The 120276-nt window shown below is 36.9% G+C and overlaps 1 protein-coding gene across 1 annotated transcript; it reads left to right on the top strand.

Moving 5' to 3' along the window:
- Positions 1 to 7065: 7065 nt before the first annotated feature.
- Positions 7066 to 119615, top strand: OTOG (otogelin; the record flags this gene model as incomplete). The annotated part of the gene is made up of 55 exons (XM_083349691.1): positions 7066 to 7076; positions 8311 to 8365; positions 11995 to 12085; positions 15257 to 15355; positions 15685 to 15839; positions 16469 to 16587; positions 17348 to 17553; positions 19000 to 19133; positions 21590 to 21696; positions 23039 to 23148; positions 25470 to 25595; positions 26231 to 26339; positions 28023 to 28069; positions 29238 to 29383; positions 33132 to 33264; positions 36286 to 36463; positions 39628 to 39752; positions 41138 to 41350; positions 42262 to 42427; positions 43248 to 43322; positions 52968 to 53008; positions 53340 to 53490; positions 59693 to 59800; positions 63286 to 63424; positions 64717 to 64851; positions 65600 to 65746; positions 67724 to 67843; positions 71291 to 71407; positions 73473 to 73629; positions 74563 to 74589; positions 76340 to 76507; positions 84453 to 84735; positions 90035 to 90148; positions 91754 to 91833; positions 92703 to 95785; positions 96379 to 96547; positions 97375 to 97520; positions 97853 to 97942; positions 99656 to 99839; positions 103379 to 103599; positions 103981 to 104119; positions 104588 to 104782; positions 105945 to 106157; positions 107086 to 107190; positions 109312 to 109422; positions 110173 to 110274; positions 110629 to 110727; positions 111943 to 111983; positions 112759 to 112834; positions 113251 to 113429; positions 113977 to 114081; positions 115570 to 115689; positions 115972 to 116017; positions 119018 to 119097; positions 119204 to 119615. 55 exons carry the CDS (start codon positions 7066 to 7068, stop codon positions 119402 to 119404), a joined length of 9897 nt encoding a protein of 3298 aa, XP_083205817.1. The 3' UTR covers positions 119405 to 119615.
- Positions 119616 to 120276: the final 661 nt, after the last annotated feature.

A 120276-nucleotide genomic window follows, 5' to 3' on the forward strand; every position in this document is an offset into this window, starting at 1 on the left:
GTGACGATTCTTTTTCGACGGGCTGAATTTCTGCTACACCTTGATGCCCATCAAGTCATCAGAATTGTGACTTGAGGGAAATTTTCCTTCTTAAGTTGAACAAAGAAACAAAAACAAAAAACAAACAAAGGCTAGGCAATAAAATTTCACTGAAACTTTTAAGATGCAGAGTGGAAGGAGGGTGACTCATATCTGACATTAATTTTATTTAGATGGTGAGAGTAGAACATGTGAAAGGTTAGTGCAGAGTTTCCCAAAACTTTTGCAGGGAGGTAGGGGTGGGGAAGAGACTCCTGCAAGTCCTCTGCTTCCTCAGCTCTTCCCACAAATACAACAATCTTCAGTGTATTGGATCTGTGGATTTTTTTTTACCTTACTGTCACATAAGTGTCTTGGGTCTTCAGGAGTTTTGAAACTCTTGTGTTATTCTTTGGGTCTGTAAAAATGTTTCAATTTAAAGTCTTTAAGTCGGTAAGATAGGTATCCCCAAATGTTTAAAATTTCTTGTCTATCCAGAAAGCTGAAAGAGATCAATGTGAGACCAGTTCAGTTATTAGATTAAATTAGATTAAATAAAATAAAGTGTTTGCTCTGTTTGTATGTTTTAAAATATTGTATTTCTGGCAATTTGTTCTTTTGTTAATATTTTTAGTGATATTCTGAGAGAGGCATGTGGAATCTCAGTATCTATAATTTGAGGTAATGTATTCTTATAGCAAATATATTTATCTGGATTCACACATAGTGGCAAACTACCCAAAATACTGGCTAGGGAATTCTGGGAGTTGAAGTCCACATATCTTAAAGTTACCAGGTTTGAAACATATTGCTTTAGCCCAGGGGTAGGCAACCTTGGCTCTTTTATGACTCGTGGACTTCAATTCCCAGAATTGGAGTTGAAGTCCACGAGTCATAAAAGAGCCAAGGTTGCCTACCCCTGCTTTAGCCTATTGGGTGAATCCATAATGTATAATCAGTTTATAGTTCAGTCTGTTCAATCCCCCTACCCCAATATAGTTAATCAAATAAACTATTGCTCAGTTACCCATCGGTAAGAATGTTGTTTCACCATAGGTATAATGATTAATTGGATAATGTTACATGAACCCAGCCAACTGAATAAACCACAGTCCAGCAAACTATAGCTTATCATCATATGTATAACTAATGTTTTTTTAAAAGATGTAGATGAGACTAAAAAGCCTAAGGAATCATCACTAATCCTGGCTGATGTTAAAAAGCATAAGAGAATATGGCCTGGTTAATGCTTAGCTGAGAGATGATCCAGGAAGTGCCAGTGCTATAGGTAAGACTGAAATTGGGAGACAAAAGAAGAAATCTCAAAAATGGCAAACTATTTCCCCATTTTGTCAAGAAAACTATAGGTGTGTGCCCATGATTACTAGAAATCTGACTTGAAGGAAGAGTTAGATTCTTATGAAAGAACATGGCACAGTGGTTAGAATGCAGTATTACAGGTTAATTCTGCTCACTGTCAGGAGTTCGATCCTAATTAGCTCGAGGTTGACTCAGCCTTCCATCCTTCTGAGGTTGGTAAAATGAGGACCCAGATTATTGGGGGCCATATGCTGACTTAGAGAGAGCTGTAAAGCACTGTAAAGCAGTATGTAAGTCTAAGCGCTATTGCTATTGCTTATGGAAATTCTTTTGAGATGCTAAACTGCCTTGTAGTTAGACTTGTAGTTAGATATACCACGATACCTCAATAATAGTTTATAGCTAGTTTACTCATCTATATCACAGCTCATTATGTCACCCAGACTCAGCTGTAGGATTATCATTAGCTTAGGCTTCTGAGTAAAAAAAAAGGTGAAATAGTGGCAATATTGGATCAATTTAGCCACACCAGACCCATTGGGCAAAAAAAAGGGCATCTGGAGTCTATGGAGAATTTTAATGAAACAATAAAACCCACACAGCAAATGGTATCAGCCAACCAAGCTTTCTCCAGGGACAGCTGGAAAAAAATGGCCAAAATGGAGAGAAATCAAAACTAGCCATAATCAGTAACTGGATTATGAAAACTGGCACCAGATTTAATTTAGAGCTTTTTGTGTGAATGTGCTCCATCACACTTGATGTCTCGGTCCCTGTCTCAGAGACGTTATGTATAAATTCAATATGAATTTTTTTACAACTAGCGGATCAACTGAGGAAATTAAAATTGTTTCTCTTTCAGGTAACACTTCTATTCCAGAAAACAAAACAAAGCAGTGCTTTCCTTATAGTCAGTCTGTGACTCTTTGCTCTCTGTTACCTTCTTGTTGGTGACCTTGTTGGTGACAGTACTTATGTAAATTAGCTGAAGAGTTTTGATTATTAAGAGATAATTAATCAGAGCTGGAAGGGACGTTGGAGCTCTTCTAGTCCAAACTCCTGCTCAAGCAGGAGACCCTATACCAGGGGTCTTCAAAGTTGGCCCTTTTATGACTTGTGGACTTCAGTGTGCCTGGCTGAGGAATTCTGGGCGTTGAAGTCCACAAATCATAAAAGGGCCAAGTTTGAAGACCCCTGCCCTATACCATTTCCGACAGGTGACTATCCAGTCTTTTCTTTAAAAACCCCAGTGATGAAGCACCTACAACTTCTGAAGGCAAGCTGTTCCACCAGTTAATTGTCCTGACTGTTAGGAAGTTTTTCATTAATTCCAGGTTGCTTCTCTCCTTGATTAGTTCCCATCCATTGTTTTTTGTCTTGCCTGCTGGTGCTTTGAAAATCTAAAACCTAATCAGATTAGATAATCTAAGGTCTGAAAGCAGGTTTTATCCTGAGTATCTTCCAAGGTTTGTTTACAGTGTGAACAGTCTACATGTCAAATTCGTGACATCACATGATGTCGCACAACATATCGGAGCTTTTTCGCCATTGCCAGCAATGGAGTAGGCGTGGTTTCCCGGTGACGTGTCCGGCCCAGCTAGAAAGTGGGAGAAAGTGAGTTCTAGTCCTGCCTTAATCATGAAAGCCAGTTGGGTGACTTTGGGCCAGTCACTCTTTCTCAGCCAATTCACCTCACAGGGTTGTTGTTGTGGGAAAAATAGAAGGAAGGTGTGTTGGATATGTTTGCCACCTTGCGTTATTCCTAAAAATAATAAAGGTGGGAAATAAATAATAAATAAATAAAATAATGAAAAGTGCAGTCTCCTCTAATTGTGATTTTCCCATTGGCATTTGCAATGGAACAAAAGTCTTTCTGAAGATGTGAGTACTGTTTCATCGTTTATAATGAAATGAACCATTTGTTACAGCTGGAAATATAATACACGGGGGACTAATTACAAAGAGGGAATGAGAGCTTTTTAATTTCTTACTGTTAACAGACTTCCTGGTAGCTTAAAAACAAACCCTTTTATCTGAGACAATTTCTCACCTGACATTGGCAGCTTTTAAAGCTTCTTTTATTTGAGAGTTGAAGGATGAAGTAAGAGAGATGAGGTGAGAGAAAGGATGGCAGATGGCAAAGGGAGGAGAGAGAGAAAAGAAAAAGTAGATAAAAGGGGCGAAGAATGAAAAAAGAAAAAGTGCACACAGAATGATAGCAAGAAATAAAAAAGTGATTCAAAGCATTTCTTTAAACAGGAGTAAGAGGGTCCTGAAATCTCTTTTTTTTTAAAAACAAAACAAAACAAAACCAAGCTATGTGTGAAAGCTAATACTGACATAGCTTTGAATATTTAGCACATTCAGAACTCTTTGACTAAAACCATTAACTTCTAAACCCATTTTAATGTATAATTAATAGTTGCAGCTTCCTTGAAGGATATGTTTTGAATGTGACTGAAAAATTAGGATCACAAAGGGAAACTAAATGTATTTTCTCAGAATAAATAGAATAGATAATAAATGACAACATTCAGAGCAGGTGCATAGTATGAAAATTCTTAGAAATATTTGCAGTCGAGGTTTTCCATTACTGACATGGGAAACATATTGATTTCCAACCTTTATTGTTTTTATGAATAACTCAAGGTAGGAACATACCTAATATCCCTTCCTCCTCCTCCTCCTCTTTTCCCCACAACGTTAACTCGGTGACAAGATTTGGGCTGAGTGAAGAGTGATTGGCCCAAGGTCACCCAGCTGGCTTTCAACCCTAAGGTGGGACTAGAACTCACAGTCTCCTGGTTTCTAGCCTGGTGCCAAGGCATCCAGTAAACTTTCTTTTAATCTGTGGGCCTAAGTAAAGAGGTATGCATGATAAGTATTAACCTCTATTTTCCCTATTTGCCTATTTAGTTTTTGCCTGTTATGAATGAGAGCTAGAAAATTGGACACGCGGAGAGAGGATGAATGAGAGATTAGTTCTTTCATTAGATTTTACAGGAACCATTGCTCAGCAGATGACATGACATCTAATTAGGTCCTTTATATAGTTTGGCCTACTATTTTTGTATCACAAAAGTAGAAAAAGCATTTTGGCATGAAGACTTCAGCCTGGCATTGCTACCGTGTTTCCATAGTGTCAGGGTCTGGTGAAGTTGAGCTAATTAATTTTAATTAAGCGAATGAATGATTAATGGTTGGCTGAACTGGCTGAACTGTTGCAGAGGGAATGCAAACAGGACTTCGTGATATTTTTTGTGGAGCTGAAGATTTTCCCATTCATAAGACCTTCCAATTTGTCCTGCATCTTGGGATTTTCCTCTCTCTCCTTCCAGCCAGGTTCTGGGTTGCCTTGCTATCATCCCCACAATTATTACTGTTCCTGTTGCTTCAAGGGGTAGCTTTCCTTCATTGTAAAAACAAGTATGGATGTCAGAAGAGATTCCCCCCCCGGGACGTACGTGCTAGTCCGCTCCCCCTTTGAACAACTGGATGAAGCACTGGAAGTGACGATCCCTGAGCAGGTTTATGGCCAGGTCAGGGGTAGGCAACCTCGGCTCTTTTATGACTCATGGACTTCAGCTCCCAGAATCCTTGACCCAGCTCAGGAATTCTGGGAGCTGAAGTCCATGAGTCATAAAAGAGCGAGGTTACCTACCCCTGGGCTAGGTAACCTTTGGACTGTGCCTTTGGACTGACTCAAAACATAAAAAAAGAGAGGTCCTGGCTGTGTTGATCAAATTAATCTGATCAGCAAGTTAATCATAATGTTATTATTATGATCAAAGACACTTGCAGGCTATTTTCTCAACAGGCTTACCTTCAAATGTTCCCAGTGAAAGGAAGCGGAAGCCACCAAATGATTGCTCTTGTGGGAGGAAAAAAAAATGCAATAAATTTAGTGGGATTTTGTTAAGTCACAAAATCCTAAATCACAGGTGGGTGACTTTGGGCTAGTCCACAGGTCTGCAACCCGCGGCTCCGGAGCCGCATGCGGCTCTTTCACCCATCTCCTGCGGCTCCCAGTCCTCTGCCATGTGCAGTCCAAAAAAAAAAAGTGGGACTAAAAAACTTCAACCAATCAATTCAAATATGCAGGGTAGGTGCATATCTCACCTTGGCTCCACTCTTCAGTCAAACCCTGTTCTGCACATGCGTGCATGTATGCACATGCGCACACATTTTTTGCGGCTCCCAGTTTTTCCTTTTGTGAGGGAACCGGTTCCGAGTGGCTCTTTCACTGTTTCAGGTTGCTGACCCCTGGGCTAGTCGCTCTCCCTCAGCTCTAGGAAAGAGGCAATGGCAAACCGCTTCCAGAGAGGAACGAAAAACCAAGCTTCTACTCAACCCAGTTACTGTACTTAATTAGGAAAAGGTTATTGTTTCGTTCTGTTTCCTTCTTCTAAAGCAGGGGTAGGCAACCTCGGCTCTTTGATGACTCATGGACCTCAACTCCCAGAATTCCTGAGCCAGCTGGCTCAGGAATTCTGGGAGTTGAAGTCCATGAGTCATCAAAGAGCCGAGGTTGCCTACCCCTGTTCTAAAGTAAAAAAAAAAAAAGCTGCTCGAGCAGAAATCTCCTTAGCTGGCGAGTTCCCGTTTGAAGACCGAGCGTGCTGTTTGCAAATAGGACCGGGGCAGGGCGAAGGCCCTTCCCGAGCGGGCAAAATTATGCTAATCAGGGTGGCGTCCCCAAGCGCCCCTTCTGGCGGTTGCTGCCGCCCTCACCTTTACCCTCACGCGGAGAACAGAAGTTCTGGAAGAAGAAGAAGAAGGGAAAGCGAGGCAGGCAGCGGGTCCGCCCCTCGCCTTCCCCCGCCCAGCAGCCGGACCGGCTCCCCGGCGTGGAGACCTTCTCTAGCCGTGGGAAAGGGGAATCAAGCGCGCTCCTCCTCCTCCTCCTCCTCCTCCCAGGCTCGAGCAGCCGTTCCTGAAGCTTCCCGCCGTGACGCCCAGATGGAGCCGCGCTCCGGGCGTTTCAGGGCGCTTCTTTGCGCCTGGCTTCTTCACGGTGAGTTGCAGGGACCGTGGGCTTTCGGGCAGGCGGGATTCCTGCTCCGAGCGATCTGGGTGGGGCGTGGGGTGAGGAGCGCGAAGAGCCGGAGGGCCGATTCGCCGGGGAGCAGGGAAAGGCACCTTCCACTCGGTCCACGTCGATTCCATTCCTCTTTTGCAGGACTCTTCTGGCGCGGCGCGGCGGCGCAACTGTCCCCGGTTTCGGTTTATTGGCGGCCAAGGTAAGAAATGTGGGCCGTGCGTGTTGTGTGTGTGTGTGTGTGTGTGGAAAGTCTCGGCCGTTTCGCCGAAATTCTCCCGCCGTCTCTGGAGCGGAAGGCACCTTCCTTTGCTATTTTTGCAAGTTGCATTGCAAGAGGGCAGTTCCGTGTAGGGAAGATTGTCTGGCATCCTCGCATCCCTTGTGATGGGTAAAGTGATACCTGGTGAAATGCTGCTCCGGGGCTTTGATTCTTGAGTGCTTAGGACTGGCCTGGTCCCTCGTGTATAGGTGCTGTGGTTGTCCCAGGAATGTGGTCCTGATTTGGAAAGTGATGCTGAAAAGTTTATCAAGCTTTGCCACGACTCCCGTGAAGACTTTCTACAGGTGTTAGGCTATGACTCCAATAATTCTCTGCCTATGCTAGGGATCATGAAAGTTGAAACCCAAAACATCCTGAGAATACCAGTCAGGGAACAATATTCTGTGTTGTACTGAAATTTTTAGAGATGTGTTTAAGGTAAAAGAAGGGCAACAGTCAAAATCTATACAAAGGAAGCTATTACAGAAAATCAGTAAAACGTGTTCTGCAACCTTTGAAGTCCAACTGTGAATATGATTCAATGTGGACCACGGTGCACTTTTCCTGCAATTTGGGGGAAGAAAGTCCCATTGAATTCTTCATATCTAAGATGCAAAGATGTAGTCTGATTCATGTTGGGTGAATCAATTAGTTTGCTTATGTAGCAAGCTAATTACATAACTAATGACTTAGCATTGCATAAACCTAGTCACAGTTTGTCCATTTCTAAAGAAATGTGCTCTGATCTATGAAATAAAAAATAGTCTTAAGTTTCACAAGGTTTTAGACAGTGCTTTTTTTGTAAAAGAAAAAGGTGCCGGAACTCACACATGTCATACAAACCACCTTGCCTACCCTACAAGGTACCATCCAAAAAAGTTGCCGGAACTCCGTTCTGGGTGTTCTATGAGAAAAAAAGCCCTGGTTTTAGATATCTAGTAATCGTAGTCTAATAATATATGATAATTATATGTATATGTATTTTGCAGGCAAAGAAAGAAATTTTAAATCATTATTTCATATTTTAGCATCCTGTAGAATTTTATAGATGAGCCATCGAGCTTGAATTTTTTTTTGGTGTGCTAAGTATTGAAAAGTATGGAATACTTTGAAAAATATATGAAAATGTAAGAAAATTGATATAAATATAGTAAAATGAAAGGATTTTTCTGCACAAGTAATTTGGGTAGAAGGATTTTTTTCCCAAAGAAATGATTTGGTGGTTGGAATATGTGGTACTCAATCTGCTGGGAACGTTTTGACATAAACACAGCATTTCTACCAATAAAATTTAAACTGTATTAAAATATTCAACATCAGTGAATGCCTCCCAATTTCAGAAGTGAATAATGTTCTTACTTCCTTTAAAAGTAAGTTAAAGTTTCTTATAAAGGAAAAATAGAATTACTAAAAGGACACTGAAAAAAAATAAAGAAAGGAATTTGTTATTGCTGACTGAGCAGTAGCAATCAAAGCTCTCAAAGACAAGGCTTTATTTTCTGCAGCATCAAAAATTAAGGGGCACCCCTTAAATTCCATTTTTTTTTGTCTACTGATTCAGTCAGGAGGCCTCAAATTGAGTGGAGGTGCAGTTTTCCTAAGTTCTGCATGAGTAAGAAAGGTGCAGATTACCTCAGCTCAACAAATCCAGCCTTGTTCTTTTCTTCCTTAGGAATGACAGCAGTGCGGTTCCTCAGAAACGAGATCCTAGTGTCCTTAGCAATCAGGTAAGGCACCAACTCTGCAGCTGTTTTTAGAGTTTTAAAAGTTGGAGTGATAGAATGAACAATTCCCAGACTAGCATATCCTGTATGTAAGTTTATAATCCTATGATTATTTTCCTTCCGTCTTTTGACACCGAGTTTTTAAACTCCTGATCTGAATACCTTTACTATTTTCTTTTTTGGCAGGATTGAGGAAAAAACTTGAGTTATAGATAGCTTTGCAATTCAAAAAGAGTTTACTTTCATCAACAGACATATTTGCTAGCAAATGCCTTGACCTCTCTTCTTTTATTGGAATGGTACGATGAACAGTCGGATCATTTATGTACTTAGCATTAAGCAAAATGCTTCCCCTTTATATTTTGAATAGAAGAAATGTATTAAAATGTATAAATGTGTCATACAACTGGTTTAACAGATTCAAGAAAAAACAACTATGTCACTTTAGAAGCAATTATCACTACATATATTTAATAATACATCATATTTAAAATGTATTTTTTCCCCAAAAATAAATAATAAAAAATTAATAAAAAGATTACACAGCACAAGGAGATATGAATTTTGGGTCCATTTTATAAATTTACAATTATAAAAATGAATTAGATTCTATAAATTTTATTTTATAAGATTTATAACAAAATGTATAATGTGAATGACATGATAATCATTCTTTCAATCAAATTCACAATAATTCAAAGCATATGGCCTTAGGTGCTTTTCTTCCTCCGCCAGATTTTGATTATTACATTTTAAAGGAGTAAAATGTCATCAATTTTATTAAAAGCAAGCAAGAATAAGAAAATAAACATCAGGATGAGTTATTGGAAATGATTACTGTATTATCATTTAACGGTTTGTCTAAAAATAATCACTAAAATATATTTCCTGTTTTTAATTGAGAGAAGTCTTGTTTAACATTTAGGCCTCATTCAGAAGTTTGGGAGTGGCATTTGAGAAAAGTCGATACGTATCTTGCTTTCTTTCCATTAATTCCCAAGTTAACAAATACTTGGGAATTAATAGTTTGAATACGTTTAATAAAAGTGCATTTATTATTTAACATACAGTATTTCTACATTGCTTCCCCTTCAATTGAATCTTGCAGCTATAATAAGGATTAAAGACAATTAAGATACATTGTTTTAATTTATTGTACTTTATCAGTGTAAATATGTTCATTGAAAGTGGGAAGAATAAAGAATACAAAACAAAACTTCATCCATGCTATTTGCACAAAAAACCCTATTCTTTTTATTTTGTACAGCCTATTTAACTCCTCTAAATTCAGATTCTGTCTTTTGTTTTTCTCCAATTTTTGTTACTGAAAACTTCAGTAGACAGAAAAAAAGTATACAAAATACACATAGGAAATTAAATCAACTGGCAGGAAAACTGTGTTTTTATTAAAAGAGTCCAAGAACTGGAAGCAGCCTCTTTTGTTGCCTTATCTTCAGGCCGTTGATCTTAATTAAGTTGCTCAGAGTACATGTAAAATATTTGGCAGGTATAAAAGAAAGGTACTGAATATTATTAAAGCCATGTTACTGGAAAAAGATGTTGCAATGAATATACAAATGAAATTTACTCATGTCTTAATAATTAAAAGGAATATAAAATAGAGTGACATGGATAATTTTGTGACTTTGGACTTACAAACGAGACTTGTTGAAGTTTCAGGAATTGTTCAGAAGAGACAGAGAGAAAAAGAAAATAAATTCTGGGACACCATTTAAAGGGATTAAAGATCAAGAAGGTTAAAATCTAAGGGAAAGAGTATAAAGCTATGTATTTGATCAAGATTAAAATACGTATAGTATGATGCTGTTTCTGGTAACCCTTAATGGAGTTTGCTGACCAGGACCAAATAATGAGGCTTTAAAGGTTTTGTTGTATTTTTAGAGAAAATTATAAGTTAGTGTGTTAAAGTAAAAGAAAGGAATATTTGTTTATTTAATTAAGGCTAAAATATATATTTTCTTTTCTGATGACTCTTAATGGATTTTTGTTGACTAGGATAGGTTGACAAGACTAAGAATTTGTTTATAGATAGAATATGACATATGAGAGGAAGAGATGTTTTATTGTATTCTTAGAGAAGGTGATATGTTGCTGAAATTGTATTTGGGATGAAGAGGGAAATCATCAGACTGGAACTTCTGTTGCTAAGCTGTGACTATTAAATGAGTTGTGTCCAATTTTGCAACTATTTTTGCCATAATTGTTAAGCAAATCACCATGGTTGTTAAGTGAATCACATAGTCATTAAGCAAATCCACTTTTCCCCAATGACTTTGCTTGTTGAAGCTCTCTAGGAAGGTCATAAATGGCAATTAAATGACCCTAGAATACTGCCACCATCATAAATAAATGCTGGTTGCCAAGTACCTGAATTTTGATCAACATGACCATAGGGATAAACACAACAGTCATAAGTGCAAGGACCAATCATCAGTCACTTTTTTCAGTGCTGCCCTAACTGCAAAAGGTCAATAAACACATGGCTATAAGTTGAGGACTACAGTGTACCTCAGTACTTGATTGCTTTGAAACGTCAAATTGCGTACTTGATGCATTTTTATGTGAAAATTTTGTCCTGCTATTTGCTGTTTGTTTGGTACTTGACATGCAAGCTAGAACTTGTCGATATTGTGAATAATATATTATTCCTTATGGGAAAAATTTGTTTGGAAGCAATTAACAACTGTACTTGTATTAGTCTTTTATCTTTATAACTGCAAACATTAATATATTATACATACGTGTGTGTGTGTTTGTGTGTGTGTGTGTGTGTGTGTGTGTGTGTATTCATTCCATCTTTCTTCCTTCAGAATATTTTTGTAAGGCCAAGTTAGACTAGGGCAACGGTCCACAACCTTTCTAGCTTGGCAGGGGTGAGTGTGAGTGGCAGGTGCACGCGCGCACGCACAGCTCCATTTGTGTGAATGGCGCATGTGCCCACCCTCCACTTGCCTGAATAGAGCTTCACGCAAGCGGAGGGTGCCTGCGCTCATGTGCGAAGTTCCACTCGCATGGGAGCAGGGCACTTGAGTAGAGGGCACTTATACTCATGCACAAAAGCTCCACTTGTGTGAACAGAGGGGGCTCGCACTTGAAGCTCCATTTGCATGACTGGAGCTTGCGCTAGTGGAGCTTCATGTGTGTCCTTGCCCACCACTAGAGCAAGTGGAGCTTCACATGCATGTGCTTGCCATTTCTCCCACAACCCTGTTTCGAACAGGTTGCGGCCCAGGGATTGGGGATCCCTGGACTAGGGGATGGAAGAAGGATTTCTATTACTAAAAAAAAAATAAACCCACAAAAACCCCACATTGAAGAAATAAATGCAGATAAATACAATTAGAAGGGGCAAGAGTTAAGAAATAACTCCAGTGACATAGATGGCACCATGATTGTGCAACTACAATAAATATATTTTGCAAAGGTTCAGTAAAGCATATTTTTGAGGACTTAAGCTTCTGCGCTGTACCGCACTGAAATATTTTAATTTGCAACAAAATAATGTGTCATAACTTTTTCAATCATTGGTACATTTTTCTAATCCATTTACACATATGAATAATCGACTATTATATGTTATTTCAAATTGATAGATATTTTTTTTAATGCAGGTATCTGGATTCTCATCTTATAATTCTTCCTCTACCACAGCATCTTCATACAGGGAAAGAAGATTCCGTAACATATTCTGTGATTCATCAAGTAAGCTCCCCAAATTATTTGTAAATTTTTAAAAATTACCTTATTTCATCATAGAAGTAAATTAAATCAAATTTTATTTGAGTATTTTCCAAAGTTGAACTTGCAAGGTACAACATTCAGCAGCAAAATGGCTGATGGAGTTCTGCTATCCTTGTAGAATAACACCAATTTTGAAGTTACCTTATTGTTTCCTGATAGGTTTCCTGGCTTAATTCACAAGTGCTGTTTATTACATACAGTATAAAGCAGGGGTAGGCAACCTTGGCTCTTTTATGACTCGTGGACTTCAATTCCCAGAATTCCTGAGCCAGCATGGCTCAGCTTGGAAATCTCTCCCTTTCCCCTCAGCGTGGCTGGCTGAGGAATTCTGGGAGTTGAAGTCCACGAGTCATAAAAGAGCCAAGGTTGCCTACCCCTGGATAAAGCATCAATTTGTGTGTGGGTGGCCAGTTAAGGATCTCCAACATTTTCTGAGGTTCGTAGAATATATACCACTCTTTTTCAGTGGTGGCCCTCAGCTTATGTGGACATTGTGGTCCTCATCTCTTCCTAAAGTTATTGGAGCATGTACCAAATGACAGTCCTTTCCAGTGATGGCTTCCTATTTATGAAGCAGTTTATTCTCAGAATTATAAAAACATTATTGCTCTGTGGAAGCATGTTAAACTGATATTATTACAGCAAGTTCTGACAGCTTTCTTAGATACTTGGTTTATTTTGACTGTATTTAGATAGTCTAAAATATTCATTGTTCTGAGTCTATGGGATTTGAGGAGGTTTATAAATTTTGTTAAATAAAGTGGATAAATAAAGAATTGCAGAACTAGCGTAATATTTCCAAATGATTCTCGTAATTAAGTCAGTAGAGTACCAGTTTACTTATGACTGAGGGGGAAAAATCCTGGATTTTAAATAGGATAGCCTATCAAGTTATTTAATTGGCCATATAATTTTCCTTATAATGTTGCATTTCCAATGATGAAATACTGGTAAATAATAGTATACAGGTAGTCCTTAACTTACAACAGTTTGCTTAGTGATTGTTCAAAGTTACAATGGCATTGAAAAAAGTGACCATTTTTCACACTAATGACTGTTGCAGCATCCCCAGGGTCATGGGATTTACATTGGGATGCTTGACAACTGACTCACGTTTATGACGATTGCAGTGTCTTGAGGTCATGTGAGCCCCTTTTATTTACCTTCTGATAAGCAAAGTCAACGGAGAAACCAGATTCACTTTACAACTGTGTTACTAATTTAACAACTGCAGTGATTCACTTAACAAATGTGGCAAGAAAAATTGTAAAATGGGGCAAAATTAACACCAGCTGCCTGCAATTAGTGCAGGTTCGCATCCCACCAGGCTCAAGGTTGACTCAGCCTTCCATCCTTCTGAGGTAGGTAAAATGAGGACTCAGATTGTTGGGGGCAATAAGCTGACTTTGTAATAATGCCGCTTGGGGTGGGTGTGAAAGCCCTAATAAGCAGGCATATACATAGAATGAAGGCTATTGCTAAGCACATTGATTTGTGCTTTAAATTGTAAGCCGCCCTGAGTCTTCGGAGAAGGGCGGGATATAAATGGGATTAAAAAAAATCACTTAACAAATTTCTCACTTAGCAAGATAAATTTTGAGCTCTATTGTGGTCGTAAGTTGGGGACTACCTGTATTTTAATTTATTTATTAGTCTTTAATCATGAGGATATAGTACTTTTTTTGCAAATTCTGTTTGTTTCTTTACACAAAGGGAGGTTCTCAGAAATTTCAGCTTGCAAGGAATAATACTCTGTAAGCTGATTCCTTTCATATTTCTTAATTAAAAGAATTTTCCCCATCAAATTTGGGAAGTGCAGGATTTTGGCTAGCACAAAGAATGGCTTGTATAAAGCTAAGTAAAGCTGCCTCAAATAGGAAAAAAGGATGAAAAAAGAGCTATTTTATTTCCCAGAGAAGCCTATACATTTTATTTTGCTTAGCGTTATTAAAAACTCAAGTGTTGGATGATGGTTATGCCCAGAATGGCAGAACCAGAGATTTTGCTCCTGTTGCTTTATAAAAATAATAATTCTAATCCAGAGGCAGGAAAAGAAAGGGAAGGAAAATTTCATAAAAGCCCAAAGATGAAAGGGAACAGAAAGAGTAGGGCAAATGGTATATAAAGACGGTCAAGGTAATGGAATGCATGGATAACCTTGCATCTTCCTTGGAGTTGCTGCCTAGGAAACCATCAGACAAAAAATGTGCCTGCAATTGGTTAATAGTCAAAGAACTTAGGAAGGATCTAATTGGTCTAGCAGTTCAGAGTGGTGAGTGGGAACTTTGTACTTTCAGAGTTGAAGGATTCTGTTCATGTAGCCTTGCAGTAAAGTAGACTTAGTTTATCTAGTCATGTTTCCTATCTGGTTTACCTGGAAAGACTGACATTCAGTCCAGCTCAAGAATTCTAGCTGGGTGAATTATTAAATCAAGAATACTATTTCTATTAAAATTCTGCAGAGCTGACATCATAAGCTGGGCACCTGTAGAAACAGGTGTTGAGTCAAAACAGGGAACAAAAACATTAATAAAACATTACAAGAAAATATCATATGGAAAATAGTCTGTAATTGGTTATTGAACTGCTGTCCTCAGAGTATAGTCAATACTCTGACAATTGCTGAACATTTACTTTTATTTGGTTATGGAATTTAGCAGGTGTTTTAATGAATGGGAGCTGCCCCTTCCTAAGAACACAGAATAGGAATCTCAGTTTTATTAAGTTTAATTTGATCACATCAAGTGCTCAAAGAACTGTGTCTCATTTAAATCAATGGTAGGTCAATAAAGTGATTTTTCTTTCACTTGAAAGAAAATCTGGGGAATGCCTTCATTGTAATTTGATCCAAGATAGTTTCTACTTTGATGGAATATTACTGCAATATCTAATGTTTATCCAAAGTACACTGACTTCTTTTTGTTGTATTTCAAATGATTAAGTCCTCTTAATATATATTCAGAAATCATTGTCATATAGCATAAAATACCATAAAGTATAATTATTTGCTGAGAAGATTTCTAACATTAGTTAGAAGGTATGGTACGTTCTAATGATCTATTTTCCTGTAGCCACCTAGTTAGAATATACGCAACTTGTAACAAAACATTGCATATTATTTTTTTAAAATAGATTTAGGTTCATTTGCATGCTTCAATGGAGGTGAATGTGTACACTGGAAAATGTGCAACTGTAGTCGATATAATGCAACTGGATCAAGATGTCAGATAGGTAAGGAGACGATACCATTTTAAGCCACCCATTGTACCTAGAATCTAAGATGCAGAAATAACCTTTAACATGGCTTATTGTCATAATCAACACAATTGCCCCAAAGGCACAAATCTATAGTTTGGAGTTTTCATGCCCTATTCTGAAGAAGAAAAGGATGAGGGCAGGAATCCCAACAACCATAAGTGTTATGTGTCACCATGCCTATTGTGAAAACAAATATTTTCCCTCTTCTGGCTAAATGTTAACAATCATCACTTTCTTGGATGCAAGTTAAGCCAAGAGTAGTATCGCTTCTGAATACATCTTTCCCTCTTCTTTTGCTATAGTACATAACATGGGAACAGAACGAGACAACATTTGCCGAACGTGGGGACAATATCATTATGAAACCTTTGATGGACTTTACTATTTTTTCTCTGGGAAATCTACATATGTTCTTGTCAGGCAGAATGAATTAGATGAACAGAGTTTTTCCATACAAGTAAGTGAAAATAAGAACGAAGGGGTATTGTGTAGTATAGTTGTTTTCCTCAGCTCTGGGGTTTATGAATTAACTAGTTAGTTTAGTAGATGGGCTATTTGTGTAATATGACACTTCCGACACTATCTGTTTCAGAGAATGTCAGAATAGGTGTGTATGATGGATGATTCTGTTTTTTTCTATTGTTGTTTGAGATTTCATGCACCCATACAAAGTGCTTTTCTGCGCATGATGGTTAAAAACATTGATACCTCTTACTTTTATAACCCCTTTTGCTTCATGATTTGTGATCATGAAAATCTTTCTAAGTTTGGCAAGGTTTTGGGAGGATGGGCAATTGGAAATTAATTAAACAATGTTTCATGCAAATGGTGAACACTGCAGAGATTCCAGCTTAGTAGTGTTCCGAAGAATGTGGATTTTGATTGAACCTAAATGTTCCAAGCTTCACTTATATGTACTGTTTTGTATTTTGGGGAATAGAGTTGTTACCAAATGTAGTGTCAATCTAATAATCAATTCAGTAATAGTTAAGATATAGGCATTGATCTAATGTTTATAATTTCAATGTTATTTAGGATCCTGTTTCTGAAGTTGTATGCAAATGGTTATCTCACTTTTTTTTGCAGATCCATAATGATCCAGAATGCAGTTATTTTCCATATTCCTGTAAACGATCTGTTAGCTTATATTTTTCTGGAGAAGAAGAAATCAGATTAAGTAATGAGGTTACTTACAGAGGCATTGGGTAAGTTAAACGTATATTCTCACCTTTCATGGTATTGTTTACCTGCGCTGTTATTTTAACATTGCAGATTTAAGTATTCTTTGTAGTTTCTAAATATAGACCAGTTTCATTCCTGTGGACAATATATAGTAAATACTTTGTAATGCATTGTGCAATTGAGATGAATAGTTATTTTTTAAAAATAAAAACTTCCTATAACTTTCTGCTGACTGACAGGTGTTTCTGGAATTACAGGGATACTTTCGCTGAATTTGTCAAAAGCTATATAGCTGACCAACATAAGAAGCAGGGTTACAGAAGGGCATCTTTAATGCCAATGGGGGACTAAAAACATATTGAAAAATGTAAATTTACATTTCCAGGCAGACTGTAGCAATTTGCAGCACAGTCTATTTGAAATATTTTTGTTTTATGGGCCGCAGCATATCTCTGGACCAACTGAATTCTTCCCTCTTCTTGCCTTTTTCTATACTTTTTCACAAAGCCCTAGTTCTCCACAAGAAACATAGCTATTCAAAACCAGGGAGTTAAGATTGTTCTCCAAGCCATATTAAGAACATTGTTACTAACAAGTTCATCAAAAAATGGTGCCTTTATTTTCCATTAATAGGAACATGACTCAATAATAAGATCTGTGCAGTTGAAGGCAGTAATTCTGCTTGACTTTCATTGGCAGTTATAGAATCACAAAGCTGAAAATGGGAATTTGAAAAGAAAACTATACTCCTTTCTTTATGGCGATGTTTGTTTTGTCTCCTAGAATACAATTACCGTATACCATAGGGAAATTACATATACAAAAAGTAGCTGGATATGTCATTGTTAGACATCAGTATGCATTCTCTTTAGCTTGGGATGGAATATCTGCTGTTTATATTAAGATGGCTCCTGATTACTTGGGTAAAACCCATGGACTGTGTGGTAATAACAATGCCATTCTGCAGGATGAGCTTTCCACAAGTTACGGTGAGTATTTGCTTGAATTCCAATGTTTGTTCAGTATAATATGTATGTCATGTGTAATCCTTTATAAAGATATCCAAGGAAATGAAATGTAAATAAAATACAGATTATAAGAAATGGTTTAAGTGAAATCCAACACTTGAGGATAAATTTACTTTGGGCAGCTCAGTATGAAATAACAACAACAACAACAACAATAATAATTTGGAAGGGACCTTGGAGGTCATCTAGTAGTCCAACCCCCTGCTCAGGCAGGAAACCCTATACCATTTCAGACAAATGGCTGTCCAGTCTCTTCTTAAAAACTTCCAGTGTTTGGAGCATTCACAGCTTCTGGAGGCAGGTTGTTCCCCTGGTTAATTGTTCTAACTGTCAAGAAGCTTCTCCTTAGTTCTAGGTTGCTTCTCTCTTTGTTTAGTTTCCATCCGTTGTTTCTTGTCTTACCTTCAGGAGCTTTGGAGCTTGATTCCCTCTTCTTTGTGGCAGCCCCTGAGATATTGGAACACTGCTATCATGTCACCCCTCGCCCTTCTCTTCATTAAACTAGACATACCCAATTCCAGCAACTGTTCCTTATGTGTTATGTTATGTAACATTATGTTACGTTATATTATATTATGAAACTGAACATAGAAAAAATACATACATATCAAATCGTTCTAGTTTTATCTGCATGGAATATTTAAGACGTAGGAACATTAGAACTAAACTAATGTAGTTTAGGAGTTAAGACAATATTGTGCAAAGCAAGGTATTTTTTAAATAGGCTGACCTTCTGTTTTGGGCCATAAGTACAGATTTCATTATATGGAAAAATGGATGGGAACTGGAAAGTCAGGGCTCTTGTAATCAGTCAAATAAGAGAGAAAAATCATGATCTCCTCTAATATACTCAAAAAAAAAGTCCTTCCAAGGTGTATGCAGAAAAGTTCTCACAATACTCTTCTCCACAGCTTATACAGACAGATTGCTTGTGTTACGGGATCGTAATCAGTAATGTATGTCCTATAGTATGCATTTTCTGTGTATTTGCATGTATATGCTTTATTGATTAGAGACTCATCCCATGATTGTTAGATGCCCACACAGTATGACAGAAAATCTCTAGAGAGGACTAATGCAAAAAGAATTTTTAAAATTCATAGAAAAAACATCATAAACTCCAACATTATTCTGAGTGAAGATTCCCAGTGTATGTTACAATACTATTCTATCAATAGCAATGAAAGCATTTGAATTGTCTTCACTGCACCTGATTAGCATATGTACAATGACTCCATTAGAAAGCATGGTGTTAATGGCTAGATGACTGAACACTGACTCCGTTTCAGAACTCATTAGAACTAACTTAACATTACTTAAGAGGTTAGATGGAAATTGTGAAAGAAACACAGTGAGGATAAAGTGAACTTCCTGCATTTATGCATCTGTGTATTTGCCCCCCCCCAGAAAAAATTACAGAAGATATTGAAGAATTTGTGGAAAGTTGGAGGGAAAATCCTCCCCAGGAGAACATCCGTTCTTGGGGCACCTCTTTTAGTTATGAACCACCCTGTTTGACTCGAACTAATGCATTTTTGCAGGTAAGTATGATTATTCAACACATCACACAAAATAAGATTTCGTTCTAAATATGAAGCTTTTTTGTCTATTCAGTCACAATCATTGCCCTTTTATTATGTAAGTCTGCCATACTGGCTTATATGTTTTTCTTAGCTGACATAGTGTTGAGAGACCCTGTGATCTAGAAGACTTTATAAATGCCAAAAGTGTCATAGGAGCAATCAGTGAAGTATAGTGACATGGTTATTGGATTGTGACAAGGAAGACCCAAGTTTTAGACCATGCTCTACCACTGAGGCTGACTAAGGCTATCTCTCAGCTTAATATGCCTCACAAGTTGGTGGTTGTGGGAATTGTACATGTTGTTTAGATTTCCTGGAAAAAAGACAACATAGCAATCAAGCAGTGAAACAGAAAACAAATCTGATTTGTCTAATTTCAACTAGTTTTTATATGCCGTAAGTTTTTACTTCAAAAGATATAATTCTTTCTGTTTGGAACAAAACAAGCTGAGGGGTTACATTAGCTGATGAATATGGTTAGCTGATGAATTATATTCTTATTACGTCTTGGTTGGTTTTCATATCTTATCCTTTATTATTTTTCAGAATTTAATATTTTATCATTTAAAGCTATAGTCTGTAGATACTTGGAAATGCCTGCTATAAGAATTTAATTAGATTTTAAGCATTTAGATGAGCACCTGTGAAACAACTTTTCTATTTATAGGCAATTGTCAGTAACAAACAAACAAAAAACCAGATACATTTATTATAATTTTGACTAATGTAGTTCAGTTTTCCATAAATTTCTAGAATTTTTTTCCTAATGTATATATTCAATAACATTCTTTATGTATTCTGTATGGGGTGAGTTTGCATAATTTATTTACCTATGTTTAAAATGTGCCTCAGTTAACAGAGCATAGTAAGAATGCGTTTTGCACCGGCAGTCCTCGACTTATGACCATAACTGAGCCCAAAATTTATGTTGCCAAGTGAGACATTTGTTAAGTGAGTTTTGCCCCATTTTACGACTTTCCTTTCCACCATTGTTAAGTGAATCATTGAAGTTGTTAAGTTCGTAACTCGGTTGTTAAGTAAATCTGGCTTCCCCATTGACTTTGCTTGTCAGGAGATCACAAAAGGTGGGTTCACATGATCTGCAGACACTGCCACTGTCATAAATATGAACCAGTTGCCAAGCATCCGAATGCTGGTCACATGACCATGAGGATGTTGCATTGGTCATAAGTGTGAAAAATGGTCATAAGTTACTTTTTTCAATGCTGTTGTAACTTTGAATGGTCACTAAATGAAATGTAAATTGAAGACTATTTGTAATTATAATAGGATATATATTTGATAAGCATGAACATTTATATTATAGTTTACCTATTTATTTCTAAATCTAAAATCCTCCCCAAAGAATCAGAAACTACATCAGATTGGTAGATGATAACATATTTCATCAGCAGATTACTGCTGATGAAATGACATTGGTTTATATTCTGATGTATGATGCATAAATGGAATGGCTTCATTCAGAGAAGAGAGGTGATCAGACACACAGTTTAAGGGAACAGCATCCACTATTGGGAATCGTTGCATATTATTATCTTCTCTGTCCATAACTCTAAATTGTTTGTGTCATGCAACAATACTTTGGGCCCAACATTATTCCCTGTACAATATTGATTTAAAGTAAAGTGACAACCTGCTTCTTTAATGCTAGGGTTTTTAATTATTCTAGATAGAATAGGGTAGGGTAGGGTAGGGTAGAATAGAATAGAATAGAATAGAATAGAATAGAATAGAATAGAATAGAATAGAATAGAATAGAATAGAATAGAATAGAATAGAATATTGACCAAGTGTGATTACACACAAGGAATTTTTCTTCAGTGCAGTAGCTTTCAGTGTATATGCAAAGCAACAGAATCATCATCATCATACCAATAAGATGGGGGAGTAAATAAGATAATAAGAAGAATGTGATAATACTACAGCCATACCACATGGGCAAATATATATAGATATTAGACAGCACTGTGAGAATTAGTTGTTCAGCAGATTGATGGAGCGAGGGAGAACACTGTCCCTGTGTCTAGTTGTTTTGGCTTGCAGATCCCTGTAGTGGTCTCCTGAGAGGAGGAGTTGAAACAGTTTATGTTCAGGATGTGAGGGGTCTTGTAGATATTTTTTCAGCTCTCCTTTTGACCTGTGCAATATACAGGTCTTCTATGGATGGCAGACTGTTGCAATTGTTCTTTCTGCAGTCTTAACTATCTGTTGGAGTCTGTACCTATGATGTTTGGTTGCTGTACCAAATCAGACAGTTATAGAAGTACAAATGACACTCAATAATTTCTTTGTAAAACCTGTATCAACAGCTCCTGTTGAACTTATTGAGTTGCTTTTCAGTTTTCTGTTTTGGTACTGTTAAAAAAAATTTCTCTACTTTTTTATGTTTTCAGAGGACATACACATTATGCAGCATATTGCTTTGGTCCCCCTTTAAAGAATGTCATGAATTTGTGAGCCCATTTCCTTTCATGGCCAGTTGCACAAATGATTTATGTATGTAAGTATCCTTTTTTTTAAAGTCCAGATTTAGAAGTGGATAGCTAGGATCCAAAAGAGCTCATGAATACACATGGGTCTATTTATTATATAATTATCTCCTCTTCTCATACTATTCATATCTCAGACAGCATCATGATGTCTAGGAGCAAGTTCTCAACATGTTCAAGATGACATAATATATATACACAGCAGGATTAATCTTGGCCAAGTATTTATTTCCCACCTGCTTATTTTTCAAGTGTTGTACAGTGATATTCATTTGTTCATTCCCATAGAATTGAGTGGTTTAAATTTATGTATTCTGAGTTCTCATTAGCTGATTATATTTTGATTTAATACTAAATCATGGTTCAGTTCAAGAATAATAAGCTTAAGATTCCAGAAGTAGATGTTACTCACACCTTTGTCTCTGAGATTTATTTATGAAGGCCAGATCTGAAATATCTGTTTTAAGTTACCTGCAGTTTAGTGTGCCATTTGAGCTGTGAAATTAGATTAATCTATTTTATTTTTATTTTTTTTAAAGTCACTTTGGAGGGAGGGGCAGGTGATGGCTCAGCAGTTAAATATGCTGAGCTTGTAAGCTGGAAAACTGACAGCTCAGATTTGAGACTTGAACTCCATGCATTAGGGTGAGCTCCTGTTACTCACTCCATCTCTCCACCTAGCAGTTCAAAAGCATGCAAACGCAAGTAGATAAACAGGTACACTTCAGTGGGAAGATAACAGTGTTCCATGCCCCTCAGAATATACTCATGCTGGCCAGATGACCTTGGAAAGGGTCTTTGGACCACGTTGGGTCCCTTGGCTAAGAAATGGAGATGAGCACTGCCCGCTAGAGTCGGACATGACTAGACAGGGGAAACGTTTGCCTTTACCTTCAAAGGCACTTTATCTAACTTATGTGTTGTGAATCATTCTGAAAACCTTTCACATAACAGTAAAACAAGATTTAGAGTTTAGCTGGAATTCATTGAAATAGGTATGTTTGAAAATACAATTAAGAGCTTATACAACTATAAATAAATACATGTTCTGATTGCACCTGGGCGATACTGATTTTCTATCAAAATAAAATACTAATAAGAATGATAATGAATAGATAGCTGTATGTATCCTTAGTACTGACAGCTGTTAACATTCAAATAAAATATAACTACTATTTGTATTGCTTTTATAAGACATTGTTTTCATTTTGTGCATTGCTCAAAATAATAATAAAATAATAAATACTATTATCAATAATATCTTTGGATTGCCAGTAACAATATTATTATTGCCATCCTGCTCTTGTATGGAAATAGAGATAATGATATTATGTTAATTTTAACGTTTTTAAGGTCAGGCATTGATAATACCACTTGGTGTCGTGCATTAACCGAATACGCAAGGACTTGTGCTCAAGCAGGAAGACCACTCCACGAATGGCGGGCTAATTTTGAGCAATGTGGTAGGCACTGAAGGGTTTCAGAATGTTTTCCAGTCTCTAGGTTCCTCATGTCTTTGTCTCTTCCCCACCCCCGCGTTTTGTTTTCACATTCTTAATCAGTTCAGCTTTGACTAAGTTTATAATGTTTAAACCCCGACTTTTAAATTGCTACATTTACTAACACAGAGTGGCAATGATGAAATAAATTGGTAGCAAAAAACACATTTCTACATCTATTGTTATAATAGATAAATAAAATTTGTATATCAGATCAAAAACTTAATACAATATTTCATAATATATAATATCAAGTTAGGAATAAGAACCTTTAACATTGATGCCGTATGATAATGATTTTCATTCCCCCCAAAAGTAGGAAATCAATGTTCTGTGGAAGTGTTCAGTGCTTATATATCATATAATAGTGTATATCTTATCTATTTACTCCCATCATCTCAGCTGCCCAGAAGCAGTGCACAAGGACATCTGGGGAAGTGAGCATCTTGTATCTATTATCTTTATCTCCATTCGACCATCCTTCTTCTTGAACATCCAGATTTTAAGATTACAAGTAATTTAAACTATGGGATTATAGGAGGCACACAGAAGGAAGATACAACTACTGTGTGTCGTGCACCAAAATGAGGGTAGTGAGGAAAAAAAAGTCTCATGAACTTATCTTTTCACAAGTCTGTAGTATCTTGCAGACATTGTTTCAAATGTTAGGCAAATGATTTTCTATTTGGTTCAGCTATAGTTTTGGTAAGCATTTTAGATATGAAATAAAATCTATGTCTAGGATTGGTTGCAAGGATGGAACCAATCCTTTTTAAAACTAGCTTTCAAATGCATTAAATATATATATGTATATATTTCATGTCATGCGTCCAAAGGATCTGCTCACGCATGACTTTGGTGCGTAGGGTTTGGTCAGGTTTATGGGTAATACTGACATTGTGGGGAGCCAATATCCACGCCATGGTTTCAGATACGCCATGGATATAATGTAGCATTATCCATACCATCGGCGTGCTTTCATGTTGGTCCTTAAAGGGCTCACGTGGTCTGCTGTATCGTCTGATGAAGTGTAACAGATATCCATTGCTCCTGCAGATACAGTAGAGGTGACACCTCTCCGCTTCCTTTGCCCTGTCCGTACTGCAGTGTGTATCCACCTGCTTAAACAGCGTCCTGATACAGCTGACCTTATGGGCTATAGGGTGATTGCTCCTATAATGAAGGATCCTGTCAGTATGTGTAGGTTTGTGGTAGATGGATGATTGGGAACCAGGATGCATGAGCATGAGCTTGTTGTTAGACGGCAAGAACAACATTCGCAGGTGTGGGCGCACATGGCTACTCACAATCACACCTTTGACTTGACGGGGGCTGAGGCCATTGCCCAGGACAACAGCAAGGGTGGCCGACTCCTTAAAGGAGCCTGGTTTTCGGACCAGTTTTCAATTAACCACCGTATAGATCTGCTCCCTGCCTACCAAGCTGTTAGGAGCTGGGAAGAAGAACAGCGTGGGCAACACAAGCACTCACGGAGTGTGCCTTCAAGTCAGGATGAGGACCTCATGGCATTGTATCGCAATATATATATATATTTAATATATATATATTAAATGCTTGTTAACTATTTAGATTACCTTGCTAGGCCCCAAACATGGGACAAATCTTTATTTCCTGTTTCGGTCTAACCGAAGGCCATCGACAGGCAGTAGTCACAACAGTGACAGCTCATATTTGTGTAAATTGTAGATTGCTAACAAAGAATTAAAGGGAGACTGATATGCATTTCAAACTTATTTGTTTTCATCAGTCAGCCATACCCTTCTGAGATTCGAACCTGGGCTGATTGCACATTAGGCAGTTGTTTTAACCTCTAGGCCACAAGCTCTATCTCACTTTGTTAGCTGAGAAGCAAGGGAGATATGTGTTAAATGCTTGTTAACTATTCAGCTAACAAAGTGAGATAGAGCTTGTGGCCTAGAGGTTAAAACAACTGCCTAATGTGCAATCAGCCCAGGTTCGAATCTCAGAAGGGTATGGCTGACTGATGAAAACAAATAAGTTTGAAATGCATATCAGTCTCCCTTTAATTCTTTGTTAGCAATCTAAAATTTACACACACACACACATACATACACATACACACACACACACACACACACACACACACACACACACACACACACATATATATATATATATATATATGTATTAAAGCCTTAATGGATTTATAGAGTCATGAACCTTTGAACAAAGCTGTTTTCTTAAATGAAATTGGAACAACAGCATAAATCACATAACATTCTCTCTGTCTTCTGTTTTTTCAGTTGTTAAATGTGAGGACCATCTTGTCTACAATGAATGCATTGATTGTTGCCCATTTTCCTGTCGCCAGAAAACTCACTGTGTTGATAGTGAACTTCCCTGTGTTGATGGATGCTATTGTCCAGATGGTAATATGGCTATTGTGTGGGTGGCGTTCTTGCAAATCTACAGCAGAACAGCTAAAAAGCTATATTTCAAGAGCTTGCCAATTTAATGTTGTTCGTGAAATTGTAAATTCTTATGGGGATAGATCAACCTAAGGGGATTCTAGGAATAATTTAATGCCCTTGTGTGTTTCAAATTGCATTTTTCCCTTTGAATCTGAATATTGTTACAATCCTATTTGTTGGTAACATATTTCTACACTTGTCCTTTATAATAAGAAATAAATAGAAACTTGCAGCATAAAACATTTCAGAGTTGACCTGTTTTAAATCTGAAATGTCATTTTCCAAGTGTGAATGAGGTTGTTTCAATCATTTTCAAAGTGCTTAAAACTTAAAACCAATGTTTTGCTTAAAAAAAAAGAATTTTTAAAACTGAAAACAAGCAAAAGAATTTTGCAGCCTAATTTTTTTTTGCATTTGAATCAGGGTATTTTACACTTAAATGAGGCCTTTCAAATTGGAAATTGTTCATATTTAGCACATTTTGCAGTGTTAAATAATATTGTGCATTGTGAAGGATTTTTAAAAAAATATTATGCACTCAAAAATATGTTACTGTTGTTACCAATCACATGGCTATTGAATATACATTCTAGGCCTTATTTATGAAGACAGATTATGTGTGAGGCCAACTGACTGTCCTTGTGATTACCATGGAACTATCCACAGAACTGGTACAGTTGTTCAAGAGGAATGCAATAACTGGTAAATAACTTCCTGAAAATTTTATGTATGTTTTGCTAACCTCATGCAACAACATGTATATTACTATTGGACAAAAAAATGTTAAAGTCATATGGGTTTGTAAATTACATTTCCAAGGTAAGGCAGTTTCTTCTCAAAAACATTTAGCAGAATTCCAGAGCTTTGGAAATTTTAGCTTACCCTGACTGTCAAAAAAATACTCTCTTTGGGAAAAGCTTGAAAGTAACATTTATAACCTGGTATATAACAAAACTAAGGATGCTTTTCACTATAGTATCTTAGGGTAATTTTCCGGTATTGTGCTTCCATTTCCTCAACTGTTTTCCTTACAAGAAAAAATATTTTAAGAATACTTATGAAATGGAATGCCTTCACTTTTGGAATGATAGCACTTTGAGTCCTCTGTATAAAATATATGAAGTTCACTAAGTGGTACATTCTCCTCTCAAGAATGTAGAAAGTTTTTGAATTTGATAGAAGTCAAGATCCTCATTACATTTATACAGATACATACTAATACATACTAAGCATGGGTCATTTGGATATTTTTCTTCATCCAAGAGAAAGTTGTTGAATTTATTATTATGAAGAAAAGAGAAACATCTTTGAGTATAAAAAAATGCAAGAGTGTTTTGTAACCAGAAACAAGATTGGTAATCCCACCAATTGTGGGGAGGGCGTTCTCTGTGGGTGCACCGGATCTTTGGAACCATTTTCCGGTCGAGCTCCGGATGGCGCCCGATCTCCGCTCCTTCTGGCGCGATCTTAAAACCCATCTCTTTGAACAAGCTGGCCTGGCCTGATGGGATGGGGTTGAATCTTATAAATGGATTTTAACTGTTAATCTGTATTAATTTATTATGGGCACTGTTTAATTACTTTTTAATAATTTTTAATTTTTGTATCTTGTTTTTATGTATTGCCCTGTTCACCGCCCTGAGTCCTTGGGGAGAAGGGCGGTATAGAAATTAAATTAATAAATAAAAAATAAAAAATAAATAAATAAATAAATAAATAAATAAATAAATAGTCTCAGCTAAAAATTGGGTAATTCTATGGGTTGTTTTTTATTTTTTTAATAATATACACTACAAAATCCACAGTGCTGTGGATATTTATGTTGCAACATACAAAGCAATTTTTTTTACAGACTATAGGGCATGCTGTGGTATTGTTCAAGATTGCTTGGCAGTTTATATAATAAATAATTGTATTCTATATGCATGAATTTAAAATTGTATTTTTCTTATAATGGCATCTGCATATTTATCTAAATATCATCATTTGTTTATATTGTTATTGAGTTTGTACTTGAAGAATAGTCTTTGAAAGAAACTGTATCTCTCATTTTTTTAAAACAACAACAACTTCGTGACAAAAGAAATTCATTCTTTTTCTTGTCCCAAGCATGCCTAACTCCCCCCTTTAATAGAATTGCAAACAAGGAACTCATAGATGCCACAGTACATTTGATGAATATGAAAAAAATCTCCTATTTATTTATATTAATGTTTCCCTAGTGTAAATTGTTTTCTGAGATTAATAGCAGAAACTCAACCAGAAATCCTGGTTCAGCTTTGATTTCTGACTTTTTATGGCTTAATTCATGCTGGGGTATTCAGTATACAGTTTAGTGTTATACAATGGCTACTTTTTCAAGTCTCAAGTCTTTTTCTCTTTCAGTACATGTTCTGGAGGAAAATGGATTTGCACTAATCTTACCTGTCCAGGTAAATCAGTTTTTTGATAATTCATTACTTTTTAGTTTGGTATATTAGTGGCAAGATTTTTGTAGGTTTTCTCAATTGTCACCCTATTATTGTAAATTAATATTTGTTTCTTGATTGCCTGTCTATTAATAAGCTATAGCTATCTACTTATGAACATCATGTCTAAGTTTGCAGCTTAGCTCCACTCAATTTTCATTCATTTCATGTACCTATTTCCTCAGTAAGAATATGCAGAGGCCAATTTTGTTTGATACAGAATACCCATGATCAGATCTTCCAACTTAAAAACAAACCAACCAAGCCTTTTTAAAAAGGTTTAATCCTTTCTTTGTGCCTTATTTCTTAATGCCTCTTTTCCCAAATATAAATCATATTCATCCTCTATGAGCTTTCACTTGGTGCCATAATTGTTTTGTGGATTTAAAAAAAATCCCTTCAAGTTACTGCTTTAATTTTGGAAAACTGCCAACGAATGGGCTCAGATCGTTCCTCCAAAAGAAGATCCAACACTTGATTAAAAATCTAGACATAGATATTTTTCACACAGACTAAATAGTGAACCATGAATTCTCCCATGCAGAAATTCAGCATAAAAATAATCTATACTGTACATGTATGTATTCTTTCATTCAATCATCTCAGATTGTGTGGACCAAGCCCCTGCAGTTTTCTTGGCAAAGTTTTTCAAAAGTGGTTTGCCATTGCCACCTTCCTAGGGCTGAGAGAGAGTGACTGACCTAAGGCCACCCAGTGGCCTCTGTGTCTAAGTACCAGAACTAGAACTCCTAGCCGCCTCTTCATTTCTAGCCTGGTGTGTTAATCACTACACCAAACTTGTTCCTTAAGATTTATTTTACCCCATTTATTTTAATGGGGATAGAATATTGCTTTTTTTTTGCATGTTTGTGTCTTGGGCCAGGTGGAGGAGGATGAGATCTGTTCACATTTACACTATGACACTGAAACAGGTTCTTAAAGAAAATAAATCATTTTCAAAAATAATGAAAGGGCTACAATATAAGGAAGAAAGTTGCTTTATTTATCTTTGTAATCCTTGTATGGTTTGTCTTAATATCATTCAGCATTTAATATCAAATACAACATCACAAATCATTCTTGTAGCATATTGGGGGAAAAAATCTTCTGTTTTTTTATTCTTTGTTGCCAGCTCAGTGCTCAGTTTCAGGAGATATTCACTTCATGACATTTGATGGGCGCAAGTTTACTTTTCAAGCACCCTGTCAGTATATCTTGGCAAAAAGTCGTGTCTCTGACAAATTTGCTGTGACTCTACAAAATGCTCCTTGTGGACAGGTGAGCTGATGAAAGCAAGCATGCTGATGGCTTAAAAAATAAAGTTACCTTTCTGAGAAATACATCTCTTGCTACTTTCTGATAAGTGAATCTCTGAATGTTGACAACTTTGGTTCCAATACAGAAGTTCCATTCTGAAGACACAGGCATGACGTGCCTTATGGATTTAATGCAGGACAAATTAAAGAACAAAGTGGTGGATTCTTCTGACTTCGATTCACCTTCTACCAAAGATCACTTGCTAGTGGGAAAAATAAACACTGTTTGCCCTGCTTAGTCTGGAAGGCAGGAGTGAGCAAGTGGAGGCAGGTATTTAAAACAGGTTTAGCTGCTGATTGTGTTGCCAGGTTGCAGATATGGAACCACAAAATGAGTGGCATATAAATTTGATAAATAACTAAAATAATAAAGGAGTGCGAAAGGCAAGTCTGAAACAAGCTCAGCTGACCATTCACCTGTGAAGAAAAACAATGCAGATTTAAATGTGGGGAAACAATAATGAGCTGTGCTGCAAGAGAATAACAATACTAGCAGCAGCTGCCATAGACCATAGTACCTAGAAGTGGACTACGAAGAAGCAAAATAGTCTAGAATAGGTAATATGGATCCCCCTCCCCAAGTAATAAAAATGCTTTAAAGTACGCTCCCAACCATTTGGGCACCAGGGACCGGATCCATGGAGAGATATTTTTCTGTGGACCGGAGGGGGCATGGTTTTGAATGCTGCCTGCATCCCACGATGGGGCTTCACTTGTTTGTGGGGCCTGGTTTCTGCCATGCCACGGCATGGTCCTGGTCCTGGTCCATGGACTGGGGATTGGGGACCCCTCCTTTAAAGTATAGCCTTGAGAAATTCTTTATTGTCAGAAGAACCCTAAAATATATACTGCATTTATTGGTAACAGTACCAGCAACACAATGGTGGTAGAATCCATTTCTTCTTCCCATTTTAAACACTTGAAATGTCAAGCCTGTTCCTCAGAATAAAACAGCAGAATTATCTTGACTTCAAGAAACAGAACAAAACACGGCTTTCTTCTAGTTAGGTTTTGATAGCATTGGTTTTCATTTAGCGTCTCTTATTTACTTGATGTGGATGGTTTAATCATATTGTGCTGCTCCTTTATGTTCATCTGGTTGCTTAGATTCCACCCTTTATTGAACAGTTTTAAAGTGTTTCATAGACTGTCATGTGATTTCCAGATAAAACTATTTGGGTCTACAGTGGTTTCCTTTCATCATTCGATTGTGCATTTCAGATTGAGAATATGTAATAAAGCAGATTGTCTTCCAGTGAAGCATGTCTATCACCACTTTCTAACTAGTTGACTAAAAAAGGTATAAAAACATGGAATGATAAGATCTAGAGGCAGTAATTACCTGAGGTTTTAAATTATTCTGGGAAAAAGGTATTTTTACAATAGAAACTCAAATGCTAAATTGTGAAAGCTAAAACAAGCTGTAATTTCAAATATTTGGCTTTGAGATTTACGAAAAGTGATACTTTAAAAAACTTAATAAGAGCGTAATTTCAACTTTAGATTGTTGTCTGAAAAAGCGGACTCAAAATTATTCCAATTCTTTCATAGAGGTTTCATAAGTTAAAATATTTTTTTACAATTAAATTAATTTGTAAAAGGACATTGCCAGGAAACTAGAAAGCAAGTTTGGATGTACACATTTCGTATATTTTCTACATCTGAGAAAAAAAGGAAGTGAAGCTTTTTATGGTATGTTGCTTAACATGGCTACAATTATTTTATATTTAAGGTATTTGCATCTAGTAAGTACTCCATAGTTCTTAGCAGTGCTACAGTATGTCCGTTATTACATTCATGGCTTGTTTTGAATTACTCAAGCACTCTTACTGTCACCCACAAATGCTTTGAGATGGCAGCAACCTTTATAACTAAGTATAATGCTGATATCAGATATCAGATTCCCATGTTTGTTAAGGAGAGAATTTGCTGGTGGCCTATGACTGTTCTGATTGGCCTTACTTACCCCAGGCATGCAAACCTTATTCTAGATTTGCACTTCCCCATTCAGGAGTAATGTGGAATCTAGGGGTCCTTATAGACTCATAGGTCCTGTTCAAGCAGGTCTTAGCACAATTCGATCTGATGTACTAATTGCACTTCTTCATGGTTCAGGCAGCCCTCTAAACAGTAACTCACGCTCTTGTCATCTCACGATTCAGCTATTGGAATGTGTTCTACATGGCAATGCCTTGAAGATTCCTCAGCAGCTTCAACTGCTGTAGAATGTAGCAGCACGAGCATACTTCATAAATGTATGGCACAACGTAGCAGAACAAACCCATCAGGACAAGATTCAGCAGTCCATCTGCATTTAAAAGACAAAGGCTACTCTTTCGAAGACAGCAAAATCCACATTTTGGACAGAGGATTGCTGGTTTGAAAGGGGTTAGAGAGGCCATCTATGTCAAAATTGAACAGTCTTCTCTCAACAGAGGGAGAGGAATACAACATCATCTATCTTCCGTCTACAACAGAGTCCTTTCAACAGTTTCAAGAAGACTCCACACCCATTTGCACTACTCAGGAGACCTGATGACACAGATAAGCCTCCAGCCGTCTGCAAGGAGTATAAATCCTTCCATTCCCCATCATCCAGTCATAGCTGAAGAAGTTTCTTGGATGAGAAGCAAAACGTCTTCAAAGAGAAAAAAGAAAGTTCAGTTGCTTCGTGAAAAAGCACCCTTGGGATACCTGTGTATTTGATTTTTCTTGTCTAAATGTAGAACCTTGCTTTTTTCACCATTGAATTTCATTTTGTTAGCGTCTGTTGTTCAAGTCTGTCAAGATCCTTCTGTATCTTAATCCTATCTTCTGGATTGTTGGCTATTCCTGGCACCTTAGTGTCATCTGCAAATTTGATGAGTTCCCTATCTATCTCTTATCATTGATGAAGATGTTGAAGAGTACTGGGCCTAAAACAGAGCCTTGGGGTACCCCGCTGCATATTTCCCTCCATGTAGATGCAGTTCCATTGAGGATTACACATTGAGTGGAGTTGGTCAGCCAGTTATGAATCCATCTGGTGGTGATGCTGTCTAACCCACATTTTTCTTTCTTATCAAGTAGTAGGTTGTGGTCTACTTTATCAAATGCCTTACTGAAGTCCAAGTAAATTATATCCACAGCATTCCTTTGGTCCACTGATTTTGTCACCTTGCCAAAGAATGCAATAAGATTTGTCTGGGATGTTGTTTTTGACAAACCCTTATTGGCTTTTGGTTATGACTTTGTTTGCCTGTAGATGTTCAATGATTCATTGCTCGATTATCTTCTCCAGAATCTTCCCAGGTATTGAGGTCAGGCTGATAGGTCTGTAGTTTCCTGGATCCATTTTTCCCCCTTTTTTGAAGGATAATACTTTGATTAGATGTGTTTGACAAATGCTTCATAGGTTTTGGTGCCAAATGTCTGGATTTTCTATCATGTATTTTTTTTACTGTACTTATATAACATATCGTAAATGCCACGTAGTATATTGTATTCTTATTTTGTTTTTTATATTGTGAGATGCTTGGAGTCAGTGTCAGGCAGCATCAAAATTGAATTAAATAAATAGAGTGAAGCTGCAACTATATGTGTCATCGTAGCTTATCTCATATTCATTTACAACTTTTTTCTTTTTCAATATAAATTATTACACTTTATCCTTGATCCATTATAAATTCCATTTTATTTTAAGGCATTGTTTGTTTTCATCATCTTTCTAGAATCATGATGGAACATGTATCCAATCAATCAGTCTTATTTTCAGTCAAGATTTTAGGAGGCAAGTAACTCTGACCCATTCAGGAGATGTTTTGGTACATGATCAGTATAAAGTTAATCTTCCATACATTGATGGTAAGTTAGAATAAATTGTAATGAAAATAATATTACAAATATGGAAAAGTAATGATTTTAGTTATATGTTGTTTGCTAGAGTTTCATGGTCCTCTGTGCAATTTAGATGGTTTCTTTCTATTTTTATGCTAAATTCTCTATTTGGTCAGAATTAGGGATGAGAAGTGAAAAGACACCAATACAGTATATTGCAGCAGAATAAGTTTATTTATTTAATTTATTTATTAATTAGATTTCTATACCGCCCTATTCCCGAAGGACTCAGGGCGGTTTACAGGGCAAAGTTAAAAACAGTTAAAACAGTACAAAAGTTAAAATACAGTTAAAATTAAAATAGAATTAAATAACGTTAGCCCAAATTTAAAATTTAATTTAAAATTTAAAAATTTAAAACCCCTCAGTCCAGGCCAGCTAAATCAAACAACCAGGTTTTTAGGTCCCGGCGAAACGAACGAAGGTCGGGGGCGGTCCGGAGTTCCACAGGCAGGTTGTTCCACAGGGCAGGTGCGCCCACAGAGAACGCCCTCCCCCTAGGGATAACCCGCCGGCACTCACTGACTGGTGGCACCCTAAGGAGGCCCTCCCTGTGGGAGCGCACAGGATGATGGGAGATTGATGCTGGCAGCAGGTGCTCCCTAAGATAACATGGACCCGTGCCATTTAGGGCTTTATAGGTCATCACCAGCACCTTGAATCTCTCCCAGAGGGCAACCAGAAGCCAATGCAGCTTGCGGAGAAGAGGTGTTACATGGGAGTGTCGGGAAACTCCCATCACAACTCGCGCGGCCGCATTCTGCACCAGCTGAAGCCTCCGAGTGGTCCTCAAGGGCAGCCCCATGTAGAGAGCATTGCAGTAGTCTAACCGGGAGGTCACGAGTGCATGAGTGACTGTGCGTAGGGCATCTCAGTCCAGATAGGGCCGCAACTGGCGCACCATGCGAACCTGGGCAAAAGCCCCCCTGGTCACGGCTCCTATATGATCTTCCAAAGTGAGCCGTGAATCCAGGAGGACGCCCAGGTTGCGAGCCCTATCAACGGGGGGGTAACACCTCATCCCCCATAATTAAAGATGGACAAAACTGGTTCATCCGAGATGCACAGCCACTCAATCTTGGCGGGATTGAGTTGAAGCCTGTTTCTCCCCATCCAAACCCGGACCGCCTCTAGGCAATGGGACATCACGTCGAGGGCATCGCTGGGTTGGTTCGGGGTGGAGAGAAAAAGTTGGGTATCATCAGCCTACTGATGATACTCCACCCCGAAACCACGAATGAGCTCACCCAGCGGCTTCATATAGATGTTGAACAGGAGGGGGGAGAGGACTGACCCCTGAGGAACTCCACAAACAAGAGACCTCGGAGCCAACCTCTGCCCTCCTGTCAACACCGACTGCGAGCGGCCCAGGAGGTAGGAGGAGAACCACTGTAAAACAGTGCCTCCCACTCCCAAGCCCCTGAGATGCTGCAGTAGGATACCATGGTCGATGGTATCAAAAGCCGCTGAGAGATCTAACAGGAATAGGACAGAGGAGCAACCCCTGTCCCGAGCCCGCCAGAGATCATTCACCAGCATGACCAATGCCGTCTCCGTGCTGTACCCGGGCCTAAAGCCCGATTGGTATGGGTCTAGATAATCAGTTTCCTCCAGGAACAAGGGAAGCTGATGCACCACCATGCTCTCAACAACCTTCGCTAAAAAGCGAAGGTTGGAGTCTGGACGATAGTTATTTAAAATAGCCGGGTCCAGGGCAGACTTCTTGAGGAGGGGCCTCACCACCGCCTCCTTCAAGGTGGCAGGGAAGATACCCTCCCTCAAAGAAGCAGTTATTACTGCCTGGAACCAGCCTCGTGTCCCCTCCCGAGCTGCATACACTAGCCAGGAGGGGCACGGGTCCAATAAACACGTGGTGGAGCTCAGTCTCCTCATGAACCTGTCCACTTCATCCGGGGTCACAAGATCGAATTCAGTCTAAATGGCATTCTCAAGACCACTTGATTCCTCCCCGTCAGTCTCTGCCCAGTGAGAGTCCAAACCGGCCCGAATCTGAGCGATCTTGTCTGCAAGATGAATTCTAAACTCCTCGGCCTGCCCCTGCAAGGGCTCCCCCCTCACCTCCTGATTAAGGAGGGAGTGGGTCACCCTAAACAGGGCGACCGGGCGATTATCTGCAGACGCAATGAGGGCAGCGAAGTAATTAGTCCTCGCTGTCCTCATCGCCGTGAGGTAAAGCCTCGTAGCGGTTCTCAACCGCAATCGGTCAGATTCAGACTGGCTCGATCTCCAACTGCTCTCCAGTTGTTAATAGACCATCATTCAGATAGAAAAAGAGATACTGTATATACTCACAAATAAGGTGAGAATTTTAGGTTCCAAAATTCATCACCCAAATTCGGTTCAGTTTTTCCATACATGGCCTTATTTGCAAGTGTTATGATAATTCACTCCATGTCAACTATCAACTATCAATATTCAATATTCTCAGCACTGTTTAGGTTAGCTGCTGCCTCTCTATTTTAAAGGATGGATTATATTTTTATGTGGTTTTAAATCCAAGGATTTAGTAGTCTATATTACATTTCCTTGTTTGTATCTCTGCTAGCAATCATAAATGGAGGATTTTATTTTTTACTGGTGGATGAAGTGGCTTCAGTTCAAAGCTGAAGGAGCTTGTGTAAAATGAATTATTTTTGAAAACATTATATATACCTTCAATATAAATACTGTAAAATCAGTCCTACTGTAAATGATCCCATCACTTCATCAGACAAAATGATGTAAAATATTTGACGAGGCATCCAAGGTTTAGGTTTAAGGCCATCATTACCATGAACTATCAGTGCCATCAACTTGGAAATGAACTTAGAGGCTGCTTAAGCTTGAACTGGGGTGAACTTTCTGAAATGTGGAGTCTATGGGGATCCATCTCCAACAAGGTTTAAGCAAAGGGTAAAATAAAATGAGCTTTTCAACCTGTATTTGAGGTTACTATTGATATATCTTCCTTCTATTTTTGTCTTTTAGATTCCTTTGAAATTAGGAAAATTTCCTCTGTATTTTTACAAATTAAATCATACATTGGATTACAAATACTTTATGACTGGAAAGGTTTAAGACTCTATCTTGAAGCTGATGCTCAATGGAAAGATGACACCATTGGCCTCTGTGGAACTTTCAATGGAAATACTCAGGATGATTTTTTGTATGTATAATTGTAACATTTTCATAAACTCTAAAATAAATTTTTACTCAGTGTAGTTTTTCAACAAGATAGAAAAAGGATAGAAAAAAACATTATTAGGAGAAAAGAAATAGTCACATTTGTAAGCCACTCATTTGAAGTGATTTTGGGGGGTGGTCTTGGGTAGCAAGGAAGTTAAAAAGCACTGGACATACAATCTGATAACCTATTGCAGATCCAAGCAGTGTAACCTTTTGTAATTAGTGGATGGAAATTTTGTAAGTGCACAGATTTTCTAAGTGCCATTCAAGATTTTTTGGCATGGCATCCAGAGTGCCAATAATCATTGTGGCCACCAAAGCTGGTTTATGGCATAATCTTTCAACTTCGATTTTCAGATCTTGATACTTTGTGATCTTCCCCAATTCTTTGTCTTTTACTCTACTACTCCCCCATGAGTTTTTTTCCAGCCACAGTTATATCTGGTGTGTCACGAGACAAGACTTTGCCAGTCTGCATTGGGAAATCCCACAATATTTTAAGCTGATCATTTTTTTTATTATTTTTCAACTATACTTTCAAATATTCACTTTAAGTAGTCCTTCCTTTTTGTTCCAATTTATACACAATGAAGTAATTTTCAGTACATTTACTATTAAGGTTCATTGCAGATATTTAAACTGGATTTGGCATTTTTACCCACCTATTGAATTCTTCCTACAGACCTGGGATAGGCAGATGTTGTTTGGTGCTATTAAAGGTATAGTCACAGGACATAAGCTTTTCCAAGTAAAGCTACCTTTTGCAATTGACTGATAGTGATTTTGTTGATGCCAATGGTGTTTGAGTACAGGTAGTCCCTGACTTAAAACACTTTGTTTTGTGACTGTTCAAAGTTGCAGTGCTACTGAAAAAAGTGACTTATGACCAGTTTTCACATGACTGTTGTAGCATCCCCATGGTCAGGGATGGGGAACCTTGGCTCTTTTATGACTTGTGGACTTCAACTCCTAGAATTCCTGAGCCATGGTCATGTGATCAACATTCAGATGCTTGGCAATCGACTCATTGATGATGGTTGCTGTGTCCCGGGGTCCCCAATGGGGAAGCCAGATTCCCTTAGCGATGGTTTGACTAATTTCACAACTGCAGTGATTCACCTAACAGCTGTGGCAAGAAAGATTGTAAAATGGGGAAACACTCACTTAGCAAATGTTTCAGTGAGCAATAGAAATGTTGGGCTCAATTGTGGTCATAAGCCGAGGACTGCCTGCAATGCACCCAAGACGCCTATTATTATCGATGCTATCTTCTTTTTCTTTTGCCAAGTCATTCTATTCCTGTTTGCAGGTCTTTGTAATTTTCTCCAGTTCTTTCTCTTCTCTTTTGCTGTCTCAAGGTTCTGCCACATCACTATCCAGACTTTTTTTTGTCTTATCCACAATTGATATTATGTGGCTGCTGCTGGTCTGTTTGAATTCTAAAGTCCCAGAGCATTTTAGCTTCTTCCTTTTTATTATGGTTCATTGAACATAACAAACATTGAACATTGGACTGGCTTTAACATTTTTATCCATCTATCATGTGCATTATTATTATTCATCTGGTGCCTCACAAAGCTCTGTTGCTTAGAAGAAGATGATTCCCTTACTTGTTTTCTCTAATACTCTAAATATTGTCCAGTTCTAGCGGTAATTCTTTTCAATCCCATTGTCATAATGCTATGGGCACTGACTAGGAGATATACTGCCAAAAGTATAGCAAAGTATAGAGCAGTGGTGGCGAACCTATGGCATGCGTGCCACAGGTGACACACAGAGCCCTCTCTGTGGGCACGCATGCCGTCGCCCCAGGCCTAGGCCTTCAGCTGTGCTTTATAAAACCTTTTCGCTTTAGGCCTCCGCCGCCATGTGCAAAAAAAAAAAAAGTTCAATCAATCAATCAATTTCAACTTCTCACAGGAAAAAAAAAAGATCTCGCAAAGTTGGAATTGATTGATTGAACTTTTTAGTCCCACCCACTCTGCTGTTACCACCGCAGTCACGCCCACCCAATTGCTCACACCCACACAATGGGCCATGCCCACCTGGCACCCAACGATTCATAAGCGGGTTTTTGGTTGCAGTTTGGGCCTTTGGTCTCTGAAAGGTTTGCCATCACTGGTATAGAGCATATTTTATATAAGCTTACTGTACCATAGTTAATAATTGTCTTGCAGGTAAAGCAAAACAGTTTCCCGGCCCACAGGTGGCAGGCATTATTTTGTCATTGTCAACAGTAGTTTGGCAAATCTGGGCTTTATCAGGCAGCCTGTTGTGATGAAGAAAGTCCTACATTTTTTTTCATAAACATTTGGGCCACTGTTCATACACAGAGTTCTGAACATTTCTAAATATTTGACTCACCTCTTCAAATACAGGGTTGCCTTTTTGTTTTGGTGACCTCCAGATCAAGAGTTTCAAATGTTCAAGTAACAAAACTTGTTAGTAAAAGCAAAAAAATAAAATAAAAAATCTCTCAACTCATGATCAAGAGACAAAATTCTGATGACAGCAAATTGGCTGTATTTTGAGTGAACCTCATCAAGTTTTCATAGTATACTAGAATGCTAGGATTGTTTGTGGAATATAGTTTGAAAAGCCTGTTATAAATAGTTTAAAGTGGTGTTTGTCAACCTTGTGAACTTTAAAATGCGTAGACTTCAACACCTAGTATTCCCTGTCTTGCACGGAGAAGTCCATGTATCTTAAAGTTGCCAAGGTTGAAAAACATTGCAGAGCAATGGCTACTTTAGAATTTTTCAATTCTTTCAAGTTAAATTTAGAAAGGTCATGTTTAGTTATATACTGTATAGAAATCAAATAATCGGATTGCCTAACATTTTATAAAATGAAATATTTCTGCACACAAACCCAGTGGAGAAGGATATATTGTTTAACTTGTCACACCGTCTTCTTTTTCTGCACAAAAGGTAATAAATTAAGTAGTGTTTTAGGGTAATACTTTTAAAATATAAACCAACTGAATAAGTTGATTTATAGAGTCCTGATATCAGGACCACATGACAACCAGTCAATTCTATTAATGTCACTGTATGCATCCAATAATTGAAGTATGTGTTTTTAATTGATGTTACTGCTTATTTTCAAAACCTCTTATTTGCTAAAATCAATCAATAAAAAAAGATCTCCAGTTGGAGTGCCAGAAACTACACCTCAGCTTTTTGGAAATTCCTGGAAAACATCATCATCCTGTAGTCCTGGGTATGACAGTTCCTCAATAGATCCATGTGATATTCATTTACAAGCAGGTGAGTATGACCATGGAGAGTAAGAGTGAGAAAATGTTTAAGGTTCATTTTGTGCTTCTGCAACTGTGATGTCTGTATTCATATATTTAAACCTCAAAATCAATTCCTTGCATTCCACAGATTAAGAAAATATCTAAGATGACCAGTCCCTATATATACAGGTAGCCCTCGACTTACAACAAGTTTCATTTAGTGACTGTTTGAAGTTGCAACAGCACTGAAAAAAGTGACTTATGACCAATGCAGTATCCCCATGGTCACATGATAAAAATTCAGCTGCTTGACAATTGGTATTTATGACATTTGCAGTGTTCATTTATGACATTTGCAGTGTGATCACCTTTTATGACCTTCTGACAAACAAAGTCAATGGGGAAACCATATTGACTTAACAAAGGTATTATTAATTTAACAACTGTAGTGTTTCACTCAACTGTGTCAAGAAAGGTCGTAAAATGGGTTAAAACTCACTCAACAAATGTTTCACTTAGCAACAGAAATTTTGGGCTCCATAGACACACACACACACACACACACACACACACACACACACATTCACACTATCCTTATACAAACAAGATAACTGTTTATAATGCCATCATCATGGCATTATGTAGCACTATGTAGCACTATGGATATTTCTTTAGAAGTTACAGCTACCATTTATCCTTATTTTTTTTCTTGCATTCAGTTTTGTTGTAATTCAGGCCTTGAATAGTTTACTCCCTTCTATGGCTAAGCTAAATAAATGCATTCTAAAATGCCTAAAATAATTAAAGTGTACAGCTCTTTAAAAATATAAATAATAATTGCAAAGCTCCTTGCACAGATTAGGTGCCTAAGTGAAATCTTTTCTTGTCGTAGCTTCCACAAAACAATAGATGTTTTAGAGGTTACATTTTTCTTTTGTCATATATAATTTGTAATTTGCATAGTGACGTTATTAGCATTTTTATGTGAAATGACAGAATTTAAGTTTAGCCAGGCAGTGATTAAATGTTCAAGCAGGTCATCCTAAGGAAGAGAAACTCAAGTAGGTGTTGCTTAAGTAGTAGTCTCAGCATTCCTCATAAATGATCATCTGGTGGAGCTACTGCAGCTTATGTCTACGCAATATGTCTATTGTTATATGATTCCGAAGCAGTCTAAATATGAATATAAGAATGAGTAGGAGGTGAAAATATTTATGGCGATTGCAATTCAAATTCTTGAAAAAATCCAACACAATTTACATCTACAGATACCATCAGGAACGGTGTTGTTTATCAGAGAAGCTGAAACAGACATTTTTGTTCCCCAGGATTAAAAAAAAAAGACTTTACAACGCTTTTAAATTAAAGGATCCCACACTAAAACTTGGTTATTTCTATTTATTACTTTGACAGCTGCTTATGCAACAGAAGCTTGCAGCATCATTACCAAAGAACTCTTTGCCCCATGCTATACCTATCTGAGTCCTCTTCCCTATTTTGAACAGTGTAGAAGAGACACCTGCAAATGTGGGCAGATCTGTATGTGTTCCGCTCTCTCCCATTATGCCCATCTGTGCCACAGATTTGGAGTGGAGATCAATTTCCGGAGTAGTGTCCCAGAATGTGGTAAGTTATTTTTCAACATCCAAATTTAACAACTGTCCTTGGCGCCGTGACTGAAGCTAAATCCTGTGAAGTGGTGAAATGTCTGAACTTAATTTCTTTGCTTGTTTCCATACAACTGTGGGCCTTAGTAGAAAATTATGCTAGAGCTCTTCCATGAATTCTTGCAGTTAAAGATTCATTTCCTCTGTCTTTCTTAAACTGGTTATATCACAGTACTGTAAGAGAAACATGGAGTGCAAGAAAGATGAAGGCTTCTTTCCTCTGTAAAGTAGTTGGAAGTCTTGTATAGGACTTGTATAAATGCAAGTTGTTTTATCATGTAGTGCTCCTCTCCTAAAATTGGAAAAATGCCTCTGTATTGGAGATGACTTTATATGATTTCCCAAGACTGGGAAAGCTTAATTCTCAAGGCCACAAGCTGCTATCAAACCCATTATTATATCTTCCGAATTAAGGTTAGGGCAAATGTTCCATCATGAAATATTCCTGAATCAGGCTGTTGTGAGATCTGAACCTGCCTTCTGTTGTCAAACAGCTATTGGAACATAATTGCTGAAAATGCATGATTTTGTGATATTTTGAGATGAGAGCTATGCAGAAATTACGTTGTAAATTCTAAACAAGTGTCAGTACTCATCCCCAAAACTAGAAGGCAAAAAAAATAAATAAGAAAAGGATTCAAATCTACACTGAATGTTGAATGTAATAAGCCATGAAGGTTTTAGTTCAGTAATATAATTTATTGTCAATGAAACAGTTTCTTATGGTAAAGTCCTGTGCTTTACCTAAATTTGCTGGATCTAACTTCTGAGTAAGCATACATAATGTTTGGTAACAGCATCTTATGTTCAGGTGAATGTGTGTGCATTTGGCCTGTAACATGAGAAGTTTTCTTCTTTTCATTTGAGCAGCTCTTTCATGTGAAGATACAAAGGAATACAGTACTTGTGTATCTACCTGTGGTAGGAGCTGCCGAGCATTCTCTGTGCCAGAGGCATGCGATGAAGATTGTGTTGAAGGCTGCACCTGCCCCTCTGGAATGTATCTGAACATCAAAACTGACAGATGTGTGCCACAGTATGTTTAATTATTATTTCTTTATAATTATATGTTTTCATATCTAAGTGATTAGTGGGGAAAAAAACTTCATGCTTTCACATAAACAGAGCTGAAAAACAAATTTCTAATGTATTGAGTAATTGAACAGAAAGCATTGGTGGGCACGAGAGACAGTAATGATTCCATACCCTGCACTGGGCCAAGTTGGAGATGTGGTCTCTCGCTCTTCTTGCTTTCCACTTCAAGCAGCATTCGTAGAGTTTGGCCATGAATGTTATAAATAGTTACATTTATCTCTTGAGTCAAATCTTTTCTAGTATTCTAATCAAATATTCCCCAAATATAATTTATTTTATGATGGCATAACATGGATTTTATTAGCTAGTAACTCTATTGCTTAAAAGTGAATACCAATTAAGTTATATCAAAAGATCGTTTCTGTAGATAGGAAAAATACCAAACACGTTTTACTGATTTTTTCCAAACAGGATGCCACAGTTAAGCTTTACTTGATTTGACTAAGTCTGTAGTCATTGTATCCTTTGTCTCTCAATTATGTGAAGACAAAAGCATATTTTATTATAATTTCTGATACGAAGAACAGTGTTAGCATTCTATCTTTTTTAAAAAAATAGCATTTTAAAAATAAAAATACATATGGTACCTATGTACTATTAATATATCTGTAACCCATCTTACTTGGCTGTATGCTGGATTTACTTGTTAGGAAAGCACATGATGCTTGATTGGAATGTTTTGTTTTCTTTACAACACTTAATATTTCCAGTCATATAAATTGTATACCAATACTCAGTACTTGTTTTCATTTTCACTATAGAAATGAATGCCCTTGCTATTTTCATGGTATTGACTATCCCCCTGGAGAAAATATAATCACATCTTTTGGAAAGTGGTAAGTTACTCTCATATTTCAGATAGTTTCCAATCAAAGTTTACAAATGTCTTAATTTTCCACTGAATAGAGTTTGTCTGTTTGTTTGTTTGTTTATTTATTTATATCTCATTTTTCTTAATTGCCATCTCCTTCCCTGAATTTTCTTCCAGAAATTTTTTGTTTTTGTTTTTCTTAAAGAAAGAAAGAAAGAAAGGCAGGATTTTCATGAGGCATCTTGTTGTCAAAGGCAAAGATTCTCTCCTCCATTTCTCCACATAAGGTGGATGGGATGACTGGTAGGAGGAGTCTGAGATAAGATGGTAGCTGGTTCAGTTATCTAATATCTTCCCAATCCAGCCACTTCATTTTTTTCCTCCTTAAATACTGTTTGTAACTTCCTTTTATTATTGACTGTGCTGTCATGATTCAAATATGCTAGATATTTTCAGAAATCTTTGTTATTAAGGATATCCACTTTCTATTTAAGGTATGGACCATATATTCTAACACATAACACTGGACAACAAATATTTTGTTTCCTGAACACTTTTGTATGTATCTTATAGATATTTGGCTGCTAATCCTGAAAATAACCAGTAATTTAACCTATTACATACGTTTATAGAAATCTGTTTTTACATGATGACACCAGGGCACCTTTCATTGGCTATGCTACACACATGAAAGAAACATACAATGTTGTTGAAGCACATTCAGTACACCAAGTACAACTGGGATATCTGTGGACCTCTAAAAGTAATGGCTTTGCAGGACTTCTGATTTGCCATTGCAATGTCTACAGATACATGGAGGCAAGCTCCGTCTTCATCGTCCGATTTCATCCCACTGGGGGACCCTGAAAAGGGTCGAAAGTCACCCTGTAGGGGTGACGAGCAAGGAGGGGACCTCCGCTTGATTGCGGGAGGGTGCAGCCCTTCCTCTTGATTTGGGGCAGCTCTCCAAACTGGCGAGGGAAAGACCGGCCATAGCAATATGGCTCGTCACTAAGCTACTAACAGCCAAAGTCAAAATTACTACCAAGCACCTTTAAAGCAATGCAGATGAAACTGGGTGAGATCTGACCTTCTCTTTAAGACTTTAAATATCTTTCCTGTAAAAGCTGCCCAAAGTGTTTTTCCCCCTGTGAGGAGAGAGGGAAAGAAATTCCTACCCCACCCTCTAAGAACAGCGGCAACTGACTAGCCAGGGGAAATAGAGCAATTATAAGAACAACTTTAGTCTAATTGCATGCATATACTATTGAAATTTGGGAAGTAAAAGTTTTCCTATTCTTATTGGAGACATTGGTTTTTATCTAAAAAGAAAAGAATTAAACCTTGCAAAACTATTATAAAAACTCAGGTCTTAAAAAGTTTTAAATGGCATCAGTGACATCTTGTGGTGAAGTATGATATTACAACTTGTTATTGACTAAAAGAGACTTGGCTTGAAGCCCAGAACCTAGAAAAAACTTTCCTGACCTTGACAGATACCAGCTGTGAAAAACTCAGCTGTAAAGAAGGAACTGCAGGGGGCATATCTGACCTGTTTGAACTATGAAGATAAACCTTTACTGACTTTCAGAGGTACATGTAGGAAATTGTTTTCCTATTTCTTTACATGAGAAGTATCTGTTATTACACGATGGAATATTTTGGGCTATAAATTCTTACTTGGCAAACAATTTCCACTATAAAGACTACAGCACATGAAATAGATGTCCCATACCTAGCGATAAAAAACAAAAAACTATTTTAAGGTTTGATTTTAAAATCTTCAACTTAATACATTATCAAGATAATATGGATGAAGATCAGGAAAAAATCCTTTTTATGTTGAAATCAATACACAAAACTATTCTTTCAGCGTGTAAGAGGCAACATAAAGGAAAAAGATGCCAACTTAGATATACAAACCCAGATCTTGACTACAACCATAGAACCAACAATGCAGAAAGTAACAGGAGAAGTGGAACAACTAAATGCTAAGATAGGACCCAACTGACCAACAGATCCATCCAATGGGAAAATTAGAAAAGAGGGTGACAACATTGAAAATGGAAAAGACTTTTTACATAAATCAGAAGAAATTTGAGGAAAAGGAAGAAGAACAGATTGAATGGAAGATAAACTTATCAGGACAATTATGGGAAATTGGAGTAATAGGGAGGTGATTAAATGAATACAATGGGGCTAGTTCTTCCAAAAAAACCCCTGTAATTAAATGGTCTTTCTTATTTCAAATAATACATATAACAATAGTATTATACTGTTTGAGGATTCAAACATACTGACATGGAAGGTTAGTTGGCAAAGGAAAAAAGCCAGAGTAAGGCTGAAAGAAACTAGGGTTTTGATTTATTAGAGGGGATTTTATATTACTGATTAGAGGGTTGAATATGGTGAAAAATAGATAATTTTTAGAAAATAAAGTAATATTATAATTGAATAGATAAGATGTGTAATAAGACTAATAGACTTTTGGTTTAATATGGTGAAAATAGATAACTTTTAGAAAATAGAATAAGATTATATGTAAATAGATAAGATATGTATTTATAATATTAGATTTTTTTATAAAAAGGGAAAAATGTAAAAGTTGAGATAGGGGAAACTGGTCACCTAAAGCTTGGAAATTATAACACCAAATGTTAAGTTGAATATTGAGGGAAAATTAAAGCCTGGGAAAAAAGCAATAACAGGACATTGATTGTTGATAAGGATTGAATGCAAACACAATTAAGATATGTATAAACTAAAAATTATTGAGAAATGTAACAAAGATGGTTTTACTTAGCTGATAACAATAAGAACTATATTAGCACAATTTGAGATAGTAGATATTAAGGGAAAAAGAGAGGAAATATCTGATGTTGTAACTTGAGATTTGTGCTAAAGATTTATGTATGTTATTGAATTATTGATTACCCAGTTACCATGTTGCTTTTGAAATGTTTAATTGTAAAATTAGAAAACTAATAAAATATTATTTTAAAAAAAGTAATGGCTGAAGACTTCCGGTGGCGGTGCGGCGCCGAAGACAGCCTTCCCGGGCTGCCCGCGGCTCAGCTGTTTGTTTTTTCGCCCGAAACAGCGCCGATCAGCTGTTCGGGCGAAATTGAAGCCCCCTCCTCGGGAGAAGAGGAGGGGGTGAGGCCCCAGGTAGGGGTAGAGTTCTCCGGGGCCGCCTGAGCTTGGTGCTTGGGCGGCTGAAGGATTGAACTCCCCCGAAGCCTGGGTTGCTCCCAGCTGGCCGGCGTCTCTGCTCAGAACTTCTTGGAACAGAGCCAGGCGTCTGCGAACCATCCCTGCCTGAAGAAAGGACAATGATTTAAAGGAGCAGGCAGAGCGGTACAAGAGGCAAAGGTGAAGAGGATTATTTTACTATACTCTCTAGCTTGTTGGACTTTTTAAACTTTAAGTGAAAGTGCGTCATAATTGAGGACTAAAAGATGGCGGCGAAACCTCCCCCTAAAACTCTTCGGAGCGGTGGATCCTCGCCGGTGCAACAATCATCACTACAGGCGTTGCACCCTCCTGAAGCGCTGACATCGAAGGACTTACGAGATGCTCTGGATAAACTTTTGGAATCAATCAATCAATCAATGGGTGATAAATTTGCACAGATGGAGGAGAAATTGGAGGAGAGAATGGAAGAGAGGATGGAACAGAAGTTCAGCGTGATGAAGGTAGACATTTTGTCTTCAGTGCATAAAGTGGCGGAATGTGTGGAAGAATTAGATGAAAAAATGGATGATCTGGCTCAAAGGAATGCTATATTAGAAGTAAAAGCACGGGAGAATGAAAATGCAAGAGACAAAGTGGAAAGGGAGTTAAGCCTAGCCCAATATTACCAGATGCAGTTTGCTGTCAGAATCAGAGGTTTAAAAGAGAATATTAAAGAAGATTTAAAGCAGCTGATCTCTGAGGCTCTCGAAGTGGTATTAAACCAGCCAGCATCTGAAATAAGAGCAGCTATGGATAAAGTGTTTCGGGTGAATTCATGGATTGCCAGACAGAGAAAGTTGCCTAGAGATGTGGTGGTTTATTTTGCAAAAAGAGAGATTAGAGATCAAGTTATACAAGCTGCCTATGATGCTAAAGTTGTGATTGCTGAACAAGAAGTCTTGGTTTTAAAAGAAATCCCTCCAAGGATTTTAAGGGGAAGGAAGGACTATACATTTCTCGTGCATGAGCTTAAGCAAAGAGATATAAGGTTCAGATGGGAGATTCCAGATGGGCTGATGGTGATGCATGAAGGTAAAAGGTATCGGCTGATTACTGTGAAGCAAGCGCGTGATTTCTACAATAATGTCTTAAAAGCAACCCCATTAACACTTCTGGAAGCTGGAAAGGGATCTGGAGAAGGAGAACATCAAGAGGATGAAACAGAGGAAAGTGGTGCTGGAGGAGATCAAGCTACAACTTCTTTGGATGATCCTAGAGAGCAAAGAGTAACGCGTGCTGCTTTAAAACGAGCAAAGAAAATAAAAGAACAAGATCAGCAAAAGTCTTCAGATTCTTCACAACGTACATATAGTCAAGCTGTGGGAGGAGCACGGCCTAAAGAAGTTAGTCCTATCAAAGCTGTGGTCCAAGAGCTTTTGGAGGATATGCATGGCAACTAAATTTCTAACCTGGAATGTTAATGGACTAAATTCACCGCAGAAGAGGAAGAAAGTTTTTCAATATTTAAAACAATTTAAGATAGATGTTATATGTTTGCAAGAAACGCATATTAGAGTTTTGGATCAAAAGCATTTATTGAACTCGAGACTGGGTACGCAATTTGTTGCCTCTGCAGAGAATAAGAAAAATGGAGTGGTTGTTTATGTTAAAAGTGCCTTAACAGCAGACTTAATTGAAGCAGATAAGCATGGAAGATATGTTATGATTGAGCTGTTGTTAGAAGGTAAAAAGACGCTTCTAGTTGGATTATATGCACCTAACCAACAACAAGCTGATTTTTTTAGCTTACTCCACACAAAGCTTACCCAGTTGGATTATAAATCTTTTATTTTTATGGGAGACTGGAATGGTGTTTTGGATGTACAGTTGGACAAGGCTGGAGCTTTTAAGCGCATTCCAAGTCATGCTAGATTGCCTAAATCTTTTTTTGAAATGAAGGATGACCTGGAATTGCGAGATATTTGGCGTGAGAGACACTTGCAGGAGAAGGATTATACTTTTTATTCTGACAGACACCAATCTTTTTCGAGGATTGATTTTATTTTGTTGACTAATGATTTTTTTTTTGAGAACTAAAAAGGTGAAGATTTGTGCAAGAACTATTTCTGACCACAGTCCAGTTTGGTTGGAGATTGATAAGGAGAAAAGAGACAGGCGCTCGTGGCGCGTAAATGAGAATTTGTTTAGAAATCAGAGAAATGTGGAAGAATGCAAACAGCGGATGAAGGATTTTTTTGAGATTAATATGAATAAGGGTACCTCTATGGACATGGTTTGGGATGCTAGCAAGGCCTATATGAGAGGGGTGTTGATATATATGAATAATAGACATAGACGTGCAGTGGAAACTAGAAGGAAAGAACTGGAGAATGAAATAAAGGAAAAAGAAAAGGCTTTGATTTTGAATCCAGAGGATGTGAAGATCAAGGAGGCTATTAGACTGCTAAGAGGACAATTTGATAAATTAATGGCAGATCAAGTGGCAACCAATCTGCGGTTTGCTAGGCACAATACTTTTTGCAACGCTAATAAACCAGGCAGATGGTTAGCTTATAGACTGAGGAAAAAACAAAGGGCCTCTAATATAGATAAGATTGAGTATAAAGGAAGGGTTGTGTTTCAACAGAATCTTATTAAGGATGCTTTTGTGGATTTTTATTTGAAATTATATACTAAAGAGGAAATTAATGTAAAAGATATTGATATATACTTGGAGAATGCTAGCATCCTGGTTCTTACGCAAGTACAAAAAGAGGGGATTAATCAACTGATTACAGAAGAAGAAATTCTTACAGCAATTAAGGAACTGAAGGTGGATAAAGCGCCAGGCACGGATGGCTTGACTGCGGCCTATTATAAAAATTTACAATTTGAGATGATAAAGCCGTTAAAGGAACTGTTTCAGACAATTCAGAGGGGGGGAAAGGTGCCACCGTCTTGGAGAACAGCTTTTATCTCTTTGATTCCGAAGGAAGACCAGGATGCTACTCAAGTTAAAAATTACAGACCGATATCGCTTTTAAATACAGATTATAAGATATTTGCTAAGGTTTTGGCTAATAGACTGATGAGGGTTCTGCAACAGGTGATTCATGGGGATCAAACGGGGTTTATTAGTGGTAGGCAAATGAAAAATAATGTGAGACATATAGTTGATGTGTTGGAGTTTTTGGAAAGGCACAACCAGATCTCTGCAGCGCTAATCTTTTTAGATGCTGAAAAGGCCTTTGATCAATTGAATTGGCAATTTTTGTTGAAAGTTTTAGATAAAATGGATTTTGGGGAAAAATTTTTACAGCCGATTAGGGCATTATATCAAAAACAAACTGCCCGAATCATAGTTAACAATAGCCTGACAGCAGCATGTAATATTGAGAAGGGCACAAGGCAAGGGTGTCCGTTATCGCCCTTGTTATTTGTGTTAACATTAGAGATACTATTGGTTAAGATTCGGAACTCGGAAAAAATTAAGGGGATACAAGTTGGAGATCAGGACTATAGATTGAGAGCATTTGCAGATGATCTGGTTGTTACAGTGACCCAGCCAGAGAACTCTGTTGTGGACCTGATGGAGATAATAACACAATATGGGAAGGTTTCTGGATTTAAAGTAAATACACAGAAAACTAAAATTTTGGCTAGAAATATGACAGTTTCACAGAAGGCTCTCTTAGAAGGATTAACTGGATTTGAGATTGTTAAAAGGGTTAAATATCTGGGGGTGATTTTGTCGCCCTCTAATACAAAGCTATATAAAAATAATTATGAAAAACTATGGGGGAAAATTCAAAAAGAATTGGAGAGTTGGCAAAAATTGCAATTGTCTTTGTTGGGACGGATTGCAGCAGTGAAAATGAATGTCCTGCCCAAATTTTTATTTTTGTTTCAAATGATACCGATTCTTAAGAAAGATTCTAACTTGGAGGAATGGCAGCGTGGTATCAATAAATTTGTGTGGGCAGGGAAAAAGCCACGAGTTAAACTTAAGATTATGCAGGATACTCGTGAGAGAGGTGGCCTTAAATTGCCTAATTTTAAATTATATTATGAAGCTGCTGCATTAGTAGGAATAAGCGATTGGATTAATTTGACGCAATTGAGGTTATTAAATCTTGAGGGCCATGATTTGTTGTTTGGCTGGCATGCATATTTGTTGTATGATAAGAAGGTAGATACTGTGTTTAGGATGCATATTTTAAGACAGGCATTGCTGAGAGTTTGGAAGAAGTATAGACATAAGCTAAGCAGCAAGATACCATTGTGGGCAATTCCAAAACACGCAATAGAAAATATACATGCTGGTTTCAAACATGATGTGACTACGTACAAGGAAATTTTAAGCCTGGAAAGGAATGTTTGGTGTTTGAAATCATATAGCCTCTTGCGAGAAGAGAAGGTTGTTCAAACTTGGTTTCAATATATTCAATTACAGGCCAGGTGGAAAGAAGACCAGAAAAATGGATTTACAATGACTGATGAAAATTTGATAAAGCAGATTAGAAATCAGGGACCAGCACATATTAAACGGATATATCTTGCATTGATAGAGATTGACTCGGAAACAGAGCTTGTTAAGGATTGTATGATAAAATGGGCCCAAAACATCCAGGAAGTTATTACAATGGACACGTGGGAAAAGATTTGGGTGAGGAACGTAAAATTTACTCAAGCTCAAAATCTAAGAGAGAACTTTTACAAAATGTTTTATAGATGGCATCTAGATCCTAAAAAGCTTGCAAGTATGTATCCGAATTATCAGCCTAAATGTTGGAGGTGTGGTGATGAAGATGCAACATATTTTCACATATGGTGGACATGTAAGAAGGTTAAGGCTTTTTGGATAAAAGTCTGGTGGAATATGCAGAAGATTTTTAAACAGAGGATAAAGTTTTGTCCGCAACTTTTTTTGTTGGGAATAATTGCAGACGCTACAGTTGTGGACACCAAGCTGATGTTGAACTTAATTACGGCGGCAAGACTTTTGATAGGCCAATATTGGAAGAAAGAGGAACTGCCGACCATAGAAGAGTGGACTTTAAAGGTTTCCGACCTGGCAGAGATGGCGAAGATTTCGGCCTATTTGAAAGATCATTCGCAAGAACGTTATATTATGGAATGGAGAAAATGGATTGAGTTTATCCAGAACAAGTATAGGGTTAAGAAGTTTTATGTAGCATTCGAATAAGTCTTCTTTCGTTTTTTTTTCCTTTTTTTATTCTAGTTTTTTATATATATTTAATATTGTTAAGGTGTGTCTTATCCTATATAAGCTAGAGAGTGATGGATTTTAGAATTTATAGTTGTTAGTATATGGTTGTTTATGATTGCCTTTTTATATATATATACCTTGTATTTAGCTCTGGGAAGTCGGGGGGGAGGGGGGGTGGAGGGAGGGGGGAGGGAGGTTGGGGGGAGGTAGGGGGGGAGCAGGGAGGGGGAAGGGGGGTTTTTTAAAGGAAAACTGTATTTTAAAACTTTTCAATAAAAAAAAGTAATGGCTCTGCTGCTTGGAATGCAGCTTGGATATACCAAGTACTCTTTGTTACATATGTGAATGGGACAATCATGCAAGAGGGTCACATTACATTAAAAAGAAGTGGCCAATCTAAAAGAATTTGGTTCCATGACAGCAAAACGTGGCACATGAACCACTTGTTGACTTGGCAAAACTATCTTTGCCTCAGCTTCACATAAAATTTGGACTGTTGACTTGGCAAAACTATCTTTGCCTCAGCTTCACATAAAATTTGGACTGTTGAAAAAAATTGTGAAAGTTAAGGAAAATGAAGATCTTTATTATTTTAGACAGAGGTTTCCAAAATAATTGATGCCGAGATTATGGAAGGGATTTTTGTTGGTCCCTGGATTGATATATCATCAATAACAAGCGATTCAAAGATTTGTTAGTGAGGCCAGACAAGTCACCTGGAAAGCATTCAAGGGTTTCATTGAGAATTGGTTTGGCAGTTGCTGAGTACCAAACTACATTTAGCTGATTGACAAGCTACTTACAGCATACAAGACTATAAAGTGCAACATGTCACTGAAGATTCATTATCTGCATTCACACTTGGACTTCTTCACCAAAAATCTAGATGCAGTCAGTGATGAATATGGTGAAAGTTGCTACTTTTGGTCCTGTTGAACTCAGTGTTTTGGAAACATTATGTGATTATAAGTACACCTCAGTCATTAAAAGTTAATTTCATATTTCTCAAGATTCCTACATGATACAGTCATCGTACAAATTATATTTGTCTTCAGTTTGAAGGGGTCTATCATAATCACCAACATTTTTTTTAAAAAAAGATTGTGGCCCAGTGTAATCTATAGTCTAGCACAGGAATTGTTTTAAAAATTATTTGTGAAAACAACTGATGATTTTTTGTTTGTTCCAAGAGATATAAGGTTATATTTCCAACTTTTTTTAAAAAAATGTTTTAATCTTTATTTATTTATTGCAATTTTTCAACAGCCACTGCAGAAATGGGATGATGAACTGTGAAGACAACACTGGTATGTAAAGTAAAACAAAAACAAATTTAACCCAGATCACTTTTCTCCAAACCCTAGTCTGTTGCATACTTGTGGGTTGTCTATATGGAAGAAGACTGGAACAGGAATCATTTAAGAAAGTACTATTGTGACTAAACAAATTTATGATTTTGATGAGAAATATTTAGTGATACAGGTAATAGCCATATACCCCATAGCCACGAAGTTGTGTGATGCTCTTAAAAATATATGACTGCTAGGCTAATGATAACAATAACAGTAACAGTTACTAACAATAACAATTAGAATATAGAAAATTGACTATGATGTTATCTATGTTCTATTTTTCTAGATCATGATTGCCCAGAAGACCAAATCTATGTTAACTGTAGCCATCCACCAACTATGGAACTTGGCAGGGAGAGAACATGTGAAAATCAACTGCTAAATATTTCTATGTCTACACAGCTTTCATGCTTTTCAGGATGCATGTGTCCCACTGGGTAGGTAAAAAAAACATGCTGATAATATTTAGTCTATTTTTATCATGCAATATAGCTTCTACTTTCATCAGCACTGAGTGCCTACAAATCCATGTATGATTTCTCATTCCCTTTTAAATAATTGAAAACCTTTAATGAGCATGTCTAGCTCCAGAACTAAGGGACAGTTTTGCTCTCTTGCTCACCTTTTTTACGTTGAGACAACACAGCACGCAGAATGGCACAACTCACTGCAGTCAGCTCGCCACGGCCAAGGAAGTCCTTGGTGGAGCAGTGAGCTAATGCCTCCTTAAGTAACACCAGCTGCCTGCAATTAGTACAGGTTCGCATCCCACCAGGCTCAAGGTTGACTCAGCCTTCCATCCTTCCGAGGTAGGTAAAATGAGGACCCAGATTGTTGGGGGCAATTAAGCTGACTTTGTAATAATGCCGCTTGGGGTGTGTGAAAGCCCTAATAAGCAGGCATATACCTAGAATGAAGGCTATTGCTAAGCACATTGATTTGTGCTTTAAATTGTAAGCCGCCCTGAGTCTTCGGAGAAGAGCGGGATATAAATGGGATTAAAATAAAAAAAATAAAAATAAACTCACTGCAGGACAACTCGCTATGCACAACTCGCTGCAAAGCAACTAGCAGCAGGACAATTTAACAATTCAATTTAATTATTTAAAATAATTTTTTTTTTAAATTTTTGTCATTCATATTTTGTCCTGTCCCTTCTTTTGCATCCTTTCTTTAATGTTTCTATTGCGCCATTTCTTTGATATTAGTGTAACTCTTGTCCTGCAGCAAATTTTCCCTCAATGAGTGACCGTGGCGAGTTGTCCCACAGTGAATTGGCCACGGCAAGTTGGCTGTGGCAAGTTGGCCATGGCAAATTGTCATAGACCCCACAGCACGAGGCAATACAAAGAAATCAATAGTTTAAGCAGCACAAATATCTATCTGCAATACTTATATTTATTCACATCTTTTGAGTTTCAATGTCTATCTCTTTAAAGCAGGATATTTCCTTCTCATTAATGTTAGGAGATGATTAAGTTGGTGAAGCTTTATGTTTTTGTACTTCATGCCCAGAGTACTATTTTCTTAAAAATTGTTAGCTGGAAAACTTTGATTTTAAGTCCTGAAATTTCAACCTTTATAGTAGTTTTAAGGAAGGGAAAAGAGAATATGTGTTTGTATCTACCAGCCCTGCACAGGCAGATTGGTTTTCACTCATTCACCAATTCAGTAAATATTCTTGATCTGGTGCTGCATCCTGTAAGGCTTCATAATTGTGAACTACTCCTTCAGTGGATTATACTTGTAGGCCTATCTCTCAGAAGGAAGTATATTCTTTGTATTTTGTATGACGCTTCCCATTAATCAGGGTTCTCCATGGATGTCAGTATCTACATTTAATGTTCAGTCTATGTGTAAAAAATAAAAACTCATTAAAATCATAGATAGCAAGATGCCAAACATGTTTCTCTCATTCTCTTGAGCTGCTATTTCTGACAATAATTAGCACTGAATTTTATGACAACATTAATGTTTGTTCATCGTTCATTTTTTTGATCTGTGGTAGCTTCCCAATGAAACCTGCTTCTTAGAAATCTATACTAGGCATATCTATATCATGGCTGGATAAAACAGAAAGATATCTGTTAATCTATGTTTTCAGGATTCCTGGTTCTTTAACTCCTGGGAGTTAAAGTCCACAAGTTTTAAGGTTGCCAAGTTTGGAGACCCCTTGCCTTAAAGGCCACAAGGGGTGGATAGGACAGCAGTCTCATCTGCTACGTAGTATTGTAATAAAGCATTGTGGTACATTTCAGCACAATCAAAGTTTAAAATAACTCTGAGAACAGAGGATATCTCAAGTTCCTCTCTCCACTCTAAATTCAGAATATTGCAATCATCACTAGTACTCATTTGAAAATGAAATATTGAAACCTCTGTGGCAGTCTGTATGTATGCCTGTTTTGCTCTAAATGTTTTTCTTGCCCTCAGTTTAAAATATCTTCCCGAACAGATGGCATAGCAGATCAAATAACTTGTAAGAAGCTTAAATAAATTCCTGGAACATTTGCTAAAAAAAGAAAAGACAAAAAATCATCACTCTCTAATTTACCCACAAACACACATACAAAAATAATTTTAATGGAATCCAAGAATGTCTCTTATCAATGGCCAGAGAGAATTAGGGGACTAATTGCATAGAAGGAATTTAATTTTGAAGCCATGTTTTTTGAGAGTCCCCTTAGGTTATTGTTGGAGTGAAATATTGAATAATTTTTGGTGTATTTTTATTTAAAAAGTAGCAGTTCCAAAATGATATAATTCAAAATCATGCTCATATATTAGAAATATAACATTAAAATAGCCTGGAGTATGTATCATAAAATGAAATGTCTTTTTAAAAAAATCCATATAGTATTTCAAGTAGAAAGCCTTAAACTTATAGATTGCATTCAATGTAATATTAGCAGAAAACGTACAAGAGACAACACTCCATGTTACATTTAGTGGTTGTGTCTTCGTATACAGAACTCAACAAATGTGAGATTTTTCTAAATAATTTGTAATGAAATCTTTACTCTTCATCTTAGAGACTGTACTTCTGAAACTCAAGAACCAAACGCATGAAGTAGTAATTCTGCTCGGTAAAAGCTTCTTTAGAACAGTGAAAATAGCCCTTAGTAAAAAATATAAGTGTGGGTTCTTAATTTTTTCCCCCTCTAGGATTTCATAACTCTTTAAAGTGAACAACAATTAAGTGCATTTATCATTGGGTGGAGGAATGGTGCCAGGCTATAACTATTGTTTAAATCTCCTGCAAAAGGCACCTGACTAAGGTGCCTATAAAATTAAATGGTTGTTGTTGTTGTTGTTGTTGTTAGCTGCGAAGTCGTGTCCGACCCATCGCGACCCTATGGACAATGTTCCTCCAGGCCTTCCTGTCCTCTACCATCTTCTGGAGTCCATTTAAGCTCACGCCTACTGCTTCAGTGACTCCATCCAGCCACCTCATTCTCTGTCGTCCCCTTCTTCTATTGCCCTCAATCTTTCCCAGCATTAGGCTCTTCTCCAGTGAGTCCTTCCGCCTCATTAGGTGGCCAAAGTATTTGAGTTTTAGCTTCAGGATCTGGCCTTCTAAAGAGCAGTCAGGGTTGATCTCCTCTAGGACTGACCGGTTTGATCGCCTTGCAGTCCAAGGGATGCAGTCCAATTAAATGGTATGTCAGTCAAATTATAGTATTTATAAGTGGGTGCCTTCATTTAATTTTATCTGTAAGTTGTACATCAAACCTTGACATTTGTGAATAATGGCCATTCATAGTAAAAAGAACTCATTTGTCATCTGAATGGCATCTTCTCTTTTTTTATGAATTCTTAGATCCTTGCAACCAATCTGTCTGCCTGGCTTTTCAAGAGAGAAAGCTGTTAGCACTTGTTTTATGTAGGATTATATTTCAGAGATAAAACTTGCACTTTTGTCTTGCCAGGCTAAAGTGATGCTTTTTGTTTCTGAATGCAACCTCTTTTGTTGGTAGTATAAATTAGTGGGAATTTTGTAATTCAGAAAAGGTGGGAGGGCTGTCTTAGCAAGTTTTAAATAAGACCCTAATGTTAAAAGGCAAGAGAAGCTATGATGTTGTTACTGATTTTCTTTTCTTTCAGAAAAATTGGAGAAACTAGAAAATTATTTTAATAAAATATGTTAAAGGCTTTGTTTTCTCATGCTAAGTTTATAAAAGGTAACTCCTATAAATAAAGCCAAAGAAATTCTATGTATTTATCTGAAAAGATTGATTGAAAAGAATAGTCATGCCAAAATATTGCATCCTTTCCCCCTTCCTCTTGGATTTGATATACTGAATTAAAATATATACTTATATCAATATATGCATATATATAAGTTTTTCTTCAGTTTTTTTTGTGGAGGAGGAATATAAATTAAAATTAAGAGAAAGACTCACTATGTCTTATTTTTTTCTTGAAAATGTTTTATTAAATACAAAGCAGTGCAAGATGTATTTACTGCTGGTCAAGTACCAGCTTCAAAAATACTCACTGAATATATTTTTGGGTTTCTTCCTCCAGAATTAAGAGGATATTTAAAAATTGCTCTCTAAGAAATATTAGAAGACAAAAAATCTTGTATCTGAAAACTTATTTTTTATTACTGAAAATCCTAGGTGACAGCTATTTTTCTGCTTTGTTGAAAACATTTTCTTCTTAATTGTTTTTGTTTAGTGATAGAACTGTTACATTAAGCCAGTGTTTCTCAACCTTGGCAGCTTTAAGATCTGTGGACTTCAGCTCCCAAAATTCCTCAACCAGCAATTGCTAAGGCTGAGGAAATACGGCATTAAGCACATTTGGAATCCAGGAACATTATAATTGGGAACATACCAATAGACAGCCCAGGACAACCCATTGCCAACAAACTGGAGATATAACGAGTGTTCATTTCTCCTACAGGGCCTAGTACTATGCTGCTTTTAAACACTAATAAGATCAGATCCTATTCCAAAATGACACAGCAAAATCCAATTGAATCTAATTCTTTTTGCTTTCACCTAATACAGGGATAGGCAACCTTGGCTCTTTTATGATTCGTGGACTTCAACTCCCAGAATTCCTGAGGCAGCCATGCTGAGGGGAAAGGGAGAGGTTTCCAAGCTGAGCCATGCTGGCTCAGGAATTCTGGGAGTTGAAGTCCACGAGTCATAAAAGAGCCAAGGTTGCCTACCCCTGACCTAATAGAATCTTGCCAAACTAAAACTACAATCTTCTAAACTATTAGATATGTCCTAAGAGATTCTAGGGTGTGGCTACCCTGAACCTCTTTCCCACACCTCCAGCTCAAGATTGTGCAGTGTCTTAATCTGGACCAGTCTATGGGAACCCTCTTTGTTGCCAAAACTCTAGCTTCCACTCCTCCAGGTGCCCCTTTCATCATAAATATACATAAGTTTGAAGTGGTAGGCACCAAATGAAGGTCCTCCTGACAAGTTCAATTTCTTTGTTGCTTTTGCTTTTGTGTGGGAGATTGGCACAAGCTATCTAAAGGTGAGGCCTTTAGCTGAGAGAGGGGCCCAGTCTTATATTAGCCAATCCTCTGAAGTCCTGAGAGTCCCATATACCTCCCTATTTACATAACTGCAGCTGCAAAAGAGATCGGGAACATGTCAGAAGAAGCCATTCTGAAGGGGGGAGAAAAACGTCTAGGGCGAAATTAGATAATGTAGATAGTGATTTTCATTATACTTGCAACAGAGTAATGTTTAGTCTACTCTTTACAGTGTGCATTTTTGATAATTGGTATAATACATTGGTATAATGGTGTAATACTTTTCATAATCCTCATTTGATTCAAATGTTTGATAGATCTCTTATGATAGTAATTTTGTAATTGGGTTACTTGATGCTGCCTGAGAAAGACAAAATTGTGCCTGGGCTTGAAAGCTAAGCAGCGTGTGGCTTAATATTCATTACTGGGATGGGAGATCACTATGGAAAATCAGTGATTTAGGTTAATTTGAAAGAGATAGAGGCAAATCCTTTCTGGATTGTTGCCAAGGGAAGTACATGGTTTTTCCATGAAGTCATAAGAAGTCAAGCTTAACTCAAAGGAAACTGTCCTAATGCTAGGAATATCAGCTGCCCTATTTTAGTTATAGTTCCTATTCCTGTAGAACATATTGGATTTTGTTCAGGATATTATATATCAGTAAAACAAAACATATTTCCTGGCAATTAATACTCGTATTTTGTTGTGTGGTTATCCAGATCTCCTTAGGAACCTTTGCCTAAAGTGCACAGAGATTTCTCTAGAGAAAAAAGTGGGGGAAATACATACTTTACCTGCAACTTTCTGATAATGCTATTAAATGTCACAGTTCACAATTCTTAGTTTGATGAAAGGTTCTTTAGCTGAAACTGACAGACATGATTTTGCTGCATTTGAGCACACATACTTTCATAAAAAAAGAAAAAGAATACTACAAGCCAAGTCTTATTATTTTTCTGCAGTAAGGTTTTTTCTTTCACTGAAGCTCTTTCTCTTCAGTGATATCGGGTGGAAGATCAGCAATGTATCCCAGTAGGATCTGTCTGTCTGTCTGTCTGCCTGTCTAGCTATCTATCTATCTATATCCAATAGTATTAAAAATATAACTGACAATGAATGCCTATCTGCTGTTTCAACAGCCTTTTTAAATACGGCGATATGTGCTTCAAGCCAAATGAATGCCCATGTACTTGGAAAGGCAAAGAATATTTTCCTGGGGACAAAGTAATTTCTTCTTGCCATACCTGGTCAGTAGAAATCATTTCCTTTATTCATTAATGTTCATTTTATGCATGCCTCACAGTATGATATTTTTGAATGTTGTTTTTTCTTCTTAATGGACTCGAATTCCATTTTGTACTAATAGTTAGTTAAACAAACTTTCAGTGGCTCCAAGATGGATTAGGAAAGAATGAACACAAAGGGGCTAGTATTAAATATTTTATTTGGGTTATGATTCAGAAGCAGACTCTTTCTCCTTTTTACAAATTTAACTTCAACTTTAAATCCTGTGTGTGTGTGTGGGGGGGGGAAAGCCATTAAAATTAATGGAAAAAAGAAAAGGTCAGAGACATGTTTCCTCACTAAGGCCTTCTTAAAGTCCTACCTGCCAAGGCTATTTTTTTAAATTTTTTCAATTGTACAATATTTTTTCATATCTTAATATGTAAACTATAGTTTATCTCCAAATCTCCACAAAATGTGAGGCTAATATTTTTTTTCCAGTTTAGTCCTCATTACCTTTTCATACTTGAATTCAAAAGAGGTGGGGGGTTTTTTGACTCAAGAGTGTAAGAACTTTCTGATTATTATAATTTCGCCCTTAATTTCATTGGCACTTTCACAGAGCTCTCGGGGGTTTTTAAAAGAACCTAGCTCTTTCACCATTTCCTTTCATAAACAGTTTCATCCAGGTTCATCAGCCAAGAGTTGAAAACTGCTTTTCCTATGAACCATGTGAACAAATTTATTAAAATATAAAGTAGCATCTCATCACCAGGACTGGCAGGAATGTATTATATAAGAAAGACAGACATGGCATTACTGAAACCCACAGTATGCATTAAGCGGAAACGTATTTCAATCCTTTGCTCCTTACTTTCCTATCAAACTTCTATTAATTGGACCTTTTGATTCTGCTGGGTAACCAGGTCCTGTTACAGCAGGACCAAAGGAAAAATAATCCAGGCTGTTCCAGTCAGCACTTGTCCAGGCCTTGTCTGGCTGTCTTTGCCCACTCCAGCCTTGTGCTGACTGACTGCATCTGCCTTTTGTCAGGTCCTCAATATCTGCTTAGAAGACATTTATAGCCTTTTGGCTGACTGGTGAAGCGACTTACAAGCCATCTCCACTTGGCAGGAAGGTAAATGATCCCCCAGATACCTCCCTTGTTCCCAAACCTCTGTATAGATATAGCTGTCATTGATGCTTGGCATACAAACACAAAGAAAAGCCTTTAAGAACCTTACTTCAGGGGGCTGGGGGCAGTTCTGAAAATACAGTAGTAGGCCACAGCCTCCAGCTTAAAGAATAAAATGTATTTGCTGAGAAACCTAAACATAATTCTTAACATGTAGTGCAAAAGAAAGAGTAAATTGTTAGTGTATCCTCTTATGTTCTTGTTAAGAAATGGATTCTTATCACAATATAAACTCCCTCCACGAATTTGTAGGAAATTAACTTCAGGTCTTCCATGTGAATTAGATCTCAGTCTGTTTTATGGAATTTTCAAAACGTTTGATAAAACGTTATCTTGAATGGTTATTATGGACTGTTCTTACATTCTAGAGTCACCTCTTGATGAGATGGGCAGCATATAAAACAAACAAACAAACAAACAACCTATTATTGAGGCCCAGGGCTGAATGGTCACTTGCAACACAGATTACATTGAGGATTACATGTGATGGTAGACCCATTTTTTTTCTTATATAAATAATATTGAGAACAGAAGGACCTGTATAGGAAGATGCTTTGTTGGCTGCTTTGACATAAGCCACATCTGCTTTTAAAATCATCCTGTTTTGTGGTTTTGTACACACTATACTGTATGACCATTAGAGACAGTGTATGGAATTCAGGGGCAGGTTTGTTGTCAGTGGGAGTGGCTTCCCTCATCCACTGAGGAGGGACAGCAATGCCACCTTTCCTACTGCCCTCTCTTCTATGGCAGAATCTACTCTGAAGAAACCCCCCCCCCTCCACACACACATACACACTGTTTTCAGGCAGAGCTTTGGGACACAATAGGGGCTTGCAGGGTTGAGAAGAAGGAATAGTCAGCTCACGGAGACTTCTGCTCATTTGCTTTAGGATTCAGCTCAGTGTTTGAACAATAAAAAAATGAAAGTAAATAACTAAAAAAACAAGACATGGGTTTTGTAGCATTCATACAATGCATGTTTTTTTCCTTCTCCTTTTGACAATTTGTTATTTTATGCTTTAATGCTTCTCCTTTCTTTATTTTTCTATATTTCTTTGGTTTATTGTTAAAATCAGTTCCTTTGAGACATGGAAGCAACAATAAGAATACATGAAAAAATCATGTTTCCCGATCTAATTATATCAAATGGGAAAAAGACAGGTCTCATAGCAAGTTGCATGTTCTGTACATTCAGTGGAAAAATGCATGCCACAAATCAACACACTGAAAATTCATTGAAGAAAAAGCTAAAATAAAAAAATGCTGATTTAACTATGTGAATTAATTAGTTTAGTCTTACTTGTTCTTAAACCTCTGCTTCCATTAAAATACCTTAAAATAAGAATCTGAATTAAAATTATTGTTGATAGCATATGCTACATAAAAGAAGTTGAGCTAGATTGGCAATTAGCAATTAATATGCTAATAGAAGGAAGAACTGCCGACTATAGAAGAGTGGACTTTGAAAGTTTCTAACTTGGCGGAAATGGCAAAGATTTCAGCATATTTGAAAGATCAATTGCAACAGAGATACATTGTGGAATGGAGAAGATGGATTGAATATATTCAGAATAAATATGGGACTAAAAAGTATCATTTAGCATTTGAATAAGTAGCGGATTTTTTATGACGTATAATTAGCTAATAGTTATTTTATTAATATTTTGATTATGGAGAGTTAAAGTGTGATAGAATTTAATGTTTTATTATTGTTGTTAGCATATTTTAGATTATGCTTGTTTGTATTATTATACCCTGTATTTAGCTCTGGGAAGTCGGGGAGGGGGGAGGGGAGGGGTGGTTGGGGAGGGGGGAGGGGAGGGGTGGTTGGGGAGGGGGGAGGCGGAGAAGGGTTTTTTTGTAGCAGTTAATATGCTAATTGCCTAATAAAGTCAGTCTGTACATTATAATATTTTTACTTAAAGGATTTAGTTTCTGAAATAGATGTTTAATCAAATTAATGAAATGTTTTATTCTTTTGAATGTGGGATGTCATGATATAACTGACTTCTTTCATGACAGCAGTATGTTAGAATGTGCAGTCTGTTATGGGGATAAGAATAATTATAATTTATATTTGCAAGGAATTCTGAAAATGAATTTCTTTACTTACATAGATCTTTTCTGTTCAAATAAATATTAGCTTTAGCTGCATGTACAACAATTTTGTACAAGTTCTGAATTAGTGGACTTGTGAGTAATTTGTAGGAACATACTTTTAACAGAGGCATGCTATTTGGTTACAGATTATATCTAGAAATTATAGTTTATATTTGATACTGTAACTGTTATAAATTTATCCTGTTGTAGCATCTGTAGTCATGGCTCATTTAAATGCAATTTCCATCCATGCCCATCAATGTGTACTGCGTATGGAGATCGCCATTATAGAACTTTCGATGGCCTGTCTTTTGATTATGTTGGAAATTGTAAGGTTTACCTGGTTAAGGTAAGACTTTATTTTAAAACATGTTCAGTTTTTAAATTAAGTATTGTGCTCTGCAATTAAAAAGAAACCTACACATTTGTAAACTGAACATGAAAAGTATTTAGTTTAATTACTCATAGTGAAAATAAGTTTGGTCTATTCCAAATTTTAATTATTATATTGGGAACTATTCATATATGGATGTATTGTATTGAATTCAGTTGAATTTGGTAATTATATGTATTAATAAATAAAAAAAGTAATTAATAAATCAAAATACAGATGAAATAAGTGATTCTGAGGCTAAACCAAACCATGATATAAAATACCAAGCAGAAGCTGTCCAATCTTCAGGAGGAAGAGAATAGCCAAATAGCAGGTGACTTGAATCAAATGGGAGGAAAAACATAGAGTGCAAACATTTGAGCAGACATAGATATATAGTCATTGATTCAGCAAAGGAGCATATCCTGGAACCAGTCTTTGGAAGTCCTGGTTGCTTCCCCAATAATTGCTGCTTTCCTTTTTCTCATTGACTTCCTCCATGTTTATGAATTATGGAGGAAGGAGTAGGCAAAGCATATATATGGCTGGAAAACACAGCAAAGACATACCCCTATTCCTGATTCATTGCTACCATCTAATGGTCTTCTTGAGTTTTATAGCTTAGATAAAATAAGCCTAAAAAGTATTATTTTCAAATGGCTGAGTCCCGAATATTTGGTGGGACTGGAAAGGTGAGTGGAGAGCCTTGCAGTGTTCGCATCCAGTGTGACTTTCATTGATAAGAACATTCTCAATTGTTGCAACTTTGGAAGGAACTCCTGGCACTCAAGCTCTTCTACTAATGTTGAGCTCCACCTGCAAGATTTTGCCTTGGGGGCCAGAAAGCTCTATGTCAGGGGTCCTCAAATTTGGCCACTTTAAGACTTGTGGACTTCACCTCCCAGAATTCCATGGCTGGCTGGGGAATTCTGGAGTTGAAGTCCAGAAATCTTAAGTGGCCAAGTTTGAGGACTCCTGCTCTATGTATATTGCCTTGCTGCTATCTTGTGAGATTTATCAATATGAGGTTGTTGAATTAAAAATCGTATCTGAATATAAGTCCTGAATTAACAATCTTATTAATGGTCGATCAGTGATGTGAGGACATCTTTTTCTTTGCTGCATCTTGTAAAGCAGCTGTTCGTGCATTTATGTCACAGATGGTGGAAAAAGAAGAGAAACGGTTAGGCTGAACAGTTGGGGAGGTCTAAGGTGCATTTCATGTTTGCAAATTGGAATCAGCTCCTTATTGTCTTTTTTTTCTGCAGAGTTCCTCAATTACTAGTTTCTCAGTCATCATAGAAAATGTTAACTGCTTTAACATTGGAATCATTTGCAGAAAGTATGTTTCGATTAACGTAGGAAAATCGTTCATAATATTTGATGATGAGACTGGAGATCCGGTAAGCTATAGCAGAACAGAAGTTAAGATATGTAAATAATGCATCAAACCCAAAACACTGTCATTCATTTTCATATTGCATGATAAATATTAGCAATCCTTGAACTTCCAGAAACTCTTAAAATTAATCATGCTTATTTATGTTTTAGTCTCCCTTTTCTAAGCATTATGGATATACATTTCTTCATGCACCATACTCATAGTCCATCACACAGTACATATTTGCTTCTTTTGTTTTCCATTACCATGTTATACCAGCATCTGGCATCATCTAGTACAGCGGTCTCCAACCTTTCTGGCTTGGTGGACTGGTGGAGGCGAGATGGGGGGAGAGAAGGATGGTTGTCTGTGTGTACCGCTTTCACAAATTCAGCTTTGCATGTGCTCACCCACCACTTCTGCGGCCCGGTTCCAAACAGGCTGTGGCCTGCCAGTGGGCCGCAGACCGGGCGTTGAGGACCCCTGATCTAGTGGATGAGTTCTGAAAGCAGCTAGAAAATAATAAATAGCTTACAGAGGAAGACAAAGTGTAATCCTCATTTTAAATGTACGTCCAAAAGCGTTTTTTAACAAACCCAGTGTCTCTTGGGTCACAGCAAATGTTTCTAAAAGTAGATCAAACATAAAAATAATATGACAAATCTAGACAGAACTAATATAGTGTTGTTTTCCTAAATGCATGTTTATAGGTCACTGTAAAGCTTTCATTAAATGCCTATAATTTATTATGCATGTCTGATATTTAATAGAGTCATCTGAGTTACATAGACAAACTGCAGCAAGTGTATATATGGAAGGCTGGGTTTTTCACCATTGTTCATTTTCCTCATGAACACATCACAGTAATGTGGGATCAAAGAACAACTGTTCATGTGGAGACAGGGCCTCAGTGGCAGGTAAGGCAAAACTTCTCTTACCCTTTTAATTCCTTATTGACTTTAAGTTTCCATTTATATCATCCACCGGAATAAATGGAATTTCAAAGAATGGGGACATAACCTCAACATTGGAAAGAGAGAAAAAAGGAGAGAAGGGGGGGACATTCTCTGCATGGCCTGCTTAGAGTGATTTGAGAGAAAGGTTGGAGAGTCAAGTTAAGTGTGTGGTTCCTGGTTGAGAATGGAAAATAAAGTTCTAGGGTGGCTTTCATGGAAGAAGGGAAGTGAAGACCCGGAGGGATAAGAGCACCACCCAAGGAGGAACTTGGGCAACTGTAGGTATCGGCTTCAGTTAAGACCTAAGAGGGAAAGGAAGGGAGCAGCTTTGCAGAAGTCCTGATTTCTGAGGAAGGACTGGGCAGAAGACCCTAGAGAAAGTTCTTCCTCCAACAGAGAAGCAACAGGTGTTTGCCTGAGCAGGAGAAGGTCATGCCATGCTGAGCACACTGCAGTAAATTCTGGCCCATTCTTTTCATTCTTTTTCTTCTCACACTCAGAAACGGGACGGAGCCAGAGAGCTAGAGGTTGGCTGGGAGAGGAACTTAGGAGGAAACTTGACACCATATTGTGTTGCATATAAATGTTGCAAATGTTTGCTGTAAATAATATCACTGTAAATAATAACAAGCATTAACGCTTCCACACTCTTGTTTTTATGTATCTATTGCCACCAATGGAAAACAAAGTGCCTCCAGTTCAAAAAAGAACCTGTTTCTCATGCTCTGACAGTCTTTCATTGGCTTAAACAACAGTAATAAGGGGGGTGGGGGAAGGCCCACAGGGCAGGGGGAGAAGCTTAGAGTTACACTAATAGCATTTTTTAGTGATCACCTTTGGCAATAAAAAATTAAGATTGAAGGTGGATGGTAATGTCACTGATGTCACTGGAAGAATGGGTCATACTTTTTCAGCACCTTTTTCAGGTTGAAGATCTAATTTATCTAAAGCGAATACATGTATTAAATCTATTGGAGAATTAACATATCTATTTTACTATTTGGGATTATTTTTAGCTGGCATTCAATTCAGTGATTTGCCATGAAATTTTGGTAGCATAAGCTTAGGGCGAAAAGGGGCTGACTGGGGAGGCTGCATGCAGATTGTGAGTCTATTGGTTGTGCAATAGAATTTGGGTTGTGTGCCAGTTGCACCGATTCTTCAACTGGGAAGCTCTACTTCCTGTCACTCATGTCCTTGTGACCTCCTATCTGGAATACTGGATCATGCTGTACATGGGGCTGCCCTTGAAGAGCATTCGGAAGCTTCAATTGGTGCAGAATGCAGTTGTATGGACAGTAACTGATGTTGGGTATTCAATACATGTAACACCACTGCTTTGTGAGTTGCATTGGTCTGTTTCAAAATACTGGCTGAACTTCATAGCTTGGGACCAGGTTACCCAGTTCAATAGGATGGTCAAACTCTGAGTCCTGTCAGCCAAGAAATATTGCCTAATAGGGACCAGGAGGCATGTCTTTTCTGCAGCAACATCCTCCCTCCAGAGGTTAGGATGGCCCTGATCCTGCTGGCCTTTCATAAGGCCTTGAAGACCTGGCTATGTGCCTGGCCTGGGGTCCCATTTGTGTTAAGGGTGCTGTTTCCTGCTTATGTTAAGATCTGTGGATAATATTTTCAGCTGCTGTATGTATTTATTTTCTATTATGTTTTAATTGATTTTATGATTGTTTGCCACCCAGAGTCATGTGTTTGACATGGATGGCCATATAAATTGAATAAATAAATAATACTCCTGCCTGTTTTCCCCACAACAACCATCCTTGAACTGAGAGAGACTTACTGGCCCAAAGCCTCCCAGCCAGCTGTTAAGCCAAACAGAAGGCTAGCTTGTATATTATTAGTGTGGAAAATAAATGTATCAGATTTAGGGTTATAAGTGTCTGTAATTAAGAGTTATTAATTTTATCTCATATCTAGGGTGAGCTGACCGGATTATGTGGAAATTTTGACTCCAAAACAATAAATGAAATGAGAACTCCAGAAAATTTTGAGTTAACAAATGCACAAGAATTTGGGAGCAGTTGGGCAGCTATTGAGGTAAAGTGTTGGAGGATGATATATTGTTCTTTATTGCCTAAAATTAAGCACCAACAATATTTATTGATTTTTAGTAGTGGATAGGAGGTGAATTTCTATCAGTACAAATACTTGGAGGGAATGCAAAGAGAAAGAAGATGAATGCTCTGATGTTGCTTAGGAACTTTTGAAGTAAGAAGTCATTACCTGTGAACCGTGTTTTCCATATGATATAACATCCTGATTTTTCAAAGATTCTGTACATTGCAGAGTCCTTGCAAACTACACAGACAGAGAAGTCACTTGGCAGCAGAAATTATTCTTCCATTGATGAGGAGGGTGAAAACAAGAGGCAGAGTGAACATTTGCACATTTATTCACAGATGTAGAAGGTTGGAATAGGCATGCAAATGTTGCTGGTGTAAACGTTGCTAAATTTGGGATTAATGACTATTCTTCTGAAAGTAAATTAGTGCTCTTTACACTGTTGCAGCTTTGTAATTTTTTTTCATTTAAATCTTAATATAATCATGGGATTTTGACTTCATGGGACATTTTCAGAAGGCCAGTCATGCTTAAGATATATTTTTAGCTAGGTTTCCTTTTCTCACATCATTCCTTTAATTTGTTTGGCATGCTATTTTTCCTCTGTTTCAGTGTTTTATATAATATGGCTTGCCCAGAAAGGGAATTACATGCTGGTTATGCATGTAAATTAGCTTTTCAAATTGCCAACATTCTTTTGCTAGTATGTATTATAGATTTTTGGCACTACCTGTAAAGGAATGTTTTTGTATGAGATCACACCACTTATTTTTTCATGCTTTTCATGATAATCTTAAGAAATAGAATTATACCAAAAAAAATCACATTTCCACAGAAAATTAAAATATGACACATTTTTCATGATCCCACATACCAACTTTTCCCCAACATGTTGCTTTAACAAAAACAAAAGGTATGGCAATATACCAATATACCGTATTTTCCAGCGTATAAGACGACTGGGCGAATAAGACGACTGGGCGTATAAGACGACCCCCTACATTTCCTGTTAAATTATAGGGTTTGGGCTATACTCGCCGTATAAGACTACCCCTCTTCCAACGCACACCAAATAAAAATTAAAAAACATCAGATTTGATTTTAATATGGTAATTTTAATTCAAATGCTTATGACATGCAGGTGCTTAGTAGGAAAACTCTCACTTATAAACATAAGGCTGTTTGTCATCAAACATGTAAACATAAAACAGTGCAAGTGGATTAAAATATAATAATAATAATAATAATAATAATAATAATAATAATAATAATAATAATAATAATAATAATAATAATAAGAATAAGAAGAAGAAGAAGAAGAAGAAGAAGAAGAAGAAGAAGAAGAAGAAGAAGAAGAAGAAGAAGAAGAAGAAGAAGTTGGAGGGGACCTTGGAGGTCATTTAGTCCAACCCCCTGCTAAGGCAGGAAACCCTATACCATTTCAGACAAATGGCTGTCCAGTCTTTTCTTAAAAACTTCCAGTGTTGGAGCATTCACAGCTTCTGGAGGCAGGTTGTTCCACTGGTTAATTGTTCTAACTGTCAGGAGGTTTCTCCTTAGTTCTAGGTTGCTTCTCTCCTTGACTAGTTTCCATCCATTACTTCTTGTCCTGCTTTCAGGTGCTTTGGAGAGCTTGGCTCCCTCTTCTTTGTGGCAGCCCCTGAGATATTGGATCCCTGCTATCATGTCACCCCTCACCCTTCTCTTCGTTAAACTACACATACCCAATTCCAGCAACCATTCCCTATTTTCCTAATTCACTTTTTCACTTTTCCTAATTCACTCTAAAGCTTTCCCTGCGCAGAGCCTTAAGTAAAACCAGCTGCCTGCAATTAGTACAGGTTCGCATCCCACCAGGCTCAAGGTTGACTCAGCTTTCCATCCTTCCAAGGTAGGTAAAATGAGGACCCAGATTGTTGGGGGCAATAAGCTGACTTTGTAATAATGCTGCTTGGGGTGTGTGTGTGTGAAAGCCCTAATAAACAGGCATATACACAGAATGAAGGCTATTGCTAAGCACATTGATTTGTGCTTTAAATTGTAAGCCACCCTGAGTCTTCGGAGAAGGGCAGGATATAAATGGGATTTTTTTAAAAAAAGACCAAATGGGAGATCCGCTCCAGGTTTTCCAGCCAGCCCGCCCAGTTCCTGAGTCAAATGTGTCCTTAGAGCTAAGCCGCTGCTCTGGCTGCTGCCTTCCCCACCTGCCTTTCAAGTTGGGATATACTACAGCTGCTCTTCAACTTTAGAAGGAAAGACGCCCAGACCCCAGCCTGTAAAAATCACAGACTGCAGCTTCTTCTCCAATTGGTCCCGCTTTCCCTGCGCAGACTAAATGGGAGATCCGCTCCAGGTTTTCCAGCCAGCCCTGTCCCTAAATTTTCAGCACCCGGCGTATAAGATGACCCCTGACTTTTGAGAAGATTTTCATGGGTTAAAAAGTAGTCTTATACGCCGGAAACTACGGTACATCATGTTTTGGTGGTTGTTAGGGATTTAATATTTCCATGCTGCAAGTAGTCAAAGTATCTGCTTTTACTCAGCTCAAACTGTTTTTCTGAGATTCAGTATCAGATTCAATATGCAGTTATGTAGGAGTCTGTGTCTTCCTCCTAAGAAGTGTGTTGTGATTCAGGGTTAGCCTGTGGGTTCGGCAGTTGGGTCGGACGACTCAGAGGAGGAGGGGGGTATTGAAGAGCTTGCTGAGGGGGTTGGAGAGCTTGCTGAGGGGGTTGGAGAGCTTGCTGATGAAAGCCCTCAGCCAGGCCCCTCCCACCTGGTCATGACGGAGACCCAGCTGTGTGAGCCTGACAGCGTGGATGAAGATGACCCACAGCTGGCCCTGTTCAAGGACGCCCGACGCAGGAGGCAGTCAATCAGGAGTAAACAGAGGAAGGCAATGGGGCACCTCGGAAGGAGGCAGAGAGAAGCCACGCCCTGAACTGTATAAAAGGGGAATGCGTGGGAGGGCTGGTTTGCTGAAGGCAACCGCTTGAATAGTTCCTGTTTCATAGCTTCTGTTTCATGGTTCGTGTCTTGTTTTGCTCTGTTTTATGTTAATAAATCTGGCAGGCTTAGTTCCAGCCTCTTGCCGTTTGTAAAGGGGTTGTCCCTGCCTTTTCTGCAGGGCCGGTAGCAGGCTGGTACAGAACAAAGTGTACCTTTGTTGTTGTTAGTTGCAAAGTCGTGTCCGACCCATTGCGACCCCATGGGCAACATTCCCCCAGGCCTTCCTGTCCTTTACCATCTTCTGGAGTCCATTTAAGCTCACGCCTACTGCTTCAGTGACTCCATCCAGCCACCTCATTCTCTGTCGTCCCCTTCTTCTATTGCCCTCAATCTTTCAAGTGTACCTTACATATAGTCTATCTCAGAGAATACCAGTTGATGGTCCTTCTTTTATTTTTTTGTTTTTGGATTCAGTGTGTTGACAGCTCCGATTTGCGGCATCCCTGCATTTTAAACCCACTCAGAGAAGCATTTGCAAAGAAAGAATGTGGAATACTATTAAGTGAAGTATTTGAGTCATGCCATCCAGTGGTGAGTAACAATACAGAAAAAAGTTAAGGGTGTAGCATTTAAAAGCAAGATGTATCCTGGTGGTCCAGAAGTTGGTCCTGGAACACTGCTGTTTGAAACCCAAAACATTAATAGTTGGTATCCCACAGGGTTACATCTTATTCATCATGCTGTTCAACCATATGAAATCACTGTGGGGAGGGCATCTGGAGATCATAAGGGGAACATGAGTTGGAGCTCTGTTTCTCCTAACCATCCAATTCCAAAAAAGCAAATTATGTAACTTCTTTCAATAATAGGCTGGAGGATGGAGATCAAGAGGAGATTAAATGCAGACAAGGTGGAGTTTCTGGTGATAATGAGAAACAGCACTTAATGATGAAAATTAACCCTATTTTTGTTGGGGTTGCACTCCCCGGGAAGCGGAAATGTCATTCTTGAAGTGAATGTTTCTTGATATTTCATTGTCCCTGGACTCACAAATAGCTGTGGTATGGTAGCTACATTATTGAGCAGGCTGGATTTGCTGCCTTGGCTGCATCCTGTTTTGATTAGTGCAATGTGCCTACCTTAGACAAATATGCAAGAATTACAAATATAAAATGTGTTAGTTAAGTTTCTAATTGATGTAATATACAAGGACCATGTTTGACCCCTAAACTGAAAGAAGTGCACAAGTTGCCAGTTTTACTGGATGACAGTTTAAGATGCTAGCATTAATCTTTAAAGAGAGCTAGTTTTGTATAGTAGTTAAAATATCAGACTAGAAACTGGGAGATTATGAGTTCTAGTCCTATCTTAGGAACAAAGCTAGTAGGGTGACCTTGGGTCTGTCATACCTTCTGGCTCTGGAAAACAGGCAAAGGCAAACTACTTCTGGAAAAACCTGCCAAGAAAACTGTAGGGACTTGTCCAGGCAGTCTCTGAGAATTGGACACAATTGAATGGAAGATAAAAAAAAGATATTTAAAGCCCTAAATGTCTTAGGACTTGATCTTCCAAGAGATTGCCTTTTCCCACGTCTGTCCAGCTGTTAATTCCTGAGTGACATGTCTTTTTTGAACTGTCAAAAACTTGCCTTTCTTGCATGCGGAAGTATAATGACATTATTCAAGTTTTATTCGTTTCATTTATTTAATGCATTTCTATCTCTCTTGCTTCCAGTCAAACCAGTCTATGAAAAGAAAAAAATGTGAATGACTGACCTACCAGTTTTAACCTCTAGCAAATGTAGTGTATCAATACAGGCCTGAGTAGAGTTCCAGATTTGAAAAGCAAATCTGATGCAAATGTGAGAAACACTTCAAACGAAGCACGTCTTTTCCCTTGGACTGCCATCAGCTGCAAAAGCAGCCATGCAAGCCTAGGAAAAGACACAATTATTTTAAAGTGTTCTGCCAAGATGCAGGAGCCTGCCCACAAATACAACATGTCACATTTTTCTTTTGAATCCAAGTTTTTGTATAATCGTCTGTAATAGGTCAGTTATCTTTATACGGGCATATGTTCTTGTCAATACAGAAGTTATTTTTTCTCAGTAATTTATCTCATTTCACTATTTAAATAATATAAATGTCAGAAAATTTATGTGTGCATAGGACATAAACTAGAAATTTAAATATTCATTTAAATTTCACAGAACAAATTTCACAAAAGAAAATCTACTTTTGGATACCAGGAAACTCTCAGAAAGGGGGAGAGGAGTAGATAAATGAGAAGTTTTTAGTAGTAAATGGTTATTACTAAACCTTCTCATTTATCTCCTCCTCTTCCCCTTTTTGAGAGTTTCCTGGTATCCAAAAGCAGATTTTCTTTGGTGAAAGTGGCTGCAAAGAGAAGGAGAAACTGGCTAAGGGCATCTTCTGCCCTTAGTTGGAGCATCTGTGGATTGGAATTCAGAGAATGTTCCCACCAGCAGGAGAAAATTTAGGATTGGACTGTAATGTCAAATACAGATAAGTAATAAATATTACTTGACATGTTTCATAGACATGTTCCTAAAATTTGCTTCAGATGCTTGTTCTTTATGTATAAGTCAGTATTTAAGTAGGGGATGATTTATTATAGTAATGTTTACATTTTTCAGGTTGATGTCACTTGGTTTTATTCAAACTGTTTGATTGACACATGTGGTTGTAACCAGGGAGGGGATTGTGAATGTTTCTGTACAAGTGTTTCAGCCTATGCTCATCAGTGTTGTCAACAAGGAGTTACAGTAGACTGGAGATCTCCTAGACTATGTCGTAAGTATGATAATCAATACATTTACAAACCTTGCAAAGCCATACTATCAGTTTGATTTTGCTTTTTCATCCATGCATATTCAGCTGGGTTTTAATTGCATAATTTCCCTTTCTTGCATTTAAGAATCAGCTAAAACTCCTGCAGTTTTATGAATCAGGCATATTAAATATAATACAAAAGGATCAGTCATTGTAGTTCATCCATCGCTACTGATAAGTGCTGTTCTATGTCTCAGTGACTTTTATCTTTCAGTTAATTACATTATCAGTGATATCCTATCCTATTATCAGAACTTTTAACGGGAGGCCAAGTTTCTTATATACTGTGGAAGCTTCATTATCACACCTGCTGTAGGCTTATTTATAAATACAAATTCAAAATTGCAACCACAGACTGCAGACAATTTGTCCATTTCTGATTTATACTGTAACTGGAATTCTGTTCTCAAATATATCAAATATAAGTGAGATGAGGAAAGTAAGGAAATATGTGTAAAGATTTTTTTATGTCGGTTAGGTTAAACTGTAGACTTAGCAATAACTTGAATAATATCTTGCAAGCAAACTTTAGTCTGAGAGCACAGCTCTTTTTTCTCATTCTGACAACTTGTACTTGATTGATGGGTTAAAATGATATCCTGCACTTACGTATTTGGAGAATGTCTGTGGTTGCTATTTTAAATTTGGATTATTCTGATACAAATGTGATTTGTGTTCATAGACAACTGTGATATTGTTTGTTATAGGAAGGACAACTAAACTTATTAATATACCACTAGAGGTCATAAAAGGATAAGTATTTTCCTATTACAGTCAGAGAAAAAAGTTTAATTCATTTCTGGCAGCTTTAATTTGTCTTCTCAATGGAGATGAAAGCAAAATGATTTGTGTATGCATACATATATTCTAATTGTTTGCTTTTGTTTTTTATAGCATATGATTGTGAATATATCAATAAAGGTAAGCAATAATGTGAGAACTAAGTATTTTTCCTTATGCCCCCTTCCATGTTACTAATACTTTGTGCAATGCATTGGAATATGTTATTATTTAGATATATGTGTGTAACTGTGTCGTTATAGTGTTGAAATACGGTAAATAATCTAACAATTTGTCAGGCAGGCTGATCCGCAGAATTAATCTTTGCATCTCAGTCCTAGTTACATTCCTAGGTCAGTTAGCTTTTATTTTGAGAAGTGTAGAAAATCAGGTAGAAAATCAAGGAGAATATGAAAAGAAAAAGTTGAAGACAGTAAGCATACTGTATCTCAGTAGAAATAATCTATAGCAGTTTTTCTTCTCCTTAGTAATTTTATGCTCTAAATATTTTATGTTTAGCTTAACTGTTCATGTTTAAAAGTCATTCTTTTGTTTTTCATTAGGAAAAAAAGATTTTTTTTGACTTAGCCCAATGCTTTATATTGCAACACTGTATATTGCAACTATTTAATTCATCATGGATCTTTGGTTTTGCCATGAAGATTTTTAATCTATTAATAGCATATAGTGCCTTGGAATCTATCAGTTTACTTCCTAAGCAGTTACAAACATTTCATTATATCACAGAAGCTCAGTCAATATTTAGAAGGTCCTAATTTCAAAAATATGAGTCCAGATATTTGTCAGATTGAACCCTCTGGGTTTTTGTGATAGTTGAGGGTGCCCCACATGTTTTTTAAATACTTTTTCCATATTGCTGTTACATTCTTAAAAATAATCTGCATGCCCAGCCTGTGTGCCATAAGATGTACAATGGGGAAGTATAAAAGTAGGGAAGCAATTAGTGTCATAGCATTTTCATAATTAGAACCAAATAATCTCTTTACCACATCCTAATTAACGATAGCTCTCACAAAATGCTGCTTGGAGTATATGTCCTCTCAGACCATTCCTTTGGGGTCTTGATATGAGGAAACAAGTAAATCCAGCAGGTGAGGAACATAGACAGATAGTCCTTGACTTATGACAAGAATTGAACCTCAAATTTATGTTTGTTAAGTGAGTTTTACCCCATTTTATTACTTTTCCTGCCACAGTTGCCAAGTGAATCACTGCAATTATTAAGTTAGTAACAATCTGGCTTCCCCATTGACTTTGCTTGTCAGAAGGTCACAAAAGATGATCACATGACCCTGGAATACTGCAACCTTCATAAATATGAATCAATTGCCAAGCAACTGAATTTTGATCGTGTGATCATGGGGCTGCTGCAATGGCTGTAAATCAAAAACGGTCATAAGTCACTTTTTTCAGCGCCATTGTAACTTTGAATGGTCACTAACAAACTGTTGTAAGTCAAGAATATCTGTACAGATTTACTCCTTACTACTCCCAATATTTGGAAGATGTCTTTAGTGTAGATAGATAGTTCTTTTTTGGCTGATTTTGGTTAAGTAGGCTGACTTTCTCTTTCTTCATTCCTTCTTTACTGAATTTTACCCTTTTCAGCCACTTTAATAAATGTGTAATATAATTATCTTTCAATTTGACAGATGAAAATAAGGTTCAGGCAGGTCATTTATGAAATCAGGTTTGCAAGAGTTCTGTAGTTTTAAATCAGTGTTTCTCTAAGAACCATAATGCTTATTAATGGGAATGTTTGCTAATGATGGTGTTTTCTTTTTGCTGCTGTAGAACTGACTAGTAAATTCATGATAAATTCATTGGGACAGACTCATCAGGAAATGTATTTTTTTTTCTTTCCTGACAGTTCTGGGAAAAGGTCCCTACAAATTGGTTAGCTACTTGGATGGAAAAACTATAATTGCAGGAAAACTGCAGGATGGTTCTGTTTTCCCAGCAAGAGAAGATGACTTAGCTTCGGGGGATGCTTTAACCTTCATGCTAACATCACCACTGTATAAGCCCAAAGCACATGGTAAATCTAGTAATTGCTTTAGATCTATGGTGCTCAGCCTCAGCAACTTTTAAGATCCATGGATTTTAATTCCCCAAATTTTCCAACTAGCATGCTGGTTGGGGAATTCTGGGAATTTAAGTCCATACTGTACATCTTAAAGCTGTGGTGGTTGAAAAACACCACCAATACCTATATCAGAAGCAGTTTTTTTAAAAAAAATATTCAAGATGCTGGTTCACAAATAAGAGGAGCATAATATAATGGTCATATTGTATTAATAAACACTCAGAGACGCCTGACTGGTTAATATTGCTGGTAGAAATCATGTAGATTGATTTTGTTCAGAGCCAGCAAAATAATTTTTATATTCTCAGAGCCAAATTAACAAAAGTGATTGCCCCACTTCAGAAGTTAAGAAAGTTTTATAGCTGAAGCACTAAATTTTCCTAATCAGCTTCAGTGGTTTTTTTTTTTATATGATCATCTGCCAAGGTCTCCATTTAGACAGCAGATTTTTACAAGGCAATTGCTGATTTATAAATAACATGACACTTAGTTTTCAGATTGACAACATTGTAAACACAGTAGGCTTAATATTCCTAATACAGGACAGAGGAAATCTGGAAATTAACAGCAGATTGCTAGCTATGAAACTAATGAGATACAGGTCGGCTGAAGATATATTATAATGGTTGGCAGCAAATTGAGATAATGGTTAAGTAAGAAGCTATAACTGTACAAAAATACCTTTTAAAAGGTAATTGCCATTAATTGTGTTCTTCATTAAAATATGGATTTTGCCAGCTCCTTGGGATTACTCAGTTGGATGGATGTCTTGGCTGTGTACATTTATTTTCACATTTCTAAAATGTACATTTTATCCATTTTTGCCTCTCTGCCTTTTGAAATGAAAATAAATGCAAGCATTACAATCAGTGATACTTACATTCTAAAGTTTAACATGATTCTTGTCATAGAAGAAATGCCCATTTATCTATAAAGCGGCTGGTTAGCTGCAAAACTAATGAAATCCAAACAGGTCAACTGAGGATATAATATAGTGAATTGGCAGCAAATTGAGTTTATGGTTAGTTGAGAAGGAAATAGAAAGGAAGCATATTGCTGAAAAATATCTGGGAAAAAAGGATATTACTATAGAATAATGATAAAAGGTAGTCTATTTCTCATCACCAGTTAAAATGAACATTAAATGAATATTTTTATGAGTAATATTTATTTCTAGATATGCTTTCCTATGCAATTTCTGGAAAATGTTTTGATTTTTGATAGAAAATCAGGAAAAAGGAATATCTCTCCCTGATATAACACATGTCAGGACCCACCTCAATCCACATCTTAGGAAATAAGAACTCTTGGATGCAAGTTTAGTCCAAAAGGAAAATGTTTACTAGGATGGAATCGATTGTGGCAATACAAGACGGAATCTAACAAAGTTACATTTCAATCCTATATAAAGCATTCCCATTTCAGCCCCTCCCCTCATCCATTTGGTCAGGCTCTCATCATTTGCTTAGGTGTCAGGTCCTTCCATGGGAAAGGGAACTCTCCTTGGTTTTATGGTTATTGCTTTTCTTTTTAGTTGTAAATGAAGATGCAATCCAGATTTGTCTCTCCCCCTCCCTCCCCCAGTTCAAATGTTCCCTGTTGTTTGAAGATCGCCTAAAGTCTATCCTCTCCCCCCCCCACTTCGGAGAGATGGCAGAATCCCCAGAATAAGCACATTGTTCTACCTATACATTTATGAAATGTGATATAAATGGATTCTGACAGCACACATATATGGAAAGACTAGAGTGTTGCTCTCAGCATGGCCTAGTGACAATGAAAGAGTTTAAGGCAGGGGTCTTCAAACTTGGCCCTTTTATGACTTGTAGACTTCAACTCCCAGAATTCCTTAGTCAGCATGCCTGGCTGAGGAATTCTGAGAGTTGAAGTCCAGACGTAAGTCATAAAAAGGCCACGTTTGAAGACCCCTGGTTTAAGGTCTTCACATAAACCTTTTCAACTACATTGTTTGAATTCAGTGTTTGTGAAGTTAATAATAGTTCCAAGATTTAGTTGTCAGTTATTGAATTTTTTTTCTTGAAAATCCACTTTTGGAAAGTAATCTGTTCCTTTTCAAGTTTAACATTCTATCTCAACATTCACTTCATAATTTTGATTTGGAAAATACAAAGCCCTTACATTCACCAATCTTTCTTATGATTCAGCAAGCAGTGGTTGCCTATGCTACAATAAGCAAATTTTCATTTTCAGTAGTTAAAGAAAGTATTAGCTGCTTCTCTCTTTCTTCATACACTAAATACATTTTATGTTGGAAAATTAAATACTATTCTAGGATAATGAATTATAACATCCCTTAAGGTCTGTTTAATAGATGAGGACCATTGATTTTATAGTAATCTTATGATAACGTTAAGCAGAATTATGCAGTGTACTCTGAAATAATATTTGGGACAAAAGATGTTCGATTGGATCAGAATTCTATCACCCTTTTAATAAGCATTACTTTAAATGCTTTTTAATTACTTTCCATCTACTGGAAATCAGTATAATCAGTTTTAAAAAGCATTTTTACATTTTAGTTATTTGAATAATGCATTGGTTGAGAGAATGGAAAGTTTAGCATCTTAGAAAGTGTGTAATTTTGTTAAATGTCATTTTCTTTGGTTCAAATTTCTTCATTCTGTATTTTCAGAAATTCCTGAATTGAAAGAGTGGCAATATTATAAGTACACAGTTTTGGATTAAGTTGAGCTTGACAGAATCTGGCTATACTTTAGCAAAATAACAGTCAAATTAGCTTAAATAGTTTATTATTGCAGAAACAGACTAAAACAATTTCATAATAAAACAGGTACATCAAAATCAAAACATAATATAGCTTATAATACATCAAAATAACAATTATTTACAACTGTATTAATAACAACTGTTGTTGTTGTTGTTAGTTGTGAAGTCGTGTCCGACCCATCGCGACCCTATGGACAATGTTCCTCCAGGCTTTCCTGTCCTCTACCATCTTCTGGAGTCCATTTAAGCTCACGCCTACTGCTTCAGTGACTCCATCCAGCCACCTCATTCTCTGTCGTCCCCTTCTTCTATTGCCCTCAATCTTTCCCAGCATTAGGCTCTTCTCCAGTGAGTCCTTCCTCCTCATTAGGTGGCCAAAGTATTTGAGTTTTAGCTTCAGGATCTGGCCTTCTAAAGAGCAGTCAGGGTTGATCTCCTCTAGGACTGACCGGTTTGATCGCCTTGCAGTCCAAGGGACTCGCAGGAGTCTTCTCCAGCACCACAGTTCAAAGGCCTCAATTCTTTTGCGCTCAGCCTTTCTTATGGTCCAACTTTCACTGCCATACATTGCAACTGGGAAGACCATAGCCTTGACTATACGCACTTTTGTTGACAGGGTGATGTCCCTGCTTTTTAGTGTGCTGTCTAGATTTGCCATGGCTTTCCTCCCGAGGAGCAAGCGTCTTTTAATTTCTTGACTACAGTCCCCATCTGCAGTGATCTTGGAGCCCAGGAAAATAAAATCTGTCACTACCTCCATTTCTTCCCCATCTATTTGCCAGGAATTGAGAGGGCCGGATGCCATGATCTTGGTTTTCTTAATGTTTAGTTTCAACCCAACTTTTGCACTCTCCTTCTTCACTCGCAACAAGAGACTCTTCAGTTCCTCTTCAGTTTCTGCCATTAGAGTGGTATCATCTGCATATCTTAGGTTGTTGATATTTCTTCCAGCAATCTTAATTCCAACTTTTGACTCCTCTAGCCCTGCCTTTCTCATGATGTGCTCTGCATATAAGTTAAATAGGCAAGGCGACAGTATACAGCCTTGCCGGACACCTTTCCCAATTTGGAACCAATCAGTGGTTCCGTGTCCAGTTCTCACTGTTGCTTCTTGGCCCGCATATAGGTTTCTCAAGAGACAAATAAGATGTTCTGGTACTCCCATCTCTTTAAGAACTTGCCACAGTTTGTTATGATCCACACACATCAAAGGCTTTAGCATAGTCAATGAAGCAGAAGTAGATGTTTTTCTGGAACTCTCTAGCTTTCTCCATGATCCAGCGTATGTTGGCTATTTGATCTCTAGTTCCTCTGCCTCTTCGAAATCCTGCCTGTACTTCTGGTAGTTCTCGATCCACATACTGCTGGAGTCTAGCTTGTAGGATTTTAAGCATAACTTTACTAGCATGAGAAATGAGTGCAATGGTGCGATAGTTTGAACATTCTTTGGCACTGCCTTTCTTTGGAATTGGAATGTAAACTGATCTTTTCCAATCCTGTGGCCATTGTTGAGTTTTCCAAATATGCTGGCAAATTGAGTGTAGCACTTTTACTGCATCGTCTTTTAAGATTTTGAATAGCTCAGCTGGAATACTGTCACCTCCACTAGCTTTGATGTTGCTCAGCTTTTCTAAGGCCCACTTCACTTCACATTCTAGGATGTCTGGCTCAAGGTCAGTGACCACCTCATTGTGATTATCAGGGACGTTAAGCTCATTCTTGTATAGTTCTTCTGTGTAATTTTGCCATCTCTTCTTAATCTCTTCTGCCTCTGTTAGGTCCCTGCCATTTTGGTCCTTTATCATGCCCATTTTTGCATTGAACGTTCCCTTCATCTCTCCAATTTTCTTGAAAAGATCTCTGGTCCTCCCTATTCTATTGTTTTCTTCTATTTCTTTGCACTTTTCATTTAAGAAGTTATTCTTATCTCTTCTAGCTATTCTCTGAAATTCTGCATTCAATTGGGCGTATCTTTCTTTTTCTCCCTTGCCTTTTGCTTCCCTCCTTTCCTCAGCTATTTGCAAAGCTTCCTCAGACAGCCATTTTGCTTTCTTGCATTTCTTTTTCTTTGGGATGGTTTTGGTTGCTACCTCTTGTTGCGAACCTCTGTCCATAGTTCTTCAGGCACCCTGTCTATCAGATCTAATTCCTTAAATCTATTTGTCACCTCTACTGTATATTCAACGGGGATATGATTTAATTCATACCTGACTGGCCTGGTGCTTTTCCCTACTTTCTTCAGTTTAAGCCTAAACTTTGCAACAAGAAGCTCATGGTCTGAGCCACAGTCAGCTCCTGGTCTTGTTTTTACTGACTGTATAGAGCTTCTCCATCTTTGGCTGCAGAGCATATAGTCAATCTGATTTCTGTGTTGACCGTCTGGTGATGTCCATGTGTAGAGCCGTCTCTTGGGTTGTTGGAAAAGAGTGTTTGCTATGACCATCCTATTCTCTTGACAAAATTCTATCAGCCTGTGCCCTGCTTCATTTTGTACTCCAAGGCCAAACTTGCCTGTTATTCCGGTTATCTTTTGGCTTCCTACTTTAGTATTCCAATCCCCCATGATGATAAGGACATCATTTTTTGGTGTTAGTTCTATAAGGTGCTGTAGGGCTTCATAGAACCGGTCAATTTCATCCTCTTCAGCACCAGTGGTTGGGGCATAGACTTGGACTACTGTGATATTGAATGGTTTGCCTTGGATTCGAACTGAGATCATTCTGTCATTTTGAGGATTGTATCCCAGTATTGCTTTTCCTACTCTTTTATTGACTATGAAGGCTACTCCATTTCTTCTGAGGGATTCTTGCCCGCAGTAGTATACCTGATGGTCATCTGAATTAAATTCACCCATTCCTGTCCATTTTAGTTCGCTGATACCTAAGATGTCGATGTTCAGTCTTGTCATCTCTTGTTTGACCACGTCCAGCTTTCCTTGATTCATGGATCTTACATTCCAGGTTCCTATGGAGAAAAAATCTTTACAGCATCGGACTTTCCTTTCACCACCAGACATATCCACAGCTGAGCGTCCTTTCGGCTTTGGCCCAGTCGCTTCATTCTTTCTGGCGCTACTAGTACTAGCCCTCTGCTCTTCCCCAGTAGCATATTGGACGCCTTCCGACCTGAGGGGCTCATCTTCCAGCGTCATATCGTTTTGCCTTTTGGTACTGTCCATAGAAAAGGGACGTGGTGGCTCAGTGGGTTAGGACGCTGAGCTTGTCGATCTGAAGGTCGGCAGTTTGGCGGGTCGAATCCCGAGTGCCACGTAACAGAGTGAGCGCCTGTTACTCGTCCCAGCTTCTGCCAACCTAGCAGTTTGAAAGCACATAAAAATGCAAGTAGAAAAATAGGGACCATTACGGTGGGAAGGTAACAGCGTTCCGTGCGCCTTTGGCGTCTAGTCATGCCAGCCACATGACCACGGAGACGTCCTCGGACAAGCGCTGGCTCTTCGGCTTTGAAACGGAGATGAGCACCGGCCCCTAGAGTCGGAAACGACTAGCACGCATGTGCGGGGGAACCTTTACCTTTACCTTACTGTCCATAGGGTTTTCATGGCAAAGATACTGGAGTGGGTTGCCATTTCCTTCTCCAGTGGATCACGTTTTGTCAGAACTCTCTGCTATGACCTGTCCGACTTGGGTGGCCCTGCACGGCATAGCTCATAGCTTCATTGAATTACGCAAGCCCCTTCGCCACGACAAGGCAGTAATCCATGAAGGGGATAACAACTGTAGTAATAACATTATTTAGGTAAGACATTACTGGCCTTTTCCCAATTGAAAAAAGTTGTTTAAGTTCCATCACAGACAGTATACAGAATATGGTTACATGACCTGAAATCACCTCATGATCAACTAATAGGACATCTTTAGTCCTGCCAAAATATCATGTTGCATTGGGAAATATACCCCAAATACCTCTATAAAAGACTCAGTCCAATGATATAGTACATCATTCTCAGTTTTGATCTCACCCTTCCACAGAGACAGAAGCAGCATTCTTTAGAATTGCTGCAAAAACTGCCCTCTAGATATTAGACTGGATGACAATCAACTTGCCAATGTAAAAGTTATTCTAGTATTCTGGGATGCAATCTTAAAGAAACAAATAATGGGATTGAGATCAAGCAAGGTGGCGTCTAACTGAAATTATTCTGCTGCTCAGAATATCTGGCACGTTGTTTAAAGAATAATCTGGCCAGTCAAACTCTATTGAGATCACCACATTAATTGAAAATCCCACAATACCTTAGGGTGCAACTAAGTAATTTCCACCAGGAATAATGGAGTTTCTTTTACAGTTGAAAATTAATTTAAGTCAATAGCTTAATACATGCTGTTTGCATTTGAGTTTCAACTGATGTCATACTAGTCTCGGCTGAAAGGCTGTTTGGATGCATCATGGACTCAGAAATAAGCCCCTTAGAAATCATGATTAAATAGTCTCAAATGGCCACTCTGACCTTAGAGACATATATTTGAAACTATGTCACAAGATAGCTATGATACTCCTTTGGCCTCAAATATTTTTAGTTCACCTGGTATATAATTACCACCTTTTCTATAGAACAACATTAAGCTGAGAACTACCTTGTCTTTTAATAACAGAATTTGGACCCTTTAAGTGGAAAACATTTCTGAGATATTTAAAGATCTTAACCTGTTTAATAACATGCCCAATAATTTGCCATTTATGTTATTATCTAGGGGGGACTCTTTGAAAAGATTATATATTTTTTTGTAATTGATAGGTAATAGCCAAGTCTGTGTGATTAATGATTACAGTTGATTAATGGTCTCATCAGTGCTATAGGTGAATTTGAGGTAATGGCTGTATCATCTGCACATAAAAATAAAACATCAGGTCTATCAATCAAGCTTAGCAGGGATGTTTCAGTTTTGTCACTTTTGCCACCACATCTAAAATTAAATAGCAAAGGGGCTAAATTACACCACAGCAGAATGCTGACCTTGGTTGTTCACCCAGATTTGGATGTAGATATCACCATGCAACATTTTAATAAGTGTCAGCAGTCACCTAATAATGGAATTATAATTGACATATAACTTAGGTATTAGAAGCTAATCACTAAAAACTACCCTTGGCCATTTCATCATATTTCTTCATTTTTTTTTCTTTTCAGACCCACACCTGGTTTCACTGGAAGCAGCTGACAGACCAAATTATTTTCTTTATTTAGCTTCTAATAATACCCTTGTTCTTTCCAAGTGGGAAAGAAATGAGCGTTTTCAGAACAGATCAACATTTGCCATCCACAAAAACACATGGTTCTCAGGATATAGTTCTTTTGAATCATTTGCCATACCAGGATTATTCATCTACATTTCAGCTTCCTCTGTGACTGTTGTTAAATATCATCATTCTGAGGCATTCCGACTCTCTACACTTTTTAAACTTGTGGGTAAGTAATTGAATATGAACACACTGATTGTATTTTCATATGGTTTCGCTACACTTTATATAAAACCCCTGTATTAAGAAAGTGAAAGCTATAAGAACTTTCATGGAGAGGAGGCCAGTATCATTTAGGTACTGAAGTGCTTATTCATTACAGGATTGATAACTGACGGCTATCCAGAGGTTACTGAAGTTTTAACAACTGTATTCAACTTGATTACTAGTGATAAATGCTGGCACTTTTACTCAGCATATATGGAGGGCCAAAAATCAGTTGCTTTTGTCTTAGAATCACAGATTCACTTGCATACAAGCTATATGCAAGAAATGCCTTTATGTGTGGATAAAGAAATTTCTGAAAACCTTTTTCATCAACACTGATTTCAACCTAGAATCTCTGGGTACGTGTGTGTGCCAGTCATTATAAAATTAACATCTAACATGATCGACATTTATTAATTGATTTACTACACTATACTCAGTTGTGATATAAATAAATAGCAAGACAACAGAATAATACAATAAGTTTCATTTAATGTGAATTTTTCTACAGGGTAAAATTAAATAGAATTATAAGGAGAGGAATGAAGGTGAATATACTGTACATGTCCCAGGATAACATTGCATGATTCAACAGTTACCGGAACCAGAGGTTTAGTCTTCTGAGCTTTTGGACTTATGCTGGAGCCCATCCTCAGGGAACTTTTCTCTAGCACAGTGTGCGCTTTGGGCTATTCTGCGTGTGGTATTTATATGATGCCTGTTGTGTGTGGCTTTTTAGTTGTTGATTGGGGTGATGGCTGGCTATTAAGTTGTTGGCCGTGGTTTTTTTGTGCTCGCCTCCTAAGTACTTAATAAGCTGGTGGTAAATCAGCACTCCTGTTGACTGACGAGGGGCCTGTTTTCCAGGCTGTTTTTGTGCCTGCTCATCCAACAATCTTAATAGCTGCAAAATTTAATGCATGTTCATTGCAGTGTGAGGCTACCAATGAGTTCGGGTCTCCTCATCTGACCGCTCGCTTGTATTCTGACAATCTGGTGGTTAGCTTCCTCCCTGCCTGCCCTACATAGTCACATGAGCAATCCTTGTAGGGGATCTGGTAGATTATATTGGAAGTATTTCCCACCTCCAAGTGACCTTTATAATGCATAATTTGTCCTTGTATGATAGCCTCTGGGCAGTGTGTGGTGCCCACTTGCAGATCTTGGAAGCTGTATTCTACTGCTTCTGAGATGTTTTTGATGCATGGCAAGGTGTGCCCTGTAGTTGGTCTTGTGCTTTGTTTCTTCCTTTTTCTCCCCATCATGTTGTGCAGACATCTTGTAACAAATGATTGTAGGTACCCATTCTGCCTATAAGGAGAGATTTTTGTGTCTGTGCAGTATGTTTGCCTACAGCAAAATATTTAGGTCACTGAATGTGGTGGAATGTAGTTTGGAGTCATAGAAGGGAGAGGCTCTTTCTCAGAGGGCAAAGACAGTGGAGCATGGAATAACCTGGCAGGCAGGGTGAAGGGGAACGTCCCTCCCTAGCAATTCATAGAGTATATTTAATAGTTACACAGAGAGTTGTTTTAATCTGGCAAGATTCTGTTATAGGCAAACAGTAAAGAACTACTCAGAGCAATTCCATATCTTGCTCATGGTACTTTGGACCTGACATTGCACTTCATGCAAGATGGTATGGCTCTTAACATGCAAACCTTCTACTAATCAAGTTTTAATTTTCTAAAAAGTATTTTTAGGATAAGTGTGTCAGCTACATATTTAATGTAAATGCAAATGAAGAGAACACTTTCCACTTTTCAAAAAAAATAGTATGATTCCTGTTCCCCAGCATCCTCGTTCAGTTATTTTTTGAAGAGATTAAAAACTCCCCAGAGAGACCTGGGGAAGCTGTAGGACATGCAAGTGAGAGGAAACAAAAGGGAAGAGAAATCGTGCTGGTAAGTTAAATTTACAATGTTTCTCAACCTTGATAACTTTAAAATAGGTGGACTTTAATTCCCAGAATTCACTCTCTTTTAAAATTGCCAATGTTGAGAAATACTGAGAATTGAAGTAGTACTTTCTATTTGCTGATAGAAAATCAATCTCAGTCATTGCAGTTTTATCAGTTCCCAAACCACTTTAGACGTTTGACTGAATTAATTCAAGGTAATTTGCAACTTTCAAGACCTCCAAGCATTCATTCTGAATGCCTCCCCATCTGCAAAAATTAGAGACAGATTAGTAATCATTCAGAGAAGAGGAGGCAATGAACACTTTTAAAAATGTTTAAGACAAGTTATCTACTCGTTAGCCAAGCATACTTTGAAAGAAGACATATTCATCTTAAATGCTACAGAGTCTCATGAATTTCAGAGTTCTTCAACTGATCAAAATGATTTCTACCAAAATTCGAAAGAGGCGATTTACCCACAATATTTCTAAAGCTATTGAAGTTATATCGTGTTTTCCTGAAAGTAAGACCTACCCTGAAAATAAACCCTAGTTTGATTTTTGGAGGTGGGCCTAATATAAGCCCTACCTAAAAATAAGCCCTAGTTTTGGGGCGAGGCACATGCCTAAAAATCAAGATAGGATGAGGGTGGGGGGTGGAGCTGCCCCACATGCCCCGCACCCACTTACCATTGCAGCCAGGCCTCCCATGAATTAACACCTGCCTCTCTTTGCCAGCCCACTTCTTCTGTAGTGCCTCTGGCCTGCATTTCACCATGGTCTTTCCGGAAGGCCTCTGCAGCCGAGAACTGAGCTACAGATTGAATCTATAGCTCGGTTCTCAGCTGCAGAGGCCTTCCGGAAAGGCCTCTGACAGCAAAATGCAGACCAGAGCTCCATTCTCAGCTGCAGAGGCATTTCCTTCGGCCACAGAAGTGGGCCGGCTGGGTGGGGCTGACTGTTTTTCCGCTGCAAGGTGAGTAGAAAAGACACTCCCCCCAAATAAGTGCTTCTTTTGGCGGCAAAAACAACAACAACCCAGGTCTTATTTTTGGAGAAACACAGTATCTTCCCAAATTCCCAGAGAACATGCTCTTAATACTTTCTTCAAAAGCTTCCAATATGTGCTTTTTAATCAAACATAAAAATGAAACAAAAAATGAGGTTTTATTTAGGTGAGTTGTATGGTCACAGATAGAGTGACTTTTATAATAGAATGAACTATATGCTTTCCTTGTTATCAAAAACTATTGAATTAAAAAGTTAGTAGTAGCGCTACTGAGACCCTTACTTTGGGGACACTTTCTCTCAGCCCTAGGAACGAAGCACTGGCAAACCATTTCTGAAAAACTTTGGCAAGAAAACTGCAGGGACTTGTCCCGGCAGTCTGAGAATTGGACATAACTGAATGGAACAAAAAAAAATTAAAGATAAGAATTTTTATCAGTTTGGGACATTATTTGGACCATGCACAATTGTCACGCTTCTTTTATTTTAAGAGGGAAAGGAGGAATTGCAAAGTTTAGTGGTCCCCTTCTCTAGTATTCATATGTAGAAAATGGTGTCTGTTTTTTTAAAGGGAGAAGCTTTTGCTTTCTAGTCATGGAAAAGAATCCTATCCATGTCAGTGGAAAACTAAAACAATTTACCTCAGCAAGTAAGGTCGTATCATATAATCATAAGGCATTTCATTAATCTCCACATCTGTGGATTTGGGTTTCAGAGTTTTATAAGCAAAGAAACCTTGTGCTTGAATCTTTCTCCAGTGTTATTTCGGAAGGCTGGTGCAGCCTTCTGATGCAGGCTAATTACATGATCTAAAAATATAGCTGCATTTGTTAATGGAAATGTTACACCAGTTGTAGAGTGCAGAGGGAAAGACAGATTAAATTTCCTGCTGATTATCATAAATTGCATATTAGATCAGAACCTTTCCAAGTGAGAACTGCTGTTCCGGAACATAAATATTGTGAGTAGGATAATAAATTGTTCAAACTTCCTTCTCAAATAAAGGTCTCCACAAATTTGTTCGTGTGTTCTGAAACTTATCAAAAAACTACGAAAGAACCTTTGATAGAGATCAACATTTTTTGAAAGTCATGGGAAGATTCGGTTTTCATAAAAAAAATAAAACGGATCAATAAAAATAACAATGATGAATGTGTATATTTTCATACATATATGTGTATCACAATGTATCTTGTACATGTAGTTCACATGCAGTCATGATATATTTATCAGAATATTTTTAGTATAAATGATAGCAGTAATAAGATAATGAGTTTGCTATAACTATTTAAATTACTACCTCCAGTTTGTAACATATATAACTGAATTTGTTAGTATAGATATTTCTCTCCCCGTCTATTTATTTTGTGCACAAGTAATAAAAAAATAAAAATTCACTATGGTAAGCTTCTGTATCAGGTTTCCTCAGATGTTCTGGATGAAAATTTATCATCTTCAACTGTTGTATTAAGAATATTCTGTTGAAATTGTTTGGGCTGTTTATTGCAACTTGATAACTATTCTAAATGAAAAACAAAAAAACAAAAAGCACCATTTTGGAGAAGATCCTTTTTCGCATTTATTGAACTGCTGTCTATACTCCAATTTTGTTGCTTTATTATTTTGATAGTGATGTAGATATAGCACATCAGAAGAAATTCTTTATATTTGTGTTATTAAAGTGTGGGAATCACTTTTGCAAGAGGTAGTGATGGAACATACTCAAAGAGGAATTACATAGATTAATGGACTATAATACTGTGAATACTGGTTAGTTATTATCACTACATACTGTCTGCAATATAGTTATGACCAAATAATGTTTCCTGTGGGGCATGAGCAAAAAAGTGCTATTGCATTCCTATATGTAAATACTTTCTCACAGGAAGCTGGTTAGCTATATATAGTGTATGCAGAATGGTTGGGTCTGATCCATTCTAGTTCTTAACCCTTTTCTTCTTCTTGATTTACACATGTTGAGAAATAGGATTCTTTCACAGGTACTTGAAATTCAGTTGGGATTGCTATAAACTATAAATAGATATTGTTGCTGCATTTCTAATACGAAAACATTCCTTCCAACTGAGACAAACATAAAGGAACTCCATATTGGCTCACCCAGAGATGTAACTCCTGAGTAAAATGCAATATAAGGACATGCATTCACTGTTTAGGGTTATTTGAACCTGTAACAGAAAAACTGTGCGAATTGCCACCTACATTTCTTTCCATTTTGGGGGTGGAGGTGGCGTTTGGGGACTACAAATAGGTTCCTGCCATATATTTCCAACATTTGTCTTCTCTCAAATCTGAATGATTTCAGAAATTCATAACAGATAAATTTTTATTTGTAGATAGCAAATTTAAATTTTTATCCCGTTCAACCTGTGAATGGCGCTATGATGCTTGTTCAAGTCCTTGTTTCAAGACATGCAGAGATCCTTTGGCAAAACATTGTCAGACTGTTCCAAAGTAAGTATTTTTATAATTTAAATAATAGCACTCTCTCTAAAAGGGAAATGATACATTGCCCATCAGTTTAGAGCAAAATAAAGGCTCTGTGAAAAATGTAACATTTCTACATACTTGAGGACTATCTTATTGTTAAGGCTGTGTAGCTCTTAAAACTTTCATAGATACCGTAATATTCTCCTCTGTCTTTAGTATGATCTTAGACCAGGCTACAGGTAGTCCTTGACTTATGACCACAATTAAGCCCAAAATTTCTGTTGCTATGTGAAACATTTGTTAAGTGAATTTTGCCCCATTCGATGACTTTTCATGCCACAGTTCTTAAGTGAATCGCTGCAGTTGTTAACATAATATCACTGTTATTAAGTGAATCTGGCTTCCCCACTGACTTTGCTTGTCAGTAGGTTGCAAAGACTGATCACATGATCTCAGGACACTGCAACCGTGATAAATGTGAGTCAGTTGCCAAGCATCTGATTTTGATCATGTGACCTTAGAGATGCTACCGTGGTTGAAAGTGTGGAAAAAGGTCATAAGTCACTTTTTTCAGTCCTGTGGCAACTTTGATTAAGATAGGCATAATATACTGGTACTACAATGAACTGTTGTAAGTTGAGGACCACCTGTACAAACAAAAGAAAGGCAGAACCTCTGTGGAATGGGAACTTTGCAGAAGCTGTTGTTTAAGTATGCCAAGGGCAGAGCACTGAAATGAGCTTTAGAGAATTTGGCATGGAGATGCATACACAGGGAACCTGCTGGAGTAGATTTTTGGAATTTTCTAAGAGTCAATAAATCATTCTAAAAGTCTTAAGTTCCACCTCATCCATTTGGTAACCTCTTTAGCTTTTTTCTGATCCTAGGGAGAATTATGCTCTGGTAAGAGCCTGTATGAATAATTTGCTTGTAATGGTCTTCCTTCATGTGGATTTAAAATGACCTGCTAAAAATTTGCTTCAACTATGTAGGACAAACAGGCAGAAGACTGGCAGAAGGCATTCATAAACACCAACTAGCAGTCAGAAGACATGATGAAAATTCTTTAATTTCACAACATATAGACAGATTTAGTTTCAGTTGGGAAAATGTGACAGTCCTAGACTAGGCCAAGTCCAAAAATGCCAGGGAATTTCTAGAAGCCTGTCACTCTGACAAATTAGCCATCAATAGACACATGGACATTAACAACATCTATAGATTATGCAACCAGCCCAAAAGGGAACCAAGAGACCCAAGTACCTCTCCACCAGCATTCAGCACCCAGATCAGCATAGATTAACTCCAAGGTTAACTTCAGACCAACAATCAGGTAAACACTACCCCAATCAAGAAACTGCCAAAGAGCCAACAGTAAACAGCCTGACCAAAGACCACCCACAACAACTCTGACAGGCAAGACACCAGAATAGAAACTGACAGCAAATCCTCCTTACTAACACTGATGATGTTTGGGTAATGAAACATCTGCAAAAAGCAAGCAAGTTCAGAGAGTATCAGGGACCCATCATTTCAACCCTGAGCTCCTTTATTGGTACATTATTCAGTACTTGTTTCAATGAGACATTTTGCTGTATGAAAAATTAATTATTATTAATCTTGTTTTAGAGTGGAAGGATGTGTTCCTATGTGTTCCTTGAATATGGTGCTGGATGAACTCACTCAAAGATGTGTTTATTTTGAAGACTGTACGTATTAAGTAATATTGATTCAAAATGATAGTGTCTAAAAGCTGTTATTTCAGGCTTAAATTTAGGAAAGTAATCCAGCTTAGTTATAAAGTTGCGTCTTCCCAATATAACAGAATAACAGAGTTGGAAGGGACTTTGGAGGTCTTCTAATCCAACCCCCTGCTCAGTCAGGAAACCTTATACCATTTCACACAAATGGTTGTCCAATCTCTTAAAAATTTCCAGTGTTGGAACAATATCTTGTGCAAAGGTTCAACATCTTGATGAAATGAAGATCCCTCACAATTACTACTTGATTGTTGCAGTTTCCCTATTATACTAACTGAAGTGAACAGGACTGTGAATTCCATTGCAGCATCTGGAGGAATATAGACAAGGTGTTGTCTTAAAAAAAACATACACTTTGTTCTTTTAAGAAAGTATACTCAAGTAGGTTAAGGTAACATCTTCAAGTCACTTCCATGTCCAAAGACCTTAAATCTAAGTCCTTATTTTGTGAGAATGCTGATTTCCTGACGTTTCTCCCCACGTAAACAATTTTATAATAGATATATATGGAACAGCTACATTTGGATTTACATCTGCTAAGGAAAAAAAGGTTTTGACAATCAGACACTGAAAAGATAAGAAATTATAAATGTGCCCAGTAATGGATTAATTAAATTATATTTTTGAAGTCAAAACATGTTTTGAAATGTTAAAATTTAATCTTTTAAAATTTTCTTTCTGAACAGATATATTAGAAATTAATAACAGTATATTAAAACTGTGCTATTCCACACACTTTTAATTCTGCTGAATTCAATTCTGTGTAGTATGGCACTAAACATGTCTCATGTATGCCATCTGTTTTTATCTTGTTTTAGGCATTGAACCAACAACTGAAGTTCAAATTCTACCATCCACTTTAAAGACACATACAGTGTTTGGGGCTCTTCAATCTTCCGCAGCAGTTCTGAGTAAAGAAATAGCTTTTTCTGTGACACCAGCATCAAAACTTAGAGAAACAACACCTGCATCCAAGCAGCAATTCAGTTCAACCATTGAAAAAGCTAAACTTTCAACATTTTCATTGCCAAATATTACTTTAGCTACATCAGCTCTTTCAGTTCAATCAACTTTTGATACAAGTACATTGGCTGGATTTTCACACCTGCTAACTGAATTTAGCCCCATATCTGTAGTTCCTCCTTCAGCAACTGATGTAGTTATTGACACTTTGCAGACAAGCAGTATGACAAGCTTTTCAGTCCCCTCAACGTCTACAATTACTGAAGCAGAGAGTAAATTAACAGCTACTCCCACTTCCATTGTGACTCCATCAATTACTACAGAAGACAAATCATTATACACATCTAGATTAGTTTCACAAATAAAAGTAATAAGTGCTCAGAGTTTCCTTACAGAGGACATAGAAAGAAAGCTTCAGAACATTACAGAAAGCCAAACCTCATCTATAATAGCAACAAAACCGGAGCATACAAGTCAATTTTTTACCAAATCGACATTGACATCTTCGGAAAAATCTTCCCCTTTGCCAACATCAAGGCAAACAACTCCAGGCAGCAGTAAGTCAGGAGTAACCCAATCAACTCCAACAATCACCAATGTTACTGAAACTTCATTTGCTCCTTTATTTACTACTTTAGTAGCTGCAAAACCAGTTCTAGAGCCAGGTTCTTCAGAAACAACAAAGACAACTGTTGCTTTAATCAAAGAACAGCTTAAAAGTACTATTATTCCAATAACTGCAGTACCAACACAGCTTCCCCACATGTTCGTGACATATCCAAGTGTTTTAGTTTCTACTACTAAGAAGGAAGTGCCAGAAACATCAAATGTTACATATCAAACAAGTTCATATTTTTCTTTGTATACACCTACATTCTCAAAACCTCAAATTTTTACTTCTAAACTTCCCAGAAAAACTGATTTATCTTCTACTACAATAGTTTCCAAAAAATATTTACAAACAGAGCAGCCACTATTTATAGTGCCAAGCATTACAAAGCCTGCAACTGCTTCAACTTACAGAGCTACACCTTTGTCTACAACAGTAACCTCTAAATCCTCAACTTCATCCGAATCATCAATTCCAATATCCCAGAAAATATCTACAGAACACAAAATACCTTTGCTCCTGAAAACTACAAGGACAAGCGTTCCAGATTCTGGTGGTGTAACAAAATCAAAAACAGAATCTGCATTTATAACAGAAGTCATAGCCACAGTTATCCCAGGTCCATTGGTCACTAAAAAGGTAGAATCAGTTGGAACAACTGAATATCCATTTATTCAGCATGCTGCTACTGATACGGAAAAAGCAACAGAATATCTTAGTAAAAAAGAATTGGAAAAAACTAGCAAGTTATACACAAGAAAACCATCTATTTCTCACCTTCCAATGCCCCTTTCTACAGTTATAACGTCAAAGATAGACACTGCCCTTGTTCCTTCATCACCTGAAATTCAGGTTCCTGTGGCTGCAGCTATTCATCCGGTTACTTCAGAGACCACCTACAGGACAGTACCACCAAGCACAATAGCTTTAAGTTCAACTCCAGAATTGACAGTAAAAGAATCTAGGGTTACTTTATCTCCATATACTAAACTTAGCAGCAGGTCATCAACTGAAGTAGCATCAGTCAAAGACATATCAACCTTGTTTTCTCCAGCTACCCTTTCTGTAACAACATTTCCTCCTATAATCTCTCTAGTGAACAAAACATCTTTGTTTACTTCAACACAAAAGATAACTGAAGTACCAACCACTGCAAAACCATCAGTTGAGACAACAAAGTCATCTGTAACTTCCAAGTTTGCCACCTCCTCTGTTTATTCTTCTGCAACAGAAAGCATTTCTACCCAAGTAAAAGACAAATCTGTTCTTCCATATTTGATAACACAAACCCCAGGGAAGCATGATTCTTTGCTGGCCTCTAAAGCTTATTTAACCACAAAAGGAACTTCTATAGCGTATCAGTTTCCAGTTGAGCAAACTGGTATTTATCCCCAAAGTACTTTAAGTACAACAGAGCCAGTCAAAATAGCAGTGCCTTCTGTCTTCCAAAGCACCTCACATCCGTTTGTTACCCCTTCAGTTGCTTCACATACTTCTTTATTTTCACCCAAAATCCCACTTGTAAGTGATAAAGAAACAACCCAGCAAATAATAGAGTCCTTTTCTACTGAAAAGCTAAGGCCTCATTTACCCACCACAAAGCAAGCATTAAGTCCTGCTCGGTTATCTGCAGAATCCACCACTTTGTTTCATGTATCAAAATCAACATCGCCTTCACTATTTATATTGGAAGCACCAGAAACTTCAGTTGTGAGCCAAACAGATTCACAAGAAAGGGTATCTGTAACACCTGTATCAACAGCTTTCACATTCGTGAAGACGGATGCTACGGAGAAGACATTAACTTTGTCTAAGCAAATGCCACTTTCTGCTATTTCTTCTAGCTCAGCACCCATAGGACTAAGTGGTCTCACAACTAAGAGTGTCACAAAAACATTAGAAAAAACAGCAGGAACAAAAGAATCTATCACGTCTTTATTTTCAGCGCTTCCTGATATTTCAGAAACAAAGAGCAGACCTTCCAAAATACTAGAAACTGATGGAGAAATATTGGTTACAAAGCTTACTCTGTCACCTTCAATTAGCAAACATTCACCAACGTTCCCTGCTCCACTTAGTTCTACTAATGAAACTGTAGTATCCAAGTCCCCATCTGTGAAGGAGGCAACAATAGCACCAACAAGCTCTTTGCCAATACTAACAATTCATCCAAATGCTACAAAAGCTACAGCAGTTCCTACCTATTCATCAACCAAATCAGTATATGATTCTCGCACAATATACACTGCAAATTTTACTACCATGTCCGGTGCTTCAGCACCATCTTTCATACCACCTGGAGAGATAGCAACTCAGCCAACATGTATAGTGAGTAACATAAGTAATTGGATCTTTCTCCAACCCTAGGAAGGGAGGGGGCTGTGTGTGTTTTAACTCAGAGATCATGAATGTATGATGTATATTAAAATATAGGCTCTTACATGTATTATTAGCTATAAATGTAGCTGTCCAGAGCTGTTGAAAGCCAGGTAGCATCCAAGCTAAACAAACAAACAAACAAACGTGTTTGTTTTTTGATAATTCTGCTCATGGGTTAAATATTATTGATGAAGAAGCTTAAGAACATATTCTGAGCTTTTAAACTACGTAGTATGATCATTTGGGGAAAATGTTTATGTATGTGCTATTAATTTTTATTTTATTTTAACAACTAGCTTCACTTTGTAATCTTGTCATTTTTATGATCTGCATACTATTAATGTTGAATTAAAGACTGAACACTTTTCAATGCTGCTCTTTCAGAATTCAGTCTTAATTCCAAAAAAAAAGTTCCTGAACACTTAAGGGATATTGGATACTTGGGCTCCTGTGTTCTACTACTTTGATTTCTTGAAAAAATATTTTCTCATTGTTTTTGTTTTGTTCAGAGTTGTAACCAATCTTTTCTAAATATGCCTTAGCCTGTCACAGAAAATGACTGCATAAAACATATTTGCTTAGATGGACAATTAATTCAAGTTAACCAATCACAGTACTGCCCATACAGTGCAACACAAACCAGCTGTGGATTTCTCGGATTTGCTGTTCAGATTAATGGCGACAAATGCTGCCCCAAATGGGAATGTGCATGTGAGTTATTAGTCATATAATGTTTATTTTTAAACTGCATAAAGCCAGTGAAACCTTGAACTTCAGATCAGGTATGGAAGGAACAGATGGTAGGAATTATTCCTGCCTTACATACAAAACAGTAGCATAACAAAAAGAAATAATATTGCACAAAAGCTGTGCAATGTATAATGAAACAGAACTCAATGAAGAGGGCTTAAATTTGAAATTATACTGGTAAACAGTGGTTTATACTGGTAAAACTTGCAAATCCTCTTTTGGACAATTCACTGGATATCGAAGAGAATGTATATTATGTAGAGATTTTACACAACAAATATTATGAGTTGGATTGAGATTCTCCAATTCTGGTTCTGAGAACATTTCTTTTAGAAGAAGGCAAGTTATATTTTTCATTGAATTCTTCCATCGGTGCTCCTTAAGATTTTGATACAGATTGTAGAAATTTCTGAAGTAGCAAGAAATGTGAAATGGGTATCTTTGTGGGAAATGGAAATAAATGCTGGACATTTATTTCAGAAAAGCAACCCTGAATTCAACTTACTTTGATCCCAAGTAAAATATGGTATGGAGACAAAATAATATTTTAAGATAGGAAATAGCAGAATTTCTTACTTTTCAAGCCTTGGGTATCAGCTGCACACATATTAGGATTCTTTTGCAGCACAGACCTATTTATTAGGAAATGACTTGCCAGCTTTTCAAGAATTATTTACTCTATTTGTTACATATTTTTATCTAATTTAACAAAACAATGAATTTTCATTTGCCAGTGATCATCTGTCTTTGTAATTTTCTAAATTAATAGTTCACATTATCTTTGATAGGTCGATGTACTTTCTTCTCTGATCTGAGCTTTATCACCTTTGATGGGCATCATATGGCTTTATTTAAAGAAGCATCTTATATAATCAGCCAAACACAAGATGAAGTTATAAGCATTCATGTTGTTGACGACAGAAATACTAATATGGTAATAAACTTTGTTTATTATTTTGTATTTATAGAATGTGCGCAAATGAATAGTCTTAGGCCTCTGATCCAATAGAAGCTTTGAGGCTAGAAGAGCATTAATTTTGCTTTTCTTGGGTGCTGATATTTGAATAATCCTTTCCATGTATTTTCAGATAGCGATCCTTTTTTAAACATTTTCTCTTAAATATCAAGACAATTGAATAAAGGCTGCAGTTGAAATTGGGATTTCATGGGAGAGGAATATTTCTATCACACTGCTTAACTTTATGAGATATGGAAACCACTTTATAATTATTTGTGAATAAATTCTTTTTTTGTTGATTTATTCAGGGGACCGTAACCTATTTCAAGCTAAGTCTGGCAATGCTGAATTTAACATATCTATCTAACCAGATTATCATTGATCGCTTAAGTAGAAAGGTAAACTTTAGTTCTTATGTTACTTAGTCATAGTTGTTGACCTGTGATAAAATGATGTATTAAGATTCTAAGTCATGATTTTTTTTATTTTATGATTTAAGTTGGGTGGCATAACTTGGGACCACCATAGAGTTCCTAATGATATTTATGATCTAAAATCCAATTGTAAGGGGAAATTATTAAACACATTAACTGATTGAATTGAATTGATATCATTTGAAATAAAAGTTAAATTAAATTCAAATGGATTCTTTCAACAATCTTTTTTTTTCTTGGCCTAGTAATTTTGGGCCTTTCATTTGAGGTGGCCAAATCTCCTAAAATTTGTGTAGTCCTTTTTACATCTGTGTTCAGGTCACGTTTTTGATTCTAAAAACCAAAGTTTCCAAATAAAGACAGTGACTTGAATAATTAAGAATAATTATTGCTTATTAATTTTATTTATAATTAACAAAAACAATGCTAATTATTAATATTTTATTTATTTGTATCCTGCCTTTATTATTTTTTACAAATAACTCAAGGCAGTGAACATATCCAACACACCTTCCTCCTCCTATTTTCCTCATAACAACGATCCTGTGAGGTGGATTGGGCTGACAGAGAATGACTGGCCCAAAGTTACCCAGCTGGCTTTCATGGCTAAGGCAGGACTTGAACTCATAGTCTCCCCCTTTTCTAGCCTGGTGCCTTAACCATTAGACCAAACTTATTTTATTACTTAATTATTTTCTGAACATACAGCTGAAGTAGGGAATAAGAACCTGTTAAGCAGTGATGGCATATTAAATCTGCTGTCCTTTATGTGATTATTTAAAAAATGTATTTAGTATGTATTCCTGTATTCCTGATGTGTTCCTCAACAATCATGCATAGGAATTCTCAGTATATACATATATTTTGCAGTTAGTGCTGGAATATTTTCCGTCCTCTTTTTTAAGTGTCTTGTAATTTTAATCAGTTTTATAAGGCTGAATAAACAGAATATATTTGATAAAGGTTTATTACTGCATAATTGCAATTGTCGGTCAATATGAAAAAGCAATGACCCAGCCTTGAAGCTAGTCGTGACACTTAAGTTAGCTAAACTGTAGTGCTATTGAGAAACAAGGATCTTTTATTTGTTTTTTATTTTAGCCATCCAGAATTTTTGGAACGTCCAGTTAATTTTTGTTTCTACTGTGAAACTACAACAGAAATAGTTGTTTAAATGTGCTGTTAAGAAATATATTAGCCTCAGTAGGCAATTTTAAAGTTTTTGGGGAAAAGGGAAATTACAACAACATCCAGCTTTGTTGCTTTTCCCCAGTTGGAATATGTTTTGATTTCTCTTGTATTTCCTTTCTATACTTCAATCAAATCATATCGTCATTATGTTTCTTAAAGAACTTAATTTCTCACTGGCTTAAGCAGAAAAAGCTACCCATTGTCCTAATGGCATTAAATTATACCCACATAACTTGAGTCATAGTTCTCTAATCCAAATGCTGCCTGCATTTTGATTTGCTTCCTCCCAAGATTTGCTACCTAATTGGGACTTAGGAATTTAATATGCAAGTTGTAGAGATTTTCATTAGAAGTTCCACTAGAATTTATTTGATTAAAAGATTTGTGTTTACAGAAAAGGAACAGGACTTGTTAAAAGTATTATGATGACAAAATACAAACTGTAATCTTAAGTGTTGCCTAAATATCTCTTTACATGTTTTCTAGATAGTGGTCAATTCAAAATATGCTTGGCCTACTGTTAAAAAATATGGTTTTAAAATTGAGGACACTGGCTTTATGTATCTTATTAAAACCCCAACAAATACTAAGGTTCAGTGGTTCCATAATACTGGGATGATGATAATTGAACATAATGCAACCAGTGATAAAAAAACAATGGGATTGTGTGGTAAGTAAACTTTAGTAAGATTTATTTTGTTATATTTTACTTTATTTCTTTTATCGTTATATACTCACCTGCTCAGCATACAATTTTGTTAAAGGGGTGTGTCACATTTATTTGTTTATAAATTACATATATTGCAACTTGAAGAGTAATTCTGTAAGAAAATAGAAAATGATACTATAATAATTGCTCACCAAAAGTATTTAAAGCTAAAGTGAGGCTAATTTTCAAAGTGCAGACTAAAAATGCTAAATTTGCCAACAAACTATCTGCAGTACAAATTTTAATACCTCTCAGGTCATATTACAGACAGCTATAGCTCAGTGAAAATGTTCTTCTACATTTAGAGTTTGTGAAACAGAAATATGGAGGCTGAAGTCATGTGAAAATAAATAGAGGACAAATAAGCAGAAAATGTACTTTACGTTATGCTTTCCATAAAGTCATATAAGGTATTTGAAAGATTAGTGGCCTGCTCTCTGCCTAAAGATAAGATTGTTCAGTATGAGATAAATTTAAAACAGATAATATAATCTTCTCCCTCACTAAATCTAAATCAGGAAAAGTGCTAATAGAAATCTGAGCTGATTTCTCCTATTGAGAAAAGGGTAAAGACGAACATATAGGCTATTGAAATTAAATGTAGGAACAAATATTTTTGTTTTGAATTTTAAGCAATATGTATCATTAAACAAAACACAGAAGGACCTCACTATGAAATGTATATGGCATAAATGTGCAATTTATTATGAGGTACATTGAAAGCTCAATTTTCTCCTACCTATAGTTTGTTAACCATATCTATAAACTGTTAGAAAAGTGGGCCTCTTTTAACCTGATGGAGGACTAGAAAGGAAAATGTGATTAAGTATAATTTCTTTCTTGTAATAACGATCCATCCTTCTGAGGTAGGTAAAATGAGGACACAGATTGTTGGGGGCAATACGCTGACTCTGTAAACCGCTTAGAGAAGGCTGTAAAGCACTATGAAGCAGTATATAAGTATTAAGTGCTATTGCTGTAATTGTGCCAATCTGCATGTTGGGCTCTACCATAACATAAGTCCAGCCAGTGGTAGTACTCTCTTTATCATGTCTAGACTTAGACTGTAATTCTGGATAGGGCCTTTTTGAAAAGTCAATCAGACTAGAAAGCCTGGAAGAAAGAAATGGCAAACCACTTCAAGAAACCTGCATTGATAGGTCACCAAGAGTTGAGCTCAATTCCCAAGACCATATTAAGCTTTCAAGGTTTGAAAGGTTTCCCTACTCTCCAGCCTTAAATAATGGGTTGCTCAATGACCCTTTCCAAAATTGATTTGCAACAGCCCCAAATGAGCATTAAGTGCAATCATCTGCTTGAAGGTGAACTTTAAGAAACTAAATACTAGTGTTCTAACTTATCATCAGTCTGGTTCAATAATTGATGCCTTTACAAAAAAATTTCCCCAAACCTGCCTGAAGACATGGCAGAAAGACTTCTATGAAGTTTCAGATCTTACAAATAGTAATGTTGCTATAGGGAAGAAACACTTGAAATAAATATTAGTGACAAAGGAAAAGGACTTGTTAAAAGTATTATTATGACAAAATACAAACTCTAATCTTAAGTGTTGCCTAATTATATGTTTTCTAGATAATGGTCAATTCAAAATATGCTTGGTTTACTGTTAAAAAAATGGTTTCTGATTTCAAATTGTTGCTTTGACTAGCTTCTTATTTTTGTTTAACACTGATCTTAAAACAAGAAAAAACAATGTTTTAACAGTCTCTTGAGCTTTATTTATGCTGAAATTTATGTAGCAGAAAGACCTGTTGTTTGGAGTCAATTCTTGACTTAATATTATATATTTAAACTTATCTTTGATTATATCTGAGAAACGTAAGACAGAGATTTTGATTTGAAATGTTCTCCCCTTAGAGCAGGGGTGTCAAACTCGCAATGTCATGTGATGTGTTGCAACGTATCACGACTTTTTTGCCATTGCCAACAATGGGGTGGGCGCAGTTTTGCTATGATGCATCTGGCCCACGGGCCGGCAGTTTGACACCCCTGCCTTAGAGGGCTGTTTGTTATCTACATTGACATCTTTTTGAGCTTGGCAAAAATTGTATTATAATCCCAGACTTTAAAAACTTTTATTGTTTAGAATTTTTCAGTTCAATTGATATCAGAAATATTGAAATGTATAAAAAATTATTTATATTAGTGTGTGTGTATGTATGTGTGTGTAAATTATTAGAATAATTTTATAATTTTTTCCATAGTTTCATAAACAAACAAACAATTAGGAATAGATGAAACCAAAATGTGAGACAACATATATAACTAAACAAGATTTTGGGGCAGATATCTTTGAAATGTTACAATGTAAAGATGGAGTTAGAATTCCTCAGTTCCAATTCCATTGCCACACGGAAACCGTATTAGCTTCCATATAGAATCCTTCAGTATATACAAACCTTTCTATGATTATATATACTGTAGCAGCTTTTTTTTATAATGCAGTGTTTAAAATATAGCCACATAAAATTTTACCTCTGCCAATGGTGCAATGTAAGTTATTGCACCATTGGCAGTCATTATACTTTACATTATTTATTTATTTTAATCCCATTTATATCCCGCCCTTCTCCGAAGACTCAGGGCGGCTTACAATTTAAAGCACAAATCAATGTGCGTAGCAATAGCCTTCTTTCTATGCATATGCCTGCTTATTAGGGCTTTCGCCCCCTTCCCCAAGCGGCATTATTACAAAGTCAGCTTATATAACTAATAAACTATTATATAGTTTTAGTAAAAATCCCTCCTGTGACTTCATGGACATGTCCTTATTGTTTTCTTGGCAGCAACACAGATGTGGTTGCCATTCCGTTCAAGATCTATCATAGAGTTCCAATGCTTCTTAATGATCTCTTACTAATCAGATCCAACTTTATTTTGATTTTTTGAGAGTAACCAAGATCTGCTAGGTGTTGTAGTTATCTGAGCATGTTAGACACTGCATGGAAATTGGCTACTGCTATAGACTGAAGATTTTACATATGAATTGGATGAGTTTGGTTAAATCATCTGGAGGCTTTTTCAAGGTGTGATAATTACAGTGAGGCCAGTTCTATTATCCTGTATCATATGATATGGAGAATAATATATATTGGAATTTTATCTTTACTTTTGGTGCTTATTTTCTGTTTCTGATACTGTTCCGGTTCTACATGATTACAATAGAGTAGAATTAGCTTATCTGGTCATGTTTCCTGTTTGATCTCCCTCGCAAAGCTGACAAAAGTTCTGTTTGTGGAAGAACTGCCAAATTTAAATACCACTTATTCTAGTACAAATGGCTGTAGGTCCTTTCTAGATATTAACTGCAACTGTAAAATTAAGCAGTTTTCCTCAGGTCTTCAGTATTGGCGGGAAAGATTACTACGTTTTCCTTTTGTTTGTTTTATGCTCTATATTGCTTAGAATCCCTTCAGATTGAGGTGGATTATAATAAGCATTGTAAAATAAATAAATAAATACGTACTGTTCTCTTGCAGGTTTCTGTGATGGAATTTCAACAAATGACCTCATGTTACCTAATCATACAGTTGTAAGAACTGCAGCTGCTTCAGTTATCTTCACAGATAGCTGGTTGGTGCCAAATACGTTGAAGTATATTGGAGAACCAAGAACTCATGAAGCTAACTGTTCAGCCATGAATTGTTCATTTTGCTTAAATATGTTGTTGAGCCAAACATTCAGCAGCTGCCATCTTTATGTATGTTATCTTTGATTTCTACTTCAATTATTTTGATTATTGACAAATCTGATTTTATATTAATACTGAGCAGTCAACCTATGGATTGCATTATGTTTATAAGAAGTTGCCCAACCTTGCAGTAGGACCAATGATATATTTATTCAAGGAAAAATATTTTGGTGATTTTGACACAGCTCGAACGCAATGGAATATTTCTATTTGAAGTGGGATCCATAATTCACAATAATCTAGGAATAAGTGTGTGTGTGTGTGTGTCTGTGTGTGTCTGTGTGTTCTTTCCATCAGATTACTAATGATGCTGGTTTTCAACTCTCAGTTACTAAATCAAATATATATTTTTATGTTACTAATCCAAATATATGTTTTATGTGTGTTAAGGTTTCTCCAGCTTCTTTCTGTGGTTTATGGATCCAAGACAATGGATATATTCAGGATCCATGTTTAGCACTCTCTGCTTATGTCGCCATGTGTAATAAATTTAATATCTGCATAGAATGGAGGAATTCTAGTTACTGTTGTAAGTATTAGTATTGAGACTATATACATTACTGGAAGTTGATAAGACAATGTAGTCTATGAAATTTGAATAATATACTAGAGCTTAAGTTCAAGTCCAAAGTCAGTCTTTTTTTTTTTTTGAAATGTTGTTAATCTTTGGCTACTCTTTGTATTGCAAGTGCAAGTAAATATTGGAATAACTGGATTTTTTTCAGCACAATAAAACTATATGAACAGAAGTACTATAAAAAACATACATTAGCCATGAATTATGGGGAAAAGGCTTTGAGCAGGGAAATTAATGGGATGAATGGTGAGCACATGAAGGATTAAGCATTCCCAATTCTTCAGCTCTAAAACTTTTTACTTTCAAATGAAGAAGGGGATAATATCACTGCTTATTAATGCCAGTGCATGTGTTATATAACCTGGTGATTCCCATATCAATTGAAGCTCTATGTTAACACTGTATTTCTTGTCTTGCTAGCCTTTCCTTGTCCAGAAGGTTTCTCTTATAAGGCTTGTATCCATCCATGCAACACCCCAAGCACTTGTCAGAGTACAGAGTCAACAGTAGAAGATCCAGACTCTTGCTTGGTGCTCACTGAGGGCTGCACCTGTGCAGAAGGAACCATCCTTCATAGAATTCATTCTGCTCTCTGCATCCCGGAAGAGAAGTGTGGTAGGTGCTAGCCTTTTTCTTCTGCAGTCTATGAGAAATATGTAATCCATCTTTCCAGATAGCTGTGATGAAATTCAGATAACATAATAGTCAACAGATCTCAAGTCATCTATATAAGTAACTGTCAGGTGCAAGTAATCAGGAACAGGAGCTGAGTTGAGTTCAAAGTACTTCGGGTTTATTACATGCTACCTATACAGACAAATCTGCTCTACTAACAGTTAAGGCAAATTGGTACTACCTAAGACTCAGTGGGATTCAAGGGGAGCTGGATTTAGGTCTCTTGTGAGAGCAGATTTAGGTCTCTTATGAGAAGACTGATTCCAAACTGATAACGCATTTGATCCTGCCCTCCAGCTTAATGTGGTAATCTCCTACAGTAACTGTTGAATGGAATGGAAGGAACTTTTAGTTTGTGAACTGTGCTTATAAAGAGATAAGCTATTTCTTATTTATTTACTTGTCTTTGGATGGTGTCTTAGTCTACAGAGGTTCTTCTTTTGTAATGTCTATTTGCATGTTAGGAATATTCTGCATATTCAGAAAATACTTCCAACTTTATCTCTTGTGGAATATAAATAGACACTAGAGACAAAACGCAAAAGTGCTTTCCCAAAAGACAACTGGACTTTCTTGGTTTTTTTCCTTGAAAATGTTTCACTTTTCATCCAAGAAACGTCTTCGGTTCAAGGAAAACACTAAGAAAGTCCAATTGCCTTTTGGAAAAGCACCTTTGGGACAACCATGATCTGCATGATTGAGAATCTCCATAGACTCTAGAGACAAACCAATAGTTATAACAGGTGGCATAACAATGACTGTAAATAGATCAATAAGCAGAGAGATGAAGCTAGAGATTACACTGTAAGCATCCTAATGATTCAGTTTCTTATGAATTAGACTTACCTTATAACTGTTTGCATTATCTGCCTACTTCTGTAGTGCTACAGCTGAAGGCCATATATATTTGTTGACATTGTTTACTCTAGTCTAGAACTTTGTTGGTTGTCATTGTTTTTACTACTTACAGTAGATTTGTATATTGCCTTATTCCCAACAACTTGGGTTTTGCACTCATGAAAGCATTAGACACATAATAATGCCAGAGCCAAAAATATTTTTAGAGAAATGTTAACGCATGTAGTTTTTCTAAACAATTCAGCCTGTACAGATCATTCTGGAGTGCCTCATGCAGTAGGTGAAATTTGGAAAACTTCCAGTAGTGATTGCTGCATGCACAAATGTGTGGACAGTGATACCATTGCTGCTGTGGAATACATCTGCTCTGTTAATTATGATGTCAGATGCCAACGCTTTGGGGAAGTGGCTTTAATTGTCCCTGATGATCAATCCTGTTGTCATCAGAAAGTCTGCAGTAAGTATTCTTGCATATTCCAGTATCTGAATGGCTTTCTTTCATTAAAAAACAACAAGAGCAGATGTTTTGTTTTTAAAGTGCATTTTTTTAAAAAAATCACACTAGTGGAAAGTGATTTGATTAGTATATAATTGTATATGATTTGAAAATTGTTTTTCATTCGTTTATAAGGCTGTGACCATCGAGAGCAAGGAAGAAAGTTGATAAAGGATGCATGAGACAATCTGGAATTGTTTGCAGCCTGTCAAAATAGCTATTTAATTGCCATTAAAGTTGCTAAGGTTACCAGGAAAATATACCGCTCGAGGAAATCATGTTTCAGAAGGTTACCTAAAGAACCTAAAGAGTTGCAATTATAAGATTCTCTCAATTTGGTCAAAGAAATTTTACCAGTGAAACCAGTGTTGGCAGAATTGAACAACAATCTGGAGAAGTTTCTACTTTCTACTTTTCAGTTATTGTGAGCCAAACTGAAAGAAAGAAGAGCACTATATAAGCTGCTTTAACATCTCTGAAGAAAGATAGGATAGGAATCTAACCAAACATACAACAAAACATTAGAAAAGTGATATCCCATCTTTGCATTATTTTCCTATCCTGAATTAAAGGAATCTTTTTTATGCAGCTTGTTTTCTGAGAGACCTATATATATACAGTACACACACACACACACACACACACACACACACACACACATATATGAGGGGGAGAAAGTCTAATGCAATTGCCTATTGGATTCTGCTTCTGTTTGCTTGGCTCCAGGATCTTTTACAGGGCATGGGAGTACTGACATTTTTTAAATTTATAATTGGCAATATTTCTGTGGCAATGTTTAGTGCTGGTGCCAAAACGTGGCACATTTTTAAACCTATACTCAGCAGTATTTTTTTCCATTCTTTTTGGGTCTGTTTGGCTATCCATAAAGCTTGCAATCAAAGCCTTTGTGACACCCTGGTTCCTGAATGCAAAGTCTTAGAGAAACTGGTAACCTATTATCAAGAAAACTCCTGCTGTCCAAATTATACATGTGGTAAGTATTGAATTAAAAAAAAATCATTTTCAAAGCAGTCTTTACTGTCTTGCGTAAAGACAGAGAGAGAGAGAGAGATGGCAGATGTGAAAGGAAGTAATCCCCAAAGAATAGATTAAGGAGAAATGAACACCTGGAAGAGAGACTACTGATATAAGGAAAAAGTGATTGGAAACAACCACATGGTTGTGAGAGTAATTTGCAAGAATAACAGAGTTGGAAGGGACCTTGGAGGTCTTGTAGTCCAGCTTAGGCAGGAAACCCTATACCAGAAGTCCCCAAACTTTTGGGCACCAGGGACTGGTTACATCGAGAGAGGTTTTTCTGCGGACTGGAGGGTGCAAAGTTTTGTGTGCTGCCTGCATCCAGTGGATGGGGCTTTGCTTGTTTGTGCGGACCACTTGCTGGCATGCCACACTCTGGTACCGGTCCACGACCCGGAGGTTGGGGATCCCTGTCCTATACCATTTCAGATTAGAGAATTGGGACTACTAGTGAGAAATGAATCAGAACCAAGAAGAAGACCCAGGCAGCTGAGAATAAGGCTTTCTTAGGTAGATAAGTCTCAGTGAAGAGAATGAATGGTTTAGGGCCCAACTGAGATCAGAGCTCAGTGTTTTAGGGTTGAAGATGAATGAACTCACCAAACTGGAATTCAGAAATGATTGAGTCTCAATGGGAATGAAGAGGAAATGCTCTTAAAACTTTCATTAAAAATTGAAAACTCTGTTAGTTGAGGATTTTTCAGGATTAGCTATCTGGAAAAGCAAGCTGAGAGCAATGTCTTTTCGCAGAATTTCTAAAGAAGAAATTCTAGGCCAGAATTTGCATTGAGATTTCTTTTAAGGCATGCTAGTCTGCTTAAAGGGACGCGGTAGCTCAGTGTGTTAGGACACTGAGCTTGTCAATCAGAAGGTTTGGCATATCGAAACCCGAGTGCCGCATAACAGAGTGAGCGCCTGTTATTCGTCCCAGCTTCTGCCAACCTAGCAGTTCGAAAGCACCTAAAAACGCAAGTAGAAAAATAGGGACCACTACAGTGGGAAGGTAACAGCGTTCCGTGCGCCTTTGGCATCTAGTCATGCCGGCCACATGACCACGGAGACGTCCTTGGACAAGCACTGGCTCTTCGGCTTTGAAACGGAGATGAGCACCGGCCCCTAGAGTCTGAAACGACTAGCACGCATGTCTGCTTAATGAATCCTGTCATTTGGAAATTGGCTTCTGGTAATTTTTAATTGTCTTTTGTCTAGTTAAAAGCTATCATATGTTATCTGAACTCAAATATGGACCATCAGATCTGTGATCTGGTTTTCCCATCGCTTTCAGTGGGAGACTAAAGTTTGAGATACTGTATTGTTTGTATTTTTGTCAGAATTCAATGCTTTATTCCTTCACCATCATTATTATTCCTCCTCATCTCCAGTTTATGGAACCGCCCCTCTCTCAACAGCCAAACCAATCTTAAGAGGGAGGACCCTGGATAAGGCAGTTTCTTTCTCCAGGAAGTGCTATGTAGCAACAGTAGGAAGATAAACCAAGATGCAAGGGTGGCAGTCCTGGTCAGGGGCTCTAACAACAATTCTTATTGTTAAGAAAAATAAAATGGCAACCCTGCGTATACAATTAGTTCTCAACCTAGGACCACAATTAAGCCCAAAATTTCTCACTAAGTGAGAAATTTGTTAAGTGAGTTTTGCCCCATTTTACAACTTTTCTTGCCACGTTTGTTCAATGAATCACTGCAGTTCTTAAATTAGTAACACGGTTGTTAAGTGTATCTGGTTTCCCCACTGACTTTACCTGTCAGAAGGTTGCAAAAGGGGATTGCATGGCTTTGGGACACTGCAACCGTCATAAATATGAGTCAGTTGTCAAGCATCTGAATGTAAATCATATGACCATGGGGATGCTGCAACGGTCATGAGTGTGAAAAATGGTCCTAAGTCACTTTTTTTCAGTGCTGTTGTAACTTTGAATGGTCACTAAATGAACTGTTGTAAGTTGAAGACTACCTGTACTAGCTATTATTCCAGAAATTAATAATAGCATAGTAATACAAATGAACACTCCAAGTTTTATTCTGCTTCATTTGGCTTGTTTATGCTCTGCTTATTTCAGAATGCGATCCAGAAAAATGTAAATCTATGGAACAAATTCCCCATTGTCGATCAGATCAAACTTTGGTTGCTGCCCATGTGGAAGGCACCTGCTGCTTCTCTTATATTTGTTGTATGTAGATTTAATTCTTACTTATACTTCAAGGCCTCAAAGATATAAGAATAGTATCTTAGATCAATAATACTTGTTTCATGCTTCACATCATACATTCCTGTATCCATATTGCTTCAAAGAAACATTTGGTGACTCAGGGCCATTTTAAATTTCAGGTGGAGGTAATTTGAAATCTAGTTAGTAATGAGAGTGAAGGAGAAGGTTTTTCAAAAGGAGAAGGAGGAGAAGAAGAGAAAGAAAATAGAGCGTTATCTAGGACTTTAAGAATTGCAAAAATGGGAGTTATGTCTGAATCATGTATACATATTGTATTACTTCAGTGATCAATCCTGAAGTAATGTTTACCTGCTGAAATTTGTCACTTGTGAACAGTTGCCTTAAAATGATATTGTGAAAAGGTAGGGTGTATAATGCCAACATACTGTAATGCTGCATTGAAAGTTTAACTGAATAAGAGCTTGTACCTCCCTCCTCCTTGTTGTAAAATTTGTATCGACCAGCTTGTACAAAAGATAGAAAGGTAAGGTAAGGTGAGATTAGATGAGATGAGATGAGATAACCTTTATTGTCATTTTTTACTGTGAGCACACTGGCACACATTAAAAATGAAATTCTGTTTTTATTTGTTGTAGACTATGGTTAAAAGGGAATCAAATGTAGTTCACAAAACTGTATGCATTTATAGAAAACAGAGCAATAAAAAATAGCCGACCTTATTTTCAGATAAATTGTATATTTCTCTTTTAGCCTGTAGCATTTGTTCTGATCAAATTCCCATGTGTCAAGAAGGAGAAAGGCTCACTGTGGATGGCAATACCACTGACAGATGTTGCCCTGATTATCAGTGTGGTGAGTTTGTTCTCAGAGGTTATCTTAATTATTTTGCAGTGATTGTTCTGGCTATAAATGTACAGAATTGTCATGAATTAAACTTTTTTATTAATCCGCATTTATTTTCAAAGTAGTTATGAAAGAAAGATAGAAGGTTAATATATAAATGTGTACTATTTATCAGATTTTATCCATATACATTAAGATGTACATCAGTAAATAGTTGAGACTGAGACATTAATCACACAATTTAAACATTTTTATTTATATTTGATTAGTAAGTATCATCTTGAGTATTTTTCATTCAAATGAAATTCTCCCATTTCAAGAATATGAGTATAAAACCACATGTCTTCTATTTTTAACTTGCAGTCTGTGAAACCTTTCGTTGTCCTGAATTCAAATGTATGTTGGGAATGTCCTTGATAGAAGTTTGGAGTCCAGAAAAATGTTGTCCATATCATAGATGTGGTAATTATGTTTTTTTTCTTCATTTAACTTCAAGCAATTAACGGCAATTTTTTTTGAAAATACAAAGTCAGTGGTATTGGATTAAAATTATAACTATGTTTCAGAACAATCTAGAAATGTGGTAGGTTGATACTGAATAGCTTTTAGAGTTGTTTTATTGCCTAGAAAGTTTTTCTTAGTTTCCAAAATTATACAACGTACAATTAAATTTGTTGTAAAATAGCAATAGCCATATATATTACAGCACTCTCTGGACAGTTTATAACATTAGCATATTGTCCCCAACAATCTGGGTCCTCATTTTACCAATCTCAGAGGGATGGAAGGCTGAGTCAACCTTGAGCCCGTCAGGATCGAATTCCTGGCTGTGGGCAGAGTTAGCCTTCAATACTTCATTCTAACCACTGCACCACCATGGCTCATAAATTATCGTTATTGGGCTTTGATCTACAACCAATGTTACCAATGTGCAAAATCATCCTTTGCTCCTTTCCAATGAATGAAGTTGTAGTCAGGATAAACATAGACAAGGTGGACATGAAAATTCTGTTGAATGATTAGAAAATTATTTACATACACTGAATAAATATTGAATTATGAAATGTATTTATTCAGTTTATATAGTTGCTCATCTTGGGCACAAAACCAAATTTACAAGATCTCATAAAAGACTAACAGGGGCCAGATGAATCTAATCTCAGGATCGGGGAGGACAATATACCAAACGGAGGGTGCTACGTGTAAGCACAAATGACCTTGTGAGACAAGATTAAATGCCGCAGACTATGCAGTGGTCGAATGAGAGAAAGTTGAGCCCACAGAAAGAATGGAGGTATGGCAAACGTCTCAGAAGGAACCCTCTTAAGTTTCTTGGACTGTAAAGGTGAAGCAGAAGAAGTGCAAGACTTGCAAGATTGATGTTTACCTTGTGAGGTAGTGGAGACAAGAAGTGGTTGCTCTATCCTTATTGTAGGGTCATGTTAACAAAACTTACAAACATCAACCCATTGAGTGAAGTGGTCTCTCTTCCTTGAAAGTTTATACTATAATGAATCTTCAAAATATTTACACTATCACAATTTTTAGTGCAATGTTGGTTGTATTGTTTGAACAATATAATTTTAAAAACTGCATTTGATGAATGTTTTGCTGTATTCACATCTTATGGATAGGTTTAGGAGGACTGATTTTCCCTTCTTCAATTTATTATTTTAGAGTGTGCATGTAATACAATTCCAAAGCCTCAGTGTAAACTGGTAAGAATCTTACTGAAATTTGCCTAAAGTATCTGCAATCTATTGTTGTTTATATGTATGTTATGTATATGTACATTTTTGAGAGCAGGCAACAGAATTTCATTTTTAATGTGTGCCAGTGTGCCCACAGTAAAAAATGACAATAAAGCTTGTCCATCCATCCATCCATCCATCCATCCATCCATCCATCCATCCATCCATCCATCTATCTATCTATCTATCTATCTATCTATCTATCTATCTATCTATCTATCTATCATCGTTGTTTTTTAGAATTTAGAGTATACTAAGATCTTTTGAATTCACCAATATTTATATATAAAAATAACCAGAATACTCAACAAGAATTGGTGGTTTATTTATGTTTCATCAATTGTTGTAATTATAGTACCTGTTTAATAAAATAAGTACATATTGCAAATTAATGCTCATAGTAGCACCCATTCCTGTACATGAGGGTTATATGAGTTAATTAAAATACTCTTGGTAGAACTCAACAAACTGAAAAGAGAGGTTGCTTATTAATCTGACATGCATTTTTCCTCTGAGAAAAGTTAACAACATGTATATTTGGGACTCTTTGAGACTCTTTGGACATGCTGACTCAGTAGGTTCAATAGGAGTAAGTCCTATGGGTCTCATCAGCATTGACTTTTGTTAAATACAGTAAGTGCAGAATTAATTAGTGAATGTGTAATTCAAGTAACATGTCCTAGAATTTCAAAATTAATAATATTGATATGGGATAATATTGATATTTTTCTGATGTGAACAGGGAGAGAAAATGGTCTTAGATGAAAAATTCCAGAACAGCACAGAAAATGTTTGTCACTGCACTAAATATAAATGTTGTAAGTAAACGCATTTTTCTTTTGAAAGCTGTAATTTATGCTAATATGAATAATTTCTATTTATGAACCAGGCATTTTAAGGCAGTATAATATATAATTCACATTAAAAAAAATCATGTTAAAATAAAGGAATTTTTATAAGTAGATGCTACTTCCCTGCAACTTGAAAAGACTTGAAAATAGCTGGCTCCATTGTGGCTCGCTCCATTGTTTTAAGACTGCAGTAGGATTCTATTGATAGAAGTCAGAAGAAAGTTATGAGTAAATATTAGTATATTCATTTTCTTTCATCAGTGATGTTCATAAATATTTAAGCATGTTTCTTCTCTCACTTTCTTTGCTTGAAATAGCAATAATATTTCAAGTACGTGTACAATTTTACATAATGTCTTTTGTATTTATTGATATTTTTCTAGCAAAGGACAAAGTATGTCTGAACAATGAAAGAGGTGTTCTGCTTCCAGGGCAATCCATTGTTGAACACTCATCTGGTGGCATTTGTCACACTTCATACTGCACAAATATACTTGACCCTGTTACCAAGTTCTATCGGATGAATACCTCCATTATTGATTGTGCAGCAAGGTGCAAATCTGTAAGAAGTTCAAAATTAAACTATTAAGTTTTCACTGAGAAGTTAAAAAGAGTTAAAAACTCTGTTGTGATGGGAGAAGGGAAGCAAAGCAGTAGTTGCCCTTTCAATTCAAACTGCTTGTACAGAAAAACCCACAATGAATTTTGGTTTTAAGCAGCAGTAAACCTAGATAATCTAAGCCCAAGTTAATGTAACCATTGAAGTACGTGGTAGTTTAAAATAATGGGTTTTTTAAAAAAATAAACAATTCCGGTGAAGTTTCAAGTGAAGCAGAGTGTCTCTGCGGTGCCCATACATTTGCAGGGAAAGCCTTTCAAGGAGGACTGGGGCTTTAATGCTTTGAGGACCGCTCGTTTGCTCATACCAAAACATTTTGTAAAGCTCCCCTTTGCAAAGTTTTGGATAGTTTCAGTTTCTTACATACTTTCCATAAACATAGTGAATACAATACAGAACAAATTATAGTATCGTTGTGGGTTTATTCTTGTAATTTTGCCATTTGCTTTATTGTAAACTATATTCAATATTTTATCCTTATCCTTTTCAGCATCAAGTATATGAACGTCCAAAGGATCTAACAACTTGCTGTGGAAAATGCAAGAATGTGTCTTGTGTTCACACATTCACCAATGGAACAATTTCATACTTTAAGGTACATTTTTTTAAAGAAAGTGTGAGAAATCCTTGGTGCTCTCTGAGTTTGGTTGTTTTCTTGCAGACGTTTCATTACCCAAATGAGAAACATCATTAGTGCAAGTAGGGAGTTGGATTTGATCCCATTTTATATTCTAGTGTCTTACCCTGTCATTGTTTTTGGAGTAGTATTGGTAGTTCTTTGATTGGGTGGTTGACTGGTAGCTTCTTTGGCAGTTCCTTAACTGGGGTATTGTTTGCTTCTTGATTGTTAATATTAATCTTGGTGTTACTCTCTGGGTGTTGATTGTTGGTGAGGAGGTGTTTTGGTCTTTTTGTTCCTTTTTGGGCTTGTTGATTATCTCTTTTGAATGGTTTGTAGTTGTTTATATCTATGTGTCTGTTGATGGCCAATTTGTCAGAGTGCCAGGCTTCCAAGAATTCTCTAGCATTTTTGGACTTGGCTTGGTCTAAGATGGTCAGAGTTTCCCAGATGAAACTATGGTTAAGTCTGTGCTGTGAAATTAAGGAATTTTCATCATGTCTTCTGACTGCTAGTTGGTGTTTATCGGTGTAGTATGTCAGTCTTCTGCCTGTTTATCCTATGTAGTGGCTATTGCAGTCTTATATTGTATTTATTTATTTTATTTTATTTTATTGGATTTATATACCGCCCTGTCCCGAAGGACTCAGGGCGGTTTACAGGGTACTTAAAACAGTATGTCGTAGGTGACTCTGTAAAGGGTGCTTATTGATTAACTAAGTCAAATCCTGAATTTCATTTGCAATTCCAAATACTACTCTTATTTTGGCTGGGAATTCTCTTTTCACTAATCACAGTGATCTGAAATCAGATGGTTTTCTGGAAATACAAAGTTGTGCATACTTAACTGTATGATATATTTAGTAGCATGATGGATTTAATGTCACGAATCCTGAGTATGTTTAATACATGACCATAGCCATTCTACAACCCATTACAAAATACCCAACTATGCATAACTCCCAAATACTTCAAATCCTAGTGAATATTACTTCGATCAACTTATAGCTCACAGAACACAAGGAAATGATGATCTTGGTGGTGAGCTAACACAATTCTTGATCATTCTTCATGGTGGCATTTCTTCATAGTGAAAGTTATATATACAGCATGGTGAACACTGAGTTTAATTTGCTATCCAAGAATAATGATTATTCTATGGCACTGTTCTTTATTGGTAAGTAAGCTTTGGTACTGATTTACTCTTCACATGGACCTACATTGTTGGGAACATTATATTGACCCCATTCAACCGTGGAAGGATTTGATAAGGTTTAATATAATTACTGCATACAGCTACACAACATTTTTCTCAAAGAGAACCCAAACATACATAGCATTGTAGATTAAGAAAAAGGATAATAGCAGAACAGAGCTTTTGGTATTTGCTCCAGTTTTTCTAACTTTCTGCATAATACCATGGTGCTTTTGTATTTCTGATAATGTTTTTTAAATATTTTGTAGCCAGGGTCAAGTTGGACCTTAAACTGTCTCAAATATGATTGCATAAATACACCAGTTGGATCAGTTCTAATTACATCACCCATCAGCTGTCCACCTTTTAATGAAACAGAATGTGTGAAGGTTAGTGCTTCAACATATATTTTTTAATATGATTTTATGGGGACCATAAAATTATTGCATGCAGATACATCACCAAATATTTATAGCTAGACACCAGAATATAGGTTAGTTTTCCCATGGAAAGCATTATTTCTCCTGACACTTACATCTACAGCTATATAGTACTTCTATCTGTATTAGTTTAGGTTTCATAATAGCAGCTAATTATGTTTTTCATATACAATTAGGATTATAACAAAGAATTTTACAATGCATCTGATTTTTATTTTTGTATATATTTAGATTGGAGGATACATTGTCCCATTCCTTGAAGGATGCTGCAAGACATGTAAGTTGCTACTGAAGCGTCAGTATTTGGGGGCATGAAAGGGAAAAAAAGTAAACATTGATTATCAGCAGTACCAATGTAAATAATAAAAGGTATCTATTAAATGCTTGTAAAATAAGCAATACTCTGACTCTAGCCTTCATTTACAAAGTTTTAAAGGGATTTTATTCAGTGGAATTTCACAGTTTGTTTATTGTCAATACAAAATTCAAAAATATTATTGGTTACGTGTTCATAAACAGATTCCAGTCTTTGAAGGTAACTTTTCTGGTTATCTGAAGCTAGGATGAAACAAAGTGTATCTGTAATAAAAGTAGTATCTTCACTAGTGATGATAGTTCGTTCATAATGCTTTTTTTAAAAATTGTCATTTTTAGTGCATATATTTATTCAGCATAATCACTCATAAACAATCCAGTTGAGAGGCTACTGTTGATAGCATAAGTAAAAATAAAATGCTGAATATTGATTTGGGGCATCTATTCATCATGTATAATATGTTCAATTTGTAATGTCCTTAGGTTCTGGAGTATCATTTTTGCTCCCATTCCCAGTTAGCCCAATTACACCTACACCTAGCCTTAAGTGTAATACAGGTACATTTTCTTGGAAATCAGTAGGAATGAACCAAACAGAGCCATTGTTGATTTCCAACAATGTACTCCCTCCTAGAAGCATAATGCCCCTCCTGTCACAAAAGAGCTGCATTGTAGTACTAACTGCTCATTCTAAAGATTTGCTCACATCTTTTCATTTTGCACTGTATGGGCAGTGCATTGTTGTTAGCCAACAATGTACTGTTGGCAGTAAGCATTTGCATAGCGTTTAATTTGCTGCACGATTTATTTATTTGCTTAACTGAGTAATTTCAACACTGCTGTAGAACATAGAAAAATATTTTTTGCTCATTAAAGCTTGCTATTCAAATAACACTTCTGCAGAGAGCATGGCATGTTTCTCTATCCAATGTTATATCCTCAATAAATATCTGAATATTCTCATTTATTTTATTATAATATAGAAATATTAAATATAACAATCTGGCATTAGGACAAAAATGAAGAACGTGCAAATCTATAGTTAGACATACTAAATATGATATGAAACTGCAGGATTCAGCCATCCAGGAAAGCCAAATATGGAGACATTAACAAACTAATTATAATTATGGCTTTAATAAAGGAGAATATTTGTAGCTCAGAGTAGACATGAGGGGTCCTTGGTGCTCTCTGAGTTGCTTCTTTTGTTGCAGAAGTTTCATTACCCAAACTAGGTAACATTATCAGTGCTAGTAATGGGAGTTTCCCGATACTCTCATGTAACACCTCTTCTCCGCGAGCTGCATTGGTTTCCAGTTGCCCTCTGGGTTAGATTCAAGGTGCTGGTGATGACCTATAATCCGGATTATTTTAGGGAGCACCTGCTGCCAGCATCAGCTTCCCATCGTCCTGTGCACTCCCACAGGGAGGGCCTCCTTAGGGTTCCGCCGGTTAGGGATTGCCGGCGGGTGATTCCCAAGGGGAGGGCATTCTCTGTGGGTGCGCCCGCCCTTTGGAACGAACTGCCGATGGAACTTCGGACTGCCCCCGACCTTTGCTCGTTTCGCTGGGACCTAAAAACCTGGTTGTTTGAACTGTCTGGCCTGGACTGAGGGGTTTTAAATTAAATTAATTTTAAATTTAAATTTTAACTTTGTCTTAATCCTGTGGGTTAGTATTAATTTAATTCTATTTTATCTTTTTTTTTGTATTGTTTTAACTTGCCCTGTGAACCGCCCTGAGTCCTTCGGGAATAGGGCGGTATATAAAATCAATCAATCAATCAATCAATAGTAATGCTTTAAACTAGCACTGATAATGTTACCTAGTTTGGGTAATGAAACATCTGCAAAAAAACAAGCTCAGACAGCACCAAGGACCCCTCAATTATGGCTTTGTTATCATTTAGGCAGATGAAACTACAGTTCTATGCTACATATTGCACTGAATTTAATTAATCAAATTATGTTAGTTACACATGTTGGGGATAGGAAACGCCTTTCCTGCTATGCCAATCTTACAGCTTGTTCTGATTGCAAACTGCTTACTGTATTTAAAACAGACAGCCAATTCAAGAGAAATGAGATAAACAGCATTTAGAAAATTGTAGAGCTGAATTGTCCCAATCCTACAGTTGCATCTCATTTGTTTAATTTTCTGTGACCAGTTAGGCAATAATGCTCTTTTTTCCATCACATTGTTGAATTGTGGAACTGAATTGAGACTTGACTCACAAGGTCATATGTAATACAATACTGTATCAAATCATTTAAACACAATTCTCAAATTCCTTACCTATGTTACATTAAACATTATTACATTACATTATTACATTAAATTCCTTACATTTGCTAAATATGTTGTAAATTTCAGCGGAATAGCATATATGCATAACTATGTATGTTAAACATTATAAATATTGAATAGACGCATTATATTGATTTACATATTTATCATGCCCATTTTGTTGTACAGTATTACTTTAGCTAGATTAAACTACTGTCAGAACGATATTTCAGATTCTGGAGTAAGGTATTAATATTACACAGTTTGAGGACTTTGGGTTAAATCCATTAACTTATGTTTGTCAATCTGAATTCTTAGTTAGAAAAGTTGACATCCCAGGATTTTAAAATAAATGCATATGTTTATGTTTCTGCCACTTTAGAAAGTGGACATTTGGCAGCAGTGTAAGTATCACTCCCCTTGGTGGCAGTTGTACCAGAACAAAGCATACTCTTTATAGTATCTAGACACTGCATCTCTAGTGTTTTGGGCAAACCTTTTTTTAAACCCTTATTAAAAAATACCTCATTTAAAAATTATAAACACAATAGCATCAGCAGTTACTTCATTTCTTTTCATAATTATTTCATAATTTTTACTTAGCATATTTTATCCCCTTTTGGGGCACAGCTATGCATAGGGATGTTCATGTTTTCCAAACGATTCATAATTGTAGGTAAAGAAGATGGAAAATTCTGCAAAAAAGTGACGGTTAGAATGACAATACGCAAAAATGATTGTCGAAGTAATACACCGGTAAGCATTGAAACTTTACTGTTTGCATCAGCTCTGTTAAGGTTTGGAAGTCATGCACATATTAACCCATTTTATTTACTGGAGTTTTTTGTGTATTTATTCCCAGGTAAATATTGTTTCCTGCGATGGAAAATGCCCTTCTGCAAGCATATATAATTATAACATTAATACATATGCAAGATTCTGCAAATGTTGCAGAGAACTGGGATTACAGAGGCGAACTGTACAACTATATTGCAGTGGTAACTCAACCTGGGTCAGCTATACAATTCAGGAACCCACAGACTGTTCTTGCCAATGGTCATGAAGCTATGCTAAAAGAGGTCTATTTCTTAAGCAGCTTTGGAGGCAATTAATTTTATTCCCAGAATAAATTCAGAATGTTAACAGTTCATCACTTGACAATGCAGCTATCTATAGTTAGAACAAGAATTACTTTTAAAGATGATGTTTAACATTAATGTCATATATATTTTTAGTATGCATCCCCATAAGAAAATGATGCTTCACTGGAATGTTCAGTATTTTTCAATGTTAGCTCATTCTATATAATTGGCTACTTATATAACTGTATAAATGGTTTACTTATATGAACAGTAGAGTGTGTGAAAAGATAATGGACAATGCCTTGACAAATATAGCTGTGGGTCAAATTATCCTATTGATGGAAATTATTGCCATTCTTTACCATAAGTTTATCATTAATGTTGCATTGTTCATATGAAGAGACTGTATTAAATATGAAAATAGATTGAGGATTATAATCCTTTAGAGCCACTTAAAAGAATGGTATGATTCAACTATAGTGGTAAGTAGATATAATCGTCTTGGATGATAGGATGTGGTGATTCAATCAGAAGCATACACATTTAGATACGCACAGTAAGGTGTGTCACATCTCTGACAGGTAGAAATGGGACTTTTTATTCCAAAGTACTTTTCATTGAGACAAAATCAACAACCCCCCCCCTCTTTGTTAGTTCATAATCAATTACTAACAAGAACATTCCAACCTAAAAGAAGAGAAATCTGGGCTCTTTTGAATTTCATAAACTTAAGTTCTTGTCTTGTGCCAACTTTCAGAAGAGAAGAAGTTGCATGTTAAAGAATGCAAACCATGTAATTATATGCATGTTTATCAGGGAAATGTTTTCAGCATGGATAAGTGTATATATAAGC

The sequence above is a fragment of the Vipera ursinii genome (assembly GCF_947247035.1).
Source record: "Vipera ursinii genome assembly, chromosome: 1".
NCBI lineage: Eukaryota > Metazoa > Chordata > Lepidosauria > Squamata > Viperidae > Vipera > Vipera ursinii.